The 134948-nt window shown below is 53.0% G+C and overlaps 3 protein-coding genes, 1 non-coding gene and 1 pseudogene across 5 annotated transcripts; 1 reads left to right on the top strand and 4 right to left on the bottom strand.

Annotated features, from left to right (window-relative positions):
* Positions 1 to 43121: 43121 nt before the first annotated feature.
* KRT80 (keratin 80) lies at positions 43122 to 66160 on the bottom strand. Of its 2 annotated transcripts, none has more exons than XM_010373988.2 (9): positions 65739 to 66160; positions 59526 to 59734; positions 55045 to 55105; positions 54654 to 54749; positions 47712 to 47876; positions 47157 to 47282; positions 46337 to 46557; positions 45801 to 45856; positions 43122 to 45700 (listed from the first exon to the last, which is right to left on the bottom strand). In XM_010373988.2, the coding sequence occupies exons 1-9, from the start codon at positions 66036 to 66038 to the stop codon at positions 45666 to 45668; spliced, it is 1269 nt and encodes a 422-aa protein (XP_010372290.2). In that variant the 5' UTR covers positions 66039 to 66160; the 3' UTR covers positions 43122 to 45665. The 2 variants fall into 2 exon arrangements, with proteins under 2 accessions (XP_010372290.2, XP_010372289.2); XM_010373987.2 differs by having other exon boundaries at positions 43122 to 45665.
* Positions 66161 to 78937: 12777 nt separating this feature from the next.
* LOC104670645 lies at positions 78938 to 87752 on the bottom strand. Its single transcript, XR_004059554.1, has 3 exons — positions 87685 to 87752; positions 86703 to 86881; positions 78938 to 80285 (listed from the first exon to the last, which is right to left on the bottom strand). It is a non-coding gene; the product is annotated as an uncharacterized LOC104670645 (transcript).
* Positions 87753 to 90019: 2267 nt separating this feature from the next.
* LOC104670676 lies at positions 90020 to 106659 on the bottom strand (annotated as a pseudogene).
* Positions 106660 to 106938: 279 nt separating this feature from the next.
* Positions 106939 to 122242, top strand: KRT7 (keratin 7). Its single transcript, XM_010373985.2, has 9 exons — positions 106939 to 107870; positions 109382 to 109593; positions 111728 to 111788; positions 112912 to 113007; positions 114849 to 115013; positions 116403 to 116528; positions 118706 to 118926; positions 121497 to 121531; positions 121912 to 122242. Exons 1-9 carry the CDS (start codon positions 107547 to 107549, stop codon positions 122079 to 122081), a joined length of 1410 nt encoding a protein of 469 aa, XP_010372287.2. The 5' UTR covers positions 106939 to 107546; the 3' UTR covers positions 122082 to 122242.
* A 1057-nt stretch (positions 122243 to 123299) lies between these two features.
* On the bottom strand, positions 123300 to 132152 carry LOC104670641 (keratin, type II cuticular Hb1-like). The gene is made up of 9 exons (XM_010373982.2): positions 131451 to 132152; positions 129321 to 129529; positions 128615 to 128675; positions 127547 to 127642; positions 126878 to 127042; positions 126525 to 126650; positions 125559 to 125779; positions 125325 to 125356; positions 123300 to 123930 (listed from the first exon to the last, which is right to left on the bottom strand). The coding sequence occupies exons 1-9, from the start codon at positions 131832 to 131834 to the stop codon at positions 123755 to 123757; spliced, it is 1470 nt and encodes a 489-aa protein (XP_010372284.2). The 5' UTR covers positions 131835 to 132152; the 3' UTR covers positions 123300 to 123754.
* Between the last annotated feature and the right edge of the window lie 2796 nt (positions 132153 to 134948).

Raw genomic sequence — 134948 nt, 5'->3', positions numbered from 1 at the left:
CTCCAGCTGCACTAGCCTCCATCTCCTCTGAGCATGCTGTCCTCACCACCCTCAGGGCCCTGGCAGAGGCTGGGCCTATGGCCTGGAACACTTCCCCCGAGGGTCCCCCACCCATGCTCCCTTACCCGTGCTGTGGGTGGCTGGGGGCCTGTCTCAGCTTAAACATACCCCGTATAAGCTCTCAAGCACTCTGAAAGGGTGGCCAGCGTGTTGCAGAGCCCGCTAGGTTCTTCACAGGGAAGCTGTGAGTCCAGGAAGGCCAACTACGCAGAGCCCTTCTCGCATTCTGGTTCCAGCAGGTCCTGGGGACCAGGAAGCAATAAAGGATTCTGGACAGAACAGTGGGGACCTCTGGAGCAGCACAGGCGCCTTGCGAATGTGGAAATGCTCTTTTCTCAATCTCATTAGTCTGAACTTCTAGTCCCGGGAAGATGCTCTGATGTCCGTCGCAGCTGGAGCCACCTGGGAAGGAACCGGAGGGACTGTCGCGCCCTCTAGTGGGGGGTCCTGAGAAGGAACCAAATGCCAGGATTCAGTTCACTGTGGCCCCAGGACCCCAACCACCTCTCCCTCCAAGCGCCCTCCCACGGTGCTGCTGAGGGCTGGCAGCAAGGAGTTGCCTCTTCTTCTTCTACTACCCTCCCCTTGCTGAGGCTTAGGGTGCTATTTAGGACTGCAGGACTCAGATCTGACGCTGGTGATGAAGGAAGGTGAAGGGGAAGGAGGCTGGGAGCAAGGTGGTTTCCTGATGGGCAGGGAGAGAAGGAGGGAGTTGCTGGGGGGTGGGGGGACCCCGAGAGCAGCTGGAGTGGGGATACTGTGGGTAGGGAGTCACTTCCTTGGGACGGTCTGGGATCTTTAGGTACATTTTTACGTGAAACTCAAGGGAAAGTCCAAGTCAGTTGGGACTTTAACAGTTTTCTCTCAGAAGAGGAATAATTCCCCTTGAAATTGCTCAAACATGTCAGTAAAGACATGTGCATGACTGGTAAACATGTCCTCCGGAGATTTAAGGGATGCAGTGACAATGGGAGCCCGTGGCACTCATTTCTTCCACTTTGCAGCGGAGAAGGTGTCAGCCTGTTGAGTAGCCAGGAGGTTTATGGGGCAATCTATGGCTCTAGAGGTGACGAAACAACAGCGGGATAAATAAACCAGAGGACATATGCAGTGGTGACAGAGACCAGGTCTTCTGATGGTGCCCAGAGAACAGAGAATTCTGCCAACCCTACCCTGGGAAGAAAAGGAGGGTTCCAGCTTCCCAGGGTCCTTCCCAGGAGCTCCAGGAGCACAGATGAGGTTCCTTCATGTGTGCTGGGCACAGTGTCCCAGCCCTCAGCATCCGTCCTTCCTCCTTCTACATGTCTTTCTGGACTGCTGAGATGAGAAAGCCAAATGCACTTCCCAAACTCCCTGCAGCTAGAGCACACTGGGCGCCTCTAATAGACAGTGCTCAGCAGGATTTGGCATGGTGAAGGCCATCTTCCTGCCGCTGCTTCTGTTGACCAGCAGGGTTGTAGAAAGTGGCTGTGGCCTTTGGACTCTGTGTTCCAGTGTCTGGTCATGAGCGTCCTGGGTGTCCTGGCAGTTGTGGAGGCAGCGGCAGTGCAGCAATTATTGATCCACAGATGGCAACGTGGTGGTGGGTGGGTGTGTCCTTGAGCTCAGCAGCCCCACTGGGAGCCTCCTGCCTCTCCAGCTGCCACCCACCACCCACTCCCGTGATTTTACAAGCACCTGATTTCCTGTGCCCCACTCGCCCCTACTTTTTTTTCACCTAGAATGGTTTGTTTCTGCACTGCTGATGCAGTAGGCACACAGCAAAAGCTGGCTTGGATGGATAAAACAGGAGTAGAATCTACTTCTAAACAGATCTTTGGGACCATTGGCTGTAAAAGGGAGGGTCACAGTGGATTGGCGGTAGGAAGTAGGAGGAACCCCAGAGGTGCAGGGCTGGATGGAGCCCTGTGTGATGGAAGGCAGTGCGAGGCGGGAGGGGAAAGTGTAGTTGGGTCGTGAAGCAGAAGCTCCTGGGAGGAGCAGCCTCTGGCTAAATGGTAACATTGACTGAGTTGACCTTCAGGACCTTAGACTCTCCTTCTCTCCTCACTCTTCCCAGGATCCTGTTAGGGTGGACTTTTGGTAAAAACACAATGGCCCAGGTGCTCCATCCTCCCTCAGCCACAGCTGCTCCCTGCAGAGGCCTGGTGAGCCCACTGACATGGAGGCAGAAGGGGCGTCAGGGCCCAGCACTTCTCAGCCCTTCTCAAGGGTGATGGGAGAGGGGTTAGGAGGAGCTGCTTTAGAATAAAAGTCCCCTCCAGATCGAAGCCTTTGATCTCTCTCTGGGAATTCCAAGCATCAGCTGTGGGGAAGGGAGTTATTTTTTGATGTTAGGGCACCCTGAAATCATAGACCTGAACTGGCTGAGGAGACCTCAAGAGGGCGTCGCTTATGGCGTTATGGAGCATGGCAGTTTAAAACAAGCTCCCGCATTCTTTGACACTCCTTCCACAGAAGTAGGGTCTATGTCCCCACCCTTTGAAACTGGGGAGGCTTGTGACTGCTGCCACCAATAGAGCATAGGGGATGCAAGGCCACGTGACTTCTTCTGTTTTTTTTTTTTTTTTTTTTTTAACAGAATCTCACTCTGTTGTCCAGGCTGGAGTGCAGTGGCGCAATCTCGGCTCACTGCAAGCTCCGCCTCCCAGGTTCACGCCATTCTCCTGCCTCAGCCTCCCGAGTAGCTGGGACTACAGGTGCACGCTGCCACACCCGGCTAAGTTTTTGTATTTTTAGTAGAGACGGGGTTTCACCGTGTTAGCCAGGATGATCTCGATCTCCTGACGCTGTGATCTGCCTGTGTCGGCCTCCCAAAGTGTTGGAATTACAGGCGTGAGCCACCACGCCTGGCCCTTCCATTTTTTTGAGACAGAGTCTCTCTCTGTCACCCAGGTTGGCATGCAGTGGCGCGATCTCAGCTCAGTGCAACCTCTGCCTCCCAGGTTCAAGCGATTCTCCTGCTTCAGCCTCTCAAGTAGCTGGGACTACAGGTGCCCGCCACCACGCCTGGCTAATTTTTGTATTTTTAGTAGAGATGGGGTTTTGCCATGTTGGCCAGGCTGGTCTTGAACTCCTGGCTTCAAGTGATCCACCCACCTCAGACTCCCAAAGTGCTTGGATTACAGGTGTGAGCCACCGCGCCGGAAGGCCACATGACTTCTAAGTGCAGGTCATTAAAGGCCAGGCAGCTTTGGCCTGGGTGTCTCGAAATGCTGTTCTTCGGGTGTCCCTCTCTGACACGCCCTCTGAGAACCTCACTGCTAAGCTATGAGAAGCCATGGGGAGGCGTCTTGGAGGTGCTTCAGTTGACAGTCCTGGCTGAGCCGTGGTGCTGTCCAGATATGGGAGTGAAGAAGCTGGAGCAGTGAGTCCAACCCAGCCGTCCCAGTCACCCCCAGCCATTCCAGTGCTCCCAGCTGAGGCTCCAGGCTTCATTCCGTCACACCCCACACCCAGTTCCAAACCCCTGACCTCCCCAGACTCTGAAACATAATACAGTGGTGGCTGTTGTAGGCCATGATGTTGGAGGTCGTTCAAAACACAGCAGCACCTCAGTGCAATGTGGGGTCACTGTCCCTGCAAGAGCCCTGCTGTGGGCTGGTTGCTGACTCCAACATCAGTGGGTTGTGGTGGGGCCCGGCCCCTGTTAGATTCACATTCCCAGATGCACTTTCTGAAATCTGTCAAATGTGTGGCTCACTTCCCCTCCACCGTGTGTGCCACCCTCATGTGGCAGCTGGGTCACAAGTGGACCGTATCACAAGGCTCAGTGTCTTCTCCCGGCTCTGCAGAAATCCCATGACTGCAGTGTTTTGTGATGTTTAAGAAGACCTCACTGAGAGGTGGTGAAGGCAGCCTCCTGCCATTGTTCTCACTGGTCTTCCCTTCCCCCCTTCCCCCTCCCTTCCAGCCCCCAACACCCCATCCCCACTGTTTCTCCCTTTATAATGCAAAGGAGCTTCCCTTTGATGCCTGGTCACAGCCTGTGCTGCAGACCTTAGGTTCTGGCCTGGCCTCCAGACAGGCTTATCCAGGCATTTCCCCACAAATAGGGCCTCCACTGCTAATTGGGCAAGCAGTCTCTGCTTGGTTGAGTAGGTGGACAACAGGACCCAGCTCTCTCAGGGGAGCAAACACTGTGCAACTGGCAGGCCTGGATTTGGGACTGGCTCCACCAACCATTGCTATGGAGCCCTCAGGCAGATTTGGCCATTCCTCCGATCGGTTTCCCCATCTGTAAAACAGGGATGGTGTTAAGTCCTTGTTGGGGGCTATTCTCCATCTGGGAGTGTTGGTAGTGGAGACTGTGCCAGGAAGACATGCAGTTAGACACAGTGCTCAGGTGCCGGCCAGGTGGCCCTGGAGGAAGGCAGTGGCATTTCATTGGTAGCTCCTAGGACATGAGCTTATCTATAGACTTGTCTGTTGCATTAGAGACTCAAAACAACAGTGGTTTAAACAACATGGAAGCTTGGACTTCTCTCACATAACTGTCTTGGCAGGAGACTTTCAGGGCTGGAACAGCCGCTGCACAGGGCCAGTGCCTCAGGCTCTTTCATCTGGTTGCTCTGAAGGTTGATGGACAGGTTTGATCTGAGATGGCCACCACCACCGCTGTGTTCTAGCCAGAGAGAGGGGACAAGGCAGGGAGAGGGTGTGCTCAGGTTATCACTTCTACTCCCCTCTTGTTGCTCAAGACTCAGGTGTGTGACTCTCCCAATTGCAAGGGGTGCCAGGAAGCAACATGGGAAGCCACGTGCCCAACTACAATTAGGGCTCCATGACTTCTACAGAAGCTGGGTGACAAAAGAAGAGTCTGCCACTTCTTTTGATGGAGGGACCCGCCTCAATCATCCACCCACCTACCTTTTTCAGTCATCTCAGCTGTTGAGGGTGGGGCAGGGGCTGAGTTACAGAGATAGAAAGATATGTCCCTGCTCTCAAGGGACAACCAGTCTCTGGACTCAAGGGGCGATCAGTTCCTGGGCAAACAAAAGTGGGTAGAGGGTGTTCAGAGCAGGGCTTTGAAGGGCTGAGCTGTCCAGCCGGCTGCCGGGTACTCCGAGTTCTGGTCCTGACCAGACCCTCTGCCCTGGGAGACTGTGTCCTTGGACCATGCTGGCCTCTCTTCTGGAGGACTCTGCATCCCTGAGGGTTGTTGGCGTGGTGTCCTCTGCGTTGGTCAACAGTCACATGAAGTATGCTTTCCTTTTGCTGCAAAAGTGATTTTTCAGGACATAGCCAATCCATTGCATCACTCAGCGTTCCTTACAGGAAGGCTCAAGTGAGCAAATTTTATGAGAAAGTATTGTAAGGGGAAAACTTTGTCCCTGCAGAGCAAACAGTCTGCTTCCTGCAGATAGTAATGGGTCAGAGTTCTTCTTCCGCCTTGGCTGCCTCGAGACGTCTGTAATCGTGGCATCTGTTGCCGCTCAGTTCTGCCTTTTACAATCTCTGTTTTCTGTAGCCTAGCATTTTACATCTTTGAAGGATGTTGCCTCCTACATTCTCAGTCTATCATTACTGATAAAATAGAAAACGAGGGAAGAAGCAGACCTGGTGGCCATGAGGGGTGGTACCATTGCTGTGCTTGAGTTTCGGCATTGTCTCTAGTTTCCCAGCAGCCGGGGCAGAAAGGGAGGGTTTACAAGGCTGTCTCCACAAGAAGGAAGCAGAGCAATGTTGTAAGAGAAGCCAGGCAGTAAGCCCTGAGCTTGCGGTAGAGGCCCCTGCAGCAGTTCCGGGTGCAGAGAGACCGGGAATCTGGGCACTGATTGCAGCTCCACCATCAGAAACTGTGTGACCCTGGAGGAGTCACTTAACCTCTCTGTGCATCAGCGTAGTAATAGTTACTGCTATATGGGTTGTTGGAAGGGTTGGATGTTTAAATTAATGCATGCAAAGGGTGAGAATAGAGGTTGGCACTTACTAAGTGCTCAATACACATGAGCTTGCATTATGCTTGTTATGGATGGAGGAAGGATTAGGGGGAGGGGGTGAGTATTATGGAGACCTTTAGCTCCATAAGTGTTGATAAGGATTTGGAAACCCAACAAAACCTAGAAGGCAGAGGGTGGGGGTAGTAAGCCCTGATGTAAAACTGCCAGCTGTGTTTTATCTCACTGAAGGTGGAGATTGGGATTCACCGGAATGGAGGAATTCAGGGTGGAGGCTCAGCTGCTTGGCATGGGCATGTCTGAGGTCATCCTCACTGTGGGCAGACAGGCATCCCTGGGGACCTTCTTGATCCCTTTTGAGGCAGGTCTGAATTGAGTATATGCTGACTGTCTGGTTTTGAGAGCCTGGGGAACCTTGATTGAAGGTGGGCCCAGGCCCATAAGAAGGTAGCCTGGCCCTTCTATGTGAGGACAGACTGGCAATGGGACAGTTTCTTCAGAAATGGTCCCAGAGGATTTTAGGGAGGGCCCGGCAAAGGCCGGATCTCTTCTTGACCACCTGTGACTGTTGGACTATTATTATTTGGATGTGAGATGCAAGCAGGAGCTCTGAAGATCAGAGATGCTGGGACCTCTGAGATCACAGGGGGAAGGTGGGAGAAAGAGAGTGGGGAGACGATCAAGAGAAGCTGAGAGGAAGGAACACTAGGAAACATTTGAAGTGATGAATGTTTATTTTGATTGTGGTGATGGTAACACAGTGTATGTATATGTCCAAACTCATCAAATTGCATATGTTAAACATGGGCAGGTTTTTTTTTTTTTGCTGTATCAGTTTCTCAATAAAGCTATAAAAATGAACTGTTATACATCAGTAAGACCAAGTTAGACAGCCCACTAGGAAAATCTGAGAGATTTGAACAGGCACATTACAAAGGATAATACCCAAATAACCAATAAGGATGAAAAGTTGTTCACCCTCACCAGTTACCAAGGAAATACAAAATAAAACCACAATGAGGCCAGGGGCGGTGGCTCACACCTGTAATCCCAGCACTTTGGGAGGCTGAGGAGGGTGAATCACTTGAGGGCAGGAGCTGGCCAACATGGCGAAACCCTGTCTCTACTAAAAATACAAAAATTAACTGGGCATGGTAGTGGGCACCTGTCATCTCAGCTACTCAGGAGGCTGAGGCAGAGAATTGCTTGAACCTGGGAGGCAGAGGCTGCAGTGAGCCGAGATTGTGCCACTGCACTCCAGCTTGGGTGACACAGCGACACTGTCTCAAAACAAAAACAGCAAACAAACGAACAAACAAAACCCCCACAATGGGACAGCTAGCTCTACATCTCCATCAGCATGGCTAAAACAAAAAAGACTAAATTGTTGGAGAAGCAGAATTTCTCATATATTGCTGAGGGTTACACAAATTGGTAGAGATACTTTGGAAACTATTTTGACATTAAGTATCAAATATGAAGATTCTCATATCCTATATCCCAGGCTTATGCCCAACAGCAATGCATACATATGAGCACCAAGAGATATGGTCAAGGGTGTTCATAGTAACTTTATTTGTAATATCCAGAATGGAAACAACCCAAGTGCCCATCAACAGTAAAATGTGCACATAAGGCCGGGCCCGGTATCACGCCTGCAATCCCAGCACTCTGGGAGGCCGAGGCGGGTGGATCACGAGGTCAGGAGAGCGAGACCATCCTGGCTAACACGGTGAAACCCCGTCTCTACTAAAAATACAAAAAACTAGCCGGGCGAGGTGGCGGGCGCCTGTAGTCCCAGCTACTCGGGAGGCTGAGGCAGGAGAATGGCGTGAACCCGGAAGTGGAGCTTGCAGTGAGTCAAGATCATGCCACTGCCCTCCAGCCTGGGCGACAGAGCAAGACTCCGTCTCAAAAAAAAAAAAAAAAAAAAGTATACCTAAATTATGGTGTATGTAGACAATGGAATTCTACACAGCAATGAGAATCTATGAACTACCAGAAATGCATGCAAAGCATGAGAATAGAGAATAGAGCATGGTACTTAGTAAGTGCTCAACAAATATGAGCTTGTATTATGCTTGTTATGGACGGGGAGGATGAGCAAGTATTATGAAGACCTCTAGCTCCATAAGCGTTAATACAGTGTTGATAAGGATTTGGAGACATTTAACAAGATGAATAACAGAAATCAGACACGAAAGAAAGAATACTGTATGGTTCTAGTTAGATTAAGTTCAAAATCAGGCAGAACTAAACTATAACATTAGATATTTACAGTGTGGTAGGCCAGGCATGGTGGCTCAAGCCTGTAATCCCAGCACTTTGGGAGGCTGAGGTGGGTGGATCACTTGAGGCCAGGAGTTTGAGACCAGCCTGACCAACATGGCAAAACCCCATCTCTACTAAAAATACAAAAATTAGCCAGGTGTGATGATGCACTCCTGTAATCCAGCTACTCAGGAGGCTGAGCACAAGAATCACTTGAACCCAGGGGATAGAGGTTGCAGTGAGCTGAGATCCTGCCACCGCACTCCAGCCTGGGTGACAGAGTGAGACCCTGTCTCAAAAAAAAAAAAAAAAAAAAAAAAAAAGAGAAAAGAAATTTCTAGTGTGGAGATAGAGGGGTAGGCATGAGAGAGGTTAGTGGGGCGGTACCAGTTCTCTTTCTTCACCTGGGTGGGGATTAAACAGGTATTTGCTTTATTATGATTTACTGAGCACTTTTAGTTTTTGTGAATGCATGTATATGTACATATATATTTTCTGTACATGTGTTATACTTAATAAAAAAGTTAAAAGTAAACAAATCATACACACACACACACACACACAAAAGAGAGAGGCTGAGAGGAGTTGCTCACTTCTTTCTGGGGAGGAGGGTCTCCGCCATCTGGCATCCCACTAGGGGTCCTGGGAAGGAAGGAGCTGAATCCAAGTGCTGGGCTCAGTCCACAGTCCTTGGTGTGCTCCTCACACACCTGCCGAGTTCCAACACCATGACAATCACCTCCCTGGCTCCTACTGTGAGTCTCAGGTGGCCCTGCACAGATGTCTCTCTCTTCCAGCCTCTCTGCAAACAAGCCCTGGAAGGCCACTTTCTCCCAGAGAGCTCAGGAGTCCAGGCAGCCCGAGGCCTCCTCCCTGCCAGCTTCCCTTTTGCTGTCTGCCTCCAGCTGTGACTTCTGTGCTTTGGCCAGAACAGCCATTCAGCTGTTGATTGGTTCATTGATTCTTCTTCTTCTTCTTTCTTCTTCCTCTTCCTCTTCCTCTTCCTCTTCTCTTCTTCTTTCCTTCTTTCTTCTTCTTCTTCTTCTACTTCTTCTTTTTTCATTGAGATGGAGTCTTGCTCTGTTGCCCAGGCTGGAGTGCAGTGGTGATCTTGGCTCACTGCAAGCTCCGCCTCCCGGGTTCACGCCATTCTCCTGCCTCAGCCTCCCGAGTAGCTGGGACTACAGGCACCTGCCACCACGCCCAGCTAATTTTTTGTATTTTTTGTAGAGATGTAGTTTCACCATGTTAGCCAAGATGGTCTCGATTTCCTGACCTCGTGATCTGCCCACCTTGGCCTCCCAAAGTGAGGGGATTACAGGCATGAGCCCCCTGCCCGGCCTCATTTCTTCTTCTTCTTTTTTTTTTTTTTTTTGAGACGGAGTCTCGCTCTGTTGCCCAGGCTGGAGTGCAGGGGAGCAATCTCGGCTTACTGCAAGCTCTGCCTCCTGGGTTCATGCCATTCTCCGGCCTCAGCCTTCCAAGTAGCTGGGACTACAGGCGCCCGCCACCACGCTCGGCTAATTTTTTTTGTATTTTTAGTAGAGACAGGGTTTCACCATGTTGGCAAGGATGGTCTCGATCTCCTGACCTCGTGATCCACCCGCATCGGCCTTCCAAAGTGCTGGGATTACAGGTGTGAGCCACCGCGCCCGGCCTCTCATTTCTTCTTTTTAACAAACCTTTTATGAGCACATATTATGTGCCAGATGCTTTGTGAGGCACTGAGAGTACAATGATGAAGAGTTCCTGCCCACACAGGGCCTACAGTCTGGCAAGGTCCTACAGACATTAGTCGGCCAATCCCTCAAATGATGAAAAACTGCAACAAAGGCTACAAGGGAGAGGCTGAGACTTAGTCCGCAGCACAGGAAACTGGAAATGTGTCTGTGCGGAAGTGATATGTGGCCTTCGTGGATCGGAGGCTTGAGGAGTTAACTGGAGAGTCAGTGGGGGACGGAAGAGCATTCTAGGCAGAGGGAACAGCGTGTGCTGAGAATGCATGGTGGTGATAGGTGAGGGTGGTGATAGGTGAGGGTGGTGATAGGTGAGGGTGGTGAGCACCACTGACAGGAAAAAAAAAAAAAAAAAAAAAAAAACCAGAGAGGCTGGTGCAGTGAGGCTGGCTGGGGAGGAGCTTACTGATTTGGCAGCACACTCCTGAGAGACAGGGTTTCACCCCCTGGCAAGGACTCTGGGAGATGAAGTCAACTTACTACTAGAATGGAACCTAGAAGCCCAGAAGAGACAGATTGCACGAAGTGAAGCTGCAAAGCCAGCCTTGCTGTGGCAGAGAGTAGAGGAGGAGAATAAAAGGCTCTGGGAGTGTGGCGTGCTGGAGGGGATATGGTGTGTATGGCCAGGAGATTATCCTGATACGTTCTTGGGGCAGGACCAGAGCACACATCATTTACAACCGAGGCAAAAGAAATGGGCTGGAGAGAGGGGCACAGACCCCCTAAACATGTGGGGAGGCTCTCCTCATGCCAGACTGGTGGTAGGAGGGGCTTTTAGAGACCAGCCTCAGTGACTGCACAGGGAGGGGTGGGATGGGCTGAAGGAGGATAGGACCCTGTCCATAGACACTGTCCATCATCTCTCATGATGATTGTAATGAGCACAGGGTTGCAGCCAAGGAAACCTAACCTACAGAGCTAGGAGATGGTTAATAGAATACAGTGTTCCTAGGGGCAAATTAGATGAGGAGCCAATCCAGAAACTACCCAACTCGTGCTGTCAGGAGAAACCAAGGATGGATGACCATAAGACTGGGCAGTTATGACCCCTTGTCTGGTTTCTGGACATGGAAGCAGAGGAAGAGAATGAAGAGGAGGTTGGGTCTCTGTGAGGAAGGAACCTGCATCACCACAACAGCATTAACAGGATTGATTTCCCCAGTCTTTTCCCAAAGGGACCTGTGGCCATTTGCTTGGAGAAACTGTAGATGGGGGAAATGGTAGTAGCCAAACATTCAAGGGCTTTTAGACATGGAGCCTGAGTTGAGCTCGACACCCAGGAACAAGAAGCATCACGGTTAGAGTGATGTGTGGGGGTTTCGAAGCATCTCCCTTCAAGAGACGAGCTTAGTTACCCTTCCCTTGAGGGTGGGTTGGACCTAGTGACTCACTTCTCAAGAATAGATTATGGCAGAAGGGAAGGCCTGTCACCTCCAACGCTAGATGAGGGGTTGGCACACTTTTGTTGAAAAGGGCCAGAGAGTAAATATTCTTGGCTTTGTAGGTGATATGGGTTCTGTTGCAATTGATTACTCAACTATGCCATTGTAGTGTGAAAGCAGCTGTAAACAATATGTAAAGGAATGGGTGTGACCAGGCTGGAGTTTGCTAACTCCTGGACTGGTTCATAAAAGGCATCCTGACTTCTTTTCTGTCCTCTCTTATATCAGTCTTTTTGGAGGAAGCCAGCTGCCATATCATGAGGTCAAGTGAGTAGCCCGAGGAGAGGTTCACGTGGGTAGGTGCAGGACGTGAGGCCTTTTGCTTGCAGCCACGTGCATGAGCCATCTCAGAAATGGATCCTCTGTCAAGCCTCACCATCAGCTTAACTGCAACCTCATAAAAGATCAGAGCTAGAACCAGCTGCTAAACCATGCCTAAATTTCAGATCCACAGAAATTATGAGAGGATAAATGTTTTTGGTTCTAGGCTGCTAAGTTTTGGAGTTATTCGTTACACAGCAATAGATGATATATCGGGGGACAAGTAGGGGCTGGGTAATAAGGTGTCCTAGCCAAGGTCTGAACTTAAAATGGCTTAAAGTTAATCACATACACCCAGTGGACATTTCCTTGATCCTGAGATGTATAATTGGGATCAAGAGGGAGTGCAACCCCTACCTTAGGTCCTTGGCCTGTGGGGTAGGGCTATCAGAGTGGGAAAGGCCAAGTGGAAACCTCTGAAACTGCCCCTCCCCACCACTCCTCAGCCAAGAGTGAAAGTCAAAACAATATTTCATCCTGGGGGAATGGCCATTAGTGCTATCCTTAATCATTGAAAAAATGCAGAGGTGGTGGTCCCCTTCACATCTCCATTTAATTCCCCCACGTGGTCTTAGCAGAAACCAGACAGAATCTGGAGGGTGGAAGTAGACTACCACATACTTGACCAAGTAGAAGCCCCAGTTGCAACTGCCATCTGGATGTGGTGTCTTTGCTGGAGAAGATCAACACAGCCTTAGACACTTAATATACAAGCATGGACTTGGCAGATGCGCTCTTCTCTATTCCAATCAGAGAAGAGGATCGTAAGACAGTTCACATTCATATGAACTGGGCAGTAAAATAATTTGCAGCTTTGCTCCAAGGTCATATTAAATCTCCTGCATGCTGTCATATGATTTTTTTTGTGACAGGGTCTTCTTCTGTGCTCAGGCTGGAGTGCAGTGACATGAACATGGCTCACTGTAGCTTCCACCTCCTGGGCTCAAGTGATCTTCTTGCCTCAGCCTCCCCAGTAGCTCTGACTACAGGCATGCACCATCACACCCGCTAATTTTTAAAAATTTTTATAGAGACGAGGTCTTGCCATATTGCCCTGGCTGTTCTCAAACTCCTGGGCTCAAGCAATCCATCTACCTCAGCATCCCAAAGTGCTGGGATTACAGGTGTGTGCCACCACACCTGGTCTGTCATATGAGTTGGAAGAGATCCAGATTCTCTGGACATCTGCAGATGTTCTATTTATCTGTCACATGGATGATATTGTGCTAATAGGGTCTGATGAGCAAGAAGTGGCTAGTTCTCTGGAGGCAAGATATGTGTGCTTCTGCTGGTGGGAGATAAACTCTACAAAGACTGGCCGGGTATGGTGGCTCACGCCTGTAATCTCAACATTTTGGGAGGCTGAGGGAGGCGGATCACCTGAGGTAAGGAGTTCAAGACTAGCCTGGTCAACATGTCGAAACCCCATCTCTACTAAAAACACAAAAAATAGCTGGGCGTGGTGGTGGGCACCTGTAATCCCAGCTACTTAGGAGGCTGAGGCAGGAGAATCGCTTGAACCAGGTGGGTGGAAGTTGCACTGAGATGAGATTGCGCCATTGCACTCCAGACTGGGCGACAGAGTGAGACTCGGTCTCAACACAAACAAACAAACAAAAAAACTCTGGAAAGATTCAGAGGACTATGAAATTGGTAAAACTTTCAGGGTCCAGTGATCAAGGTGAATGGCAGGACATCCCTCCCAAAGTAAATGAAAGGGAGAAACAAGAATCTTATTTGACATGTTAACTTTGAAATGTCCATGAGGAATTTCAGTGGAGATGTGAGTAGGCAGGTGGGGATATGAGTCTGGAGCTCAGGGGAGACCTTTCACCCTATACCTCTCATCTATGTTATCTATGTGTGCATGAAAATACCTATCAATTACTTATCAACATCACCCAGGTGGAAGTGATCCCCCATGTCTCCCCTACGACGCCTCCCACTTTCTATCTTGTCTGTTGCTGTCTATGGGCAGGACTCATTTCCAACACAGAGGTCATGCTCTGTTGGCAGGAGACACGTCCAACTCACTCTTGGATTCCCAGCAGCTCACACAGGGCTTAGCATGTAGTAGGTGTTTACTAATTATTTTTCAAATGAATAAACTACCCTATGCAGCTCTGTACACTGAATTCCAGCAGCTCCACGGGCAGAGTTCTAAGGCTGGAGGTGCACGCAACTTCCTGATCTGCTCTCTGGGCCGATTTGATTGGCTGGTGGGTGGTGCAGAGCCATAAGTTGAGTTTTCCCTGTGGGCTTCTCTTCCAGGGCTGTTTGTGGTTCCCTGTGGGTGCTCCGTTCAAATGCATGATACAGAGTTGGTCTGAAAAGGAAAGTTTGTCTTAAAGAATTAATACACTTTAAACAATATATTTCATATCTATAAATATGTACAAAGTTTAATAAAATGCATATCTATGTATCCACCACCCAGCTTAAGGAAGAGTGTTGCCAGCATGGCGGGTGGACACCCTCTACCTTTCGGGGGGTCTTGATAAGGTCACTGTTTCAAGTTTGCCTGACACCAGAAACAGGTGCAACTTAGCTGCTCAGGGACTGTGTGAGTCCTTCTGCTAAACCACTGGGTTTCAGAAGACTTTTTTTTTTTTTTTTTTTTTGAGACGGAGTCTCGCTCTGTCGCCCAGGCTGGAGTGCAGTGGCGCGATCTCGGCTCACTGCAAGCTCCGCCTCCAGGGTTCATGTCATTCTCCTGCCTCAGCCTCCAGAGTAGCTGGGACTACAGGCGCCCGCCACCTCGCCTGGCTAGTTTTTTTGTATTTTTTGTAGAGACGGGGTTTCACCTTGTCTGCCAGAATGGTCTCGATCTCCTGACCTCGTGATCTGCCCGTCTCGGCCTCCCAAAGTGCTGGGATTACAGGCGTGAGCCACCGCGCCCGGCCTAACTTTTTTTTTTTTTTTTTTTTTTTTTGGAGCGGAACCCAGGCCGGAGTGCAGTGGGGCCCGGAGTACAGCCGGGCGATCTTGGCTCACTGTGACCTCCGTCTCCTGGATTCAAGCGATTCTCCTGCCTCAGCCTCCCGAGTAGCTGGGATTACCGGCATGCACCAGCACGCCCGGCTAATTTTTGTATTTGTAGTAGAGACGGGGGTCTCACTGTGTTGTCTAGGCTGCTCTTGAACTCCTGACCTCAAGTGATCCACCCGCCTCAGCCTCCCAGAGTGTTGGGATTACAGGCGTGAGCCACTGCGCCCGGCCGGGTTTCAGAACTCTTAAGGTCACCTGCGTTCATACCAAAAATGAGATGGGACCCTTGAACAAACAACAGAGTTTTAGCGGCACCGCTCTGCAGGTGGCTGTCTTCTGACCGGTAACTTTTGGAAGCAGATCAAATGTGCAGCATTGAACGGCACCCCATAGTGGGGAGATGGATGGCGCTGGGGATTCTGGGTCTCTGCCTCAGGGCCCCGTGCCACAGCACTGAAACCTCTGCAGTGCACGCTTCTGTCCCTAGATGGCACTGCTGGACTGTGCCGCTTCCCACCTGGTCCAGGTGTTCTGGGGAAAAGAGGCTTTTTGTATTTTGGAGATGATGGAAGAGAGAAATGCTTTAAGTTGAAAAGTGAAACTCTGGCCCAGACTTAAAACCGGCAGAGCTATGTGCTAATTTCAGCTGCCTGCTCCTCTGAGCATGGCTCCAGAGTTCACATTCTGCATGACTGGGCTGGTTGCATATGTGAAGAGAATAACAGAACCCAACCTATCTAGGGCTTTGGGAATAATGAAATAATTTGCTTTATATAAAGTGCTTAGAACAGTGCATATTACATGGTCATTGCTCAATAAAGTTCAATATTCTTTTTTTTTTTTCTTGAGATGGAGTCTTGATCTGTAGCCTAGGCTGGAGTGCAGTGGTGTGCTCTCAGCTCACTGCAACCTCTGCCTCCTGGGTTCAAGTGATTCTCCCACCTCAGCCTCCTGACTAGCTGGGATTACAGACGTGTACCACCATGCCCGGCTAATTTTTGTATTTTTCGTAGAGACAGGGTTTCACCATGCTGACTAGGCTGGCTTCAAACTCCTGACCTCAAGTGATCCACCTGCCTCAGCCTCCCAAAGTGCTGGGATTACAGGCGTGAGCCACCGCAATTGGCCTCTTTTCTTTTTTCATTTGCATTGTAGTGATCTATCTGAGAGAGTACCCTCTCTCCCCTGAGGGCAGAGACCATAGCTGACTGTTGATACCTGTGTCCCAGGGGCCTGGAACAAAGCAGGTGCTTCAAAAGCTAGTTCTCTCTCCACCCTGCCCCATTACATGGAGGAGGAGTCGGCTGCATTCCATGTGTCTTCCATGGAGACCAGGCAGGGACTTAGAGAGAGCTCCATGGGTAGGCAGATTTGCAATCTGAGCTGTTCAAGAATGAAAGGGGCTTCCTGGTGAGGAAGTGAGTTGCTGGGCACTGGCGGTGCACAAGCAGAGTGCACTTGCCACACCAGATGCTGCAGAGGAGACCCTGGTTTCAGGCTGGACTGAGCAGTGCTGTCCTATCTGGAGGTCTCCTCTGTGAGTGAAATGCTAATTCACTATTGCAGGAGCTGTCATGCTTCCTGAGGTTGTGAGAGAGATGGAAAGGGGTGGGAAGATCTGAGGGAATCAGGAGGAGAAGGTGCCCTGATTCCAGAGAGTAGGAGAAGGTGAGAGGCAGCTCTAGGCCTTTATCCTCCTGTCAATATGTAGGAATGGTCGGGCTTCAATGTGGGGTGGGGTGTAGGTGTCTGTGGGTGGGTCTTTGACTTTGGCAGGGTCTGTGGTCAGCTTCCGGGTGAAAGTTGCCATCCGTGGGCCCCTCGTCTCCCCATCATTCACTCTGCTCACTCTGTCTTCTGATGGTCTCTGGATTCGTTTGAGTGGCTCCTCTGCCCTCCTGGTTGCCCAGACCAGACACTTGGGTATCCCCTCCAATGCCTCCACTCCTCCTCCCTGCCTCAGTCCAACAGGCCTACTGGGAGACAGAAAGGTGATTTCAAGTACATGTTAAGGTGATCTCCTGGCCTCTGCCCTTGCCCCTGCAGCAGAGGTCCTGCTGAATCCTTAATCAGGTCATGTCACTTTGCTATGTGCCCCACTATGCTATGATGTGCATCTTCTGGTCTAAGTAAAGGAAAGCCAGGTCTTAATGTGAGCCTCTCAGGCTCTCAGCCCCCACCTCCCACCATGCTCTCTTCATCCATCATCCGCTCCCACCCTCGACGACATTGCTGGCTCTCCTGTCTCCTTCAGGTCTTCAGAGACATTACCTTCTGGTGAAGCCTTCCCTGATTACACTATTTAAATGTGTGATCCCTCCTCCTGCTCCTCCATTCCTCTCTCCTGTATTATTTCTCTCCATAGCAGTTGTTGCCTAACATACTGTCTTTAGGACTGGCTGCATAATTTGTAGTCTCAATGCAAAATGAAAATGTGGGGACTTTCATTTAAAAATTATTAAGAACTCCCAGGCAGCAGAGCAGGGCCCTGGGTGGCTGCCTGGGCTGCCTGACCGCATAGTGGCCCTCACAGTGTTCTGCTGGTTTACGGACCTTCTTCCTCAGCCAAGAGGGAAGCCCTACTAGAGGAGGGATCTGGGTTTTGTCCACAGTAGTATTTTAGGATCTGCAGCATCTAGAATGAAAATTTCTTAAAGTGAGAAAGAAAAGAGTGACATTAGAGGTCAGCACAGAGAAGGAGCACCTCACGCAGCCAGGGGGCGTGGGGGAAAGGCTTCCGTGAGAACATGAGAGGCAGCCAGGTCTGGAAAGGTGGGTGCAGGGCTGGGGGAAGCCAGTTGGGGCCTAGGCAGCCTGTGGGCATGAGTGCAAGCACAGGGGTAGAGAGTGCAGACCCCTGGGCTCTGCTGTTTCTCTGTGGAGCGGTGCTGGGGATTCAGATGTTACCTACAGGGTTGGGGTTGCATGTGCCTTATGCGGGCCATAAGGAAGCTCCCTGCTTCCCTGCCATGTCCCTTGACTCACCAGAGCTTCAGACGTGAGCGTCCTCCTCCTGCTGGCCTCCACCAGGACGCTGCTCAGGTCCCTCAGACCCAGCATGTCTGAGACGAGCTCTTCAGTCGCTTTCCCAGTCCCTTGGTCTCCCCATCCAGCCAGTGCCAGAAACCTGGGAGTTGCATGAGATCCTTTCTTCATCTCCAGCCCCTGGCCCCTCCTTCACTGAGCTCGAGGCGACATCTATACTTCGGCCACACTGCCTGCCTCTGGCCACTGTGCTTTTGCTAGCGTGGTGCCAGGCCTGCCCTCCCCTTTCCTCTTCTCCTGGGTCGTGCCCTCTAATGTGGGCCTGGGTGCTCAGTTAGGTCTAGAAGCAGCGGGTGGCCAGGGGGCCTGGGGCACGGAGGACTCTTTTTTCCTGGCCTGGGGCCTGGATTGGGTCCTTGTCTCCTGTGTGTCCCACACCTGTCAGCTGAGGGCGCTCCTGCCCCACAGAAGCCCGGCATCCCGGCTCCAAGTGGGGGCGGGGAGCTCTGGAGCCTCTCCTGGCGGCTGGGCCTGCTCAGCCTGCCCAACAGGTCTGGGCGTGGGTGGTGGAGGCCAGAAGAGGGGGTGGGGAGGAGCACATCTGTGTGTGGATGCGGGCCTCGAGGTGTGGGGGTGCAGGAGCTAGGTGTGTGCGTGCAGCTTAGCTGTGTGTGTGTGGTGGGGACACAGGTCATGGTATGGGTTCTGTGGAGCCTGGGGACCTCACAGTAGGATTCCTTGGACTTAGGTGAAAGTCTGGGCCTGGCCCTGTCTGCCCTCCAGTCCCTTCCCCAGGGCACCCCACCTTGTCACCCACTTGAGGCAGATCTTCAATAGGCTGCTTTGGAGGGCAAGCTTTGAGGTGTAATCCCCACTCTTCACCTTGGTCCATCCCTAAAAGGTTGTAGCCTCGGTGTCCTTGTAAGTACAATGGGGACAAGGACACCAATGTTGCAGAACTGTTCTAAGAACAGTGGGAAGCACCTAGGGCCTGGCCTCCACACAGTGGCAGGAGGGATGGTGGTGTCACGGCTGTGCCAGGCAGCAAGAGCTATACCCAGAGAGGCTGTGCCCTCAGGAAGCTGGAGGGTTGGAGGGTGGCAGAGGCCCACCACAAAGCTGTGGGGCAGGGGCGGGGAAAGGGCCATCAGACCATGGAACACGGTGGTCTGGGCTCTGCTTGTAGGAAAGACAGGATTTCACCAGGGAGTGCACTCCAGGCTGTGGGCGGCCTACAAAACCAGGGAGGTGGAAACTGGGGCCTTTGGACAGCAGTAGTGGTCTGGTGTGGTGGGCTCTGCTGGGGTCAGGCTGCTGGGTGGGACGGCTGAGTGCTGGGGCCTTGACCGCTAGTGAAGAGCCTATAGTGGAGGGGAGGGCTCCAGCCAGGGAGAACAGCTGGGGTGGGGGTAGGGGCCCGAGTGGTCAGTGGACAAGAGGTGCCGGGGCCTGGGCCTGGATGGCAGCTGGAGGGGAGAGGTTCACTGGGAGGAGAATCTCCTTTTCCTCTTGGAATGCATTGTAGGGAATTGAGGTTAGATGACTAGAAGAACTTCCTGGCACAGATCTGGGGACGCCCTGGCCCAGGGGCCTGGCCCTTACCCATCCCTGGATCCCCTGCCTCTCCCCAGCTCCCACTGTCTTCAGACTCCCCTTGCCCTTGTCTGGGCTTCTAGGGGTGAGCCCCACGCTGGCGGAGTCCTGCTGCAGTGTGAGAGTTATGTTCCAGCTCCACTGTGTGATAAGTGACACACCGCGACCTCTCTGGGTCTTCCTTGCCCACCATGGTGGGGGCGTGGGGCCCCTGCTCCATGGGCTGGGGCTTCTGACAAGACAGTGGCAGGCCAAGGGAAGGACCTACCAAGGCCGCCTTGGCTTGAAGGCTGAGGGGGTGAGAGAGGGCTGGGCGGGCCTGGTGAGTCTGGGGCACCTGGGCCTGCCTGAGAGGGGTCCCTGGAGCCTTTTGACAGTGACTGCAGCACGAGGGCTTCAGGCTGAGGCTGAGGGAGGAGTCTCAGCAGCTTCCTGGGAAGCGGAGGAGGGTGCTGAGCTCAGCTTGTGTGTCCCTGAGTGGCAGGTCTGGGCTTTCTGGGAATGCAGCCTGGGCCTGAGGGCAGGCGAGGGAGGCCAGCCAGAGGCCCTGCACCCCCGCCTCCAACCGCAGACATTCCCAGTCTGGCTAGGAGAGTGGAGGGTCTCCAATTCAGCCTGCTGGGCCTTTAGAGCAGGGCAGGGGCTGGGGTGCTCTGGGGGTGGGGCAAGAGCGAGTGGTGTGGGGTGAGTGGGGAGCTGAGCCCCCGGGTGTATTAGAACCCATGCCTGGGGCTTGGGTTTGACTCCCTCCCCTGAGGAGCGCCTGGGGTGCGCCAGGGCCTGGGGGAGAGGAGTGGGCTTGGGAGTGTGCAGTGGAGCCCTGAGCTGGAAAGGCACAGAAGTGCCTGCTCTGAGCCGTCCCCGACCTCTGCAGGGCAGGCAGGCTGGGGCTGGCCAGCAGGCCTGAGTCTGAATGACCCCATACAAGTCCTGTCATAAAGCCACTGGTGCTGGGAGAGTGTCCGCTATTCTTAGTAGGGGACACGTCAGGTCCCCAGCCCCTGTCCCTCCGTGTCAGCTCCCAGCCTGGGTGTGCACAGCCTGGTGCAGCAGAGGCTCCTGATGGCTGGACAGTGGGCCAGGGTGGGCGCAATATGGGCTGTCTGCGCACAAGTGGGGTTTGTGGAGAGTGTGGAGGCTGCGGGGCTCAGCGGAGGGTTACTGGAGAGGATAGAGGTGTGCGGTGCTCCTGGGCTGTGGAATGGGGAGGAGGATTAGAAAGGGCCTGGGAAGGCAAGGCTTGGAGGGCTGGTTAGGTTTTGGAGCGGTGGTAGGGCTGACAATGGAATTTTGGGCACACAGATGATCTGAGAGGGGTGAGGGTCAGAGCTGGGTTTAGGATGGGATTGGTTTAGGGCTGAGTTGTGAGGATGGAGTAAGGCTTAAGCATAGAGAAGAAAGTAAAGTTTGGGGCACAGTTCAGATTTGGGGTTAGGGTTGGGATTAGTTCCATGTCAGATGAAGGGATGGGTTCAGGGCTGAGGGTAAGGGTCATTTGCAGTTAGCACCGGGCACAGCTTGGGGTTGGTGAGGCTGGGTCAGGACGAGGGCTTCTGGGGTAGGGTCAGGTGTGCGGGGCCTGCTAACGGTGTCCGAGGATCAGCTCGTTCTGCTCTGTGGTGTCCCTGATGGGCCTTTTCTCCCTTTGTGCAGGGTTGCTCTCAGCTATGGCCTTGGTTGGAGACCCAGCTGGTGGCCAGATCCTGCCACCCTCTGGGTTTGGACCGGGGCTCCAGGAGGTGGCGTCCTGCAGTGGAGCCCCAGACTCTCCAGTGCTGGAGTATCAGCCGAAGCAGGGGCCCTCATTTCACATGGAAAGGGCCTGGGGTTTGGGGTTCCTCCCTGCCGGGGAATCCAGAGTCTCCACCCCTGGCTGCTGCCTGCCCTGCTGCTTCGGCCTCACCCTGGGTCCTTGTCTGGGAACCTTAGCACCTTCTTTGAGGCGCTGGTGGTGTTGGGGCACTTAACAGAACATGCTCCGGCCCCGCTCCTCACAAACCTCACTCCTAGGTCTAGGCAGGGAGGCTGGGCTGCTCCGCATTGTCTTAAGCAGAGCTCAGTGAGAGCCCATGGCTCTCACCAAGGTCCTCTACTTCTGCCTTGGTTTCCCTCCAAGTCCAGCCCTGTGGGGAAGCTGGGCTCCTGGGCCTCAGGCCTGATGTTCCCCATCCTGGTGCCTGTCTCCTGCTACTGCGCTGAGCTGGAGTCGGCGGCCCAGTTGTGGGCTTCTGCTCCTGGTCTCAGCGAGACCTCCAGGCTTCCTCGGGCCCAGCTCCTCAGCTTGGCCGGTCGTACCTGGGCACGCCCAGTCAGTGTGAGGGGCTATCTCGGTTTCCTCACTGCGGCAGGGGTTGGGGGTCTCCTGAGCCCTAGGCTGGGGTGGGTCCGGAGGGGTGGGGGCACCTGGCTGGGTGTGCCTGTGTGTGACTCAGTCTGGATGCCCAGGCTCTGAGCTGGCAGCTTTGTTCTCCCACTGGCCGGGTAGGCTGCGTGCTGCAGCCCTGAGTCACCGGGTGTGGCCGAGCTGCTGGCAGGACATACACGGCCACATTCACAGAGAACCACACAGAAGCTCAGGACACAGCGCCCTGGGAGCGGAGGGGCCCCTGGTGTGGGTGCTGCCGCCGGTGCCTTTCCCTTGGTGGTGCTGTGAGGCATTCCCAAGAAGCTCCTTGGTGACTAAGGGACCTGTGCCCCTGGAGCAAACTCAGCTGTTTACTGAGAAAGGCTTCCTTCTCTTCGTGGTCACTCCCTGGTTCGGGCCTGGAGGGGGACCTGCAGGCACAGCAGGAGACCCTGAGGGGTACACAGAACCTTCCCCAGCTACCTGATAAAGGGCATATGCAGGTGACCATGCGCCATCTGTCCAAACTGTGCACCCATTGGATCCTTGGAACAGCTCTGAGAGGAAGGTGCATTGTTCCCACTTTACAGATGAGGACACCAGGGTGGCTAATAGTTGTCTAGAGTCACCCGACTAGCGTGTGTCCCACCGGGACGCTCCTCCTCAGGTGCTCTGTGTGGCCTGGTCCCGGCCCTCCCTCCACTTCAGTCCAGCTCATCACTAGGACCCCCTCTACACCACCCCTTGCTCAGTCAGGCAGGGGCCCACAGGGACTGGGGCCAGATTTTCCCATGGGGAATGGTGTCACTGTCCCTCCCAGGCATGGGGCCTGGCACCCAGGCCCTTCCGCTGTCTCTGAGGATGAAGACACAGGGCTCTGCTGGACTCCCTGGAGTGTACCTGACCTGCTTTCTCTGGGCTAACAGCGGGAGGTCCTGGGGCCCTGAGGAGCAGCTCCCTACTTGGGGGATCCAGGCCTCACTGCCCCCAGGGACAGCGCAGGAAGTGTGTGCATATCAGTGTGTGTGGGATGGGACAGGAGAGGCAGCTTGGCTTATACCGGCTGTAGGGGGGAAGCAGTGCAGGTTAGGGGAACCTGGGCTCTAAACTGCCTGTGGACGGGCCCCTCCCACAAGGGTGACGATGGGCACACGGGGGCCCTGCATCCTGGGCCAGGCTTGGGTTCTTGGAGGCCAGCTGGAGCTCGCCTGCTTTTCTCAGGTAGACCAGGGTCTGCTACGGACCCTGCTGCCCCCAGAAAGGCCTAACCTGGTACAGTGGGGTGAGCAGGTGGGGTGTGGCCCCACCCCCTGCACCATCCTGCTTTGTCAGAAGCTGTTTGAGAGAGAGAAGAAACCACCTTATTAGGTAAGAAATGCCTTCTACCAGGTGGGGAGAGGCCAGGCCCGCCTCTACCTCCAGGCCCGCCTGCCCCGCCCTGGCAGAACACCAGCTTCTGTGGCATCTCAGTCCTGGCCCGAGCCCAGCAACCCCACATCCCCTCACCCTGTGGAGCTCCGGCTTCCTGCTCCACACTCGGGTGGGGGCATCTGGCACGGGGAAGCCTGGCCCTCCCACCTAGGAGGCAGAAGGGGCAGCCTCATGAGCGTCAGCTTGGGGGCTGTGCGACCTTGGCCAGGTGACCCCTCCTTCCCAAGCCTGAGCTTCCTCTTCTATACAATCAGCAGTTGTGTGAGGGACTTTGAATTGTCCTGAGGCTTCTTAACCCCATAGGGTGTCCCTCCACTTACAAACATGGGGCCAGGGTGCACCTGTCTCCAAGGGTGTAGTCTCAGCCCCCTTGCTCCAAACCCAGAGCTTGCCTATGGGGCTCCCCCTCTCTGTTCCAGGGAAGCGGGGGCTCCAGGACAGGTGAGTCAGTTCTCTAGGCAGGGCAACCTGCTTGGCTTGGCTACTTACAGCAATGGGACCTTGTAGAGACAGGGCCTGAGGAAGCCGGCGCTGCCTCCTTAGATCTGTTTCTCTGTCAGAAATGCCTCCATTTCCAGCCGTCAACTAGTGCCGGCCCCAAAGCCCCCAGGCCAGGCCGTAGGTACAACATGTTTTGCATCTTCTCGTGCTGTTGGAACTTGGCTTTGGAGAAAAAAACCCTGACTCCACATTTCCAAAGTGTCTTTTAAGCATTATCTGGTTTGACTCTTGTCTACAGGACACTTTGGCAAGTGAGGTTTCACAGCATGGCCGGTGCTCTCTGCCCGGGACCCCGGGCAGCACAGTAAGGGAAGGGAGCCTGTCTCATTTCTGTCGGTCCTGGGAAGATTGGAGCTGGGGGCGTCCTTGGATAATGTCTAGTCCAGACTCCCACTGTGGAGCCCAGATTGGCCAAGAGCCCAGGATCCTTCCCCTCCTCCTGCCCCTGGTCCTGGCCAGAGGCTGCCTGCTTTCCCTATTCCCTGTGTGTCTGGCCCAGCCAGGGGAGACAGGGTTGGGACAGGTTCCAAGCCTCTGCCTCATGGAGGATCCCTGCTGTGGGCCTTCCTTCCCTCCGCCTCTGTCCCACGGAGCCTTCTGGCTTGCCCATTCCTAGCATAGCAATTGCACAGAGGTTTTCCAAGAGGGCTGACAAGGCAGCTTCTGCTGTGTGAAGAAAACAAGGCCAGACACGTGAGCATGGCTGCCATGCACAGCTACCCTCTCCCGTTCCCAGCCTCCCCTGCATGGAGTGGCTCTCAGAGGCTTTTTGCGCTCCCCTGGCCAAGTGCACAAAGGACCCTTCACTTCCAAGTCCCTGTGGCTGCACCCCCTGCTGAAAGCCCTGGGGCTCATGGAGTTCCCCAGTGTCATGCCAGTTTGGAATCCAGGCAGTCCTAGCAAGAAGTTCTCCCTGTTGCCTGGCTCCAGTCTCTCCTGCTGTGTTTCAAGCCCCCTCTCTTTTTGCCCTGTTCTCTGGAGGGAGCAGACTGCCCAGTGCTCAGGCCACAGTAAGTTGGAGGTCAGAGCTACAGGGGCCCTAGTTCTCTCCTGTTTGTCCCTATCTGTGGGGTTTGGGCAAACTGAGGCTCCATGCTGAGCCCCCATTGGGGATGACCTCTGTTCTCCTTCGCCAGCCCACTGGCCTGTCCTGGCTTTCCACATCTCACGCATGCTCCTCTCCAGGAAGCACTGCTTGCTGCCCCTTCCCCCTGCCTTGATTCTGCATCTTAGTTGGTCCTCGCATCCTCTCTGTGTCCCCTGCCAGCCTGTGTCCCCAGTGCCTCTGCCAGTGCCTGACACTAGTTGGTGCTCATTACGTATTTAAGAGCTTGAACTTCCACAATGGGGAACTCACTACCTCATCATGGCACCAACCACTGTGGGAAGCTCTAATTCTTCCCACACGGAACTGACACCTACCTCCCGTCAACCTCTATTCTGGGGAAGGACACACACGGGTCTCCACCCTCTTCCCAGGCCAGCAGCCCTCAAACACATGCTGAGAACCATGGTCAGCTGATTTTATGACTTTCCAAATGGAAATTCCAGAGCAGACCCTGTGGGTCCAACCCACTGGGACCTTTGGTTCACAATGCTTTAGCTGGGGACATCTGAACACCACATGTAAACTTAGACTACCTTTTTCTCCCGGCCTGTAGGCTGATGCTAGGCCCTGGAGGGGGTTAAAGAGAAGAGGGGACTGTAGGGTCTCTTCAGATCACCACCCCCTCTGGGTCACTGATGTGGCTTCTTTAGGCCTGGACCAGGATTCATGAGAAGGTTCTAGAAGCCAGGAGGGCCAGGGCATGGGAGGCAGAGGGTGTGGCTTCTCCCAGGGCCTGGGATCAGAGAAGGCCTGAGAGCAGAGTTACAGTCTGTGCACAACTGTTAGTGATCACTTACCGGATACAAAGCCCTATGACCCTGGGAAAGGAGAGCACATTTTAAAGTGAGTTAGCCCAGGCCCGCCCTGAACCCCAGATGTGCAGGTCTGATGTGGGTCTTAGAAATGGGCTCTTCCAACCAACTCAGGGACTGAGGGCCCAGAGAGGGACATGTGCTGCCTTGGGCCACACAGCAGTATGTGGCGGCTGGGACTTGAGACCATGTTCCTTCCCCAGCATCTACTCCCCAAGGAACTGCCTGAGCTCCTTGGGAATTCAGTAGTGGGGAAGGGGAGGCTCCGGCCCAGGGAGCAACAGAGGTTCTGAATGCCCGAGGTTCTGAAGCACAGCTGCCGGTGGCAAGGAGGCCCAGAAAGATCTGCAGAAGCCCAGTCCCAGGAACATGGAGTTACCGACAGGCACCAACGGGGGTGTGTGTGTGTGTGTGTGCATATACGTGACATGTGTGGGTGGCAGGGGCTGTGCAGGGTATGTTGTGGGCAGGTGGATGAAATGTGATAAAGCAGGAAGAACAGTGTTGCACATAGTAAGTACCATGCTGTTATTTTGAGGGGTCTTAGCCTAGGTAAGGCAAGGAGGACTGGGTAAGTTGCAGGTGGGGGACCCTGGCTGAGTTGTGGGCAGGAGGAGTGGGCGTCAGGGGTAGCAGGACAGGTGGGCTTGGAGGGGTGCTGGAGATGCTGAGTCAGAAAGAGGAGGCTCCGGCTCTGCCCACCTCTTGGGCAAGAAGAGTCCAGAAACTGGAGGCCGCTCTCCAGCCTAGCTGCTGGTTGTGCGGAGGCCGTGGCTGGTGTGTTCTGTCCGGTGGTGTGGCTCAGAGCCTCGGCAGGTCAGAAGGTCAGAGAGGGTGGAGGGCGAGGCCTCTGCAAGGCTCTGGCTGTGTCCAGCTCCAAGACCCCCCACTGCGCCTCAGGCACAGGCGGGAATTGTTTGATGAGTGACTGATGGGGGTGGCGGGACGTGAGAGGCTCCCTAGGGCTGGCAGCTGGGTGGACGCCGCGCCGCCTTCACCCGTGGCCTGCTCGGGGCCTGCAGAAGCCCGCGGTAGCCGGCAGGGGGCGGTGCCCGACCGGCTTTGGGAGACTCCCCTCCCCTGCCCCAGGCGGGGCGTCCCGAAGGCGGAGGGGCTCAGATGTGGCGGCGCCTCCAGTGTCCCGTCCCATCCCGTCCCGTTCCGTCCTGTCGCGTCCGGGCAGCCCTGAGCGGCCTTCCTGCCCGGGCATGTTGGCCTGCGGGCGGGCGGGCGGGCGGACACCAGGTGTCGGCGCTGCGGAAACAGAGGTTTCTGAGCCCCGCCCAGGGACCTGGCACCCCACCCTGCTCACCCCACGCCGGGCGCCTGAGGGTGGGCGCGGCGCGGGCGTGTGGTCGGGGAGGGAACCGCCGCGGGGGACAGGCCCCAAGTGCCTGGGTTTGGGGTTCGGGGACCCTCCACGGGAGGAATCCAGGGGAGCGTGAGACACACCTGCCCTGTAGGTGGGTGTCTGGGGGACCAGACCCCTAGTCCCAGCATCATTGGCTTACTGCCTGTCCTGGCCTGTGCTGGAGTCCTGGTTGGGCCTCGGTTTCTTCATCTGTTAAGAGAGTGACACCTGTAGTCCTAGCTACCCGGAAGGCTCAGACACCAGGATCCTTTGAGCTCAAGAGTTCCACTCCAGCTTGTGCATACTGAGACCCCGTCTCTAATACAACGCAAAATCCCAGTAAAACAAAACAGAGAGTGATGATCCTACTTCGAAGCACTGTAGTGTTGACCAGTAGGTAAGGCTTATGACATCAGGCATCTCCCTCATCAGACTGGCAGCCCACCAGGGCAAGGCTCCTCAGGAAGGGGCTTCTTGGGGCTCCAGCTCCATCCCATGGCTGCCTGTGGCTCCCAGGCTAGGTGGGTGGGTAGAAGGTGGGAGGCTGAGAAGGAAACACAAACTTTGGCCTGTTCTGGTACTGCCTGGCCTGGCCTCCCCTGCCTGGTGTCTCTGAGGGGAAGCTGGGGCCATGGGGAGCCTGGAAGGGGCTGGAGAGTGGCTCACCCCTCAGCCTCTGCTGACCCTGCCCTTGACCGGCAAGGCCAGGACAGAGAGGGGAGTGGAGAGCACATTCCTGGCATTTGGAGGGAGAGAGTGAGGCCATGAAGGTCAGGCTCTGGCAGCATAGGAGGGTGGTGTGAGGAGGGGAGTACAAACTTCATTTCTGTCTGACAGATGGGTAAACTGAGGCTCAAGTTCCTCCAACAAGTTAGCGGCAGAAGCAGGATGAGAACCAGGGCCCTTGACTCCCAGCCTAGTGCTCTTTTCCTATTTCCCTATGTCCACATTTTTTGAGTGGTTTGAAGTGGCAAAGCCATGGTAGTAGAGAGGGTATGGGGTCTCAGAATATGTTCAGGGTCTCCTTCCCAAGCCAAGGTCTGGCTGTGGCCATACCAGTGATACTCTCCTGGCCATGGTCTGGGCTTGGAAGTTCCAGAAGGGACCTTGTCTGGGCGATGTAAATCCCACCAACCCTCAGGCTCAGCCCTGGGGTAGGTCCCCCTCAGCCTGCTCCCTGACAGAGGGCATCAGCTGTTTCCACTGGTGTATCCCCTCTTTCCCTTTCTTCTCCACCAGTGGGGCAGTGCCAGGACACAGGGCAATGCTCAGAGTGCAGGGATCACCTGGAGTCCTGACCATCTCCAGAAACAGTGGGGAGGGGTCGGGAGGTCCAGCTCCTGGTTTAAAGTCCTGCTGTGTTGGTCGACAGGCTGTGTGGCTTAGAGCAAGGCCCTTCCTCTCTCTGGGCCTCAGTTTCTCCATCTGTAAAATGAGGGGGTAGGTGACATTCGTGGTTTTAGTATGTCAACCCCTGAAGGATGCCTGTGCTACCCACTATATCACCAAACCTGAGGTGTGAGGTGGCCCTGACCTATTTTGGAGGGAAATGGGAGGGGATGGGCCTACCTGGGCTCTGCCAGCTACTTTTTGGCCAGTTTAGTTTTCAGAGGACTAAAGGAAGGGGATCATTGTCTGCTAAGTATGGCAGCAATTTCTGCTATTCCTCCAAGCTCTAACGTGCTCCAACTTCCCCTCAGAGACATCAGGTAGGAGAGGCCAAGCCAGGCAGTACCAGAACAGGCACAAGTTTGTGTTTCTCTTCTGCTTGGGGTAAGGTCAGGCAAGGGGAAGGGACCCATATTCGCCTTTTGAGGCTTGATAGGTCGAGTGTTTGGTGTCTGAAAGCTACACTTTCTTTTCTTTTTTGGGACAGGGTCTCACTCTGTCACCCAGGATGGAGTGCAGTGGCACGATATCCACTCACTACAACCTCTGCCTTCCAGGCTCAAGCCATCCTCCCACCTCAGCCTCCTAAGTAGCTGGGACTACAGGCACATGTCACCATGTCCGGCTAATTTTTGTATTTTTTGTAGAGATGGCATTTCACCATGTTGCCCAGGCTGGTCTTGAACTACTGTGCTCAAAGCCATCCACCAGCCTTGGCCTCACAAAGTGCTAGGATCACACACAGGCATGAGCTGCTCCCAGCTAAAAGCTACACTGTTTTTTTTTTTTTTTTTTTTTTGAGATGGAATCTCACTTTGTTACTCAGGCTGGAGTGCAGTGGCGCGATCTCGGCTCACTGCAGCCTCCACTTCCTGGGTTCAAACTATTCTGCTTCAGCCTCCCAAGTAACTGGGATTACAGGTGTGGGCCACCACATCTGGCTAATTTTTTGTATTTTTAGTAGAGACAGAGTTTCGCCATGTTGGCCAGACTAGTCTTGAATTCCTGACCTCAGGTGATCCACCTGCCTCGGCCTCCCAAGTTGCTGGGATTACAGGCGTGAGCCACTGCACCCAGCCGGAAAGCTACACTTTCGAAGGTTGACCTTGAAACTACGTGGGGACATGTGGCTATCCTTGATCCCCTGGAAGGTCTTCAGAGTTAGCTTATCAGCTCAAGTTATTCTCCACTCTGAGTACAGGACAGGGAACTCCTCTCCCTCAATGCTCAGGCACTGGGGTGGCCATAGGGGTGGGGTGGCAGTGGCCTGTCAGGGCAGGGTTTTGCAAGGGGATTTAGCATCCTCAGGAGAGGAGGACACTGGCCATCTTCCTTTTTCCAGGAGGTCATGCGGACAGTATGCGGTGGGACGCTGTGGGCCTCCCTCCACCAGAGGGAGGCCATGGGCTTGTAGGGGGATGGAGCTGGGGAGAGGACTGTCAGTCACGCTGGAGAGCCTCCAGGGGGACCCCAGGCTCCCCCAATCTCAGGGAACACCTTAAAGCAGCCACAATCCACTGCAGCAGGGCAAAGCCTGTGGGGGGACCTGGGGGAAGTAAGTCTCCAAGGTCTCCATTTTGTACCCCTAAAGTCTGTAGCCAAGAGGAGGAGGAATGAAGGATTCCCTGCCAGGCCCTGTTCCGACAGGCTGGGGAGGACGGGTGGGGCTCCCAGGTGAGCCCATGTGCTCCTGATCTCAGTTTGTAGCTAGGCAGCTTTGTAAACAGCAGAAACACAGAGCAGTCTGTCTCTCTCTCTCTCTCTCTCTCTCTCTCTCTCTCTCTCTCTCTCTCTCTCTCTCTCTCTGTGCCTGTACTGGGGGACTCATGCCCCAGAGGGGGCCCTTCTCATTACTTTATAGTCACAGTTATATACAGGTCTGAGGCTGGGGTTCTGCCAGCGAGCACTTGCTGAGCACTTGCTGTGTCGCAGGTCTGCTTCATGTATTGTGTCCTTTAATCTTCCCAACCCTGTAGGCAGGCATCCTTATTACCCAGTTTTATAGGTGGGGAAACTGAGGCTCTGAAAGTTGCAGATGCCCAGGGTCACAGAGCAACTGAGTGATAAAGCCAGGCCAGGGTTCAAATTGAAGTCTGTCTGACTTCAGTCCAGTTATACTCCTGGCACCTGTGGACGTGTGTGCATGTGAGCACTGATCAGGGGCTGTGTGTACGCACGTGTGCGGATGTGTGCTTTGATGGTGGGCCTGAGTCGGCCTGCGCCTGTTGAGGACATCTGCATGCAGGTGTGGTTGTTTCTGCCCAGGGATGCAGGTGTGTGCATAGACGCCCACGTGCACCTACATTGGCACAATGCACATATATTGCGTACAAATGTGTGTGTATGTGTGCACATGTGAACATATGCATAAGAGCATATGCTTGTGCACAGTGTGCCTGCATTTATGAGTAGGTGTATGCATAGGCTGTGCACATGCATGTGCATGTCTGCAGATGGCCATGTCCCTGGGTATACGTGGTCATCTCCAAAGGCTGACCTCACTCCAGTTCACTCAGCCTCTGTCCCCTTCTCAGGCTCCTGACTCAGGCACATGTGTGGAATCTATTTGCATGTTGGTCCCACTGAGTCAGTGTCACAGCAGATGTGTGATGGCCTTGCTGGCGGTACAGGGACTTCTGAAGATTATTTGAAGGAAGGACACTTGGAGGGAGGTAGGATTGGCAGGGATGGGTGTTGAACAGAAAGGTGGCAGATGGGGTGGAAGCAGGCCTAGGTGTTTTTCAGCCCCCGCAATCAGGGGTAGAGGCCTCGCAGGAGCCTGATCCTGTACCCTGTACTTACCTCTTTCTTATTTTTTATTTTTATTTTTAGATAGAGATGAGGTCTCACTATATTACCCAGATTGGTCTCGAACTCCTGAGCTCAAGTGATCCTCTGACCTCAATCTCAAAAAGTGCTGGCATTACAGGCGTGAGCCACCACACTCGGCCTACCCACCTCTTTCAAGACTCAGTCCCACTACCTAGGGAAACCCAGGTAGGGAGGACATGTTTGTGCCCTGTCCCCATATCTGTGTACCAGGCAATCCTCTGAGGGAATGGAAGGGTTGGGCGTAGGGGGCAAGATGGGAATGCTAAACCTCCTCTGAGGTTCACAGGTGTTGGAGAGAAGGGCTAAGGCCAAATTCCAGCCCCAGGAACTGCTCTTTGCACTGTCCCAGACCCCGGGCCATAGGTATCTGGCTCCCCATTGGGCTTGGAGGTGCAGATGAGGCAGTGGTCAGCAGAGGGCGCTCAGAGCCTGCAGATGGTGGGGAGTCATGGACCAGGCAGGTGGGGATGGGAGTAGGGAGGGTAGGTCTGAACCACCGGCATAGACCCACCTGCGGGGAAAGGGTGGAGGAACATGAACTTTGCAACACGAGGGGCAGACTCCCAGAGGGCCAGATATGCACATCCTCCCCAGAGGGACAGGCCCTCTCCAACAGACTCACAGACCCTCAGAAGGACAGACACAGGGACAATCCCTCACCCTCTGAGAACACTCTGGGCCCAGTGAGCCAGAGGGAGGTGAGAGTGAGCATACCAGCCCACACGTCCCTCTGGAGGCAGGGGGTGCTGGCCCTTGGTGACGGTGAGGAGGGGAAGGAAGGCAAGGACTCTGGAGTCAGGCACGCTCGAGGTCCGACTCCAGAGCTGCCTCTGGGTGACCTGAGCTCTCCTGAATGGGGCAATGTCTGCCAGGTGTCCAGTTCAGGCCTTGACACACAATGTCACCCTGGAGGTTATGAGAGGTTGTTGGAGCCTCTGTCAATGGTATGTCTGCACAGTTCTCCAAGCACCTACTAAGTGCCAGGTCCATTGCAAGGCACTGGGGATACGGTGATGATCAAGTCACACCCAGTGGCTCCTGCCACTGTTAGGGAGCTAACATTCTAATGGGGGGGAGTATCTTAGGATACTTGGGATACAAAATGATCACTACACCCCCCATTTGATTATTTGAAGTGGAAATTATGGGATAAAAGGCAGAGACTGGCAGGGAAGGCCCTTTCCTCTTTCATTGCTTATCAAATGCAGGCTGGGAAAAGTCCAGATATTATGGTACTGTTCTGGTCCCCTGCCTCTTACTGCAGAGGTCAGATCCAAACCTTCCATCTCATTCAGTCAAAGCTGAGGTTCAACAGCGGCCCCTGAGGCCCAGTGTAGACTGAAACCCCCCACCTCTCCACTCATCCCTCTTTGCAAGTCCTCAAACATGATAGGCAGGTTCTGCCTCTGGGTCTTTGCCTTTGCTGTTCCCTCTGCCTGGAATGCTCTTCCCCAGGCTTCTGAATGGCTTGTTTCTTCATCTCCTGTTTTTTTTTTTTTTTTTTTTTTTTTTTTTTCAGATGGAGTCTCACTTTGTCGCCCAGGCTGGAGTGCAGTGGTTCAATCTCAGCTCACTGTAACCTCTGTCTCCTGGGTTCAAGCGATTCTCCTGCCTCATCCTCCTCAGTAGCTGGGACTACAGGCACCTGCCACCACACTCAGGTAATTTTTTGTACTTTTAGTAGAGACGGGGGTTTCACCATGTTGGCCAGGCTGGTCTTGAACTCCTGACCTCAGGTGTTCCACCTGCCTCAGCCTGCCAAGATGCTGGGATTACAGGCGTGAGCCACTGCGCCCAGCCAAAATGTTCCTTTCTTAGTGAGGCTTTTCCTGACCTCCCTATTAGCCACTCTACTCTCAACATTCCTTATGCTCTTTCTGCTTTAGTTTTATTCATAGCACTTTTTATCAACATCTAGTCAACCACATCTTTTATATGAATACATTTCTTCCTTGTGTTTTTCTTCCCATGAGAACATAAACTCCATGTGGGCAGGGATTTGGGCAGATTTGTTCACTGCCGTATCCCCGGGCCTAGAATGTGCCTGGCATATTGTAATCATCAATAAATATTTGTCAATGCATATTTGTCAAGTGAATGTTGAGTGCTGGCCCTGCAGTGGCATACCCCTCTTTCTGATGGGGGCTAATGATGGGTTGGGGGTTGGGGGCACGACTTAAAGGCTGCAGTTGAGTTGATGCTGGCATAACCTTTTGGGGGCTAGGTGCCTGGGGATGTCTTAGTCCCTTTTGTACTGCTTTAACTGAAGACTATAGACTGGGTACTTTATAAACAGTAGAAGTTTATTTGGCACATGGTTCTGGAGGCTGGGAAGTCCAAGATCATGGGGCTGCATTTTGTGATGGCCTGATGGCCTCATGCTGCATCATGACATGGCAGAAGGCATCACATGGCGATACAGTGCATGACAGAGAACAAGAGAAGGCCAAACTCACTTTTATAACAAACCTATTCGTGCAGTAACATAAATTCATTCATGAGGGTAGAGCCTCCATGACCTAATCACCTCTTAAAGGTCCTGCCTCTCAACATGCTGCACTGGGAATTAAGCTCTAATACATGAATTTGGGGGACTTAACCCATAGCATTCTACCCCTGGCCCCTAAAATTCAAGTCCTTCTCCTATGCAAAATACATTCATTCCATCCCAATGGCCCTGAAAGTCTTAACTTGTTCCAGCATCAACTCAGAAGTCCAAAGTCTAGAGTCTAAATCTAAATCATGCATAGATGAGACTGAAGGTATCATTCACCCTGAAGCACGTTCCCCTCCATCTGTGAGCCTGTGACATAAAAACAAGCGATCTACTTCTAAAATACAATGGTGGGACAGGCATAGGACAGAAGTTCACATCCCAAAGGGAGAAATAGGCAAGAAGAAAGGGGGCGGGGGGTAATAGGCCCCAAGCAATTCCAAAACCCAACATGGCAAACAACATTACATCTTTTTTTTTTGAGATAGAGTCTAGCTGTGTTCCCTAGGCTGGTACAATCTCAGCTCACTGCAACCTCCGCCTCCTGGGTTCAAGTGAGTCTCCTAGCTCAGCCTCCCAGATAGCTGGGATTAGAGGCGCGCACCACCACGCCCGGCTAATTTTTGTATTTTTGGTAGAGACAGGGTTTTGCCATGTTGGCCAGGCTGGTCTTGAACTCTTGACCTCAGGTGATCTGCCTACCTTGGCTTCCTAAAGTGCTGGGACCACAGGCATGAGCCACCATGACCAGCCAACATTAAAACTTGACTCCAGGATAATCTTTCTCGCCATGTGCTTCCTACACTGAGGGATTTGGGCCCCCAAAGTGTTGGGCAGCCCAGTTCCCATGGCTTTGCTGAACTCAGCCCATGCAGCAGCTCTCCCATGCTGGGGTGGCACATTGGTAGTCTACAGTTCTGGGGTCTCTGAGGTGGCCTCACTCCCATGGCTCCACTAGGCATCCCTGGCAGGAACTCTCTGTGGCGGCTCTGCCCCTGTGAAAATCTCTGTCTGGGCCCTCAGGCTGTCCATGACATCATTTGAAATCTAGATGGAGGCCACCAAGGTCCCACAGTTTTTGTATTCTGCCTACCAGCAGAATTAGCATCACAGGGATGCCACCAAGGTTTACAGCTTGTGCCTTCTGGAGGGTCAAACTGCACCTGGGCCTGCTTGAGCCATGGTTGGGGCAGCCAAGGGGACTGCACTGGAAATCGGGGAGCAGAGTCTTGAGGTGGATGGGACAGTGAATGCCGATTTCCCTTGGGCAGCTCTCCGGAAACCTTGCCCTCAAGCTCCTTGTTTGCCTTGAAGATCTCTGAAATGCCTTCAGGTTCATTCCCCCAATTGTCTTGATGAATAGAACCTGGCTTCCTTTTATCCATATTACTCTCTTTAGCAAAAGGTCACTTGGCTACATGCTTAGTGTTCTCCCCCAAACATCCTTTTTTAATTCTTTTTTTTTAACTGTTGTTTTTTTTTGAGATGGAGTCTTGCTCATCACCCAGGCTGGAGTGCAGTGGCGCGATCTCAGCTCACTGCAAGCTCCGCCTCCTGGGTTCACGCCATTCTCCTGTCTCAGCCTCCCAAGTACCTGGGACTACAGGCACCTGCCAACGCGCCCGGCTAATTTTTTGTATTTTTAGCAGAAATGGAGTTTCGCCATGTTAGCCAAGATGGTCTCGATCTCCTGACCTTGTGATCCGCCCGCCTCGGCCTCCCAAAGTGCTGGGATTACAGGCGTGAGCCACCGCGCCTGGCCTATTTTTTTTTTTTTTTTTTTTGAGACAGAGTCTCGCTCTTGCCCAGGCTGAAATGTATTGGCATAATCTTGGCTCACTGCAACCTCTGCCTTCCAGGTTCAAGCGATTCTCCTGCCTCAGCCTCCTGAGTAGCTGGGATTACAGGTGTGTGCCACCACGTCCAGCTAATTTTTTGTATTTTTTTTAGTAGGGACGGCGTTTCGTGGTGTTAGCCAGGATGGTCTTGATCTCCTGGCCTCGTGATCCGCCCGCCTCGGCCTCCCGAAATGTTGGGATTACAGGCATAAGCCACCATGCACGGCTGCTTTTTTATTCTTTAAGTGGCCAGGCTTAGAGTTTTCCAAATCTTTCTGTTCTGCTTTCTTTGAAATTATAAATTCCATCTTTGAGTCATTCTCTCTTCTCCCACTTTATTGTAAGTGGACAAAAGAAGCCATGTGGCACTGTTGCTCCTGCCGGATGTCCTAGGCCATTACTCTAAAGTTCTGCCTTCCATAAAGTCCTTGGGCATGAACATAATTTTGCCAGGCTCTTTACAACTGCAGAGCAAGGAAGGCCGTTACTCTGTTTTCCGATAGGATGGGCTTTACTCTATTTTCCAGTAAGAGAGTCTGCTTTTCCCCCAAGACCTCATCAGACTGGCCTTTTCTGTCCAGATTTCTACCAACATTTTGATCATGACCACATAAGCAATCCCTAAGAAGATTTAGGTTCCCTCTACAGCTGTTGTCTTCTTCTGAGCCCTCACTGGAATGCCCTTAATGCTCCTTTTATAGCAATCTGGGTTTTCCTTTGCCTGCTCCCCTGAATTCTTTCAGCCTCTACCTGTTACCTGGTTCCAAAGCCACTTCTGCATTTCCAGGTATTGATTATAACAACAGACCCACTTCTTGGTACCAGTTTCCTGTCTTAGATTGTTTTGTGGTGTTATAACAGAATACTACAGATGGGGTAACTTATCAGCAATTAGAAGTTTATTTGTCTCACAGTCCTGGAGGCTGGGGAGTCCGAGATCAATGGCCTGTGTCTGGGAATGCATCACATGGTGAGAGTGTGTGAGACAGCAAGAGAGGGCAAGAACTGCTTTTCTTTTTTTTTTTTTTTTTTGGGATGGAGTCTCACTCTGTCACCAGGTTGAAGTGCAGTGGTACAACCTCAGCTCACTGCAACCTCTGCCTCCCTGTTTCAAGTGATTCTCTTGCCTCAGCCTTCCGAGTAGCTGGGACTACAGGTGCGCACCACCACGTCCAGCTGATTTTTGTATTTTTAGTAGAGATGGGGTTTCACTTTGTTGGTCAGGATGGTCTCGATTTCTTGACCTTGCGATCCACCCACCTCAGCCTCCCAAAGTGTTGGGATTACAGGCGTGAACCACGGTGCCTGGCCCAGACCTGCTTTTCTAACAAACCCACTCCCACATCACATCAATCCATGCATGAGGGCAGAGCCCTAATGACCGAATCACCTCTTAGAGGTCCCACCTCTCAACACTGTTGCACTGGGGGTTGTTGTGGGACACATTCAAACCACAGCAGTGGGTAGGGGTATTCTGGTTCTTTTTTGCTCTTGTTAAGACAGAAGTTGAGTATTTGGGGGACATCTACCAAACTTACATATCTGAGGTGAGACATGGAGGGGTAGGTTTCTCCCCTTGAAGAAAATTAAATGCCAGTTGCGGTGGCTCATGCCTGTAATTCCAGCACTTTGGGAGGCTGAGGAGGGCGGATCACTTGAGGTCAGGAGTTCGAGACCAGCCTGGCCAACATGGTGAAACCCCATCTCTACTAAATAAACAAATTAGCTAGGCCTGGTGGCACGTGCCTGTCATTCCAGCTACTCAGGATGCTGACACAGGAGAATCGCCTGAACCCGGGAGGCAGAGGTTGTAGTGAGCCGAGATCGTGCCACTGCACTCCAGCCTGGGAGACAGAGCCAGACTCTGTCTCCAAAAAAGAAAGAAAATTCAAACTACAAGAAAGCTAGCACACAACGGAAGGGTGTTTATTGTTTGTGAATAGAGGGGTTCTGGCAGGGGACCTGTTACACATTACCCACCTGGAGCACACGTGCAGCCCACCTTCTAAAAGCCCACACTGACTTTGGCCGCCTTGTCAGGACAAGTACCCAGTTCTTTAAGTCCCAGCTGCTCCTAATAGAAGGAAAACGTACTCCCTCCAATCTCTTCCTCTAGGCCCAAGAACTAGCCCCCTGGGGCCCTTGCCTGTGCCCCTGAGTTTGGGTAAGGCCACTTATTTTACCTCTAGGGGAGGTATTGTATGCCGCTGACTTACTTCTACAACACTGCAGCTTTCCCGCTTTGCCTTTGAAGCTTTCAATAGCCACTCTGTCATTTCCTCGCATTGAATCCCCTGTGTTTGAGATAGCTAGCTTGGCTTCTCTTTTCCTGACTGGATTCCAGCTGATTCACTAGAGAACAAAGCATCAACTGAACAGAAAGTAGATTGTGCTGAGTGTGATGAAGAGCACAGCACAATAATAAGTAAAAATGAAGAGTATTGTGGAGGAAGGAGGGGGCTATCTGAGATGGGCATCAGGGAAGGTCTCTGTGAGGAGGAAACTTTTGAGCTGAGACTTGGAAGATGAGGAAGAGCCAGATCTAGGGGATGGGGTGAGGATTCCAGGTGGGATCAAGGTCCCTGAGGCCTGCGGGCTGTGGCAGCCCGCTCTGTGGAAGGCACTGAGCCCGCACCTACTGGGGAGGGGAGGCCAGGGCAGAAGAGATGGCTCAGCCCTGGGGGATTCTGAGTTTAAGTCTGAAATTTGAGCCTGAGCGTGTGGGGATCTGAGTTCTGGGTTTAGCTCCTGCCCCAGCTGTCTTCTCTCCTCCCCTCCCTAGGGGAGAGCCTGCAGGGCTCACTCAGGCTCCGAAGGAGCACGGTCTAGTCATGGCCAGCAGAGGGCAGTGGTTGCTGTGGTGCAGGCTGGCAGGGCAGGACTTGACCTTTCCCGAATGGAATGCTGCCTGAGCAGTCAGCTCCAGAAGGGAAGGGGGCATTGGGCCACTTTCCTCACCCTCTCCAGTCCTCAGCTCCCCTGAGACAGGTCTTGGAGCCCTGGCCTCTCTTGTGGGGAAGGGGGAAGGTGGGGGTGGCCGACTGTGTGGACACTTGCCTGATCACTTCAAGTCAAGCCCCCTGGGCCAGGCTGATTCCAACCCGACTGGGGATAACGGGAAAAGGGGAAAGTCTCTCAAAGTTTAGTTAGTGTGCTTATTATTTTGTTATTATTAAGCACTTACCATGTGCCAGGCGCTGTGCTAAATTCTTTTTTTTTTTTTTTTGAGACAGAGTCTGGCTCTGTCAACCAGGCTGGAGTGCAATGGTGCAGTCTCGGCTCACTGCAACCTCCGCCTCCCGGGTTCAAGCGATTCTCCCACCTCAGCCTCTCAAGTAGCTGGGACTACATGCGTACGCCACCATGCTCGGCTGATTTTTGTAGTTTTAGTAGAGACGGGGTTTCACCATATTGGCCAGGCTGGTCTTGAACTCCTGACCTCAAGTGATCCACCCGCCTTGGCCTCCTAAAGTGCTGGGATTACAGGTGTGAGCCACTGCACAGGCTGCTAAATTCTTTTATCATGTATCATCACTTTAAAGCTTCACAACAAACCTACGAAGCAGACAGAGGCTGTTTACCTCCTGGAGGCTGTCCAAGACCACACAGCTGGAACCAGGGTTTGCTCTACAGACCATGGTCTCAGTGATGATCACTGCTACCTCCTGGGCAGGGATCGCCTAAGGAATTGAGGTGGGTAGGGAGGCTGAACAGAATTTCATGGTATTGGTGTAGAAGGGATCTGCGGGGTCACTCAGTCTAACATCTTTATTTACAGATGAAGGAAACTCCAGAGAGGGACATGACTTGCCCCAGGTCCCACACAGCACAGGGCTGACCAAAACTGGAGGGACTTGGGTACTACTTGGAGCCCTGGGCCAGATCCTGGCTACCCCACATCAGTTCAGAGGCGCTTGAGGGCAAGGACCCCATTTCAGCCTTTATTCCCTCCTTCCGCCCCACTGTGCCGACCACAGGGTAGAGCGCAGAGTAGGTGCTCGAAACCTCCTCCGCCATGGACCCACCTCTCATCCCTCCGCAGCTGACCATAGGGCGGAGCACAGAGTAGGTGCTGGAAACATCCTCCGCGATGGACCCACCTCTTGTCCCTCCGCAGCTGCAGCCCCCGGCCACTTAGGCCTCTGCATGTAGCCAGCATTTAGTAAGTGCCGACTGCATGCTTGGTGCATTACCAGACATTGGGGGGCACAGCTGAGTAAGATGCAGTCCCTGCACCAGTTGACTTACACCTTGTGGGGGCTTCAGGGGTCACCCCACATTACAATGTGTGCTCCCAAGTTTTCCTCATTCTCAACTCAGGTCTCCCCTGCTCCTGTCTGGTAACTCACAGCCCCAGACTGAAGGCTGAGCAAATCCCTTCCACTTCCCTCCCTTGTGTCGTTTCCATTCCCTTCTTCTTTGCTAGCCCCATCACCCCTCCTTCCCAGCAGCCTCCTCCCCTCCTCCAGGAAGCCCTCTTTGACTAACTTCCCCAGCTGTTCTGCAGGCCCCGGTTCTGAGGTCTCCAGCTCTGCCCAGGGGGCTCTGGTTGTGTCTGTCTCTCTGCTTCTGTGTGGGTCTCCCTCATCAGCTCTGGAGGACAAGGACAACTTTCCCTGCCCCCATCCCAGCCCTCAGCTATTCTCCCTCAGGCCTGAAGAGAGGAGGAGAAGGTGCAGGAGGGGCGTGTGCAGTCAGTCTGCAGCACACAGGGCCTGCCTTGGGCTCTGGTCCCAGGTCTTTCTTGGAGGTTTCTCTAGAGCCACCAGGGCACTGACTTGCCAGTCCTGGCACAAGGCCTCTGAGCTCTGATCTAGGCTGAGCCTGGGGAGTTGGGCTGGGCACCACCTCTTGGGTGCCTGCTTGAACCCACCTACATTTTGTGTTTCAGTCTCTGTCTCACCAACTCTTAGGTTTGATCATTTCTTCTGCCCCCATGGCAGGCAGTCTGCAGGTAAGAAATCGTTCCAGGCAACCACAGTGCTGCCTTTCGCCTGACTGGTGACCAGAGTTACAGTGCTTGGCCACTCTGAGTCTCACTGATGACAGGAGAAAGAGCCAGACCTGTGCAGGGGCTTATTGTTGCAGCCAGAGGAAGGCTGGTGCTGTTGGCCAGGGGTTCACTGAACAACTGGGGAGGGCAGGAGTGGGAAGGAGGAGAGAGGAGGTAGTTTTGTATGCGAAGAGGGATCAGACTCTGTGCCTTTCGGAAACGGTTTAGGTTTTGCTAGCCTGAAAGGGGCAGGAGCGTTTCCTTGTTTGGGTAGGGAAGCCCTTGTCTTCTCCCGTCTATTCATTCATCCTGCACACTCTCACTCTGTTCCTTCAATGTCCAGGCATTGCACCAGCACCTGGGATCCAAAGGTCAAGAAGATGTGTCTTCACCTTCGTAGGACTTTTAGGCTAGAGATCTTGGCTGCAGAGGGACATTGCTCATTCATCCTTTCATTCATTTTGCATTTATTGAACACCTACTATGTGGCAGGCACTGTGTAAAGCCTTAGGAAGGCAGTAGGACATGATCTTTGCCCTCAAGGAGTTTAGAGTCTTCTGGGGATAAAAGTCACAAAAGCAGGTGACTGAAGCACTGCTTAAGTAGAGGAGTGGGGAGTCAAGGATACAGAGAGAAATGTTGGATGAATTTAATGTCCCCCTATGTGTCCAGAGCAGGGCCAGTCACAGGCTAAGTATGTGTTCAGTAAATGTTTGTGAAATGAAGGACCCATGTGTGGGTCGTAAGTTTCTTAAAACTTATGAGTCAAAGAATCAAATCGTTTTAACTATACAATAAAAATTCTACAAATGAAAAGGACTGGAAGCAGTCAAATGATACTTAGAGGAAAATATATGGTCTTCAAAGCACCTTAGATTTAAAAAGACGATAGAAAATTAAAGCATTTAACTCAAGAAGCTGAAAAGCAATAAAAATAATAAACTCAAAGAAAATAGGAAGGAAATAACAAATATGTCATCTAATTCTTTCATTTCTTTCTTTTTTAAAAATTTTTTGAGGTGGGGTCTCACTCTGTTGCCCAGGCTGGAGTGCAATGGGCACTATCATAGCTCACTGCAGCCTCCAATCCCTGGGCTCAAGTGATCCTTTTGCCTCAGCCTCCCAAGTAGCTAGGACTACAGGCGCTTGCCACCTGGGATTGCTGGGATTTTAGGCATAGCCATCACCTCCTGGCCTCATGAAATTCTTGACTATGAAATTCATATTCATATTCAGAAATTCAAACTCCAATTCAGAAATTAATAAAATAGAAAACAAAGATAAAATGAGAGAGCTGGTCTCAGCTCTAGGCCTCTCTTGGACGGTTATGTGGCTTATCAGTCTCTTCTGAGTTTTGAGAGTGGAGCCTGCCCTTCAGGGTCTTCAGGGGAATGGATAAACTCAAGCCTCTGAACTTTAGCCCAGCGGCCTGGCTGTGCTGTGCGCTGAGCCAGCACGAGGTCTATTTGCTTGCATTTGAGTCTCCTGATTAGTTGGTCACCTTTAATCCTTAATGTCTGCTGTAATAATCACACCATCACTACTAAGCCTTTACAATTGTTGAGCTATTTTAGTTCAGAGTGCCGGAAGCAAGAGATGTGGCTTTCCTGAAAGGAATAAACATAGCCACCTCATCAAATGCCCAAGCACCCTGTGAGTTAAGTAGGGAAGGAGTGTGCCCCATTTTACAGATAGGAAAGCAATGCTCTATTTGCCTGAAGTCTCCTTGTTGTGAGTGGGTGGGCCAGGACACAAATGCTTCCACGTCCCTTCCCGCTATTCCTTTCCTTTGAGACACCTGTTCTTCCTTTGGTCTGTCTCCTAACTGAGTTCCTTTGTGTTCACTTAAAGTCCCCCTTCCTCTAAGCAGCCTGTTCTGATTCCCTGATTTGCTCCACAAACCCTTCTCTTCCCTGACCTTTGATAGCACCCACTTCTGCATGTGGTGAGGAAGTCCAGGGTGGCTACCTTGGGTGGATATCTCATCTCTCAGCCTGACTGTGAACTTCTTGCGGTGGAGGGGTGGACCCCTGTCTTGGAGGAGTCTTAGCACAAGGCTGGGCTTGGAGGAGGTCCTCAATCCTTATGCGTTGACTTGGGATTTGATTTGGCAGGATTGGGCCCATACTCATCAGAATACATTCTGGGCTGTGTCAATTCCCAGTAGGGCAGAAGTGCTTGAGAAGAAAACCTGCCACCACTGGGGAATCCCTGGCATGTGTGCTGGCTAAAGCAGCCTGTGTGGTGCCTGGATATGTCAGGAGGCACTGGGAACATAGGTCAACGTTGGTGTAGTCTCGGGGCAGGGCAGTGTATTAGTCAGCCTAGGGGCCTCGCTATGCTTATAGTGTGTTCTTAAACACACTTAAACACACCATAAAGAAATCCCTGGCTGGGCGTGGTGGCTCACACCTGTAATCCCAGTACTTCAGGAGGCTGAGGCAGGCAGATTACTTGAGGTCAGGAGTTCGAGACCAGCCTGACCAACATGGTGAAACCCCATCTCCACTAAAATACAAAAAATTAGCTGGGCATGGTGGCGGGTGCCTGTAATCCCAGCTACTCAGGAGGCTGAGGCAGGAGAATTGCTTGAACCCGGGAGGCGGAGGTTGTAGTAAGCTGAGATCTGGTCACTGCACTCCAGCCTGGACGGTAGAGCAAGATTCTGTCTCACACACACAGACACACAGACACACACACACAAAAGAAAGAAAGAAATCCCTGAGACTCAGTAATTTATAAAGAAAAGACATTTGTTTTGGCTCACAGTTCTGCAGGCTGTACTGGCATGGCACCAATATTTGCTCAGCTTCTGGTGAGGGCCTCAGGAAGCTTACAGTAAAGGCGGAAGGTGAAGGGGGAGCAGCATATCACATGGCGAGAAAGAGGGGAGAGGTCTCAGACTCTTTTAAACAACCACATCTATGTGAATTGAGTGAGAACTCACTCATCACCAAGCGGATGGTGCTGAGCCATTCACGAAGGATCCTCTCTCATGATCCAAATACTTCCTACCAGGCCCCACTTCCAACACTGGGAATTACATTTCAACATGAGACTTGGAGGGGACGAGCATCCAAACCATACCAGACGGTGAGACAGGAGACCTTTGTGTGTCCAAGCTGCACTGGTCTGAAGATATAACTAGGTCCCTGGACTTTTTCTCCCTTAATTGGAGAATTCCTAATGTTCCATGGTCAGCCTGATTGACCAGTGACTGACCGATCCTGAGAGGGGAGATAAAAAACAGACATACAACTTTCTCCATAGACAAATCTCAACACTTTATTCATCCTGTGGCAGCGAGATGGCCTTGGGGCCAGCGAGACATGGCCCCAAGATAGCCAATCGGGTGAGGTGGCTGGAGCGTGTGCTATCTATCCAGATAGTACATACAGACTGATCATGCAGAAACAGGAAGGGAAGCAATAAGTTAAAAGCCACATAAGTTATGAAAAAATAATATATACTTTATATATCTTGTATCCCCACTGAGGATTTGCTCCCTTGGAAACCAATGAAGAGCCTGAGGAAAAGCACCAGTCAGCACCCTCTTTTGGGACTTCGGGGATGAGAATATCTGAGTTCCCATAGCTGGAGAGTCAGTAACCCGCCAGTGCTCTCCACAGGCCTGGAGGGCCTTGAGGCCTGGGATGGGCCCAGACCTCTGGCCAGCATGTCCTGGAAAATGAGATGAATGAATCTAATGCAGTCTAGAAGAGGAGGTGAGGCGAGGGGCAGGGAGGGGAGATGAGAGAGAAGGCGGGAAGGAAGCTGTGCAGTGGGAGGCTGGTGCCACTGGGATGCCTCTGCAAGCCTCAGCATTGACAGCCAAGAGGGGGAGACAGGAGTATGCCTGCCAGCACCCCCGTCTTCTGGTGGAATGTGGAATTTTCCTCTCTGGTAGAGCCCTTGTAAGGCTGTCATTTGGGCCCCACAGCTGGACCTCAAGGGCTTGGAAGCTCCCAGACTTGCCTGGACTGTGCCTTCTTGCTAGCCGGCCAGAGGCAGGGGGAATAGGCATGGAGGGAGGAGGGGGGCAAAGTGAGAAGAAAGGGGGAGCTCTAACTCCATCGGTGTGGGGAGTTCCTGGGCTCTTCCATGAATGCCAAGGAGGGGAGGGCAAGGCTATTTGGCCCAATGGAGAGGAGAACAGAGGCCCTGAGAAGTGAGATTCTTGGGAAGTAGACCTGGGGCTCCATGGCAGGGGTGGGACCAGGGGTCTCCAGGGCTAGGTGCACCAAAACCAGGTGTTTAGGCTGGGAACAACCTGGGCTGGGGGCAGAGAGCTCAGATCCCAGGCTGGTAGGACCCTAGTATGGCAGGGAGGTGAAAGGAAGATCTAATGCTCCTGCCTAATCTCAAGCTGCCATCTGGCTTTCACTCCCAGGGAGTTGATTATGGCAAGAATAGCTTCTGGAGAAGGTGCTAGGAGCTGGTTGGGGGCAGCCCGTCCGGTTCTGACTGTGGCCTACTGGGAGGGACCCACAGGAGGAGGGAGGGGTGCAGGTGTTTGGGCTGATCTCTGGGGCCTAGGCTTAGGTCCCCAACACCTGGGGCCCCTCCTCCCTTCACTCTGTAATACTGTCAGGTCTCTGGGGAGCCCAAGGAGCATGGGAAAGCCAAGAGGGTCTTCAGCAGCCAGCCTTCCCAAGAACTCCAGATACAGGACAGGGCCCACACCGTCCTCCTCAGCTCCCGCCCGTAGGTGGATGAACCGGTCCCAGTCTCAGTTCTGAGGCAGAGGCAAGGCAAGGCTTGAGATAGGAGTCAAGGTCAAGGATTGGGTAAGAGTCAGAAGGGCCTTGGCAGAGCCCAATGCTGGAGGAGGGGCCTCAGAGGAGCAAAGAGGTGGAGACAAAACTGACCCCTAATTCCAGCTCACCCATCAGGAAAACCTCTGGCTAGAAGGTTGGAAGGACGGGACTGTGAGATACTGATACGGAGCGGAGTGGCTCTGAGCAGCTGCTGATGCTCCTCTCCCACCCTGGCAGCCCACAAAACAGCGGTCAGTTTTGAACCCCCCCTCTCAGTTCAGTATCAGATTTTGCCTCTCCTCCCAACCTAGAGGCTCCAAGCTGCTTTCTTGAGTCTAGCTTAAGTCCCTTCTGCTGCAGCGGAGTTCCCTGGGGTTCCTGGGGTCCCGTTGCCTCACTCTGAGACCTCCGACTCCTGTGAGAAGTACTTCTCTGACATTTCGGTGATTTTGATCACGGGGCCTTTGCTGCCCTTCTTCTTTCGGGAGGGGGCCTTGGAGAGGCCTGACCTGGAGGCAGCTACAGGGAACATAAGGGGTAGGGGAGGGAAGGGGCTGGAGGTTTGGGAGCCACTTAAAATGATGCCTTTAGGATCATGATCTCCTACACCCTCACCCCCACCCCACCATGGGTTCTCAGGGCAAGAGGACTCACCGGTTTTGCACCTGGACTGCACAGCGCTGACCACAGTGGCTGAGGGCAAGTCCATCCTGGGGGTGAGGGGTGGGGGGTGGGAGAGGGATATGATGGGATGTGAAGAGAGCCTGTGGCTTAAACTGCCCTGGGGGCTGGCAAGTGGAGGGTAGTTCTTGGTCACTCCCAGCCCTGGGGTTGTTCTGTTGTGTGGCCCTGGCTAGCCAGCTTGTCCTCTCTGGACCTCTGGCCCCTCTCCATGGCATAAATGGCTAATAACACTGAGCACTGAGTTTTGACAGGCATTTGCATGCATAATCACATGAATCATCCCTGCCACAGGTGAACCATGTTTATGATCAGCCCACTTTCCAGATGGGAAAACAGGATGAAATGAACTGGGCCAAGGTCCCAGTTTGTAAGTGACTGAGCCAGGACTTAAACCCAGGGCTGCGAGGCTCACTGTATCATGTTGGAAAGGAGAACTGACTTTGTGTAGGCCTGGGCCTCCAGCCCTCCTTCCCCTCCAGCCTTTCCTCACCAGCCCTGGCTCTCACCTGCCCTCCTCGCCCTCCACCAGCTTCCTGTAGGTGGCGATCTCAATGTCCAGGGCCAGCTTGACATTCATCAGCTCCTGGTACTTGCGCAGCTGCCGTGCCATGTCCTGCTTGGCCTGCTGCAGGGCGGCCTCCAGCTGGGCCAGCTTGGTCTTGGCGTCCTGGAAGGCCAGCTCACCCTGCTCCTCAGCTGCCTTGATGTTCTCCTCCAGTTTCAGGCACTGCAGCCAGGAGGACAGAGGGAAAGGGCCTGTGAGCAGGGGAAGGAGGAGCAGGCCAGGGCCAGGAGTCATCTCTGTCCTTGGTGGGGTTGGGTGTGGGGAGATGGGCTGAGCAATGGCATTTCTGGATGTGGTAACTGGTTGCCATGCAGCAAGAGGGAGTTCAGTTCGACCCGAAAAGGCACCTTCCCAAGGCCTCAGAGAGCACCACAAGCCACTAAAGGAGCCTGTCCTGGCTGTCCTTATGAGGCAGTACCTGTCCTGAAGGTTTGTCCTGACTGGAAGCTGGGACTTAAGCCTCTACTCCCTCTTCTCTGTATAGTTGGTGGGGGGCTCCCAGGAGGGAGTGGGCTCAGGGTGTGCATGGTGCGGGGGCTTTCTAACGTTCCAGCAGCCTTGATCAGTTTATAGAGTATTTTTGTATGCAGAGCTCACACGATCCTCATAATTACTTTAGGAGGCTGTACTATTATCCCATTTGACAGATTAGGAAACTGAGGCACAGAGGCGCTAAGCGACTCACCCAGGGTCATTTAGCACACATGACTGTGTCTCTGTGCTCTCCTCCCCACCCCCAGGCACGTCCCCCAGATACTCACATGGCTCTTGACAGAGAGGATCTGGGACCGCAGCTTCTGGATGCGTACATTGAGGTCCGCGATCTCGCTGCGGCTGCTCTGGAGGCTGCTCCCATACTCGGCTGAGCGGGCGACCTGCTCCTCCAGCTGGAGGTACGTGGAGGTCGCAGTGAGGGGCAGCTCAGTGCCATTCCCAGCACCTGTTACCCGCCTCTGCTTTTTCTTGCACCCCCCAGTCCCATCTCCAACTCTGCAGCCCACCACGCCACGCCAGGCTCCCTCTGCTTCCCCTACCACCTCACTTTCTAGGTGGCCTCCTCCTGGCTGCCCTAGCTGAGCCCCATGCCCACATCTGGCCTGGCATTGCTGATAACAGCACCACCTCGAACTCCTGGAGGGCACAGACCAGCTTCTGTGGTCTCCCCCTGCCCGCCCGCCCCTGTTCTTCTCCATTCCTCTCTCATAGACTCTCAGGACAGAGAGCTGCAGGCAACCTCAGCCATCACCAGTCTAGCCCTTCCTGCTACCCTGAGAGCGGTCCAGGCTGCTTCTCCTGCCCTGCATGGTCAGCCCCACCTGGCTCCGAGAGTATGCCTCGGCCTCCTCCAGGCTGCGAGCCGCGACGGCGTCATACTGGGCCTTCACCTCCTCCACGATGCCGCTCAGGTCGATGTGGCAGCGGCTGTCCATGCCAACGGTCACCGACACGTCCTTCACCTGTGCTGCCAGATCCTTCAGCTCCTGGCCGGGCACAGGTGTGGGGGCTCAGGGCTGGTGGGGAGGGCACAAGGACCCTCAGTCCCACACAGTCCCTTTGTCCCCGGGGTGAGCAGGGAGTGGAGCTGCTCCCTTCCTGTCCCTCTGGAGAGATGATGGAACACGGAATGCCTCCCTGCTATGTCTCCCTAGCCAGGACTCTCGGAAGGCAGCTCACTGCCCACTGCTCACCCACCCACGGTCCTCCTCTCTGAGTGGAGGGCAGGCTGGGACTGTAGGTTCTAAAAGCTACCCCGCAAGCTTCCCCACTGCCTGCCCTGCTGCCCTCTCCCCAGGAGGGATAGCCTCCTCCTGGCTGATGGGAAAGGGCCCGAGAAGTCAGGCTCTGGGGCTGAGTTGGGCCCCTCTGTTCACTGTTTCATTATCCCTGTGCTGTGGGGTGCAGCTCTGCCTCTCCCACTGGGCAAGGAGCTCCCTGCGAGCCTGGCAGAGCCGTGTTCATCTCTGAGTCCCTGTGTCTGGGAAAGGAGTGCCTCAGTTCATTTGGTAAATGTTGGGAGGGAAGAAAGTGAGTGACCAGGGTTGGGGAGGGCTGGAGGCTGACAAACCTGTACTCCCCTTTCCCCCGCCACTGAAAGCCAACAGCCTGTGAGGGGCCTGGGCGCAGCTTCCGGTGCTGACTTCAGGGTCCCCCTGGAGACTCACTGCCCGCTCCCTCTCTAGCCAAGGGACATTGCCTGGATGACCACAATATTTTCACCATCTCCTCCCTATCCCTGGAGACTTCTGGAAATGGTAAAACCCACCATTCCCCGAGGAATTCCCTACAGGTTGGACTGTGTGCTGAGCGCTTTCCATACATCCTCACCAGGCTGGCATTGCTGCAGCCCCAGAGGAGGAAACTGAGGCACAAAGATGTTGTGGAGACAGTGGTGAGTGGCAGGGTGGGCCCCAGAGCCCCTGCTGCTGTTGCTGCTGTGACACTCCTTTAGCGTGTGGAGACAAGGGGCTGACACCTTTTTCATTGTCTTTCTGGCCCCAGAGCAGCTTTCTCTCCTGTCCACAGCCTTGCAGCTTTCTAGCCAGAATGCTCAGGGGTGTATAGGGAGGCAGGTGGGACCAGGGATCTCTAGAGGCTGCAAAGGGCCCTGGGTTGCTTACCCTGGAGATGCTGAAAAGGGTAGGGCCTCCCTGTGGGAAGGAGGAGCAAGGGGAGTCAACCGAGCATTGTGCCGAGTGAGTTGATGGCAGGGAGGGGGCCAGACAGGAGGTGGGTGTTGGGCACAGACACATCGTGCTCCTTCTGGCATTTACAGTCCACCCTGACCCCTATTTCAATCATCAAATTTCAGTCAGCGTTCCCATTTTGCTGACCGCCTTGTAATTTTTTAAACGTGTTTGTTTGAATCAAGATCCAAACAAGGCCTGTATACTGCAGTTGGTCCATGTGTCTCTAGGTCTCTTGTAATCTCCATTTCTCTCTTTTTTGTTCTTTGCCATTGCTCTTATTGAACACACCGGCTGTCTGCCTTGCGGAGTCCCCACAGCTGGGTTTGATTGTTGTACCCTGTGCCAATGTTCAATGTGCTCTTCCAGCCCCAATATTTCCTGAAAACTGGCTGGTGCACCCGGATGCCTGCTGGGATCCAGGCTCAGCTTTTTAGCTCCTGACTGTGTTCTGATCCTGGTTCCTAACTCTGGGCTCCCTCCTGATCCTCTGTCCCTCATTCTGCTCAGAGAGTTTGTGCTGAGGCCTTTGGTTTCTGTCTCAGGCAGAGGCTGGACTTCTGAACTGTAGACAACAGGGATGAGGGGCCAGCTAGAGCTGTGTGGGCAGCCGCAAAGGCCTGTCTGGGAACTGACTCTGCCCTCTAGTACCTCGTGGTGACAAGGATGGTGGGGAAGTGGCAGGCATTCGGAAGCACCTCTGGGGGACAGCCTATGTCTGCCCTGGAGCTGGCAGGACCCTGAGCTCAGTGGCCAGCTGCCCTTGCCTGTCTCCTGTTGGGGGTTTTGGTTGATCTTCAAATGAAAATATAAATCTCTGGGAAAAGCAGGCTGATGGCCCAACCCGTGCCAGAATAAGATCAATTGTTACCATAGCCCCACCTCTCCTGTCCCAGTCACTAGCTGACATTTCCCATGTGGCACCAGCACCCTGGCTAGGGCTTGGCTGGGCACAGTTTCAGAGGTGCAGCTTTGAGGCTGTTTTGGTTGACACATTGTGGGCATCAGTGGGGGTGGGGGGCCACAGACAGAGCCCTCCAGTGTGCTTCTCTACACGAGGGCCTAACTTGGCATTCGTTATGGCCCCAGGAAAGGCCAGAGCACTGTGAGGACGCACTATAGTAGGACTTCCCAGTTAGGGTGAAAAGACTGGCCAGACATTTTCTGGAACGAGGCAGGCTAAGCAGGAGCTTGGTAAACAAAAGCAGGAAATGGAGCATTCAGAACACCCACAGACCTGTTCGGACACGCAGGCCCCTGCCGGGCTGCAGAGAGTATGACAATGCTGGCTTGTGTGGTGTGGAGGTGCCCCATGGGATGGGCCCCCTGGAGAGCACGTGAGCCTCCAAATGGTTGAGAATTAAGCCGAAGTACAGTTTAGGGCTTCCCTTAGGAGGCTGCTGTGCGTGTGAGCACCCTCACTGTGTTCCCCACGTCAGGGTAGATCATGACTCTTATGGAGTAACAGTGTTGGAGAGTAAAATGTAGTGCTAATGGCTCTGCACACTGAATACCATCACTTCTTTTTTTTTTTTTTGAGACGGAGTTTCACTCTTGTTGCCCAGGCTGCAGTGCAATGGTGCAATCTTGGCTCACTGCAACCTCTGCCTCCTGGGTTAAAGCAGTTCTCCTGCCTCAGCCTCCCAAGTAGCTGGGATTATAGGCATGCACCACCATGCCCAGCTAATTTTGTATTTTTAGTAGAGACGGGGTTTTACCATGTTGGTCAGGCTGGTCTTGAACTCCTGACTTCAGGTGATCCACCCGCGTCGGCCTCCCAAAGTGTTGGGATTACAGGCGTGAGCCACTGCACCCGGCCAATCCCTTTTTATTAGTTGAGTAACCCTGGTCAAGTTTTTAAATGTGTCTAAGCCTTGGTTTTCTCATCTGTAAAATGGATCTAATTATAGAGCTGAAAACAGCTAATGTTTATTGAATGCATACTGTGTGTCAGTTACTGTTCTAAGTATTTTAGGACATGTTAACAAAACAAATCCTCACAACAGCCCAGTGAGGTAGATGCTATTATTGTCCCCATTTTATAGATGGGGAAATTGAGGCATATAGAGATAAAATATCCTGCTCCAGTTACCACAGTTACTGAGACAGGATTCAAATCCCAGCTGTTCAAAATCTGTGCTGTCTTAATTATTATCCCTACTTCATAGGGTTGTCGTGAGGGTTAACTGAGATTAAGACTGGAAAGTACTTAGCACAGTGTCTGGAATATATTAGGTGCTCACTAAACAGTAGTTAAGGATTCTCTATTATGGTAATTGGTAATAGTGATAAAGCTGGGACGAAGTGTCCAGAGGCAGAGCAGCCTAGTCTTGGGGCAGCCTCCATGCAAAAATTTAGGCAGCACTGGCTTCTCTCTGCAGGGATGGGCCTCCCTCGAGGTGTGCCTGGCTGCAGGGGGTTGTCAGCAGATTCCACAGCTAATCTCCCTGGAGCCAGAGTGTAGGGGTGGGGTAGGTGGCATTCCAACTGGATGCAGCCAGGCCCAAACACACTTGGGAGCTGTACTGTGTCTCAGAAACTGTGGGGTCCCTTCCAGCCTGTGCGCCCGGAGGAGAGAGGCAGAGGGTTTGCAGCAGATGAGGTCTGAGCAGATCATGGCCATGAGCTCCTGCTCAGTTGGCTGGGAAGGGCTTTTCAGAATGTATCCTGGCCGTGTGTGTGTGTGCGCACGTGTATGTGCACACACACATGTGTTTTGGAGAGAGGAGAGGGCTGTTTTCTGGGACACAGGTGTGGGCCTATATTTCTGATCTGGTGTCTACTCCAAAGCTGAAACTAGAGTATCGGGGCCTCCTGGGCCACTCGTATTCTGCCAGGTTTTTCTTCCACCTGAGGCAGACGTGGCTGGCACAGTCTTTGCTCAGAGCTGCTCTGTCCAATGAGGTAGATGTTGAAATACTTATATTTTGGATATATTGGGCTAAATAAAATATATTATTAAAATTATTTTTTTCTGTTATTTTAAAATGTGGCAGCTAGAAAACTTAAAATTACATATGCAGTTCACATTTCTATCAGACAACACTGAATTAGACACCCTCTGGTGTGGGGAATATTTTTGGCAAAGAGTCAGCATTGACCTCTTAGCCTGCAGCAGTGTATGGAGAGAAAGGCAAACCTCCAATTTCAACCCCATCTTTTTGCTCCCAAAAGTAATAATAACTGCTGTTGTGCCCTGGCCCCTACTGCCTTCACCGCAGGCCCTTCTCCATGGCAGGCTCAGGATAGCACAACCACACCTGAAACCCGCTGTGTGCCGCCCTGCCCCAGTGCCCACTGGAGGCAGCCTGTCACACTCAGAATGAGGTCCAAGTCATGAGCCAACCCTGTGAGGTGCTCTCTGACCCAAGGCTCCCACCCTGCCCCGTGTGCTGTGACCAGAGGCTTCTTTCTTTTCCTTTAATTGCCAGGCTCCCTCCTGCCTTAGGGGCTTTGCATAGCAATTCTGTGCCATCTCCAGTCTCCACTGGGTTGGATCTCTGCCACTCTTGGGGAGGGTACCACCTCTGAGAGGCCCTGCCCATGGGCTCTGAGGCTCTCCACTCCCTCTAGCTCCAGTGCAGCACCCGGTTTCTTTGCATTCCAGAATCTGTCACCCTGCAAAGCCATCTTGTCCAGATATTTGCTGACTTGCTTATGACTTCTCTCAGCTAAGTCATGCCCTCCTTGAGAGAAGGGAGCTTGCCCAGGCTGTGGTATCAGTGCCTGGCACTTGGTAGGCATGCAATAAACATTTGTTAAATGAATGAGTGGGCTGAGTCCTTCTCACAGCCCTATGAGGCTGGTCCTATTACACTTTCCATGCTGCGGATAAGGACACTAAGGTACAGAGAGGAGAAATGACTTGCCTAAAGTCACAGAAATAGTAAAAAAAAAAAAAAAAAAAAAAAAAAAAAAAGGCCAAGTTGGGATTGGGGCCCAAGGACTGCAAAATCCAAAGGGAACCTACAGGCCTGGCTACTGGGGCAGGGGCCAAGAAGTCTTGTGGGGTACGACTGGGCAATGCTCAGGAATATCACTGGTTATGCCCAGCCTTCTTCCAGTTATGTCTCTACAGCTGCAGGGCCTGCATCCTGGCTTAGAGCTTGAGCTCTGAGCTTGCCGAGACATCAGTGAGCACGTGGAGAAACGCTGGGCTCGGGTTTCAGAATCTGCACTCCACCTAGGCTCGGCAGAATCTGCACCCACCCATGGGCTCAGCCTCTCAGAGGTGGTACGAGTGGGTGGAGGCCCAAGGATGGCAGAGATCCAGCCCAGTGGAGATGCGAGATGGTCCTGCTGATGCCTGCCTGGGCTGCACAAGCCCACAGTGAGTCTGGGCAGATGGGCCCCTAGCCCAGTTCCCACCCAGCCAGTGGGCATGGTGCCCTGGTCAGCCCCACAGCACTTGGCCTGGCTGTGGGGGGATTTGCTTGGGCCAGGAAGCTTTTCAGGGCTGTGGGGAGAGCAGACTGCCTTGGAGGGCTGCCTTCCTGCTGCTCCCAAGGATTTGCTGTTCTCTCTGCTATGCTACATCTCGTGGCCACAAACAAGACTCAGTTCCACGGAGGCCCCAGCTGGAGGCTGGGACTGCTGGAAAGGAGTGTGGCCCATGACAGGGCCATGAGGCCCGGTCTTCCTTTCCACAGGATGCAGCCATGAAGCTGTGGTCAGCAGATCACAGGGCCATTTTAGCAGAATCTGTAAGTTGTGGTGGTGACTTTGATCTTGGCTTTGACCTTAGCTGCACTGCCATAGCTTGGCACCAGCAGTGTGCAGCACTTAGGTGTTCAAGCCCTGTTATCCCCAACAGTGGTGCTGCCTGCTTCTAGCTGAACTGAAGACCTCTGTGGAAGGATCTTTAGCCCAGGAGTGTCACCCCTGAACCTCCCCATCCCTGAAAGAAGCAGTGTGGAGAGGAGGACTCATATCCTGAAGGGTGCCTGGGGGTCAGCAGCTGGCATGGAGGAGCGGTGTCCCGAAGCCAGCGGCCGTGCCCATCTGATGGCTGTGCTGACACATGCTACGCTGTTCTGGGCCCTTGTACACTAGGCCCCACTGAGGACTTAGGAAACAAATGCAAATGTTTCCATTGTCTCCATTTACTAGGTCATTAGCCAAAAACTGGGAAGAGGGAAAGGCAGGCCTATCACAGTTAGCACTGTGGGTGCTGTGGTTTAGGCTGCAGGAATTAGAGAGAGAGATCAGTTCAGTCAGAATGCTCGTTCCAGGCCCCTGGGTTCCATGCTCCTGAGGCCAGCCTCCTGACCCTTGTCTGAGGCACCTGGTCGCCCACATGCCCTCAGTACTCTAGCACACAAAGATATAGTTCTTCCAGAAAGAGTGGCCTTTGGGGAACTGGCCCATGTTCCATGAGATGAATGGCCAGGGGTCATGCAGGGTTATTGACATAATCACAGGAAGGGGTTTAGGAAATTATTATGCTGGGGCTGGAAATTGTAAGTGACTGTTGGAGTCTCCATGCCCCACTGAATGGCTGTGCTTCCCCTGAGTCCTTTACCCATGGACCAGCCAGCTCTGGGCTTGGCAGGACACTGGCCCCATCTCACTCACCTGCTCGTAGATGGTTTTCATCAACTCCACGAAGCTCTGCAGGCTTTTTAACTTGGTTTCCAGTTCAGTCCGATGAAGACACTCTGCATCCAGGTCCTGGGGTTGGGAGCAGTGGTGAGTGGTGGGAGAGGGAATGGAGGGTCCCCGGGCAGGAGTGGGCTGGGGGGACTGCCTCATGGGTGAGAGTGGGGGTGATTCCAGAGGAGATCTGGCTCAGAGCCTCGAAAAAGGAGCTGGATGGTGATGGGGGTATCTCCCTGTCTGTCTGTTGGTCCTGGGACTTAAGCCTCTGAGGGCTTTGATTGGGCATAAAGGAGAATAGGATATCTGGAGGGAAAGAAGGCCCAGGGCCCATGAGGAAGGAGCCCCTGGGGCAGGCTGGGCAGGCTACCTTCTTCAGCTGGACAAAGGTGAACTCCATGTCTGTGCGCTTGGAGATCTCATCCTCATACCTGGGAGGGAGAGAGGTGTTGCTCAGCTGGATGTGGTAGGGGCGTGGGCCTGGTGAACTCCCCTTGGTTGGGGCTCAGGGCCTCTGCTATCCCACTTGGGGTCTCTTTGCCAGTTAGAGAAAAGCAGCCCATCCTTCTCCCTCTTGCGTCTTCTATGACAAGTCCTCTCTCTCTCTCTCCCCCCAACCTCCCGGCATTGGTTTCCAGTTCCTCACTCCCTCCTGATGACCCCGGCCTCTCCCAGCTGCTTCTGCCCTTTCCTAGCCCTGCTCCACACCCAACCCCCTCCAGGAGGCCTCCCTGATTGGGCAGCCCCTCACCCTGGCACTTTGTCCCCTCATCTTTACCCGACCTCCTTCCCTGACAATCTCAGGTTCAATCAAGTCCGCTGGGAGCATCCTGCTCACACCTCACCTCTCCCACCTCCATGCCTTCCCTGCAGCCCCAGCCACCTCCCCTCTGCTTTGTGAGCCGGTAGGACACTAACCCATTGTGTTCCCTCCAAAGGGAGGATGGGAAGAGTGTGAACTTTGCTGTCAGCTGGACCCCCAGTGTGTTTTTGGGCAAGTTGCATCACCCCTCCTCCCTTGGCTTCCTGCCTCTAAGGGGTATGCGTGTGCCCACGTGTACAGGGGGCTGACAAAACCTACTCCTGATGCAGTGACAGCCAGCTACAGGCCGCATAGGCCATACTCAACAAAGCACAATAACGCTCTTCTCAGTTTGGACTTCTCCTTACTCGCTCCCACTTGTGTTTGGAACAAGGACATCACTGGATGGGGAGGACGGGACCCCCAGATCCCTGGCCCGACCCTCTTCCTCCAGTCAAGACATTTGTCTTAGTCCCCGGGGTGGGTGTCTGCTGGCTCCAGACTTCTTGCTGGCCCCAGTGGTCGTGGGGATTCAGCAGCTTCTGTTTTTTCCCTCCTATTCGGGAAATGCCTGAATCACAGGCAGCTCTAATTACAGCCGCCTGCCTACCTCAGGCCCTGGCCTCCCAGCAGGGCCGCGTCACTCATCACCCATTGAGCTGGCTGTATCTGGCACCCCTCATGCCTTCTTTCCCACCAGCCCACCCGAGGAGCTGAGGGGTGTGGACCCAACGGCAGGACACATGGGTTTCTGGTCTCAGTGTGCCAGGGGCCCACACCCTCCCTGGCCACTGCCTTGGCTGCTAAGAGTCTGTTCAGGGCTCTGATGGTATAGGTCCTGGGGGCGGGGCAGAGGAGCAGGCCAGGGAGAACGTTCTGCTGTCCAGGCATTCCCAGAGAGAACTAAATGGGACTTGAGTGGGGAATGACAAGTGCTGAGTGCTTCACCTGCACTCTCTCCTGTGGCCCTCAGAGCACCCAGTTAGGGAAGTCCCATTAGTCTCATTTTATAGATGAGGAAATGGAGGCTCAAGAGAGGCCTGGGGGCTCCTGGAGTGTGCTGATGAAGCAAGGGGACTAGAGCCAGGCTACTTGGGCTGAAATCCTGGCTTCCTTGCTAACCAGCTGTGTCCTGGGGTGCGTTCCTGTGTGCCTCAGCCATGATCACGTGATGCTGTAACAATTAAGTGGGGCAATTCACAGAGTGCTTGCAGCGGGGGCAGCACCTGCTGGGGCTCAGCCCCTCTGCTTCGGCCTCAGGAAGCCTCGCAGCAGAGCACAGGCAGCTCTCTGCCACTCACCCTGCCTGGGGGAACATAAGCAGGGTGAGCTGAGGGAGACGAGTGGCCTGGCAGCTGCCCTGGGAAACCTCCCCTGGCAGAGAAGGACACCAGGAGTAAGGGGACTGGAGGGGCCATCCTCACAGTATTCTGGCTAGGCCAGGTCTGCCTTGACCCTGGACCTCTAGGTGTGCTTTGTGGGTGGGGTGGGAGCAAGCCCTGAGCCCCAGGGGAGAGGACAGTGGGGAACATTGGGCTGAGGCTGGACGATGGGTTCCAGTCTGGAGCCAGTCCCCTTAAGGCCAACACTGTTTCATCTCCAGGCTTTGTGCCAATTAGAAAAAAGCCCCCTTCCTCACGGGCTGTTTGACCTTGTACCAGCCTGCATGGTCTGCTGCTTGGCTGGATTTCAACCCCTATCCACTGCCTGAATCATGCACTCTTGTGCAGCGCACAGTTTGCACAGCTGTATGTGGCATCTCTGAGTCACTTGCTGTGTGGCCTTGGGCAAGTTGCTTCCCCTTGCTGGGCCTCTGCTTTGTCCTTAGGAAACAGGAGGGGTAGACTGCTGATCCTTGGGGTTTCTGCTACCTCAAAGCCTTCGGAAGTCTCCATCCCCATAGAGGCTTAGGTCCGCTATTCCACTCCCAATCCTCTACCAGTCTGTCAGCCACCAATTCCCAAACCCGTTCTCAGGCCTTTTTTAGCTTGTCACACCTGCACCGCCCCCCGCCAACTTGTTTATTTCTGGGAGTGAGGCTGATCTCATCGGCTCCGTAGAGACAGGGCACAGCCCTTCCCTACTGGGGCTTGGCCTGGCATCTCCTGGCTCCTGGGGGCCCTAGGCTCTGCACAGCCAGGCTGTAGCTCCCCTGGCTCTGGCCTGAAGACCGAGAAGCCCTCCAGCTAGGCTGTTTGCCCAGTCTCTCCTTCCCAACTCGGGTGGGTTCCCTACCCAGAGAGAGGAAGAGAGGCTCAGCCTAAGCAGTACAGTCAGGTAGCAGGCGGATAGAAATCAGGCGGCAGGCCAAATGAGGGGGTTGAGCCAGATTAAAACAACAGGTAGTGTGTGTATAGGACTTCCAGTTACAAAGTGCTTCCATGGACGTGATCTGGCGGAGCTCGTGGGAGCAGCCTTACCCAGTGGCTGGCTGGGGTTAGGGATGGGACTTAGCATGCAAGGCTGTGTAGCTGAGGACAAGCCCTGCCCTCTCTGGGCCTGTTTCCTTCCCTGTAAAAGGAGGATCCAGGACTTCCTCTAGCTCTGGCATGCTCTGATCCTTTGAGGGCCAAAGATCTACTAGGGATCAGGGAAGTGGGTCACAGATTCTAGTGAACTGCCCTGACTGCCGGGTCATGGTCAGGTGCTGGGAAGCTGGACCTCTCGGGACGGGTGGTCAGCTGCCCTGTGTGTTTTCCTAGGCCTGGGAGGGCAGGGCTGGGGAGAGGTGTTGGGTAAACTCAGCCTCTGGAATCTAGACAGAGCTGTCTGAGTCCAGACAGCTCAGGTATCTGGACTCCCGGATGGGACAGGTGCTCTCCACCCTCCAGCCTGCCTGGTCAGCTGCTCTGGAGGTTGTAGGTCTCACCTCAGATTGGCAGGGTTTGGGGCTGGGCCCCAAACCAGGAGGGGAGGCCAGGGGTTCAGCCTGCCCTGTCCTCGCCTTACCCTGGCTGGAGGTCTCCTTGCAAGTAGACCAGACCCAGGAGGTGGGTGCAGGGGCACAGCCGCTCTCCTCTGCCTCAGACTCCTTGTTGCTGAAGCCCTGCCCACTACCTGACCAGAGAGGGTCACCTCTCTTCTAAGCAGCCCATGTGACCAGCCTTCCCCTTTAGACTGGCCAACTCAGTTCAGCAAATCTGTGTCAAAGACCTGCTGTGTGCTGAGAACTTCAGCCTTCTAAGGATAGAAAAGCTGCCATTTATAACTGCCAGTCACCGTGCCACACTCTCAACTTCCTCCTTAGGTTAGATACCTACCTTAGGTTGGCATCAACTATAATCATTCCCACTTCACACAGGAAGTAACTGAGGTTCAGATATTAAGCCACTTACTGGAGGTCATAAAGGGGAGGGTGAAGATTAAACCTCATCCTGGTCTAATGCCCAAGCGGGGGCCCATAAATGCTCGAATATACTGCCCAGCAGCTGTCTGTCTGTCTGCCCGCCCCACTCAGTTGTAAAGGCACCTTGCATACTGGGGCTGTTTTCCTTATCTGTCTGATTCCGAGTCTACCTTGATGTCCGGCGTGCATTGCTTCTCTATTCAAATAAAACCCACCCTTTCCATGCCCTGCCTGCTTCCCTGTGGCTTTCCTCTCCTTTCCAGCCCAATCCAGATCAAACTCTAAAGCCACATCTAAAGCAGAAACCCATCTGTTCTAGTTAGTGACGTAATTTCCCATTGCCAGAGCAATGTGTGGGCAAGAGCAAGTGTGTCCACAGGTGCAAGGGGGTGGCTGCTCCAGGCAGGGGTGTGGGTTATGATGATGCCCAAGGGCCAGCAGGCGCAGGGGTTCGCTGGGAGCCAGCACAAGATTCACTTTGTTGTAAGGGTCGCTATTAGGGAGGGGGTGGCTGTAGGTTCATAGCCATATCCTCAGTATTTAGAATATTGCCTGGCACATACCAGTCCCTCAGTAAACGTCTCAGGTAAAGAAATGTTCCAGAACATCTTCCCTCTTTCTCTGGCTTAAGTGCCTCCCATCTTAGCACAACTTGTTCCCAGCCCTCAGGCCTTGCTCATGGCTCCCATGGGGCTCTATGTACCTGATTCGAAACTCCTCGACCTTCTCCAGCACCTGCAGCAGGTTGGCCTCCAGCTGCCCCCGCTCCTGGCTCACTTTGCGCAGCTCCTCTTGCAGTCGGCCCTGGTATTCCTCATAGAGATGCCCGAGGTCGAAGATGGCTGAGTCCTGGCCCTGCAGGAAGCTCCAGCGTGTCTCCAGCAGCTGGTTGCGCTGTTCCAGGGCTTGCACCTGGGAGGGCAGGAGGGTGGTGAATGGGTCAGGTGTGGACCAGTCGGGGGCTGAGGCCCCGGGCTGACCAGCAAGAGCCCGCAGGGGACTCCCTGGGAAGTGGCAGCTCATCTGTGCACACCACCCAGGGCCCTCACTCAGCAGAACGCACCTCCAATGACTGATTGTTAAAACTGAAGATGGTAAGATAAGGACAGGATCAGAGCAAGGTGGAGCCAATTAGCAAAGGTTTCCAGGCGAGGGCAGGGCAGGGCTGGCAGAGGAAGGGGGGTTGAGGGTGTGAGAGTGCCAAGCATGCGACAGGCTCTCCGTGTCTGCCTGGGGCTGGGGCGGGGGATCCCAGGGAACATGGGGTGTCAGAGGCCCATCTGCCCCCTTCCCGCCATGACAAGCGTGGTCTCATCTTGTCTTGGAAACTCAGCAGGGTAGGGCCTGGTTAGTACTGTGGTTAAGCGCTCATCCTCTCAATGACGCAGCCTCTCTGAACCTCAGTTTCCCCAGCTAGAAGTTAGGAGTGATAACACCTGTCTGAGTGGTCCTCTCCTTCCCTCCACCCTGTCCAGCCCAGCTCAGCCTGGGGCTCTCCCTGCCTGCTCCCCACCCTGCCTGTCCTCTCTACTCTCCTTCCCATCACCAGGCCTCTGCTCTCCGCATTGTTTCTTCCAGCTCCCTCCTGCAGGAAGTCCTCTGTGCCTCATGTTGAAAGACTCCCCTCTTCCCTCCAGCACCGGGGCCCTCAGTTTAGCTGCTCCTCCTTTGTCCTGACCACTACTCTCCCCATGAGACTGCGGGGACACCTGGGGATGTGCTTTGGGATGGGAACAACAGTGAGTGCTCATGTGGCTCCTGCTGTGTGCCAGGCCTTGCTCTACATGCTTGACCCATGAAATCCTGCAGCACCCCCATGGGTGGGTACTATTATAAGCTGCATTTTACAGATGAGGAAACCAGAGGTGATGGAACTAGCCCAAGGTCACAAAATTAGCAAGTGGCAGAGCCAGGCCTGGAATACTTTGGGTTTAGAACCTTTTAACCACTGTGACACATGCCTCCTGTATGTTGCTGGAGTCACTGTGGGCCTTGGGATCCTGGCTACCCTTTGTGGGCTGGCTTCTGCCTCCAGTTAAGGACAGTTTTGCCTTGCAGTGAAACCCTGGAAGGGCTCTGAGCCCTGCTGCGCCTCTCAAACTCTGCCTCCCATATGCCTCTTGCTGGCAGGGTCCTGCACGGTCGTCTCCTTCCTTCAACCCAGTCCAGCCCAGCTCAGCCTGGGGCTCCTCCTGCCTCCCTCCTCCCCAGCCATGCCTGTCCTCTCTACTCTCCTTCCCATCACCAGGCCCTCCCCTCCTCCCCATTTGTTCTTCCAGCTCCCTCCTGCAGGAAGCCCTCCATGACTCATATCTTGAAAGGCCCCCAGTTTACCTGTTTCCCATTTGTCCAGACCCACCACTTTCCCCATCACACTGGGAGCCATCTGCTCCCCCTTGGGGCCTCTACTCCCTTGGTGCCAGGGATAGGCCATGAGGGTAGGCCATGAGGTTGGAGGCCTGGCTGGGGCCTGGCTCCCGTCAGTGTGGGTTGTTTGTCATGAGGATGTTGTGATAACCAGCCCAGAGATGCTCCCTGTGGTCACAGGTGAGTAGCTGGGCCTTCTCCTGCCACTGCCGGTGCTGCTGGCCCAGGCTCCCAGAATCGTAGCCTGAAAAAGCTGCCAGCAGCCTTTTGGATCAGCTGGGCTGGGTCCTTCATTTACAGAGGAGGCAATGGAGGCCAGGGGTGTCAAGTGACTTCTCCAGGGTCACAAAGCAACTTGGTGGTCCAGCTTCCCAGACAGCCCCATCTGACAGCCACTGCCTACTCTGCACCTTCGTGGGCTCCCGAAGGGTCAGGTGGGGCCAGCCCCTCTCTCTCTGCTCTGCTTCTTCAGGGTGTCCTTGTTTTCCCCGAAGTGCTCTGACGATCCTTCGACATTCACAACAGACAATGCCAGCGGGAATACTGGATGATGGCGTTTGACGGTGTTTGTGGGCTGCCATTCCCCTGCGTATCTGTACTGGTAGATTCTGCTTGAAGCCAACCTTAATCCTGCTCTCTGCTGTACTCACAGCCAAACAGGTTCAGTAGGGATGGAGGTCAAGAGGGTTTCTGCCCTGCCTTGTGTGTGTGAGAGGGAGCGTTGGGGGGGCAGGTATCTGTTCACCCCACCTTGCCTCCGTTTTGACAAGCAGGAGCTCCATGTTTACACTGAGGGTGGAGTGAGAGGAGAGATGTGAGGCTCCTTCCTCCACCCATGAGCAGCAGATAAATCTTCACACCAGGAAGTTCTTCCTACTGTCTAACCTCAATTCCCTATGCTTCAGCACTAGCTCGCTGGAACATAGTGTGTGTTTGGCCAGCCAGTCCAGCTAGAAGGCATTTGTGGTCTCAGGGGATTAGGGACAGCCCCCTGTTTTCTGCTGCCCTTGGGGGAGTCTCTGGTTGTCTCTGTGGGCGGGGATGGAAACTCATCCCCTACCTGGGACCTTCCTTGCAGAAAGGCTCCTCCCTCTCGGAACAAAGACCTAGGGAGGGCTGATAATCCTGGTGCCCTGAGAGGTGCCAGGTTAATTGCTCCAACCCAGGAGGACTGTCGAGTCTTCACTTCTGATTCCTCCTCTCTGCTCTGCCTGGCCCTCTGCCCTTAGATCATACAGTAGCAGCTGTAGCAGGGACCTCTCCATTTTACAGATGAAGAAACTGAAGCCCAGTTGAAAAGTAGGGCCAGGTTGGGGCTGAGGTTAGGGGAGAGACATGTTTTGTAGGGGAAACCGAGCAGTCTAAGCTGGAACTCCTGGAGGGAGACAGGCCGGACATCTTAGAGGCTGCAGGTCCCCAGCTTATAGGGGAGTGCCTCTGGGCCACACAGGTAGTGTTCCTCAGCGGGGGCCGTTGAATCCCCGGGCTTCAGCCAGACGTTGGCTTTGGCCAGGGAGCCTCACAGACTCATCAGGAGTGGCTGGTTTGTGCTTTTCTGCATACAGGCAGGGGGATGCCTGACTTCAGTTCTTCCAGAGGTCACACAGGCCTCGGTGAAGACATTGTCTCCATCCCTCTGTCTCCGGGCATTTTACCACTGCTCGTGGGTTCCCTCTCTACAGCCTCCCCAGGATGACCTCAGGCAGTCCTGCCTCTTGCCTCCCTCTCCATCCGCTCTGTTGTCCATGTGTGCGTGAAGGCAAGAAACCCAGCCAGCACCCTCTGCTGGAGGTCGGCCTTGCTCCCTCCCTGCCTCCCCTGGCCTCTCCTGCTGCTGCTGCTGCTTCTCCTCATCCCCCTTCATCTCATGACTGTGACCTTACCAGTCATTCCACTGGGATGAGCTCAGGGCCACTGGCAGAGCAAAGCAGAGCAGAGCAGAGGAATCTGGGGCACAGAGAGGGTAAATGACTTGCCCAGGAAAACGCAGCCAGCAAGTTGAAGAAACCACACTGCTCCAGGGCCTCTGCCACCTCCTGAGAGTCTCTGCTCCTCCTCATTGCTCCCAGGTTCTTCTCAGTTCCTCAGAGGGCCCCCACCCCTCTCCTCTCTTTGCCCAGAGCCCCTACCCACTGATCATGGCATCTCACCCCGGGCCTTTCTCTGTGTCCATACATTGCTCAACAGCCCTGCGTTGTACCCCCTGCCCACTGAGTCCCTTCACTCCTCTATCCGGCAGGGAGCCTCTCCCCACCTCCTCTCCAGGCTCCTGCCTGGAAGGGGCTAACTGGATTCTAGCTGCTCCCTGGGCCAGGCCCATTTATTTCATTTTTTATTTAACAGTTATAATGCACTTAACATGTACCAGGTATGTTCTAACTGCTTTTCAAAAATTCTCCCATGTGATTCTGATGAGCCCGTTAACCTAATGTGTGCTGAGGCACAGAAAGATTAAATAATCTACCCGAGATAACACAACTGGTCAGTGGTGGACTGGGATTTAAAGCCCGCAATGCTACTCCAGATTTTACATCTTAACCACTGCCTGCTTCCATCTGGGCCCTCACAGCTTCCACAAGGAGGCAAGGAGGGTGGGGCTAATAGATCTTCTTCATAGAGTTGAAGGGTCAGCTGGGACCCCTTGGGGCAGAGCTCCTGCAACCAGGGCCCCCAAAGAGTCGGTACCCACAGCTCCCTGTGTCCCACCCTGAAGGGCACCCCATCTCAAGGTCAAGGTTGGGAGGCTCCAATTCTGCTAAAGAACTTCAAGGGCATTGCCCTGGTCTCTGGGCACAGGACCCCAACCCCGAGGGCCTCCTCCCTGGGCTTACATCCCCCCACCCCCATAGCAGTGGCACAGGGTGATATCAGTGCTGGTGTTTGAGGGAGAAAAATCACCCATCTGAGCCAAATTACATAGCTCAGTGAGGCATTCCTTCTAAAGGATTAAACTGGGTTTGGTGAGGAGGTGGCTCTGTAGAGACCTGCCTCCCCAGGGCAGCTGGGTTGCTCTTAGAGGGAGAACAAGCCCAGCAATGCAGGGCTCTGTGCAGCTAGGGCTGGGGGAAGGGATGTTCTGCCTCAGTGGACAGTGGTCCTTCCCCTCTGGGTACCCAGGGGTACCCCAGGTGTGGATGATGAAACTCTGGTCTAGGCACATGAATGGAAGAGGGAAAGAAAAGATTCCCACCACAGAGACCACTGACTTCGTGTCTCAACAGACTTGAGTTCAAATCCAAACTACCATTTGTTGGTTGTGTGACCTTGGGCAAGGCAGTTAGCCTTGCTGGTCCTCAGTTTCCTCATCTGCACGGTTAGGAAAATAACAACCACTGCAGGGTAGCCGTGTGGCTTGAATGTCATTGCATTTGCAAAGTTCCTCCAGAGGGTGAGGCACAAGTAGATGCTCAATACATGTTACTTTCTTCCCTCTGCCCCTCTCTGTGAGCTCCCACTTCATGGGAGAGACCAGCAACACGCAGAGGAACACAGAATCAGAGGCCAAGAGCAGACAAGGACGGAGCCAGGGGCTGAAGGCTGGACCTCTGGTTTACTGGGAGGGTCAGAAATGTACAGTTTTCCTTATCTGTGAAATGGACATAAAATTGTCTTCTCCCATAAGGTTGTTGAGAGAAATACAGATAAACATGAAAAGCATCGGCACAGTGCCTGGCACATAGTAAGCAATTAACTGATGGCAGCTGGTACTGTCATGATTATTCTTGAGGGTGCAGGAGGGTGCAGAGTCAGGAGGAGTTTCTTGGAGAAGATGAGTAAAGAACAGATTTGGGAAGTGGATAGGACTTCTTTGGGAGCTCCCTTGCCCTGGGAGCAGAGATGGACACGAGTACCCCAGACCTGTTGCAGACCATGGACAGTGGAGTCTGGGAAGTGTGGTGTGATGCCGAGGCCACACTCCCTGCAGTCAGGCGGGATGCAGGGTGCAGGAAGGCCCAGCTGGCTACCCTGTTCTGACTTGAGGCATCATCCCCTGCATTCCTATCTCCTGACACCCGAGCTGCACCCTCACTTGCGGCAGTCTGGGCAGCAGCCCCACACGCCCCGTCCATCCTGCTGGCTTTTCTGACTGGGGCAGCTGAGAGAGATGCTGCGGGACCAGAGGCTTGAGGGATAAACAGGAGCGTGGAGCCTGGGAGGCCATCTCCCCTGTCTACCTGCCTCAGAGTAGGACTGCAGAGTACATCTCCATCAGCCATTCCTGCAAGAGGGCACCCCTAGGTGCACACTAGGTGGTCCTTCCCAGTCCCTGTCTGGGTGGTGGGTGATCCCAGGTCATGTAGCATGTTATTATCAAGACATGCCTCAAAGGCCATCCTGGGGTCCCTTTCTCCCCACATGCCAGGATGGATCAGGAACTTCCCTCCCCCAGCCTCTGCTCAGAGCTACGCTGCCGGGTTAGCAGTGCCATCTCCCCATTGGCTGGGTGCAGGGGTGGGGCGCCGTGATCGATGCTCAGGGAAACACAGAGCTCGGCTTCCTGCCTGGGCCTGGCAGCCCTTCATGTTTGGGACCCCCCACTTGTGCTCACCTTGCCAATCAGGGAGGCAAATTTATCATTGAGGGCCTTCATCTCCTCCTTCTCCTGGTTCTTCTGTTGCTGAACAGCAGGGTCCAATTTGAGGTCCAGGGGCACCAGCAGGCTGGGGTTCACAGTCACCTTGGAGATGGTGCCAGCTGACAAGCAGCCTGTGAGGCTGCGGGAGCTGAAGCCCAGCCCGGGGGCCCCGCAGGTGTCCCATCCGGAGGTTCCAGGCCGGGGGCTGCCCACCGGGGTCACCTCACAGCTGCTGAGGCTGCTGAAGCCAACCACGCAGGAGCGGCAGGCCATGGCGCCCCCGGCCGGAAGCAGGAGGGCCTGGGGGCTGAGCAAGTAAGCCTGGGAGTGCAGCGGGTGGCGGGCTCTGGTTGCTCTGGTCACAGCTGGGGCAGGCTGGGGACTGAGGAGCAGACACCTGTCGCACAGTGCTCATTAGCTGCAGGAGGGCGGGACGCCTCCCAGCCTGACCAACCTGTTGGATGATGTGGTGCTCCCGCCCCTCCCCCAGCAGCATGTAGGTCTCCCTCCCCACAGGGATCTGCATTGCTTAGGGGGCTGGTCCACAGCCCCCTGCCCCCAAGAGAGCAGGCTTAGCTCTGGGGAGGGGGCCAAGGCTGGGCTGGCCGGGTGGGTTGGGGGTGGGGAGTTGGCAAAAGGAAGGCCATTCAAGGAGGAAGGAGAGAAGAGAGATCACCTCACCGCAGACCTCACTGCATACCTGAAGGCTGACGTATCTGGGCTCACATACTTCTGGAAAAGATGAGGCAAGCATAGACCTTGAGCTCCCGAGTGTAGGGCAGCTATCCTGGGCACGGTGCCAGCCTGGCACTGGAAAACAGCACTTATGATTTATTTTCTAGCTGCCAAAGAGTCTCCCTGGCTTATCTTCCCCCTTCCTTCTACCCCCTCTCCCTTCCTTCCTTCCTTCACTTTAACTGGCATTGACTGAGGACCTACTATGTACACCCCACTGTCACAGAGGCTGGGAGGACATAGATGGTCAAGGCCAAGGAGCTCTCAGCATTGGAAACGTGAGACCTGGTTCAAGACTCAGCTGGACTGCTTACCACTCATGTGATCTCAGGCACGTTACTTGACTTTTGCCTTCGTTTGTAAAGTGGGGATGAAAACACCCATCTCACGGGAGATAGCATGTACAAAGCACATGGTAGAGGACAAGGGACAAAGTTGGCCTTAATCAATGGTGCTACCTTCCAGGCGCTGAGTCTAGCAGGGGCGATGGGTATGGCCGAATGCAGCTATGCTCTGGGGCAATGAGAATCCCTGCCTTCCTCACACTCTTTCCTCCCTATTCTTCTTTCTCTTCCCTGCCTCCTTTGACCTCTTTCATACCATCTGTGAAGTAGAAACAGAAAAGACGCCATTTTGCCCCCACAGAGCCTCTGACAGGGCAGCAGAGGCCCACACAGACCGGGGCAACCCCTACCTTCCCACAGTTCCTGAGACCCCAGTCTTCCACCCCAGAGGGTTACCAGCTCTCCCAGTCCCATGTCTTCTTTCCTGGCCTGGTGGTCCTGATGTTCTGGCCCTGGTGGCTAGCTCTGCATGTCTTTCCTGGACCTGGCTCACCCCTGCTCTGGGTGGCAGGGGCCAGAGAGAGGAGTGTGTCTGGGAGAGTTGCAGATGGTCAGAGATAGAAGGGGTAGCAGCCCCCTCTGGGCCCAGAGGAAGAGAGCCCCTGAAAGGGAGAACCATTTGCCAGTCACATCACCACCCTGGGCCTCCACCTCCCAGGGCAGACATCTTTCTCACACACTGGGCACTTCTGGCTCACAAGGGCATAGGACCCTGTCCAGAGGCTACGGGTCCATCCTGAGCCTGATCCCAGGATCTGGTGCTGGGTAGGGTAGCAAGGCACTGGTAGGTGACTGACGTGCGCAGCCCTCCCCACTCAACACCCACATGCGGGGCCACCTTGGCCTCCCACCATCCTCACTCTGGTCTGGTATCCGAATGGCATGTGGTTGATCACAGCACCTTGCCCCCCACCCTGTCACCCCTGTGTGCTCTGTGGGGAAGGGAGGGGGCAGCAGTGGCATCTGGGCTCTGCCAAGGCCGGAATAACAGCTGATCCATCAGGTATGTCCCAGATGCTTTGCAGGAATTAGCTCCTCAATCCTCTTGACAACCGTCACTTGAGGTGGACGCTTTAATTCTCATCACCCTAATTGACAGAGAAGGAGGCTCAGGGGGCTTGAGTGTCTAGTCTAAGGCCGCATGATTATGATGAATGGGAACCTGGACAGTTGGGGTGAGGAGCTCTTTAATCTGAGCCTCTAAGTTTTAAGACCCCTAGGAAGGGTAGTGGGTTAGAGAAGGAAGCTGCCTTCTTACTGTCTGGGGCGCAGTTTAGGGCAGCCCTGCCACCAAATTCTCTTGGAGATGAATGCCTTTTTCTCGCAAGTGCCTGTGCACTTGAAATCTATTTCTTGCTTCCTTCCTCTGGCCTCAGTCAGCTCCTGAGAGTTGACAGGTCTTGGTTAATTGCCAAGTCCCTGGCTCCTCGGCTGGCTTTGCAGGGCTTGCCTCTGGGGCCCCACGCCAGGGGGCTTTCCTTGCGGATGTCTTAACCTTCTTGGAGAGGACTGGAAGGCATGCTAGCCTGGGGCTCTGGGCTGGGGGAGGTAGGTGGGGCTTGCCTGTTGCTTCCTTTCTGGTCTGACAGTCTTCCTTGGGTGCAGTCGGTAGAGATGTCTTTGACTGTCACTGCTCTGGCTGCCAAACAGGAACAGCCACAACAAAACCCCAAATAAACAAAACTCCATAAACAGCCCAGCCCTACCTGCTCCCTCTCCCCTCCTCACCCCTTGTCTCCTTTCCTCCCCCAGCTCACCTTCCATTCTCCAGACAACCACCACTTGAGGTGTATGCTTTAATTCTCATCACTCCAGTTGACAGAGGAGGAAGCTCAGAGGGCTTGAGTGCCTAGTCTAAGGTCACCCGATTATGATGGATGGGAACCTGGACAGTTGGAGTGAGGCGCTCTACTCCCTCTACTCTGGAACTAGCATCCCTGGGGGGTCCTGGTCCAGGCTGCTGTCTCTGAGTAGGGCTGTCTGTACCAGCCAGTGCCATCCTCCACCCTCACTGAGGGCCTGACATCACCTGGCCTTGGTACAGAGCCTGAACCACCTGGGGCCTTGGACCCCCACCCAGGGAAGCAGGAGGCCTGGCAGGGGTTGGCAGGTGGGAGATGGAAAGTAGGGGAAGGTTTCAGTCTCTCTGAGGATGTTTAGGTACCCAAGCAGTCTCCAACTCCCTCCTGGATATACAAATAAACAAACCTGCCTGGGGCTTCAGGTAAGGACGGGACAACCTCAGCTAGAAATGACACCTGGGTATCCTGTACCCTCTGGGATTCCGGAACCCTGCCCTTCTAGTCCTTACATGGTCCAGGGACAGGAATCTGCATCTCCCTTTCCTGCCTCTTGAGTCTATCCCCTTTACCCTAGTCCCCTGTCACTGGTGACAGGACAAAATCCTGATGATCCAGGAGGCAGAGAAAGAGCAGAGGAGGGGAAGGGCTGGCTAGAGGCAAGGAATGGGGAAGAGGCTTAGACTGGGCTGCCAGAGCCTCCTGGAACTGGTCTTGAAGTGAGGGGGAGTTTTCTTGTTTTTTCTCTCTCCTCCTCCCATTTCCTTCTCCACGTCAGTCCCGCCCAACCTGTGGTCTGTCTCCCTCGCATTCTTATCCGCCTCCTTTGTGTTTTCGATTGTCGTGCTCTCTCTCACTTGTCTTACTGTCTGCCTGTCCCTCTTGGAGTCACCTGCCCACTCAGAGTCCTGGCCTGGAGCTCCTCCTTTCGGCCCTGGGTGGGGGCAGAGGGAACAGGGTTTGTGCCCCTGCAGCCCAATTGGAAGTCCTTATGAGAATGGCATCCCTGTGTCATAGTTTCAGCACCTCCTCTTTGCCCTGCTCCCCATTTGGCCTGAGGCCTCCTGGACGTGGAGCAGCAGGTCTCTGGAGATGCTGGATGGCAAGATATAGTTGTTGGGTGAATGTTCCAGTGGGCACATCCTAGCCTGGGTCAGGCTCTGGGGCAGGATGTGACTCTTGCGGAGACAGACAGGGACTCTCTGGGCAGGGGAGCCAGCAAAGGGTTTGGAATCTACAGGGGAAAATCTTCGTATTACTGAAGGACACGATGGGAAAGAGGGCCACTCCTCCAAGAAGCCTTCCCAGATGAGCCTGCTCAAGTTCTTGTCAATCTTCCATCTTCTCTCCTAAATGCATGTCCCCACCTATGGTCACGATCTGGGTCAGTGCCATCTCCCTTATGAAGTTAGCAACTCTTGGCCTTTTTACTCTGGATCTTCCCTTTGAGCAGGGCTGGTCCAGGGGCCAAGTCCTGGGAGTGGGAGGACCTAGGCTGGGGACTGAGAGTCTTTGGCAGACTGTGGCTATGTGATTAGTTCTTTTTTTTTTTTTTTTGAGATAGAGTCTCGCCCTGTCACCCAGGCTAGAGTACAGTGGCATGATCTCGGCTCACTGCAACCTCTGCCTCCTGGGTTCAAGCAATTCTCCTGTCTCAGCCTTTTGAGTAGCTGGGGCTATAGGCGCATGCCGCCATGCCCAGCTAAATTTTTTTTTTTTCAGTAAAGATGGAGTTTCAAAGGCCAGATGGTCTTGATCTCTTGACCTCATGATCTGTCTGCCTTGGCCTCCCAAAGTGCTGGGATTACAGGCGTGAGCCACTGTACCTGGCCCCCCCCCTTTTTTTGTAACAGGATTTTACTCTGTCACCCAGGCTTGAGTGCAGTGGTGCAATCTCGGCTCACTGCAAGCTTCGCCTCCCGGGTTCAAGCAGTTCTCCCGCCTCAGCCTCCCGAGTAGCTGGGATTACTGGTGCGTGCCACCGTGCCTGGCTAACTTTTGCATTTTTTGGTAGAGACAGGTTTCACCATGTTGACCAGGCTGGTCTTGAACTCCTGACCTCAAGCAATCTGCCTCCTTCAGCCTCCCAAAGTGCCGGGATTACAGGCACGAGCCACTGTGCCCGGCCTGTGGTCAGAATTTCTGAGGGTCCCAGAGCTGGGGATTGGGGATGTAAGTGTAGGTGTGGGAAGGGTCAAGAAAGGAGAACTAATAGCAAAGACAGAGAAATTAAGCCTCCTCCACATGCCAGGCGGGCTATGGAGACATGGAAGAGGCACCGACCCAGATGAGGGTGTCTACGATGCCTTCCCAGATGGGCACAGTGAGCTCAGGCCTGAAGGAAGAACAAGAGCTGTCCAGGCAGGGAGGGGAAGGGTATTTCAGGCTGGGCCAGCATTATGAGCTACGGGTGTGAGAAATTGTTTGTGTGGGGTTTTGACGAATGACAACTGAATGAATAAATGACCACTCCAGCTGCTGTTGCTGGAGTGTCAGAGGTACTGTAGAGCTCAGAGGAGCAGTGACACCCTTGGGGTTCCACAGAGGCTTTGATCAAGGCATGTCCTTACTGTGCAGAGTATCCTTCAGGGGCTCTTTGTGGCTTTGGGGATGGAAGATTCCTTGAAATGTCAAACCCAATCCTTCTTCCTTGCTGGGTCTCACCTCCACTGTGCCTTTTTCTCCCACAGCCCTGCCCATTCTCCCACCCCCCGACCCCACCACACTGGCCACCTTTCCCTGCACCTGCTGAGTGGTGTCAGGTGATTGGGTTGAACAGCACAGATACAGAACAATTCCATCATCACATCCGGTCCTATTGGACAGTGCTGACCTGCAAAGCAGACATCTGAGATGGGCCAGGAGGCTGCAGATTCCTGGGGGCTGTGAAAGGGTTCAATACTGTCCAGTGGGCAGCCTGGGATGTGGCAGGAACACTGGGCCTGGACTTAGGAGACCTGGTTTCTGGTCTGGGGCTCTGCCACTCACCAGCTATGTGGTTTGGGGCCAAATGCTTGGCCTCTCTGGGCCTCAATGGCCTGTACAATTAGGTTGTACTACATATTCTTTTTTTTTTTTTTTTCCAGTTCAGTTCAACAAATGTTCCTCAAACTGCAGTGAAACCTCTTACTCTGCTGGGTACTTGGCTGCCAGTGCGATCCACGGTCCCTGGCCAAGCAGCATGCTGGGAGGTTGGGCAGGTATGGGTGTTCTGTAATGAGGCCAGGCCTCTGGGGCCAGGGAGAGGTAGGCACAGGCTAATTACACTTTCCCGTCTTCGCAGCACTCAGCCCAATTTGTAATTATTTATTGTTGGTGTTTACATGTTTGTGTCTGCCTCCCCTGCGCAGCTCTGTGAGCACAGGGACTGTGTGGTGGCTTTGTTTCTTTAGTGTCAAAATGCCTGGCATGGTGCCTGGCAGACATCATAGGTGTTTGATAACTATTCCTTTTTGGAATGAGTAAAAGGCCACCCTTCCTCCCAGCGCCCATGTTACACTGGATTTCGACACCGGGTACAGCTGCAAGAGCTTTGGGATGCTGTAGAGTGACAGAGTCCAGGCGGGATGTGGAAGGAGGTCAGGGTGTCCCCCCATCTCTGGAAGCCAGCTTTGGGGCCCCTGCCCCACCCTTGCTAGGCTGTGCTGGGCTCACTGGGATGAGTTGCAACACTGGGTCCTCTGCCTGGAGGGGTCAGGCAGACCAGTGCCATTTGACTCCTAGGCCTGGCTTCCTGCTCCTTCAGCTTCTGGCCCAGCGTCTGGTCATGGCCAAATGTCTTGGAGGGGTGAAAAGATTAGTGTCCCTCTTGCAAAGCAAAGAAGCAAAAGGAAGCCTCCCCAAGATGGCAGAGGCCCCACCAAGCCTAGAATTTTGTCAGACATGCACGTGGGGCCGAGCGGAACCAAGCCATAGGCCCCCCAGGTCCCTCTCCTTGGAGGTGGGTCACAGGGATGGAGCATGTTGGGGTGGGTAGGTTTCCTCGGGTCCAGGTGTAGGGTAGGCCCAGCCTTCCTGGGGAACCCTAGACCCTGCCCCGCTGTGTGGGTGCTTGGTTCATGCCAGTGGCATTTTGACACGGCTGCCAGGCCTGCTTCTGGGTGGAGAGGAGCAGGAAGGAGGATTGCACAAAGGGAAACTGGCAGGAGAGCCTCACTTCTTCCGGCTGCTCAACTCCTTGCAGGGAGGGCCAAGGGGGAGCACAGGCTGTCTTGGTTCCCCAGGAGACACCACGTCCTTGCATCTGTGTCATCTCCCAGGAGGCGAGGCCAGGTCCCAGAAACAGGGGTCCTGTCATGCCCACTCTCCATGCCACCCTCTGTGCTTGGCTGTGAGCCACGAGGGAGGTTCCTACAGCCCTCATTTCTTAGGCCTCAGACAAACACTCAGCTGCTCCGCTCCCTCCCTCTGTCTCTGGGCTTCACACCGGCCCTCAGCCACTTCTGCCTGCTTCCTCCCTGCAGGAAGCCCCCTCTCTTGTCCTTTGAGCAAGACAGTTTTCAAAAGCAACCTCCACCACGGCAGGGGCTGTGTTGTTCACTGTTGTATTGCTACCGGCACATGGCAAGTATGCAGTAAACAGTTGTTCAATTAAGACACAGCACGCCCTCTATTATTAGCACTTTCTCTATGGCTGTCTTGGGCAAGGGTCTCTTCCCTCCCTCCCTCATTAGACAGGGCTGAGGACCCTGTTTCTTCTCCTCCTAGTCTCCCATGCCTGGAATCCTGGTCACTGCAGAAACTGGCCAGTCTTACTTACCTCTGCTATTTGGGCATTTCTGAGTCTCTACGGGGTGCCTGTCCCCGTGCTAAGCAGTGGTGCAAATATGAAGGTAAGCGAGGCAGGGTTGTGACGGGTGTTCACCCCACAATTCCGGATTCCCCCTGCCCCTGAGACCAGCACTTTCTGAGCTCTGGAGTCTCTTTCCATCCATCCCTGCCTCTGGGCCAGCTGCCGGCTGGTTGCAGCCTCCTCACCCTTCCACTCCTGACCCTGTATACAGCTATTTAGGAGGTTTCTTCCTCCCTGGGGCTGCTTTCAGAAAAGAACAAAGAGGGACAGCAAGGCTGGGGAGTGGCAGGGCATCTGGAGATGCTTATTTGTAAACCCAACTAGCTCCCCTGAGCTTCAGCTGCTGCCTTTATCTGGCCCGATAATAGACCGAAACCACAGTCTGCTCCCTGCTGAGCGATCTGTGGGCCTGCCAGGGTGGCAGCAGCCCAGAGTGGCGCTAAGCACTGCTCCAGCTGACACAGGGCGGGGAGCCACCAGCCTGCAGGCTGCCTGCCATGCAAGGATGTTCTGTCCATCCAGGGGTCCTCAATGCCTGTCTAGGAGGCTCAGGACATATCTGGAGAAGGGCAGCTTCATCTACTGTGGTGTGTGGTATTTCCAGCACTGAGCACAGTGCCTGGCATATAGTAGGAGCTCCGTGACTGAACGTTAAGCGTTCAGCAGCTATTTATCAGAGACCAACGAAGTGCAGGAAGCTGTGTTTCCCCTCCCCGTCCTTCTGTATGCTTCCTTCAGCACCTGTTGGGGATTCCTTGACGCAGTGACAGGCAGGGAGTCTCCAAGGCAGTTGGTCTGTGAAAGGCCAGTCGGGGGCCAGCCCTGCCCACCGTGTCTCAGGGAGGAAGCATCAGTGCCTAGGATAACAGCAAGTGCTTGCTCATGTGGCCAATGCCATCTCCTCAGCACCAGCAGACAGGCATGGGGCTGTTGCACTCCCATTTTGCAGAGGAATGGGGTTTGCACCCAGATTTCCCGCCTCATCCTTCAGCACCTAGAGTGCCGCTGCCACCTTGGCAGGCTCACAGATAGCTCAGCAGGGAGCAGAATATGGTTTCGGTCTATTATCAGGCCAGATAAAGGCAGCAGCTGAAGCTCAGGGGAACTAGTTGGACTTCCAAATAAGCATCTCCAGATGCCCTGCCACTCCCTGGCCTTGCTGTCCCTCTGTTGGGTGGGATAAGAGCTGGGGTTGGGCTGGGCTGGGGACGGGCAGCCAATGGAGATGAGGTAAGGAGCAGAGGGAGGGGGTGGGCTGGGTCAGTGGGCGTAGATGGGCTCAGGATCAGCCCCCCGGCTTGGGCCACTGGATGGAGCAGGGCGGCTGGTAGGAATCCAATGACCCCAGCTCCCCTCTGAGCAGCCACTGGCTACCTCTTGAGAGGGCAAACAGTGCTGGGCGGGATCGGGGACTAATGACTGTTTTCCAGCAGGCGATTCCTCTATGCGGGGTTTATCTGCTGGGTCATCATTCTGTAGTCTGCGCTTACCAGGGTAATAGCAGGCTAGTCTGGGGCCTCTGCCTGCCCATTGGCCTTGAGGCCCTGCAAACAGATGGCAGTAGATGAGGGAGGGGAGGGCAGGAATAAACAGGAGCAGCACCCGCTGTGTTTTCTGAAGGGCGGCTCCACAACTTGGCCGGGGAAAGCCTGGTGAGGACAGGAGAGAAGATTCCATCCAGAGCCAGGGGCTGGGTTTCAGTTGCTCTCCTCCCCCTCCCCCTCCAACTCCAGCCTCCAGCTTCCTGTCCCTCTCCCACAGGGAGGCGGGCAGAGAAACATGCCTACAGCAGCCCATTTCAGGAGACTGAGTGCTGGGTCATTGCAGCTGTGTGTCCTCAGCTCAGGGTGGCTCCCCTCACCACAGGCTCATTGCCGCCCAGATCCAGGGAACCCCCATGGACACCTGCACCTCCCAGTCCTTACCCCAACTGCTGACCCCTGCCCAAGTCCACACGGACCCCCTCACTGGCCTCAGGGGTCCCTCCTAACCCCCTCCTGGTGCACACTGCTTCAAAGCCGTCCTCTGGAAGCCCAAGCTGGAGAGGGCAGTGCAGCTGATTGAGGTGGCCCGGGTGAGAGGCGCAGTGCTTTGAGGACTCACGTGGCTTTCCAAATCCCATGGCCACCCGTGTGGAGGAGTTATTTTCAGCTTACAGTTGAAGATGCTGAGACTCTGAGAGCTTAAATGACTTGTCCCAGTGTGGGCAGAATAACAGCCTCCCAAAGATGTCCACATCCTAATCCCCGGAACCCGTGAACATGTTCCCTTACATGGCAGAAGGGACTTTGCAGATGGGATTAAGGATCTCGTGGCGGAGAGACTATCCTGATTATCTGTGTGGGCCCAGTGTCATTTCGAGGGTCCTTTAAACTGGACGAGGGAGGCAGGGGACTGAGGCGGTGTGAGGGAGATGGAAGGAAGCCCAGGAACGTGGGCAGCCATGGGAAGCTGGAAAGGGCAGGAAAATGGGTTCCCCTGTGCAGTCTCCGGGGGGAATGCAGCCCCACCGCACCTTGATTTCAGCCAGTGAGACTGTTTTGAACTTCTGGCCTCCAGAGCTGCAGTAGTAAGTAAGATTTATCTATCTGTTTATTCATTTATTTAGAGACAGGGTCTCACTCTGTCGCCCAGGCTGGAGTGCAGTGGTGAGATCTCGGCTCACTGTAGCCTCCGCCTTCTGGGTTCAAGTGATTCTCATGCGTCAGCCTCCTGAGTAGCTGGGACTACAGGCACGTGCCACCACACCTGGCTAAGTTTTGTATTTTTAGTAGAGATGGAGTTTCACCATATTGCCCAGGCTGCTCTTGAACTCCTGACCTCAAGTGATCCTCCCACCTCAGCCTCCCAAAGTGCTAGGATTAGAGGCATGAGCTACCATGCCCGGCCAGTAAGATTTATTTAAATAAAGAAACACAGTTGTGTTGCGTGGAGCCCCTAAATTCATGGAAATCTGTTACAGCAGCCACAGGAAGCTAATGCTACCAGCTGGTAAGTGGTGGAGCTAGACGTTGAACCCAGAGCAGAGGGCTGGGTTCCAGGCTACTCTCTTGGCCTGGCGTGGCTGTGCCCGCCACTTTCTCTGCCTCTCTTCCCACTCCCTGCCTGTGTTTTCTGAAGGGCGGCTCCACAGCTTGGCGGGGGAAAGCCTAGTGAGGACTGGAGAGAAAATTCAACCCAGGGCCAGGGTCTGAGTTTCAGTTGCTCTTCTCCCCCTCCTCCTCCAATTCCAGCCTCCCGCTTCCTGTCCCTCTCCCACAGGGAAGCGGGCAGAGAACACGCCTACAGCAGCCCATTTCTTGGGGGTTCATGTTGGGAGCAGGTTTGTGCTGGCCGTCAGGGCTGGGAGTGTGGAGAGCCCTGCGGCGGCACAGCCGACATGGCCTCTGTCGAGGTCCATGCAGCCTGGCTGCCTCCTCACTTCACTGGGTTTTTCCTTCCTGGCTGCTGCATCATTTGAAGCAGGGAGTGGGTGGGATGAGGGGGTGTCTTTGGGTCTCTCCTCAGGGGCCCCTGAGGCTCTGTGTGTCTATCTCAGGGTAGGGGGTGTCTGGGTGCCTGGCGTGGGGAGGATCCGAGGGCCCTGCCCCTGGGGTGTGTGTGGATGGGGGTGTCCCAGACACTGTGGCCCTCTCTGGGCAATGTGTCCCTCAGCCCCTGAGTGTGAGTGTGGAAATGTGAGCATGCGAGTGTGCCTGTGTGAATTTGCTGTACTGTAAGTGTTTGAACATGTGTCTCTGTGCCCTGTGCTCACTCATTCCTCTGTGTGAACATGTGAGTGTGCAAAGGTGGCTGTCTGCTCATGCTCCTGTATGTGACTGTGTGAACACATGGGAGCGCATGCCTCCTCACACCCTGCATGTGAATGCGTGTGGACATGTGAGCATGTGAGTGTACAGACACACCCACTCATGCCCCCACGTGTGGATGTGTGTGTCTCTAGATGTCCTTGTGGGAGTGAGTGCTTCAGCATGTCTGCTTCCTCCTTGTGTGTGAACATGTGTGTATGTGTGAGTGTGTGGCTGGGAAGCGCCACCCCCAGCCAGCCAGCATTGCCTCACCCCTGTGACACAAGCCGCTAATGACTGTTTGCCATTGTCTGAGCGGTGGTGGCATCACCCGCACTAATGACAGTCTCCCCTGCCTAATGACCTGGCTCCTGCCCCATCATTGAGGTGCCTCAGGAGCACTGGCCCTGTGACCAGAGAGATGTTGACCAACTCAACACATTTCCCATTGGGGTGTTGCGGGGGGTGGGGAAGTCATAAATCCCGCCCCTCCCCAACAGCCCTGGGGTGCCGGCGTGGGCTGGAATTTCAGCTGGCTGATGGCATCCTGGGCGGGAAGCCCGAGGTCTGGCCCTGCCCTCTGTCTCCGGCAAAGCTGGGCGGCTGCTGCCCCTCCCCACAGGTTACCCTGGACCCTGGCAGCCAGATCCACATCAGGTCCCAAAGACAGGGTTTTGCCTTTCCACCATGAAACCCGCAGGCCCTCTCACCTCTGCGAATGGAGATGTCCCTTCTGAGCAGGGCTCTCTGTGCCTAGGAGGCTCTGGTCTGCAGCTGACCTTGAGAAGTGAGGGCATCTGGAGCAGCCAGGGAACCACAGGGTCCAGAGCAGGCTACCTGCATGGAGGCCACCATGGAGCCTGATTCAGCCACACCATCAATATTTCTTTTATGATTAACATTAAACTAAAATAGCCTCTGGATTCAGGAGGAGAGTTGGGCGGGGGTGCTGCTCCCTTTCTGTGAGCCCACAGCCACAGCTGCTCATTCATATTCTCTTCTAGCTTTCAGTCTGCTCCCTCCCACTGATGTTCCCCTCTTACAGGCAGGCCTCCTCCTACCCGAAGTTTATCTGGCTCTGCAGGGAAGCCTAGGACTCTGCCTGGGGCAGGAGGGACTTCTTAAAGGTGTTCCAGGTTGAGAGATGCAGGTCTGCAATTGGCCATGAGACCTTGAGCGGGGGCCTGGGGGAGCTGCGGCGTCCTCCTCTGCCAAGTGCCAATGCAGCGGTACCGGCTGCCTAGGGCTGCTCTGGGGACTAGATAAGCGCCGTGCGTTATATAAACCATTCAGAACATTGCCGGCACACAGCAAGCACATAGTACATCTTTTTAAAGCCTCTGAGCCTGCATTGCCCCCTCTCCAAAACGGAACAGATAACTGCTGGTGCTCATGGCTGTCGAGAGGATTAGTGAGAATCCAGGGGAAGCACCTGCTGCAAAGTGGGGCAGCTCCGGCATCTTTCTCATGGAGTCCTCGGCTTGGCCGCTTCTCTCCTCACCCATGAGGGGCTGAGCAGAGGGAAAAGGAAGGAGTGGTTGCACTCGCTGTTTTCATTGCTACCTCAGTGTCCCTGTCCTGGTGGGGCACTCCCTCACTTGCCAGCCAGGGACTGTGGCTTGCTTACGTTACTTATAGCGGGATTTCTCAGACTCATCTGTGACTCACTAGAGGGTCGTGAGGATAGAAAACCATCCCAGTGCAATACAGAGTATCATTTTGTAAATATATGTGTCTGTTGGTTACTGTTAAATATATTTCTTACTGTGCATTGAGATTAAGAAGCTGGAGACACCTGCTCCACTGTCTCTGGGCAGGGCAGAAGCAGGGGCCTGGGGACTCCCTGGTTTTGCCTTGCTCCTCCTCTGCTCCATCATAAGATTCACACTAAGTGCCTATGTGCACTGTCCTGGCATGGTTAGGCCCCAAAATGGGAGAACCCAGATCCAGCTGGAGACACATCCCTTCCTGCCGCCAACAACCCACAGAAGTGCCCCCTCCTGCCCTGTGCCCGGGAAGGCCCACACTTGACATCCAAGGTGCTGTGCCACCCAGGAGTGGCCTGCAGGCTGGAGGGTGCTGCAGGACAGGCAAGGGTACAAGGGAAGACCTCCCAGGCATGCCTCTCATCTGCACCTAGGCCTGGATGAGTTTCAGGGCTGAAGCAAGCTGTCCCTGAACCCTGCTTCTTTCCTCGTGATGCTGGACACTTAGTCAATCAGCCCAGGGGTAGAGTGAAGTCATCAGAAAAGGCTTCCCACAAAAGCAGACCATTTGGGGGTGGGGACCCTGCAACCCAGGCATTGTCTTTCTTTCCTTCCCCCAACACAACAGCCACACCCTCAGTGTGGGCCTAAGTGAAAGCCAGTGGTGGGCAGGGGCAAGGGGTGTAGGGGCACCCCAATAGCAATGGCTGCCATTTACTGAAGGAGGCCTCTGTGCCAGGCACAGCACAGATCAACTTCAATCTTTATGACTCTCCTGAAGTGTTCATATCTATAAAATGGTTCTCATTTTATAGTTAGCAAAGCTGAGGTCCAGAGCAGTTACGTCTGCACAATTAGTAAGTGCTAGAGCTGAGAATCAATCCCAGGTTGGTCTCTCTCTGCATCTTTCTATGGCTTCTGAGGGAGAGACTCATGTGTGTTACTGGGGACACAGCACTGGCACACAGGCAGGTTCTAGAGGCCAGGAGAGGGGAACTTGGTCTTGGAAGCGTTTGCAGTACACCAGCTGGAGAGGCTTGCTTTGAGGAGAAGCTGACCTCTTACAGGTACTCGCAGAGATTCCTTTCCCAGTATAACCTTAGCTGGGGCCTCCCTGGCAATCAAGGCAATAACTTGCTCATGGGGAGAGCTGCCCCTTGTTGAGGATTTTATCAGTGAGATTGCTTGATTATCAAGAGGAAAAAAATTGCAGCAGGGGAGATGTGACTTAGATTCCAAAGTCTTCTTTGGCACTCTTTAAGGGCAGGGACTAATCCTCCAGCAAAATAGGCTTAATGAACACTGGAGACTCTCGCAACTGTGTTGATCATGGCATGTGTAGCTCTGTGAGAACATCTGCAAAGTAACACGTAAACAAGGGCAAATGAGCACAGGGTAACTTGGGATCGAAGTGCTGTGGGTATGCGAAGTAAGTGGTGTAGTAAGTGGTAAAAGTTGGGTGGGGTTGACCAGGTAAGGCTTCCAAGAGCAGGCAATGTGTGATGGTCTGGGAGGGACAAGGCTTTCTTTGAGGCTGGGGCAGGCAGGGGGAGCAGCTGGCATCTGGCATCCCAGTGGCATCATTCCAGAACCAGCCAGTCCTTGGGAGCCCTACCCCAGAGACGGCTCAGTGACCTGGTACTCTGGGAATTTGCCCTGCCTCCTGGGTGGGGATTGTCCAGTCACATGCCTGTCCAGCTCAGTTGGTGCCACTGGAAAATGACATGGAAATGTGATATGGCCTTGAGCCAGGTCCTCCTCTCCAGGGTTTTGGCCCAGTTTTGGCCTGTGGCCCACCCAAGTGTCTTCTCTGTGAGATGCTGGGGAGAGAAAAGAGGGGAGTGCAACTTCTACCAAGATGGGGCTGAGGGAGATTCTGGAAAGTGGAGTGGGGAATGCTACCAAGGCCAGCTGCCTCCCCCTCAGGAGCCAGAGGCCAGTCAGGAGGTTGTGTGCCCTGTGGTCAGCCTGCCTCCAGACTTGGCTGCATCCGGGGCGGGAGCCCTGACCTGAGGCTGTGGAGAGAAACCTCAGATTCATAGAGCTCCTGGGCTGGAGGGGATTTCAGTCTCCCCAGTTTCCTTACAGAGAGGGAGGTGGGGGCCAGGAGTTTGGAGGGGAGGACAGAGCATGTGTATGTGTGTGTGTGTGTGTGTGTGTGTGTGTGTGTGTGTGTGTGTGTGTATGTATGGTGGATGGACCCATGTTATGAGGTTTTTGATTTTTGAGGAATTCCCTGAGGGTGGGGAAGGCTGGTGTCTCTCAGGCCAAGGTCTGAGGTGGGAGCAGCAGGGGCACCTGGACCCTAGGGCGGGGGTGGTGACTGCGGAGGGAGAGACAGGCAGAGCCCAGGTGGCTCCCTGTAGGAAGGGTAGGCCAGGAAGCAGGGCCGGAAAGCTGGAAGGGGTGGGACCGGGAAGCTGGAAGGGGTGGAACCTACTCGGGGAGATCCTTGGTGGGGACAAGGAGGCACATGTGTCTGGCTGCGCTGGAGCTGAAAGTCTGAGAGCAGACAGTGAGATTGGGAGCAGAGAGAGCACCCTGAGGGCAGAGCTCTGGGCCATGTGGAGGCCTCTTCCTGTAATCAGGAGGCAAAGGGAGCCCCTGGTGGTCCAGCAGGACCAGACGGCTCCTTCCCCTGGGACTGCCAGCCAGGCCTGCCATGCTGTGTTCCAGAAGCTGCAGTCTGTCCAGCCAGGCTCAGGGGAGGGTCTTTGGACCCCCAGTGGTGGATTTTGGGGTGAGTGGAGGGGATAATTTGGGGAGAGACATATCCAGGAATTGGCTGGGGAAGGAGAGGTTGAGGGTCAAGACACAGGAGAACTTGGGATTGGGGTTAACTCAAGGTCTGTGTGATCTCTACGGACACCCTGAAACAGAGAGAGCGAGAGAGCGAGAGAGTGAGAGAGCGAGAGAGAGAGAGAGAGAGAGAGAGAGAGAGAGAGAGAGAGAGAGGCATCTCCTTGGGGATTATAGGCCCTTTACAGCTGGCATTTACTTGCATGCCTGCGGCAGCCTCAGGAGTAACAGCATTTGGCCACCTGTCTCCTGCCCAACGAACTTCCCGTGCCTTAAAGCAAGGGTGTCCTGTTCAGGGTCAGCAGAAAGAGATGCAGGGGAGGGAATGGCCCCTGGCGAGGAGGAGAGCCTCCCCTCCCCTCACCCATTGTCTTTTGGTGTGAGGGGGCAGCACAGGGAGGCTACTGGGGAGCATGGAAGGGCCTGGAAGGAGGGACAGAGATGGTGAGTCACTAGCTAAAGGTCACACGTGGAAGCCGGAGGAAACTCGTGTCTGAGCCCCATGGGGACAGCTCTGTTGTTGGCTCTCCACAGCCTTCCCGTCTTCTTGTCTTGGGCTTCTTGCCCAGGCCCTGCTGTCAGTACCCGCTCCCTGAGCCAGTGCCTGGCACACACAGCCATGAGATCATGGGGTGGGGTAAATTGGCAGGACCCCAATCTCCCCTGGAGCGGCGGCAGGTGCATGCTGGAGCTCTGGGCCTGGCGCCTCTGTAATCTCCCTCCTGGCCCCTTGCAGGGACGTGGCTTCTCCAATCAGCCAGTTCTGCCTTTTCCACCTCAGTCCCTGGACTCCAATTAAGGTGGAAACTTCGCCCAATCCGTGGCATGAAGGCTTGAGATTAGACTTCAAAAAGGACTTCCTCCTCAACCTGTGGGATGTGGGATAAGGGCAGAGGGAGTTAAAATTAGGGACAAATATTAATAAGTGTATTATTCATCATCGAGAGCTTACTCTGTGCCCTGCTCTGTGCTAAGTGCTTTGCAGGCAGTTCTCATGTAATCTTCACCGTAACCTTGTAGAACACAGAAACTCAGCCTGAGCTTTTGCAGCCAGTCAGCAGAGGAGCTGGTGCTTGCCCTGAACTTCTAGCTGTGGGATAAATCTGGAGGGCACAGTGAGGCTGGCCACTGGAGGATCACATGGGCTCCCGAGTGCCCATCATCCATCATTTGGCATTCCGTTGTGAATAAGACGGGTCTGGAGGTCAAACAGGTAGGAAAGGTAAGAGCTGAGTTCATGTTCCAGAAGGCGAAAGTCAGGACGCAGAAGTGGGTGGGCCTGTTTCTGTTTGGCATCTCTTGAGTCAGAAAAGAAGCAAGCACATCAGAACTGCTGCAGCAAGAGGGAGCGAGGTGAGACAGCAAGACGTTCTGACTTCCAGGGCTGCATGTCATCGGCACGTGAGGGGTGTGTTTCCTGGAGAGGGAGAGCTGCTTACCGGGCTCAACTGGGAAGTGGGAGGATGGATGGCCCACGGTGGGGTCTCTGTTCAGGCTTGTGTGCAAGCACCTGTGTGTGCATGCCTGTGTGTGTGCCCAGATATGTGTCCACAGTCTCTAGTGAGGCATCTTCTGCCTCCACGGGCTCTGAGCTCTCCAGCAGCATCTGTTGTTGTGAGCACAGGCCCCTGAGACAGGACTGTTTCCTTTGCTGATGGTCTGGAAGGTATTTTATGCTTGGGTGCAGTGCTGTCTTGATTGGGGACCATTCTTTTTCCTCAAATGTCCTCCAATTTGGCAGACCATGTATTCCAATCTGAAAACCTCCACCCTTACTTTCAGGAATTTTTCTTTGCCCCTTCTCTAAGGACCTCCATTCCCTTTGCCTTTCCTTGAGTGTATGACTCTTTGGCCCCTGCTGCGTTCTAGCTTCCACAGGATTGGATCCACTGCAGCGAATCCACACATGCTTAGTAGCAGGGATGCAGGGGGAGAAGGGGCGCATGAGTGACTGCGTGTGGATGGGGATAGCCCTTGGGTGCTCTCTGTCAGGTGTCATGTTAGCTGCTGGCCCCGTCTGCCCTTGCTGTCCAAGCCTGTACCACGTGTCAGGGGTCTGGGGTCAGATTCTGTGTTTCAAGGTCCAATGGCAACACAAAAATTCCTGGGATGTCAGGGCCAGGTGGGACCCCAGAGGCCACCTAGGTGCATCTATCCTTCACTGATAGACAAGGCACCCCCCAGAGAGGGAAGGGCCTTCCTTGCCCAAGATCACACAGGAAGTTGAGGGGACACAGCTGGGTCTCCTGACTCCCAGTCACAGCTCTGTTCACCATGCCACATTCTCTCCCTAATTTTGACGACCCCCTCTCCCTTCCTCTCTCCCTCTCCTTGCTGTCATCTTTGTACTTTTCTCTTGCCCTCCCCTTTCAAGAACACACATTCAGAGTCTGCCCATATCTCAAGGCCTAGCCTGGCCCTCCTTCACTCTGGAACCTGCCTGATTCCTCTCCCCTAACTTCTTCCGCACCATTAGCGACATGTCCTGCTAATTCTCATTCTCTAATTGTCTGTAACACAAATTAATGCTTGATTAATTGATGCTCTAATGACCTGAGCTCTAACCAGGCTCAATTGCTTTCTAGCTGTGTGACCTTGGGCTAGTTACTTAACATTCTTAGTTCTCTGTTTTGTCATCTGTAAAGTGGGGCTGGATTTGAGCCTGAGTAAACAGCAGAAGCCAAGACTCAGAGGGGTAAACTTCAAAAACGGCAGTGTTAAAATCTAAGGTGTGATGGTGGTATGCTGGGAGCAATGGTGAGAAGGCAGGCAGGGGTCACCCGGGGGAGTCTCAGCTGTGGGGAGCTTATGTTATTGGTAATGGGGCTCCCATGAGGCTTTTTGTAAGGGAAGTAACAAACCCCTACCTAGAGCTTGAAGTGGGGTAGAAAGGGCACTGGCTTTGGAGCTGGCAGATCTGGATTGAAATTCCAGCTCTACCACTGACTAGCTGTGTGATGCTGCACACATTGCTAGATCTCTCTGAGCCTCCTTTTTCAAACTATAAATTAAGGATTATACTCACCCTATGGAATTATGGTAAGGATTAAACAAGAAAAGATCTATTAATTGCTTAGCTTGGAGTCTTGCACTTAGTAAGTACTTAATAAGGAGTAGTCGTGATTACTGGTGCTGTCGTCATCACCCAGCAGCACGCGTCTGCCTCCTGGCCTGCCTCTGTCCTGGGTCTCTCTGGGCCCTGGGTGTCAGGCTCATTCCTCGTTTCCCAACCTGGCCGCTTCCCAAGGGCAGGGCTCACATGCATCATCTTCTTGCTCTGGCTGTTTCAGGAAGTGATGGGAGTGGGAAAGACTGTTGAACGGGTGATGTCACACTTTGGGGCTTCTGGGTGGTTCTGCAGAGGCCCCAGGGACCTGTAGGCAGGTGGAGAGGGGATGGGGAAGGTCTCAGGTCCTATTGATCACCCATCGGTTGTGCAATGTCTGAAGTGATTAAGGAGCTTGGGGAGGTTGGTGTTGACAAGATGTTAAGCCAATTCTCCCAGGGATAGTCCCTGGGGCCTCAGGCACTGCGGTGGGCCTACCGCTGCTGGGGAACCCCATGGTGGGGGCAGGCCCATCCCCCAGAGAGAGAGCACAGAGGTGAAAGCTGAGGGGAACTTGACAGCTTCCCCCAGCCCCGACTGAGTGTCTCCTCGGTTCAAGCGGATGGAGTGGGGAACCAGACTACACTATCAATGAAATAATTAGAGCCTAATATTAGACAGTATTTCAGGTGTTCAGGGGTGTGCTGGGTGCAGAGGGTAATCATTTGGCAAGGTTGGCTGGGCCCCTGCCTGCAGAGAGGTTACAGTTTAGAGGGGGTTCAGACAAGCACACAGAGGATACGCACCAGGAAGGGAGGAAGCCTGGGGGCTACAGGAGCTCTGAGGGGTGCACTTGGCCTCTCTAGAATGGCCATGTGAAGTTTTGTGGGGGTGAGACATAGCTGGCCCTGCAGGCTGAACCAGGGACATGCAAGGGGTTGTGTGTTTGGAGAGCAGACCAGGGTGTTAAGATGGTCGGGTGGAGGTGGTGGTGGGGGGTGACGGTGGCTGGAGATGAAGCTAGAAAAGTACGCGGGGCTCTTGAATGCCGACATGAGGAGTGAGCTTTCTGTCCCAGGGGAAGCTGGGAGCTGTTGAAGAGTTTTAAGCAGAGAGGGATGTGGTCAGATGCAGGGGCTGCAATGCTATGGGAATGGGGAGGATTGCGGGGGGTCTGCCTTTGGGTTTCATGGAGCAGGGGAGTGATGGTGGGGGCATGCTCCTGCGGAGGGAGAAGGGGATGGGGTGTGTGGGTCTGCAGCAGGCAGTCTGAGGTGGGCCTGCCCAGGTGAGACTCCATCAGGTCAGGGTTCGGAGCCCAGGGCAGGGCTGAGGGAGGGGGAAGGGTGAGGTGGAGGGCTGGACTGGAAGACCAGGCAGGAGAACTGCGGCTTCAGCTCCGCCAGCACTTCCTTTAGGCCTCCCAGGGTGGTCTGCTCCACTGGCCCTCAGAAAGACTTGCAGCCTCGCAGAGCCTCAGTGTTCTCATCTGAAGAATACAGCAGGCAAGGCCTTTCTCCTACACACTTATTTATCTGATTAGTGAACAGTCACAGTGTCTGCATCTGGGCCCTGAGTTACGGGACACAGGAACTGGGAGAGGTAAGCCCATGACCCACCAGGCCCCCCGAAGAGCCATGCCACAGCCTGAGGTGGGCTCTCGGTGTTGACCAGCTCTTGGAGTACTTCAGGAGGAGGTGGAGGGACTGGGGAGTTCTAGGAGAGTGTCCATGATAAAGAGCTGCAAACAAGATCCCAGGTCTAAGGCCGCCTCCCCTCCTCTGTGACATGGGGTGCTCTCAGACCCTTGCAGCTCAGTGGGCTTTTGAGCCACCCCTGCATAGTGGGACCAGAGCCCTTAGGGCTGGGAGGACAGGGAATACAGGGTAGTAGTTTAGGCATAATGGGGTGAGGACCCCAGGACCCACCCAGCTCTGAAGGTCACCAGATCTTTGCATTTTACTGTTCATCTTCTGCCTCTGCAGAGCCTTGAATGGGAAGAAATGGGTTCCATGTGCAGCAGGCCAGGAGAGATTTAGGCAACAAGAACTTCCAGTTCTGTCTCAGGGTTCCCAGCTTTCTCCATGTCCTGAGGGAGCCGCTGAGCCTGTGGGAGATGAGGGGTGCCCATTCCCCAGTCTCAGCCTCCCCCACCTGCTCTCCTGGGATACATTTGTCTGCCACTTGCATCTGGCTGGAAGCTGTCCCCATGTGGGTGTTAGGCAGGTGGCAGGTGCTAGAGGAGAGTGCACCACCCCATTGCCTCCCCCTCTGGGGATCACTGTGAGTTGGGGTAAGAGGAGGGTGTTCCAGCCAGCCCCAGGAGAGGGGAAAGCAGCCCCCGTCTGCCCTGGTGGATCTCTGCTCCTGGAAAAGGTGCTCTAGCAGGCTCATCTATGTGAGTCACTGCCTTCCATGTGGGGTAAGTTGAGCCCTGCCTTTTGGATGTCAAAACCCAGGGATGCTAAGATCCTGGGTCTGGAGAAGGGAAGGGGCACAGTGCAGCAGAGCCTTGGCCTGTCTTTCCTGACGGGGGATGGAGCTGGCAGGACAGGGAGGCTAGGTGGCTGGTGGTGCAGGACATGCCCATCCCTCTACCTCCTACCTCACACCCCTGAACTGCTCTGTTTGCACCTGGCCCCTCTTCTCTCCTCACTTTTTCTTCTCTTCTTCTCTTCTCTCTCACTCCCCTCCTGTCCTCAACCTTTTCGTCTCCCTCCCCACAGTCCTTCCCTCTGTCTCCTTTATTTCTTCCTTAACCCCCTGCCCTTCCATTTCCCATCTCGTCCTCCACCCTCCGGTTCTATTCCATCCACTTACCCCACCACAGACCCACCTCCCTGAGTTCAAGCTGCCCATTCTTTCTTCTTGCAGCCCCTGCCCATCTGAGGAGCAGAGTTCATCCCATACCCTGCAGGGAGTCCAGTGCTACCACGATGCCCCTCTCTTCCCTCCTTGAGGCTGGCTGGGTCCAGCCTGAGCTGTGCCGCCTGTTGGCTCAGGCCAGTGGGATTGCGCCTCAGGCAGGCTCCTGCCCTTCCAAACCCAGGGCTTGGCTGCAGACCCGACAGTGGCTCCCAGAGGTGAGACTGGGGATTGCAGCATCCTGCCAGCTGCAGTTCCCTGCCTGCTGTACTCTCACTCCTGATGTCCTGAATGTCCCACTTGTATGTCTACTGGTGGGCATGAGCATGTGAACGCTGTGTGGACACCTGGGCATAGTCTGTTGTTCATGCATGCACGTGTGTGTCTGGGGGTGTGCATGATTTGAGTGTGTACCTCCTGCCTTGAGTGCGCACCACCCCTGGGAACTGCGGTGTATGTGTGAGTGCTGAGTGCACATGGGTGTGCAGGTGTGTGATGGAATTCAGGCTCCTGCAGACTTTGCATATTTGTGAGTGTGTACATTTGGGAGCATGTGCAATAGCACAAAGTCATGTGTTTTCCTGCATACTTGGAGAAGCTTAAGTGCCCTGCCAAGTGTGTGCTTGTCTGTGCCTGGGGACACCAGTGAGCATGGGAATAGCATGAAGCCACGTGGACATGTGTGAGGTGGGAGGGGGCTGTGGGCACTTGCACAAGGCTGCTTGTAGCATGCACCTGTGTGCCCCAGAAAGACTATCTGCCTGTGTGAGTTATGTGCACACGTGTATTCACTGCATGTGTGAGGGATATGAGACCACCCTCGCCCCCAAAAGGTCTGTGGTGCCCTAAAGGCACGTGTGAGCAGTGAGCAGGGCCTGAGGGAAGCTGTCTGTGTCTACATGAGGAGATGCATCCTCCCAGGCCCAGGTTGTGGCTGTGCTGAAAGGGGACATATTTAGTAATTTATGAGCTTTTAAGGAAAAGCCTCAGCCCCCATTCAGGCCCCAGACACAGTGACCTCCTGCCCCCCGCTGCCACCTCACTCAGGCCTGACATCAGCCAGGCACCTGAAACCATAGGAATGAGAGGTGATCTCATTGCCACTGCCACCTCACCTGCTTACCCACTGTAGGGCTGATGCCAGGGGATAGCAAGGATGCCTCCTGAAGCACCTGCTGGGTGCAGGAGTGTGCTGCCAGGACCATGCTGCAGTCCAGGCCACAGACCCTCTGCAGCCACCGAGGCCACACTAGCCCCACCCCCTGGCTCAGAGAGGGTTGCAGAGAGTAGGGATACCTGTTTCTGCCTTGGTGGACTTGGGGTCCGAGTGCCCCCTTTCCCAGCCAAGCCTGGCTCCTTCAGGAGAGCTAGTGGGCCTCCCGAAGTCTGCCCTCTGGGATCGACTGGCCATGAAGCAGAAGGGAGAAAGCCCTTGAAAAATGTGGGTTGGAGGAATGAATGAAGAAACAGTGAGGCTGGGTGAGGTAGCTCACATCTGTAATCTCAGAGCTTTGGGAAGCTGAGGCAGGAAGATTGCTTGAGTTCAGGAGTTGGAGACCAGCCTTGGCAACATAGTGAGACCCTGTTTCTACACTTTTGTTTTTTGAGACAGAGTCTCACTCTGTCACTGAGGCTGGAGTGCAGTGGCACGATCTCGGCCCACTGCAACCTCTGCCTCCTGGGTTCAAGTGATTCTCATGCCTCAGCTCCCAAGTAGCTGGGATTATGGGATTGTGCCACCACACCCAGCTGATTTTTTGTATTTTTTAGTAGGAATGGGGTTTCACCATGTTGGCCAGGCTAGTCTACAACTCCTGATCTCAAGTGATCCACCTGCCTCAGCCTCCCAAAGTGCTGGGATTACAGGTGTGAGCCACCGCGCCTTGCCCAATCTTTATTTTATTTTTTTTATTTAAAAAAGAAACTGCGGTTCCCAGGGGTGGTGCTGGCTGGCCCCAGAGAGTGCACTGAGGGTGAGTGGATGGCTGTGCTCAGTGCTATGAGATTGGCCTTTGAATTCACTTCTGCCTGATCCTCACTTTTCTCCTTTCTAGGAAAGATCAGAAATCCCCTACAAGTTAATTATACCAAAGAAATTCAGAGGTGCGCCTGGTGCCCGGCACATGGTAGGTGCTTAGGAAATGACAGGTGTCTCCTCCCTGAGAGCGGACAGCTGCCCCGAGCCCCTTCCAGAGCAACCCCTGGACCAGCCACGAGTCAGCTCTGGCTGGGCAGCAGAGATCCTCGAGTTCCTGTTCTGGAAGCGTGAGTCAGGCCCAGGTGGGAGAGGAGGGAGGTCACGCTGGGGTCAGATGCCGGACCCAGACAGGATCAGACAGGCGTCTGGCTGCCACCTTATCATGATACTAGTAACTGGATCTCAGAAGATAAGGCCCTGGGGCGGAATGAAGCATTCTGGCTCTGTGGGCCGAAATGTCGTTGACGTGGGCTGTACGATGCGTAGATGCTTTTCAGACAGCACAGCCTGAAAAGGGCCAGCAAGCCCCCAAAGGCATTGCCTTCACAGCTGCTTTTGCTGCTACTTCTGGGGACAGAACCTCCATCAACTGGGGACCCCCATCACCTCCATGAGAGCTCCTGAATCTAGCTTGCCAGCCCAGAGCCCATCTCTGATTTCCTGAGAGCCTCTGTTCTTTATCTAGATCTTAGCAGTCACCAGTGAGGACCCAGATGCGCTTTCCACCAGGCTTTGGAGAACATCTGAGGAGTGGAAATTCCTCTTTTAACCCTCTTTCCTACACTTCTGACTCTTGAGCAGGGGTCCATCATCCGCTGTTGCTGTAAACTGTGACCGTTCAGTACAATGGACAGTGCTCATGAGTGGGGTGGGGTAGGGACAAGCTTCTCTGCGCTGTGCAAAAGTCAATGTTTCAGCCATACTAGGCATATGCCCAGTGCCCGGCTCCTTATCTCTAGGAGCCATTGTCTCTCTTGTTTCTTATGGCAGATAACGATGGCTTATCCATCTCTCAGGAGCAAAGTACGCCACTTTAAACAGTCAAACACATTAACGACCTTATTTAGGAATTAGGTGCCTCAGAGAGAGCCTTTGCAGGCTGAAACATGGAGGGAAGTGGTGATGGGACTTATCTCTTTGCTTCCCAGATATGCAGAAAAAGGCAGTGTGGGAACACACACACACACACACACACACACACACACACACACACCCCTGGACAGAGAAACAAAGCATTCATTGAGCACCTGCTGTGGACCAACCCTTATTAGGCACTGGGAGGGAGTGGACAGAAAAGCGAGTTTGCACAGTGTTTGCCTTTAGCAGCTCACAGTTGCATGGAGAAGATATGCATCAGCAAACGCTTACTGCTTTTCCATTTTTGAAATCTGTAGGACTATCCCAGGGAAAACATCAAACCTGTTAAAATATGCAAAAAGTGAAGCAGCAGCTTTGCTGTGGGAAAAACAAACCTCAGAAACTCTTAGTGACAGGCCACTGAACACTGGTTCCTAAGGCAGTCTTCTCCTGGTTCCACTGGCAACTGCACCAGCCAGGCCCCTGCCACCCCTGCTGGGGAAACAGTGAAGGGGAAATGGCATAGAGGGCCATATATACACACATATATATACACACACACACACACACACACACATTATATATATATATAATGTGACAATACCAGAGCAAAGGCACTCCTCTCTTCCTCTCCCCTCCTCCCTTCCCCAGTCTCCTCCTTCTCTGAGCCTTCAGGGCCTGATGGGAAGGTCTTGGTCCCAGTAGAGGGTAGGAAAAGTCCAGGTTTGCTTCACTTCCTATCCCAAGCCCCAGAGGCCACAGGCGACCGACCTCCTCCTGGAGTGCTTACTGCTGAGGTTCCTCACTGGAGCCTTGGCCCACAGCCAGCATCCAGCCCTCCCTGGCCAGCCTCAGGCCTGAACCCCTGCACAGGGAGGTGTTTGTCTGCCCACGCCTGGCAGGCTGCCCCAAGACAGTCAGGATGAACAGGTTTGGGCAGCTGAACTGACTGCAACCTTTGCCTTTAGTGAGATAAAGAAAGACTCAGAGCTTTCGACCACAGCCAGAATGAAGTTTTGGGACTTTTTCTTCCCCTTTGAAATAATTTTTAACTTATGAAAAAGTTGCAAGAATAGTACAAATAACTTTTTTTTTTTTTCTGTATCATTTGAGAGTAAGTTGCTGGCCTGATGACCCCTCACTCCTGAATAGTTTAATGTGTATTTCCTCAAACAAGGACATTCTCACTCTCACATAACCACAACACAGCCATTAACACCAGGGATTTCATCTCAATACGTTACTGCCATCAAGTCCTCAGACCCCATTTGTTTTTCCCAGTTGTCCCGGTGAGGTCCTTTAGAGCAAAAGGTTCCAGTTCAGAGTCAGGCATGGTTGCGTGCGACTGTCATGTCTGGTTAGCGTTCTCGAATCTGAAATAGTTCCTGCGTCTTGATTTCCATGACCTTGGCACTTGAGTTTTGTAAAACGTCCCTCAGTTGGGGTTTGCGTGATGTTTCTTCATGAATAGATTCTGATTCTGCATTTCTGGTAGGAAAATCACAGAAGCCATGCTGTGTTCTTCCTACAGCATCCGGTCAGGCCCTGCACCATCTTAATTTGTTCCATTACCGGTGATGTTAACTTTGATCACTTGATTAAGATGGTGTCTGCCAGGCTTCTCCAAGGTAACTTACATTTTTCCTCTTTGTAATTAAAAAGCACTTTATGGAGAGATCCTTTGAGACTATGTAAGTATCTTGATCTTCATCAAACTTCCTCCCACTGGTGTTAGCATCATTGATGTTTCTTGGCCTAATTATTACTGTGATAGTTGCCAAGTCCACTATTACTTCTGCATTTATCAGTTGGCATCTTCTGTACAGAAAAAGAAAAAGCTCTTTCTCTTCTCTACATTTATTTATTCATATTTTTATTTATATTAGTAGAGACTCAGGGATTCCTATTTTACTCATGATTTATTTTGGTTTTATTTTATTAATTTTAATTTATTTTTGTTAATTTATTTTTGAGATAGGGTCTTGCTCTGTCACCCAGGCTGGGGTACAGCGGTATGATCATAACTCACTGTAACCTCGAACTCTTGGGTCCAAGCAATCCTCCTGTCTCAGCCTCCCAAGTACCTGGGACTTCAGGTGTGCACCACCATGCCAGGCTCATTTTTTTTTTTTTTTAAAGACAGGCTCTTGTTATGTTGCCCAGGTTGGCCTTGAACTCTTGGCCTCAAGTGATCTTCCTGCCTTGGTATCCCAAAGTGCTGGGATGACAGCACCTGGCTTCATTATTTATTTTGGTGCTGAAAATCTCCCTGCTTGGCCAAGGGGTCACCCCTTCAGCAGGCTTCTGTGTCCTTTTGCGATACCCCCTCCATTCTTCAGGCACTTCCTTGCTTTCTAAAACAAGGTGTTCCTGGCTCATCTTGTGCTTTCCCTGTCCCACCCGTGGTACTGGCCATTTTTCCAAGGAATAGTCGTTTCTCTTGGTGGAGAATGGGATATGGAAACTGAGATCCGGGCACTAGCTCTCCTCAGTGCTTTCGAGAGTTGGTCCGTTTGTCAGTGATTCTTGGACTGGAGTCAGGGGAAGGATGTTTCCTTTAAGCTTTAATATTTGAAACCAGCAACTCTAAGCCTTGTTTGGGTGGTGAGCAACATGGAAATAATGAGACCTTTAATGAAAAATATAATCTATTGGTTGAATAAACAATATTCTATAGGAAATAAGATCATCAGTGGAGTTAGCAAATATATGTACATATCTGTATATGTGTTTATGTAAATATGCATCTACACAATTTAAATCTGTATATATTTTATCTATCTATCTATCCATCCATCCATCCATCCATCCATCCATCCATCCATCCATCCATCTATCCATCTGCCTGTCTGTCTTGAAGGCCTTGAGCCACACTGAAATCTCCGATACCAAACCCATGATCACATGGTTCATGCAGTTCCTCCCTTACCATACTTATAAATCCTTTCTCCTTTAGTGAGAAGAGTGTCTTCCATCATACCTGTGTGTATAATCAGTCTCTCCGTGTAGGCACCACTGCCGGCACAAGTGCCCTTGTCTGTACTGGGACAAAAAACCTCCCCGCTGCTGCCCTGGCACAATGCCTGCCTTCCCGGCCCCATCTAACAGCTTTGGGACTAAATTATTCAGGCAGGCAGGCAGCTCTTTGGACTTTTTGTGGACCAATGAATCATGACTTTTCCTGATCTTTGGAATGTTTTGCTCATAACTTTTTCTTAAAAATGATACATTTTGCCATTTTTTTTTGAGACAAGGTTTCACTTCTATCACCCAGGCTGGAGTGCAGTGGCATGATCTCGGCTCACTGCAACCTCTGCCTCCCAAGCTCAAACGATTCTCCTGTCTTAGCCTCCTAGTAGCTGGGACCACAAGCTCATGCCACCATGCCCAGTTATTTATTTATTTTTTTTCTGTGGAGACTGGGTTTTGCTATGTTCCTCCAAGCCAGTCTCAAACTCCTGAGCTCAAGTGATCCACCTGCCTCAGCCTCCCAAAGAGCTGGGATTATAGGCATGAGCCACCGTGCCCGGCCTGTTTTGCCATTATTAAAGTACCAAGTTTCATGAATAACGTCTGCAAAGGAAAACCATTTCTCTATGCACAACACTTCTGACAGCAAATGTGTGCATTTTCTACACAATTCTCCAGTTCTCTGCAGACACCAACTGGGTGTCCTACAATTTAATTTAGTTTGAACACTAACTACCCAGGGTAGGGGAGAGCCTGCAGGTTAAAGTCTCAGTCCCACAAGACTGCCCCCATTTCAGATGCCAATCGCAAGTACTGAGTGCCCACACCTCTGTCTAGTTTGGCTACAAATCCAGGGTTCCCACAACCCCCTCCTTAGGTTCAATAATTTACTCTAATGGCTCACAGAACTCAGAAACACTTTCTTTAGATTTACTGGTTTATCACAGAGGAGATTATAGAAGATAGACATGAATAGCCAGATGAAGAGGAAATAGGACAAGGTCTGGACGTGTCCTGAGTGCAGGAGCTTCTGTCCCCGTGGAGCTGCGATGCACCACTGTCCTGGCAAGTGGATGCATTCTCCAACCTGAAAGCTCTCCTACCTCGTAGTTTAGGGATTTTTATGGACGCTTCATCGCATAAGCATTAACGATTATTGCTCAATCTTTAGCCTCACTCTCCTCCCCAGAGCATAGGGGAGGGGGGCGAAAGTTCCAAGCTTCTAATCAGACATTGACCTTTCTTATGACCAGCCCCTATCCTGATGCTATCCAGGAGCCCACTGGCAGTCAGTTCATTAGAACAAAAACTCCACTCCTATTGTCCAGGAAATTAGGAGCTCTGTGTCAGGAACAGGGGTTGAAGACTAAATATTAGAACAAAAGATGCTGCTAGCACCCCTGTCACTCAGGTTATTACAAGGGTTTAGGAGCTCTGTGTCAGGTGCTGGGGGCAGAGACCCAATATATATATATTGGATTATGACATAATTTGGAAAACAGAGAAAGGGAGTCAATCATAATTCCAGCCCTCAGTACAACCATTGTTTAGTATTTAAATGCATTTCCTTTTAGTTTTTTCCTCCAGTGCACCTGTTTTTCTTTTAAGCATAATTGTAAGTGTAATGTTGCTACCTCTTTCCATTCTGCATGTTTACTTAAGACAATAAAAACATTTATTACTTACAAAATACCTGGCATGCACCAAGATCTGTATAAATTGTTTTCTCTTTCTCATTAAATCCTTAACATAATCCTGGGAAGTAGGCATTTTCCTGACACTACAGATAAAGAAACCAAGGCTCCGGGAGTCTCAGTTGCACTTTGGATAAGCAATAGAGCTAGGATTGGAACCTGGATATCTTTGACTCTGAAATCTCTGCTCTACCCATTGTGGTATCCAGCCTCCCCAAGCATAAGTACTTTTTTGATAGTACAACACTATTCCCATAGCTCTGATTTTACATGCAGACATATTATGCTAATGAGAGATGATTTCACAACTTAACCACGCCTCTGTTGTAGAACACATGAGCTACTTTCTGTCACTCTATAAATAATACCATGATTAACATCTTCATGGATACGGCTCTTAACCAAACTGTTTTTCTAAAGGGTTGCCCTCATTTGAATGCCAGACTTAAACCGTAATAGCATATTATTATTTTAAAAAATAGTTGATGCTTTTTTAGGCACAGTATCTTGGTTTAATTGGCACATGGTTGAATACAGGTTTGGCTTTATTCAAGAAACATTTAAAGGGTACCTGCTGTATACCAGGAATGATGGTAGGAATGGAAGATACAGAGGTGTTTGTAGTATACGACTCACTCAGAAAGCCAAAACCAGGGCGTTTCGATTACTTTAACCCATGACTCACTCAGCTGATGGTTTCAGGGGCTGTGCTGGAGAAGCCTTGGTGATACGGGTGCAAATGCCAAAAAAAGGGTAGGTCTCATCAGCTCAGGGAAAATGTGATGCAGAGTAGGTGGCATTGCCGGCTGATGAGTGTGACAGTTACTAAGTTACTGTCTCTTTGCTCCAAACCCACACTCAGACTCTCAGCTTTGGGGTGCTGGAGCGGACTCTGTGGCTCACGTATGCCTTGTCAACTGGCTCCTGCCTGGGATGTGCAGATAGGGGGCGCCAGAGGGAGACGCAAGGCGTTGCTTTCTGCGGGCGTCCCGTTTGTTTGCTGTGCTTGTGAGCAGTGTGTCTTCACCCTGCCGTCCGGTTGGCAGTTTTCCCTACACTTGGAGAATCAGCCTCATTGTGCCCTCCTACTCAGAGATGCCAGCACCAGCCAGTCTGGTACGGATACTGTACTACCCCTGTCTCAGGGCTCTGGGTCCCAGGCCCACAGGGCCTTGCTTTTAGCACCTGCCAAGCAGGGCTTCCTCCTTAAAAGTCTGAGTTTCAGGGGCTCCTCCTCTAAGTTTCCAAGTTTTCGGAACCTCTAACTTCTTCCCTCTGTCACCTCAGCCCTAGCTATGGTAGCTACTTCTGCTAGTTCTGTGATATTTTATAGCTAGTTACTCTTTCACTTACCCAGTCAACAACTCTAAACCTAGTTACTAATTCTATTTATGTATTTATTTTTTGAGACAGGGTCTCACTCTGTCACCAAGGCTGGAGTGCAGTGGCATGATCTTAGTTCACTGCAACCTCTGGCTCAAGCCATCCTTCTGACTCTGTCTTCTGAGTAGCTGGAATTATAGATGTACGCTGCCACACCTGACAAGTTTTTACAATTTTTGTAAAGATGGAGTTTTGCAGTGTTGCCTGGGCTGGTCTCAAACTCCTGGGCTCAAGTGATCCACCTGCCTCTGCCTCCCAAAGTGCTGGGATTAGAGATGTGAGCCATCGTGCCAGCCTTAGTTAATAATTCTTTACTCTGTTCAAATAACTAGTGTGGGTATTGTCTCCTCATTGAACCTGACTGATAAAGGACAGGCCTTGAGCCCCCGAGTTGCTGAGGCCCTTGTGGTAACCACATGCGTTATTTTGTTTTATTTAACAGTGTACACAGAGACATGAGGAAATTGTAAAGTTGATTTTAAATCAACTTTAAATCAATAAAGTTGATTTTAAAAAATCTTTGAGGTTTGGTTGAAGTCTGTTTAATAAGCCATTCGAACTTGGGATCCCCTACCCCACTCAGAATAGCCAAATTCTGTCCCTCCTCACTTCAGCAGAGGTTTATTCTCTGGAGATGGCTAGATAGAGGGTCTTTGTAACAAGGTATGGTACGTCCTATTTAGGGTATAGATACCTACTAAAAAGATAAGAGTAAGTGAAGGTTTACAACTGAATGCTGAGACCCCTCTGTCCTCTTTTCTCATTTTGTTTCCAGAATGCTGGAAGCCAAGCTTGCACATTCCAGGCAGCGATTTGGAAGATTCTTTTCTGTGCATGACCAGCTGGAAAGGAAAAACCCCAAAACACTGGCATTGTGACTTCTCCATGTGAACAGTTTAACTAGTTCGTCGAGGTGGACATGCCTCATTCATGCTTTAGTGACACCCCTTGAAATGTGAATCATCCATGGGTCACTAGTCATTGGAGAAGAGCCTCTCACACAAAAATTGGAACTCAGATCACAAACAACAACAACAACAATCCAAAAAATAAAAAAATAAAACATTAGGAGCAGAGACTAAAGGAAAGATGGAAATATTAAAAGAAAAATATTATTTTAAAAATTAATATGTATTAAAATTTTATTTAAAGTAAAAATAAATAAAAATAATTGATATTAATTAATACCAATATTCTCTCTTCTGTTAATATCCTCAGAGAGAAAAAGAAGATATTTCATCCTGGAAACAAGAGTAGAATGCAATAAAAAAGGTGTAGTCAGAAAACATGATGAGCCCTAGGAAGTTAAAACAATGATAGCAGAAATGAAAAATTTAGTAAAAAGCTTTGAAGAGAATATGAAAGAAATCTAGAGAGTAGAGAAAAAGGACAAAGCGCTAGGAAACAGGAGAGCAAAGATTAGAAAATCAGAGACCCAGTTCAGGAGTTAGTTCCAGCACTGAATAAGGAGAGTTCCAGAAAGAGAAAACAGAAAGAATGTAAAGGAAGAAAACTCAAAGAAATAGCCTGAGCAAATTTCCAGAACTGAAAGATATGAGCTTGTTAATGCAATAGCCCACTAAATCTCCAAAAGATCAAGTCATTTCACTGGGACAGGGAAGATTCAACAAACATATGGTTTGGGGGAGAAGATTTCACATAAGAAATCTAGAATCAGATGGTTTCAGACTTTTCAGCAGCGATACTGGTGGCTAGAAGGCAATGGATACCCTTAAACTAGTGAGGGCAAACATTTTACAACTCAGAATTCCACAGCTGCCAAAATTATGAATTAGTCTTGAGAATAAAAAAGTTCAGACATGTACTTTCTCAACACATTTTCCTCACAAACCTCAGAAAGCTACCAAACTAGAAAGTAAACTAAGGAAGAGATAGAATGTAGGAGACAGAAAGTCCCCAGCAAGAGACAAATCCTAGCCTCATGATGGTGTTGGGAGGCACCAAGGTGAGAGCAGTGCATCAGGTCTAGAGAGCACCAGTCCAGGTGGGAACGGGGAGAGACTTTGGGAAAAACGGCTCCAGATGATGAAATTGATAGAATCATTGACATGTTCTATCAATTTATCAACGAGGGAGATTCTGGAATGATTCATTAAATCTGGGAAAAGCGAAAGTAGGGAAGCATATTGATTGAATGGTCCCAAAACTAAATGAAGTATACTATACCCCTTTGCTCTGAATATCAATTAATGAAATAATTCTATCAGGAGGAGGGGAGATGGGAAATATGGTGGCCCTGGGATGGTTGTTAAAGAGAGGTAAATTCTTACTTTTCAGAGTGAGAAGTCAATAGTTAATGCTCAAACCTGAAAAGTTGAGAAGTAGCAGTATAAATATGTTATTTAGAGATATGGATATAAAATTTAAAATAGAAGGCCAAAACTTGAATGTGGTTGCCATTGGGGAGCAGACATTGTGTGTAAGTAAGAGCTGTTATTTTTCATAATAAGTCTAATGGTTTGCTTCTTTAAATCACACAAGTATAAATTTGTTTTTGTTTTGTTTTTGAAACAAGGTCTCACTCTGTTATCCAGGCTGAAGTGCAAAGGTACAATCATGGCTCACTGGAGCCTTTGTCTCCTGGGTTCAAGCGATCCTCCCACCTCAGTCTTCTGAGTAGCTAGGACTACAGGTGCATGCCACTTTGCTTTTAAAAAATTTTTTTTTGTGTTTTTTTTTTTTTTTTTTTTTGTAGAGACAGGGTCTCACTATGTTGCTCAGGCTGGTCTTGAACTCCTGGACTCAAGTGATCTTTCTGCCTTGGACTCCTAAAGCGTTAGGATTACAGGCATGAGCCACCATGCCCGGCCAGCATGTATAGCTTTGATAAAAATGTATATATCTGTATCAACATTTATCTATCTCTGGAGCATATTGGAAAGTGGTGGCTGAAGTGGGGAAGGGTGACTTTTTTTTTCCTTCCCTCATTGTGCTGCTGGGATAATCCATCAATAGTATAAAAAGCTAATCAGTTAAATGATGGTGGATGGGGAAGTTTGGTCTTTTGCTAGAGCCCAAAGCAGCTGCATCAGAAGCTTTGAGTTCCTAGAACCCTGGCCCCAAGGGCCTTGAGGGAAGCTTGTTTGTCTAGCAGAGCCAAGATCCTCTGAATTATTGAGCTGGGTTGATCCACTCTCTCAGAGCAAGAGAAGGGTCCAGCCCTGGCCATAAAATCTACTGACACTGGCTGCCCTCTATAGAGGGGGACTCACTTTGTTTACCTGAGCTGGGATAAGAGCGTTGTCATCCGTTAATACCTGTAACAGCAAGAAAATTTGGGGGCTCTCCTCACTCTTCAGAGTGCTGCCAGCTTGAAGGAGGGAACCAACAATCAAACAGGTGCCTACTACTGAGGACAACGGAACAAAGAAAATAGAACTTTTTTTGTTTGTTTTTGTTTTCTGAGATGGAGTTTCACTGTTTTTGCCCAGGCTGGAGTGCGATGGTGCGATCTTGGCTCACTGCAACCTCTGCCTGCTGCGTTCAAGTGGTTCTTGTGCCTCAGCCTCCAGAGTAGCTGGGAGTACAGGCATGTGCCACCATGCCCAGCTCATTTTTTTTTTTTTTTTTTTTTTTTTGAGATGGAGTCTCGCTCTGTCACCCAGGCTGGAGTGCTGTGGCCGGATCTCAGCTCACTGCAAGCTCCACCTCCCGGGTTCACGCCATTCTCCTGCCTCAGCCTCCCGGGTAGCTGGGACTATAGGCACCGCCACGTCGCCCGGCTAGTTTTTTGTAGTTTTTAGTAGAGACGGGGTTTCACCGTGTTAGCCAGGATGGTCTCGATCTCCTGACCTCGTGATCCGCCCGTCTCGGCCTCCCAAAGTGCTGGGATTACAGGCTTGAGCCACCGCGCCCGGCCGCCCAGCTCATTTTTTGTATTTTTAGTAGAGACAGAGTTTCACCACGTTGGCCAGCCTGGTCTCGAACTCCTGATCTCAGGTGATCTGCCCGCCTCGGCCTCCCAAAGTGATGGGATTACAGGCGTGAGCCACTGTGCCCGGCCAAGAAAATAGAACTTTAAAACAATCTACAGCACCAAATATAACCTCCATAGGCATCCAGCAGCATATTACTAAGAAATGATATGGAAATAAGAATAAGGATTTTGGCAATTAAAAAGAAATCTTAAACTTAAAATTCAACAGCAGAAGTAAAAAGAATAAATACTGCTGGGCCATGGGGGAGGTCATCTAGAAGGTCAAATGGAGAAACTATGTTGCAACACAAAACAAAAGCACAAAGAAATGGAAATAATGAGTGAGAAGAGCAGTGATGCTAAAGCTAGGAGATCTTGTATCTGAATAATATTTGCTCCAGAAGAAGAGAAAGGAACAAATGGAGTAGAGCCAATAAAGAAAGAAACAAGACAAGAAAACTTCTCTGACCTAAAGAAGACTTGAATATTGAGCTCAAAAGCATTCTTTGAGTGCCTAGAAATAGTAACAAAAACAAGACACATACCTAATCATATGCTGGTGAAATTTCTGAACTTCAAAGGAACTTCAAAAGAAAATAATCCTTAAAAATTCCAGATGTAAAAACAACCAAGAACAAAATCAGTTACCTGAAGAGGAAAGAGAATCAGAAGGTCACTGAAGGCATCTTCTGCAATTTGGGAAGACCAAGGACCATGGAACAATACTCACAATTTCTGGGGAAAGTTCTCAGATCTAAGAATCTTGGCCAAAATATTATTTAAGTGTGAGGGGCAAAGACAGACATTTTCGGATATACAAATATATCCCCATTGACCATTTCTAAGGAAACTATCAAAGAAGGTAGTCTAGGCAATTGAAACTTAAATTTGAAAATCAAGTGAGCAAAACAATTTAAAACTCACAATAGGGGAAGACAAATAGCACAAGAAACAGTGGAGACCAATAAATCTAGTGGAATGTGTAGTAAATAAATGAATGACAATAAAGTGATTTAAACTATTATAAATTAGAAAGAGTTTTTGAAAGAGAAGACAAGGAAGAAAAACCCTTGGAATAGTTTGAAACTAAAATGATAGGTTATTTCCACCAAATCCAGGATTTGAGATAGAGGGATTGTGGGGATGAGGATGGGGAAATAAAAGGTGCTATAGGTGTGATCTAAATTGAGGCGATTACATTACTCTATGCTTTTGGTATGATGATGGTGAAATATGGGTTCAAGTATAACTTGAAAGACCTATTAGTAATAGGTCTCACTCTGTCTCCATGCTGGAGTGCAGAGACCCAATCTCGGTTCACTGCAACTTCTGCCTTCTAGGCTCAAGAGATCCCCTCTCCTCAGCCTCCCATGTAACTGTAACTGGGACTACAGGCACGCACCACCACACCCAGCTACTCTCCTCCTCCCCCTCCCCCTTCTTCTCCTTCTCCTTCTCCTTCTTGGATATATTTTGAAGATACAGGGTTTTGCCATGTTGCCCGGGCTGGTCTTGAACTCCTGAGCTCAAGCAATTGCCTGCCTTGGCCTCCCGAAGTGCTGGGATTACAGGGATGAGCCATCACACCTGGCCAGTGTTCTTTAATTTTGAATTCTTCTTAATGACGAGGCTGCGTTGATTAATTGCCCTTATAATTATAATCAATGAAGTAAGAAACATTGTAAAGTAAATGGTGTTCAAAGATACCCTGTGGTTCCATAAGCAATGTCTGGCGAAACGCCTTTCTTGCATTTCTTACATTCTTTCCCTGTATGCTTTCTCCACTACCCAGAAACAATGACTAATGACTGTTACTAGGGAAAAGGGCTAGAGAATGGCATGTAGGTGATTTTGTGAGGGCCCAGAATAAGAACTGAATAACATATGATGCCAATAAAGATGGATATCTGAGTACTTATAAGCTCTTATTTGTTAGGAAAGGGAGCTGTTCTGGCATGCACTATAGGGGATTTGTAATCCTCATTTTTAGAAAACCGGACTCTGTGATGGGATTTAGAAGACACCAGGTTGAAAGCCACCAGTGGAGCAGCATGGTGAAGTCTCTGGCCTAGAAATTAAGGTGCCTCAGTTTAGCTGTGTGTCTGCCGTTTTTGTGAACCATGTGTCTTTGCATAACTCACTTAAGCCCTCTGAGACTAATTTTCCCACTCCAGGAAAACTGTTGCTGCACGTAGTCAGCACTCTTAAAATCTCTCGAAATGTCTGTTGAATAAATAATGAATAAACAAATGAGTAAAATGACTTGTTGAAGGTTGCCCTCAGTGTGAGCTGTGCCTGAGCCCACAGGTGTCCGGATGCAGCCTGATGCTCCATCCAGCTTAGCACACCTCCCCAACCCACTCACCGTTCTCAACACCCTGCACACCTTGCAGAGACTCTGCTCCTGGTTCTCCACAGAGCACAGCACCAGGGTGCAGACCAGCATGTCCACAGAGCCATCGGCCACCTGGTGCATGTTCTCCCCAGCAGCTACCATAAAGCACTCAAACTGCAGGTGTCAGTTCTCTGCAATACTCTTGATCAAAAACTTCTCAAAGTTGGGGTTGGGGTCAATACAGGTCACCCTGCACCCAGGTGGGTAGAACCTGAAGTTGGCCCCCGTGCCACAGCCCACCTCCAGCAGGGAGAGCTTCCCGGAGGGGCCCGCAAACTCCTGCAGGTTGCCAAAGAGCTCCCGCTTCTTGCTTGCCCTCTGTTCTTTGTACATCACATCCTCGCCAAGAAGTAGGGGAACCATTTTTGCACATCCAGTTCTACAAGCCCATAAAGTTCAGCAGGTACATGGGAAATGCTAGGATGTCAATGGCCAGCAACCAGGAGGCCCAGGAGACACTGCTGACCAAAGGCAGGGAGCAGTGCCCAGTGGCAAAGTGGATGCCGCTGAGCTGGGGACTGCATTGGTGGTCACACCCAATCTCGAGGATATGACTTTCTCCACTAATGCTCTGCAGGCTAGAGCTCGAGGAGTGGATTCCAAGGTTTAGGCTGAATAGGGCTGGAGATTTATCCAGGTGGGGACTGAAGAGTCAGGGGTCAGAGCGTGAGGGTAATGGTCAGGGAGCCCAAGCTGGAAAGAAAGGCGAAAGGAGGGTGGTAGGTGGGGAGAAAACGGAACAGCCAACTTCAGGACTGGGGTACTGGGGTGCTGGTGTAGCTGAGGAATCCATCAATGACAGTGAGAGTTGTTATCAGTGGTCCTGCAGTTTAGGATCTTGAGTGTGACCTCAGATGTAGGCAAGAGAAAAAGCATGCAGTGAAAGAATTGAGGAGCTCAAGAAATTCAAAGGGTAAGATGCTGGGTGGGTCATTTGCACTGAGAATGAGGGAGCTCAGGGTGGAGAGGAAGCAGGACCTGGGTACCAGAGTCCACAGTGAGCATGAAGGGAGTCAGGTCAGGAGGTGGCTGTGGGGCTGGCAGGGATCAGCCTCAGGGGAGAGAGGCAGGAGTGGTGGAGCTGGATGGCAGGAGCCCACAGGATTTTTAGAATCACAGTGATCTGTGCAATCAATATATAAAGGTTAAAAACTCAATCAGTGGCCGGGCGTGGTGGCTCAAGCCTGTAATCCCAGCACTTTGGGAGGCCGAGACGGGCGGATCACAAGGTCAGGAGATCGAGACCATCCTGGCTAATACGGTGAAACCCCATCTCTACTAAAGAATACAAAAAACTAGCCGGGCGATGAGGCGGGCGCCTGTAGTCCCAGCTACTTGGGAGGCTGAGGCAGGAGAATGGCGTAAACCCGGGAGGCGGAGCTTGCAGTGAGCTGAGATCCGGCCACCGCACTCCAGCCTGGGCCACAGAGCCAGACTCCATCTCAAAAAAAAAAAAAAAAAAAAAAAAAAAAAAACTCAATCAGTGTATAAAGGATTTTCTTTTCAACCAACAGCATTCCAGTGAATGGTCAAGTCACTGGATTAAATGAATTAGTCAATTCATTAATCGCTTCTCTATTGACAGGCATTTAGGATGTTTCTATTTTTTCACAAATATACCACATTCCAATTTGAATTCCAAGATAATGAAAAAATTAGTTTTTTTCTTTATGAGTCAGAGGACGTGTTTTTAGGGGATAGACAATGAGTAATAGTTCCCTAAATGCAGCAAGGAGCCAAACAGAATGCCTCCTCTCTGGGAAAGGAGTAGCAGGGGCCGCAGGCACAGAGGTGTCTAGGGCAGGTTTAGCAGAGCCAGGTAATGTGGATGACCTGGGGCTGCTTTGAGTTCATAGCTCGGTTCTAGAGCGTGAGGTGGGACAGCTAGGAGGGTGGTGGGAAGACAGTGTGTGTGTGTGTGTGTGTGTGTGTGTGTGTGTGTGTGTGTGTGTGTGTGACAGAGTGCTATGGAGACAGGAGCCTGCATTTGGGGCAGGCAGATGACCAACGAGGAAAGACTGTGGGATTAATTCACCTCACGATTCTGCCCAGGATTTCCTAAGGTGGTCTTGGTGAGGCCAACAAAGGCCGGGTGGGGTGGAGACAGAAGCTGGATGGATGGTTGAGCTGTGAACTCTTGTGGGCAGGAATCTTATCTGCAGCCTCTTGGGTTGGCAGCACTTTGAGAAGCCCTTCAGGGGATGTTTGCATGCTCCACCTGGCACCGAGTGGGCTCCTAGTGCTGGCCTGTGAATGGAGAGGCAGGAGGAGACTGGCCAGGGCTGGAATGGCCTGGAATGCTTCAGGGAGGGGAGGAGAGGCCAAGGGGTGAATGTCAGGCAGGCCCTGGAATGGGGAAATGTTGCTCAAAGTGGTCACCCACCCTCAACCCCAGATGTGAACCTGAAAAGTCCAGAGACCTTTTCTCCTTCCCGTTGTCCTCCCCAGCCCTCTCTAGGTATGGAATCTGGGAATTTCATCTTGGGTGAAAAATCCATGACCCAGGGAAGGGCAGTGACATGTTCAGGGCCTCAAGGCAGCAACAGTGTCCTGACAAAGATTTCCCAGCCAGGTTTTAGGAGAGAAGCGAATGCAGGAACTCCTGGCCTGGGTGGGCACAGCCTCCAGATTGCAGATCCTGTAGGGGGCTGGAGGCAGAACTTGTTGGGGGAGGTGTGGGAAGGCAGGCATTGGTGTGAGAGGCAGTGGTGAAAACAGAGTTGAAGATGAGCCCTGAGGGGTAAGGAAGTTGGAGTGTGTGTGTGTGTGTATAAATTAAACAATTGGTCTCTTTGCCTGCTTGGGTGTTGGGGAAGGAGGGCAGTGAGATTCCTATGAATGCAAATATCACAGGGCCAGCTAATCCGTATGCTCTTCAAGCTACAACCAGGCACAATTCCAGGTGGAATCTCTCTCGCCTCACACACACATACATGCCCCACAGCCGATTGCACAGCGGGTCTCCTTGGGCACCCCTCTGCCCCTGGCCTGAGCTGACCCAACACCAAAGGCTAGGGCCGGGAGGGGAGACAGGGAGGGTGGCTGGTGAGCCTCTACTAAGATCACTGAGAAGGGGTGACATTCTTTAGCCTTGCTGGAAGTCCTTGTGCTTTAACTGAAATGGCCAACCAGGAAGGACATTCCATCCCCACCCTCGTCTCCCCCAAAGGCTTGGTCTGAGGTGACGAATCTGGCCAGCTTATTGGGAGGGGTTAGAAGTGGGCTAAGGGCAGACGGAAGCCAGGCCTGAGAACAGGGTGTGGCAAGCATGATTGGCCCTACTGGGAAGTGAGGCTAGCACTCAGGCTTTGTCGGGTATTCCCTGTTCCAGCACCAGAGGCTTACCCCTCTTGACTGGGTTTGAAACTGCTGGGAATTGTTTGGTGGTGGCTTCATGGGAGAAATATAGTGAGAGCTGAGGACTTTCAAATAGGAAAATGGTGGGGGGAGCGGGAGGAGAGTTGAGTGCTAATAGAAGCACACACACTCAGGCAGGCTTGCAAATGTGTGCCATTGTGTAACCACAGCTGCCCCCTCGCCTAGGATGCACGCACAGACCCCCATCTGTGTAAGCAGGCTCAGACATGCGCGTGCATATGCCTGGGGGTGTGAGCACAGCAGAGCCCAAAGGCCTGCAGGCGTGTACACACAGAAGTGTACACACATCCACAAAGTGTCACAAATACACACGAGTGTCCCTTCCTCTACAGAGACGCATAAAATAAATGGGCAGGAATATGAGTGGAGGGTCCGGGAGGTGAGCGTCCGGGGTAATCATTCCCAAGGCCCCTGGGTTTCCGATGCCTACTGGAGTGGGGAGGGGAGGAGCCAGAAGTGCGGTCGTGGCCCTCTCAGCCTAGTTTCTTTGGGAAATGAAGTAGGAGGGAACGCAGCCAGGGAAACTAGCTGGGCCAGGAGGGGTCAGACTCCCGAACAAGTGAGCTGATCTCTCAAGGAGGAGCTGGATCGGTTTTAGGGAGAGCGGTAAGGAATGCCTTTCTGGCTTCAGCAGCCTGGACGGGCGTCTGGGCGTTGACTCCAGGGTTGGAACTTTTCTGCCCACCTCTTCCCCCAGTCTCTTGCCACTGCTCCGGCATCAGGGATCTCTGTTCTTCACCCCGTCTCCAAGCATCCTCCTCCGGGAAGCCTTCCCTCACTGAACCCTTTTCTGATGGGCTGGAACTGTGGTCCCCCGCTGTTCTCTGCGGCCGTCTAGGGATGGCGTTCCTGCCCACTCCGGACCATTCCTGCTTGGATTGAAAGTCTGGGCTTCGGCGGAGCGGGCAGGCAGATGGCGGAGGGCAGCTCCAGGAGGGGCCTGGCAGCAGAGAAGGATGGCCCGCGGCCAGCCCCGCCCCTACCTGTGGAAGCCCAGCCGCCTGCGCCGGCGGATAAAAGGGGCAGAGAGTCCCTGAGGTCAGCGAGTGCGCGCTCCTCCTAGCCCGCCGCTAGGTCCATCCCGGCCCAGCCACCATGTCCATTCACTTCAGCTCCCCGGTATTCACCTCGCGCTCAGCCGCCTTTTCGGGCCGCGGCGCCCAGGTGCGCCTGAGCTCCGCGCACCCCGGCGGCCTTGGCAGCAGCAGCCTCTACGGCTTGGGCGCCTCGCGGCCGCGCGTGGCCGTGCGCTCCGCCTACGGGGGCCCGGTGGGCGCCGGCATCCGCGAGGTCGCCATCAACCAGAGTCTGCTGGCCCCCCTGCGGCTGGACGCCGACCCCTCCCTCCAGCGGGTGCGCCAGGAGGAGCGCGAGCAGATCAAGACCCTCAACAACAAGTTTGCCTCCTTCATCGACAAGGTGAGCGGGACTGGACCTCGCCTCGCCTCGAGCCGCGCTCCAGAGGTCACACCAGCCGCCCTAACTAGCCCTGCCTGCGCGCGGGCGAGGCGCTGGGAGCACTGCCGCCCTTCTGTCTTTCCGCTAGTGTTGGGGGCACGATCTGGGGGTCCTTCCTTCTCCGCATGAACCCCGTGGCTATTTTATCCCCTCGGTTTCCAAGCCCTCCCTTCCAGCAAGCTGCCCAGCTGCCCCTCCCTTTCCTCCGGGAGTGCGGGCCTGAGTGCCGCAGGGCTGCCCTCGCTGGCTGCCTGCGGGTCCCCTGGACAAGTTTTGCCTCTGGCTAGGAGTTCCAGAGGCCTAGGCCAGGAGTTCTCTCTCTGGCACTCTTTCCCTGAGAGGGGACCGTGTGGAGTCAGGAATGGAGTTGGGTGGCACGCCCTTCCCAGCGGGGAAGACCCAGTCTTGTTCAGATGCTGATGCGGATGCGGATGCTGGAGATTAGGGCTACAGTGAGGGAGGCTCCCGCCTCGCCCCGCCCCCACCTGCCTGGTCCTCCAGCCTCCCTTAGGTGGCAGGAGGAGAGGTTACACCTGCCCTTGAAGATGGCCCAGTTGGGGGCAGGGAGTGGCAGAGAGGGGCCTCGAAAAGGGGCCATTTTGGAGATATTTTTCCTGTCTGTTGGACTCCGTCACACAAGGGCCTCTGGAGGGGTCAAGGGACAGACTTGACTGGTGGGTTTGGGAGGAGTGCGGCCAAAGCCAGGAACTCAGGGCTGGCCCTGCTGGGCTGTTCTGGCTTCCTCAGGCTTCGACCAAGTTTACTCCCACACCACCCCCATCCCTCATGTCCTCCTTTCCTTCACCATTCACCCAGACCTGTTTTTTAGATTTTGTAGGGGCCTCCCCAAGCTGCTTCAGGCCCAGTTTCCCCCACGTGTTGAGCCGCACGTCTTACTCTCTGTGGTCCACAGGGCCTGGAGCCCTGAGCTGCTGGTTTTGTAGAAGCCTCTATTGCCTCCCACCCCTAATCATACCAGCTACTCCTTAAGAGCCTTTGTGGACTCCAGGCTAGGGTCATTTTACCAATGGATTGACTGTCCTGAGGCCTTGCTGGAGAAAGGGGAAGGAGAGAAAGGATACTGAGGAAGGAAGAGAAGAGGTCCCAGACCAAAGGGAGGGCTGGGCCTGGTCATCTTCATGATCCATTGACAGGAAGAGGTGGCCCTTCAGAGAGGGAGGTGGAGAACACCACCTGTAATGCGATGGGGAGTGAAGTAGAGGCGAGGCCCTAGAGCACATTCGTGGAGAGTCAACCACGGGGCACATCCGTGCACCAGGCAGACCTGCTTCCTGGATCACTCTGTAGGACACTTGATTTGGAGTCCAAAGGGAGAGAGCTGGTGGCTCCAGGCAGGGAATCAGCCAGGGAGAGCAAGGCTCTGCTAAGTGGCTAGAGACAATGCTCCTCAGTCCCGCTGTGGGTGGCACACTCCGGCTCCTCTTGAGTTTCCTCCTTCTCGCCCTTGCTAGGTGCGGTTTCTGGAGCAGCAGAACAAGCTGCTGGAGACCAAGTGGACGCTGCTGCAGGAGCAGAAGTCGGCCAAGAGCAGCCGCCTCCCAGACGTCTTTGAGGCCCAGATCGCTGGCCTTCGGGGGCAGCTTGAGGCGCTGCAGGTGGATGGGGGCCGCCTGGAGGCGGAGCTGCGGAGCATGCAGGATGTGGTGGAGGACTTCAAGAATAAGTAATGCCCCCAGTGCTGCGTGTGAAAACCCCTGCCCTGGACCTCATCAGCTGACCCTGTGCAAGTCCCCCTGCTTCAGGAGTCAGCAAGCAACTGCATAGTCCAATAACTCCCTGAGGGGCCAGTCTTGACCAATGCATTTCCTACTTTTCCTCACTCCTCTTTGTCCCTGGGGGCTGTTTCCAAATCATTCTGGTCTTTTCCCCTGACTCAGTCCCAGTGAAATGTCTCAGCCCAGCCCTGACCTGCACTGTCTCCTGTGGGTGCCTGACCACGGCCCCGAGAGAGAGTAGGGCAGAAAGTGTCTTCTGACAGGGGTGCTTCAGAACTGGCATGACCTTCACAGATTATTCTAGAACAACTCTCTTTTGTTCAGGTGAGGAATTAGAGACCAGAGAAATTTTGGGACTTGGTTGAACTCACACAGCAAAGGTCACTGGGAGAGCTGGGACTTGAATTTTAGGTCCCTGACTCCTAGGAGGGGACACGGAGCCAACTTGGGAAGGAAAGAAGCAGGGAGGGAAAATGGTTATCGTGAGCCATGGGAGGGCTGCAGAGGCTGAGGGTGGATCTGGTCATGGTAGGAGCCAGAAGGAGGCCCAGGAAGGCTAGGACTGGGGCTTTTGAGGACAGGCCTTTGAGGTGCTCGCTGTGCTCTTTTCTCATTGAATAGAAACAAAAACCTGAAGCTCAGGCCGGCCCCACCCTGGCACACCTGAGGGGCAGTGGGGCAGTGAGTGAGTTCTGTCCCCTGCCTGTGGCTATGTGACTAAGCAGGAGCAGATACATTGGCTGTGACTGGAGGAGAGCAAACAAGGTCTTTGTGGAGTGCCCCCCCACATCCCCACTTCCCTAGGGCAAAAGTCAACAGGATTAGTCCCATAGCAGGTGGAACCAGACAGGTGCAGAGTAGGGAAGGCCTGGGGCCACCATTCAGCCCCTCTTGTTAGGACTAACACGTGTGTGTATGCATGTGTGCACACCTGCTGCCCCCCCAATACTCCCCCCACCCCAAACCCTCAGAGCACCTTCCTGTGGAGCCAGCCTGAGATCCAGGCTGGGACTGAAACAGGAACTGGAAGGGGGTCTGGGGAAGGGGTACAGGGAGGGTCCCTGTGTGCAGCCGCTCAGGGAGTTCTGATCTGTGCACCCTCTGGACCTGGCTGTGCACCGCCGAGGCAGGGATGGACAGGAAGCCTTGCAGATATTTCTACAGCTTCTATAGGACTTGAGGAAGTGTAACTTAGAGAGTATGGGCACCTCCCACCCTGAGTCTGGGCTCCTGAAGGGGCTTGGCCTACCTGGATGTCCTGCTCTCCACCCCAGGTTGCCCCTACTGCTCCCAGCAGCTCTTGGAACTCTTGTTTCCAACACCCTTTTTTGAGTCTCAACATAAGCATTAGATTAGGCCAGTGTGGTCTCTTCCTCTGTGCCTTGTTTGCTCAGGTCCTCCTAAGGGCCAGGAGTGGCTCCTTGGGAGGAAGAGTGACAGGAGCTGTGGGAGGAAGGATGGGGACTGGATCATCTAGGCGGGACCTGGTTCTTTCACGACTTTGTGTATCCCTCATCCTGATTCTATAAGGTTCCTCCCCTTCAGACTCCTTCTTTGCCCCTGAGGGGTGGGATTAGGTAGTGATTAGGGCATGCATGGAGTGAGCTGCCAGGGTTCAAGTCTGGGCTGTGCCACTTAGCAGCTTAGTGACCTGGGCAGATTATGCTGCCTCTCTGTGTCTCTGTTCCCTTCTCTGATAACCAGAGTACCATCATTATAGGTTTGCTGTGAGGATGAAATGAGCTCGTGCACAGAAAGCACATAATATGTGCACAACCCATAGAACACAGTCCATGCATATGACTATTATTATTTGCTTTCTTTCTCCCAGGACATGCAGCTTCTGTGCTGTCACTCACATGTTTCCTATGTGCCCCACCAACAATCCCCAATGCCAAGACTCAAAGCCCTAGGAATGGCCACGTGGAAGTCAGGGAAATTTGGTTTTGTAGCTGACACCTGTTTTTTCAGGTGTGTCTTTAAAGAGTAGGGGAAGGGAGGCAGGGCAGATTTCACAGCTGCATATGGCTGGGGGAGCGTGGAGGCAAAGCTGTACCAACACCAGGCCCTCCTCTACTGCAGGTATGAAGATGAAATTAACCGCCGCGCAGCTGCTGAGAATGAGTTTGTGGTGCTGAAGAAGGTGAGTGGAGAAGACAGGCTGGAGGCGGGTTGTCTGAAAACATGTGGGACAAAGGACCACAGGGTCCTCTCACCTGAGCAGCCCATGGGGACCTCTGGCCAAGACCTGCCTGAGCTGTCCAAGAGGAAGTCTGCACAGCCTATCCTGTGGGTGCATGTGTGTGTGTGCGTGTGTGTGTGTGTGTGTGTGTGTGTGTGTGGGTGGGGGGGGGTGACTCATTTCTAGGCCTCTAGGGGTTAGAACTAAGAGCAAAGGATGGAGGTTATAGAGGGAGATTTCGATGCTGAATAAGGAAGTGCTCTATTCAAGACAGAACATTTTCATCACAAAGGTGGTGCTTGGCTCGCCTGAAATGTTTGCTGAATGAATGCAATGAGCTGCCTCCAGCCAGCATGAGCTCTCTGTTCCTGAAGATGTGCAATGTTGGAAGGCCTTAGAAGTATCTTAGGGGTCTTGTCTATATGCTCTTTAAGATTCTCTTCAAAACACTGAGCAGTTGGTGTTCCAGGCCAAACCACAGAAGTGCAACTTGCCCCTGGGAGCTGGGCCCTTGGAGATTCAGGGATGAGTAAAAGTGAGGCCTGTCCATAGGAGTTTAACCTCGGGAAAGTGCAGCTGGAAGAGGCCCAGACACCATCTTCACCTGGGGTGTTATTTGAGGCCCAACTGCATCATAGTTACCATGCTGCAAATTAAACACATAGCCTGGAGATTTTCCATCTCTGGGAGAGGGGCTGGGAATCTGAATGACTTTGTGTTCTGCTACTGACTGATGAAAAGTTGAATTCCCAGAGTTGAAGTGATTTTTTCCAGGTTACACGGTTAGTAGGTGGAGCTAGGGGGGTGTTGAAACCATCTAGGTCTTTAGGAACTGGTCAAGTGCTAGCTTGGGGCTTCAGCTGCTCTGGGATACCCGTGCTGATGCCCACCATGCAGTCTGGAGGGGCAGCAGGGCAAGCTTCCTGCTGTGACCGTGTCAGGCAGCTGGAGAAACTCTGTTTCTGGGTAGGGAGGTAGTGTTTGGCCTGTGGGTTGGGTAGGGCAGGACTACTCCCACCCCTGCTAAATGTTCCCTGTACTGAGGACATGGTCTCCCTCTGCCCCATCTTGCCCCAACCCCCAGGATGTGGATGCTGCCTACATGAGCAAGGTGGAGCTGGAGGCCAAGGTGGATGCCCTGAATGATGAGATCAACTTCCTCAGGACCCTCAATGAGATGGTGAGGACCACGGGGCTGGGTGACATGTCTTATCCTACCCATTCTAACCAGGGAGACATTTGGTCCAACCCCCTGCCTCTGGGCCAGTCCAGGTATGTGTCAGTGTGAGAAACAAACTCAACCGTCCAAACCCAAAGAATGGACTCAGAGACCTGGAGAACAGCGAAAGTGACACTTTTAATGACAGTCTTGCAAGATGGGTGTCTGATGGGCAGGAACGCCCAGCACAGCCACAACAAGCAATTTATCCCCTAGTGCACAGGTCCCTCCCTCAGTTCCTCACAGGCAGAATGCTATGGGGTTAGAATCTTCCTGGACATCACCTATTGGTTGTTGGGTTGGGGCTTTAGGTGTTTTTTTTAGGGTTGGCTTGCTTCATTTTGTTGCAGCCCACAATGCATTGCAATCCTAGTCAGCTCAAGGGCTCTTTAAGTATTTGACTTATGACCTAAGTAGCTGGGCAGGCTGATAAGAACAGACAAAGTGAGTCATTTTGCAGGCTAGTAGACCTTCATCTTAGACTAAACTTCTTTGGTTCAGGTGAGGGCAAGAGAAGCTGAGGGGCCGACAAGCAGGCATTGGCTATTCAAGCAGAGGACTAGTATATCCTATTTCTTCTGTAGTTTGCTGACCTAAGCCAATTTAAGGCACTTTGTCTTGGAAATGGACCATTATATGCATTATTTCCTTCATCAGGGATTGGGAGGATTTATCCTGCCCTTTATCCTTTCTGGACTCAGGAATTCAGGATGGGCTAGTTCGGGAGGAGGTGGGGGTGAGTCAATCAGGATTGACCTTGGAGAGACATGGGATGATTGCAGCATTTCCAAGGTAGGGGGATTGGGTGGGACTGAAAGGAACCGGGAGGAGGTCAGGGGACTCCAGGGACAGGGTTCAAAGGTGGGCTAGGTGGGGCCAGCAGGGGAGCCCAAGTCAAGAGAGACTGGAGTGCCTGAGCATTTACTCCCAGAGGGGCTGGGTGGTAGCTGCCTGCCAACTCACCACTCTAATGTCCTCCCTTCCCTTCTCATTCTCTCCCCCTCACCCTTGTCCTCCGAGGTTTCCAGCTGTTTTTTTTCAAGGGGATTTAAAAACCTCTCCACTCTCATCAGTGTGAGTCTCTGGCTTTAGGCAGAAGGTAGGGCGGCCAGTCACCTGGCAGAGGCTAGTCTGGGCATAATTAGCTTGTGAGGTTAATTACAGACCAGTTCTTCAGTTTAGTCTTTGCCGGATCGTCCAGTCTTTATCAGCCCCTCAGAGCAAATGTCCATACATTTGTTAATTTCAGGGGATGTTTCTTTGAGGCTTGCTTCAGGCACTTCTAATCTCAGGTCTTCTTGTGTCTATCACATGATTTATTTATATGTAAACACACATGTACCATGGTGAAAGTTTAGTTTATTTATGTGTAAATACACCTGTGTGTGTGTGTGTGTGTGTGTGTGTGTGTGTGTATCAGTGTACAGACTGCAGAGTATCCTGTAGCAGGGTGGAATATGATAATTTCATCCATTCCCCATGGCCTCCCTCACAATAGAGCTCATGTGCCTACAGAACCTCACAGTGAGAAGTCGGCACAGTGCACGACACTGTCCCTTTCCTTATCCCCTTTAACCCTGCCTGATTCTCGTTTGAGACACTGCTAATGGGCTCTCAGGGAGCCAAGGGTGGACAGAATGAAATAACTTAATGTGTGCTGGGTCTGGGCCCCCTTGCTGCCTGGTGACTCAGCCCACTCCAGGCTGTTCTCTCTTTTCTTTCATTTGTGAGTGGGGAATCCCAGGGTGGGCGTGGGCATAGGATCCTGCCCTAAGTCCTGATGTCCTGTCTGGTCCCTACAGGAGTTGACGGAGCTGCAGTCCCAGATCTCCGACACATCTGTGGTGCTGTCCATGGACAACAGTCGCTCTCTGGACCTGGACAGCATCATTGCTGAGGTCAAGGCGCAGTATGAGGAGATGGCCAAATGCAGCCGGGCTGAGGCTGAGGCCTGGTACCAGACCAAGGTGTGAGGCCACCGGGGGCATACTTCCTCCTGCTAGGGTCCTTGGTGGCAGCTTCCCTTACTCCTCAACTTGTCTCAAGTCTTCAGGGCCTGGGTCCCACTGTTTTGGCAGGCACCAGTGGTTTAAATCTGTGGTGCTTTGCCCTGGAGGAAATCCCAAGATGGGAGGACAGGGCAGAGGAAACAGATATGGATTAATCATTATAATAGCTAAAATATGGCAAGTACTTACACAGTACTAGGCAATTTTCAAATGTTTTGCCACTATTGACTCATGTAATCCACAGAACAGCCCTATTAGATAGGCATCAATATTACCCCCATTTTGTTTTATTTTATTTATTTTATTTTTATTTTTTGAGATGGAGTCTTGCTCTGTCATCCAGGTTGGAGTGCAGTGGTGTGATCTTGGCTCACTGCAGCCTCTGCCTCCCTGGTTCAAGTGATCCTCGTGCCTCAGCCTCCTGAGTAGCTGGGATTACAGGTGTGCGCCATCATGCCTGGGTAATTTTTTTTTGTATTTTTAGTAGAGATGAGGTTTCACCATATTGGACAGGCTGGTCTCAAACTCCTGACCTCAGGTGATCCACCTGTCTCGGCCTCCCAAAGTGCTGGGATTACAGGTGTGAGCCACCGAACCCGGCCTATTACCCCCATTTAAAGATGAGGAAATTGAGGCACAGAGAAGTTTAGTAATTTGCAACTGCATGCAGCTAGTAGATGGAAGAGCAGGGACTAGATCCTGAATGCGAGGGCTCTAGACCTGGGAAGCTTAATCATCACATCTACTCCATGGTGGCAGGACAGTTGATGGTGCAGGGGCTGAGGTAGCAGGAGTGGGTGCTGGGGTGAACCAGTGTTCCTGAAGAAGGGATCCCGAGGCAAGGATTGAGAGGTCTGCCCCTGCAGAGATAGGGAGTCATTCATGGTGCATGGGCGAGAACACATGTATGCCAACAAGGAGACCTGGGTTCAGGCCCTCATTCCACCACTGATAGGCTGTGTAATCCCTGGGTGGTGCTTTCTCTTCTCAGAGACTCACTCTTCTCACCTATGAAATGGGTGTTCTGGGTGTTGAACAGGTGAGAATCTCAAACTCTCAGTGATTCTCCAGCAGAAGGACATGATGGGAGTGGAGGAGCCCCGGGGTCCGTGGGAATGGGCCTGCGGAGCCTTGTCTATCCTCCCTGGCTGGCTGGGAGGAGAATGAATCCCTTCCTCACGCTGCTGTCTGGTCTCCTGGCATCAGGCAAAGGTTGATGGGAGTCAGATGGTCCTTCCCTGAAAATATAAGTTGGCAGGGGCCTTCCTTGGGTGGGGAGAGGGATGAGTTAGTTACCTGTACTCTCTGCCCACCTCCCTACCATAACTCTTTGTATGGCCCTTCCAGTTTGAGACCCTCCAGGCCCAAGCTGGGAAGCATGGGGACGACCTCCGGAATACCCGGAACGAGATTTCAGAGATGAACCGGGCCATCCAGAGGCTGCAGGCTGAGATCGACAACATCAAGAACCAGGTGGGACAAGCCCTCCTGGCTCCCCCTGCTGCTTGGGGCATGCAGGGGTGGCCAGCTGAGGCCAAACTCAGGATGCGGAGCAGGAGGTTTCCCCTCTCCCGGCCAAAGTTGGTGCCACTGTTTCAGACCCCCTTGTGAGATCTCTAGGACAGAATGTTCTTCCCCAGGTCCTGGCATGGGCTGATGGGAGAAGGGTCCTGGATGTGCACAGAGCATGTGGAGGGAGACTCAGGCTGACTGGCCAGAGGAAAGCCACCACTGGTTCCACATTGATACTGAGCACTCTGATTGCACCTGGTTCTGGGTGCAGGGTGCTGTCCCTGGGAGCTCATCGTTCATTGCAGGGACAGAGGCCAGCAGAAGACGTTATAATGGCTCACATGGCCCTTTCCCACCCCAACCTCACTTTCCATGACTCCCCTCACTCTGCTCTGGCCCTGCTAACCTACTTCCTGTGTCTTGCATTTGCCAAGCATGGTCATGCTTCAGGGCCTTTGCACTTGGCGTTGCCTCCCCCTGGAATGTGGTTCTCCCAGCTCTGTCCATGGCCGTTCCTTTCTCCTCCCTGGGGTTTAGGAAAAGACCCCTTTTCAGAGACAGCAGCCTCAAAAACACCCAGCCCCTCTATCGGCAGCCTGTCTGTCTGGTTCACTGCTCCTCTCTTCCAGCACCTGGCACATGGCAGGGGCACGGGTTTCAGATGAGAGACTGCCTGGGAGGATGAGCTTTGCTGGAAGCTGGGGTTGGAGGTGTTGATGGGGGAAGGGCCCCCAGCCCTGGCTGAGTAGGGTGTGGCCAGGGCAGCTCAGCCTGTGCAGGTGTCTGCAGTGGAGAGAGGGGGAAGGCTACACATGTGAAAGCTTCGGAAAGCTGATTTCCAGATGAGCTGTGGGTCGGGGGAATATGCGGGTGATTTACCCAGAAATGTCCTCCCCTTGGAGCCCTGCGGGCCTGTTTATAGGAGGGCGGAGGCTGCCTTGTGGCACAGAGGCAGGGCCACTAGTCACCCCATGAAGTGGGCCAGCTTCCAGGCCAGGAGGGGAAGCACAGAATAACAAATGGTGGTTTCCCAAACACTGCAGCCTCTACCACATCCGGTTCTCCTCTCACACAACAGGACAAATCCAGGCCTAGGGCCAGGTGTCTACCACCACTGAGGGGCATCGGGGGAGCTACAAGGGGTCTCCAGAGGCAGTGGGGATGGCCTTAACTCTGGGGGCACCAGTGTGAGAAGGCAGGGCACTGAGCCACAGCTGAGGGGCAGAGCGTCAGAAGGCCTCCTGGGGAATGTGGTCTCTGGCAGAGAGGCAGGCTGCTTCTGCTGAGGGAAGAGGGTCTGAGGACAGAGAATGGCCGGTGAGAAGGGAGAGAAGTCCTTGCCCAGGGGACAGGGATGGTGGCTCTCTGAGCTAAACAAAATGAGGCCTGGGACTATTCAGGCTCCTGGCCATGGGGGCTGAGCCCAAAGCAGAGGGCATTCTAAGGCCAGAGAGGAAGTGGCAGCTACTCCAGGCAGGCACAGGTCTAGAACCAGAGCATCCCTGACCAAACCCGGGGACTGTGAGTCATGCATCTCATGGCATCTGGGGGCATCTAGGAGGGTCTGTCTGCTCCAGGCCCTCCTGTTTTGGGCCTGCTTTCAACTGGTTCCTATTTTATAGGTGGTTTCTGGTCTTTCTTAGCTGCCTGACATCTGGGGACTCAATTAAGATCCCATGGTCTTAGAGCTCCTGCAGCTGGGGGCTGGGGCTGGGGGACTGGGGGTTTGAAAATCATAATAGCATTCATTAAAAATGATCACAATAGCATTTATTAAGAACTTGCTGTGTGCTAGACATTGTGCCAAGGGCATGTTGTATACTATCTCATTTCATCCTCAAAATCTCCTGATGAGGCAAACACTGTGATTATTGTACTTTCAGAAAAGAGGGGACTTTGGCTTAGCAGGATTGGTTCATCCATGGTCACATAGCTAGTAAGTGGCAGAGCCAGAACTGGAACATAGGCATTGGATATCCAAACCGATGTGTTCAACCCTTGGGATTCTCTGGTACTTGGGGGAGTAGGTGGTGCCAATGAAGCCACCTTAAGCAAGTTGCCCGGGTGCTCACTGCAGGATGGGTAGGCAGGAAGGCAGACTGGTGAGCCCCAGCTTATAGCTGCACTGCTGCCCACAGCGTGCCAAGTTGGAGGCCGCCATTGCCGAGGCTGAGGAGCGTGGGGAGCTGGCACTCAAGGATGCTCGTGCCAAGCAGGAGGAGCTGGAAGCCGCCCTGCAGCGGGCCAAGCAGGATATGGTGCGGCAGCTGCGTGAGTACCAGGAACTCATGAGCGTGAAGCTGGCCCTGGACATCGAGATCGCCACCTACCGCAAGCTGCTGGAGGGCGAGGAGAGCCGGTGAGGACAAGGAAGCTGGAAAGGGGATCCTTCTAGGGCTCCGTGGGGTCTGGGGCTTGACATTAATCCATTTACAAGCATTTCCTGTGTGCCCCTCCTCTGTGGGGCACTGGGTGTGGGGATGCAGGGAACACAGAGCTGAGGCTTGCCTCTTTGCCTTCAATGAGATGACCTTCTGGAAGGAAAGACCATGGAGTGTGAAGCTCAGTAGGCAGATTGAAATGATAACAGTCCCTTTGTGTGTGTGGCTTCTTAGGGTTATCGTATTTGATCCTCAGCACACATTCAGGTAGTCAGGTCAGAGATGATTGATTCCTTAGTCTCCAGAGGGGAAAGCTGTGGTTGAGTTTCATTAATTGAGGGAACAGGGCCAGTTTGCAGTCAGGGTGTGCTGATTCCTGCTCCAAGGATCTTCCAGGACGCCAAGCTGCTTCTTACTACAGAACTAAGTGCTACATCATGTGATGTTAACTGACTGTGGTGGAGGAGGATAATTTTGTTTGTCCCCAGAGATATTTGCAGACTCACTTGTAGTCAGAGAGGAGGCTGCAATGGGTGAGTCTGATAGCACATTCTTCATGAACCACATGACACCTCTGTCCATGCAGCTGGGCCTTCATGTATGTATTGTTGGGTTAGAACTCAACCTCTTCCTTCTTGGCTTGTTATAAGACACCATGGCGATAGAGAATATGTAGGACATGTTTCTGCCCTCAGGGAGGTGCAGAGGGTGGAGGACAGAAAACATCCACAAAGGAAACCCCCAGAGACAAGTAACTTGCATTTGTAAAATGCTGAATGTATACAAGAACTTTTTCTTTTCTGAGTATTATTCCTGAGGGGCCAGACAGAGACATGATGGAGGATGAATGGAGCAGCGGGGAAGGGACTGGGAAGTGAAGGGGTGCTCGGGTCGAGGGCCGGGGTGCTAGGGCCGAGGGCCTGGGTGCTGGGAGGCGGAGAGGAGACACAGGGCTGCAGGGTATGAGTAGGAGGCGGAGAGGAGGAGGAAGGGGCTTTGCCCCTGCCACTGACCCGCCTTCTCCCTGGGTTAGCACCCAGTCTTCTTTGTGGGAAGAAGAATTGAACACCAAAGGCCTCTGGGAACACAGAAGCTGATCTGGGCACAGGGAGCTCCAGCCAAGATGCCTCTCTCTGCTTCCACCTCTCTCATGGGGCACAGGGCCCCCACATTCTTTAGAACCCATACCCTGAGCCTTCTGTCGTCATAGAAGTCAGAGGTGGGGGACTCTTAGAGTGGTACCTGATCTGGCTTCCTCCTATGGGAAGAAAAGGGGACTGAAGCTCAGAAATGGGTCAGTAGTGTGCCCAAGGTCACACAGCATGCAGAGACATCCTCTTCCGAAAGCTTAATCTCAGTCTGAGCTGCTATAACCAGGCTTAGATTCAGGTACTCTGAGAGGATACGGTTCCCCCAACCCTGGGGGAATATGGAGGTAGATACCTTGCTTTTATCCCTTAACTTATCAGAGTTGTGGTCCAGAAACTCATTCAAACTGGGAGGCCTACTTTAAGAATACAAAGCTACCAAAAAAACACCCACTTATTTAGAATGAGAAAAGTCACACAGGTCACTAGAGCCTTGGACATTCAGGCCTCTTCTGTCTGAGTTCTTTAGGCATTGTACCAGAAATTCTTAGAGTTGCTGCCTGACTGCAACCTGGCTCCCTCTCCCCACCCACAAGTGCCAGCAACTCCCAGCACAAGCAGGGGCCATTTAAGCAAGCCCCCTGGAAGCTTTCAGCAAACCTGTCTCTTTCCCTCAGGCTTTGCTCTGCCTGCTTCCTGGGCTTGGGGCCACAGAGGCCAGCGAGGCTCCCTTTATTCCCTCTACTAAAGTGAGGTCCTCCCTGCCCCCACAGAGCAAACTGATCCCCAAGGCCAAGGATTTGGCGACAGTGGGGCTGTGAGTCATAAAACAAACAGCCAGCTGTCTCGAATGGATTTTTAATTTCTACTGCAAGACCTGCTTCAGCCCCAATGGCTGCTTAAAGCCACCCCCACTCCCTGCTCCTTCCTTAGTCCTGGCTGGAGCCCCATTTAGTCAGTCAATGATTCACTAATTATTTTGACATATATTAAGCAATGACTTTTCCAGGCCTCATACTGGGGATAAAAGTATCAATAGGCCACAGACACCTTTAGGATTTTATGATATGGTGAGGAAAGGCAGCCATCTACATAAATAATACACACAGCTACCAGTCACCGAATCCCAGGTGCTCAGGGCTTTAGACAGATTATGTCATTTAATCCTCACAAACAAGCCCATGAATTGGGTCCTGTAGTTGGGCCCAAGGCATAGGTGGGAAATGGAGGCCCCGAGACATTGCCTGGGATCATGTGGCCAGTGGACAGAAGGGCCAAAGTGAACACTCCCTTCCTGCATGCCTCCTCGCTCCTTTTACAAGGCTGAAGGCAGGCTGGAAGTGTGGGGCAAGAAGGAAAAATCAATGATCCTCCTTGGGGCCTGGAAGGATAGGGAGCTGAGAGCGCTTCCCTCCCACGCTAGGAAAGTGCTGTCCTCACTGTCTGTCCTCTGCCCCCAGGTTGGCCGGAGATGGAGTGGGAGCCGTGAATATCTGTAAGTCCTTGACTGCAGCCCGTGGGAAGCATCCTTTGTGCTGTTCAGACGGGGCTGGGTCTAGAGAATGGCAGACTGGCCCAGGGCCCTGCTGGAGGGGCCAGGAACCTCCTTCCTTTCTGCAGGGTCTGGCAGGTCCCCTGGAGCACATACCGCCCAGCTCAATGGCCTGGGAAGCAGTACAAGAGGGCAGGGTGGGGCCGGGAGCACTTGGGGAGCAGCCCTACCCCTGTTAGACGCCCCTTCTGGGTTGGCCCATGGGGGTGGGGCAGGGGTGAGGGAGAGGGGCAGCTGGGACAGGAGGGTGGGGTGCAGTGAAGGGATGGGGTCCCTGGTAGGGAGCCTCACACTGAAGAGAGCCCTGCTCTTTTCTTTCCCAGCTGTGGTGAATTCCACTGGTGGCAGTAGCAATGGTGGTGGCATTGGGCTGACCCTCGGGGGAACCATGGGCAGTAATGCCCTGAGCTTCTCCAGCAGTGCGGGTCCTGGGCCCCTGAAGGCTTACTCAATCCGGACCACATCCACCAGTCGCAGGAGTGCCCGCAACTGAGCTGCCTCCCACCCCTCCATTCCTCCAGCTACCGCCCACAGTCACAAGAAGATTCCCGTCCCTGCCTCCCATGCCCGGTCCCAAGACCATGAGACAGTCTGGAAAGTGATGTCAGAATAGCTTCCAATAAAGCACCCTCATTCTGAGGCCTGAGTGATCCACGTGCCTGTTATCCTGGCTTCGTGAGGCTGGGCAGGGGGAAACACGGGACTAGAGAAGGCAGGGTTTCCCTGGTGACTAGGAAGCCTTTTGTGCAGGAGACTGAGAAGGCACATGGTGGGATGGGGTGCTGCTCTAAGGAGCAGGATGCTTACCTAGTGTGAGCCTTGGCCTCCAGGGCTGGGGCTGATCCAAAGATTCTCCTGAGGAACTCAGAAGAGCCATGGGGAAATGCAGGCTCTGCCAGCATTTGGGCCTTGGAGTGCTGTCCTGCTAAGGGGGTAGAAAGGCTGTTTGCCTCCCTCCCCTCATGCCCAGAGCTGCCAGAACACATTCTTTTTGTGAGGAGGTCACAGACGTTCAGCTGCCCCAGGTCCCAGTTTCGGGTGGCCCAGCCAACTTTCATGCCAGCCGTCCTCAGCCCTTCCTGGTGCTGGGTCTGCCAGGCTCATGGTCAGCCAGGCCCTGGGGCCCTGGAGAGGTCCTTTGCATCTTGAATTCTGTGGGGGTGGTGGCTGGGGGAGGAGGTGTGTGTGTGCATGGGAGGAGGGTCCTAGAGTCTGGATCCCTGGTAACAGGTCTGTGCCTAGGACCTTAACGGAGAGATGGGTTTGTTTCTGGATCCATGGGAGTGGGGAAGGACATCTGTGTTAAATCAGGGCTTGATGGGGGCCTCTAAATATCAGTATGGCAGGTGTTCTGTGGCAGGGCCTATGCATGGGGAAATGTGTCCCTGATGGGCAGCAGCACATATGATGGCTACTGTGGAGCCGCAGGGAGGTCTGTGTGTCTGGGACCCCAGCGGGTGATGGTGGTGGTTTGGGTGGAGGAGCTATCTGGGATGTGTTGGCTTCTGAGAGGAAGTCTGTATATTTGACCCTACGGTCAGGGAACTTTCAAATGCTGAGGTGGGGGCTGGGGTGGAGAGTGAAAGAAGTGGACCAGCAGCCACAGTGATGAAGTTCCCACCCAAGGTGTCAGGAGATCCAGGGCCTCTCGCCCAACTAAGAAGACGAAGTGGGCAAGAAGAAAAAGAGACTCTCAGGGCGCATTGCATATGACTAGGAGCTTTAATGGAAATGCTGAGACAAGCACAGGGGAGAAGGAGGGAGCCAGGCAGCCAGGCGGGAGAGGGGGCCTGTCCCACACGTGTATTAGAAGACAGTGGATTAGAAAGCACAGCAAGTCCACACCAAGGGGCTCCAGGCCCATCTGTCCCTCAGAAGCCATAGGCATCCAGGCCTCCGGACCCGAGTCTTTGCCTAGGGCTGCGAGGACAGTCCTTTAGATGCGGAGGTGGGGAGAGCTGCGGGTAGGAGCCCTGTGCTCCCGGAAGCAGTGAAGGGACTAGAGGGAGGGGATGCGAGGCGGGAAAGCGCGGCGTGGGGGCCTGTGAGGAGGCTGGGCCCCGAAGCCCTCCTTCCCCACGTCTGGGGACCCTGGGAGCTCCGGCCTGTCTCAGGAGGCTGGGACTTCTGCTGGCGTGGTGGCGGCGTCGGTACAAAGCGGGGCGCTCAGGCGAAGCGCACGGAGCGGCTGCTGCCGCAGTTCTGGCCGCAGGGCGCACACAGGCCGGTGCTCACCGCCACGTTCCCGCTGCACGGGGCACTGCAGACGCTGCCGGTCACCGGCCGGGAGCCCGACACGCACAGGTCCCCGCACACGACCCCGCCGCGGGAGCTGCTGACACCTGCCGGAGGGGGAGCACAGGGCTCAATCTCCTGGCGGCCAGAGGCCCCTTCGGCTCAGAGCTTCTCCCCTCTGTTTCTATCCCCTCCCCTCAACACCCTCACATGGGCACTCCTTCCTGCAGTCTTAGCCTCTAGCGTTCTTGATACACTGTGAGCCCAGGTCCTCTCTAGAGGCAGACACAGCCATGCTTCGCTTCACAACAGAGACAGGTTCTGAGAAATACAGCATTAAATGATTTTGTCATTGTGCGAACATCATGGAGTGCACAGACACAAACCTAGATGGTGTAGCCTACTACACACCCGGGCTCTATGGCAAGGGTGGCCAATCTTTTTTATTTTATTTTATTTTATTTTATAAAATAGAGAGACTCCATTTTTCTCTATCGCCCAGACTGGAGTGCAGTGGCACGATCTCGGCTCACTGCAACCTCTGCCTCCCGGGTTTAAGCGATTTTCCTGCCTCAGCCTCCCTAGTAGCTGGGATTACAGGCACTTATCACCGCGCCAGGCTAATTTTTTACTTTTTTAGCAGAGATGGGGTTTCACCATGTTGGCTAGGCTGGTCTCAAACTCCTGACCTCAAGTGATCCACTTGCCTTGGCCTCCCAAAGTACTGGGATTACAGGCGTAAGCCACCACACCCAGGCCCCAAGGGTGTCCAGTCTTTTGGCTTCCCTGGGCCACACTGGAAGAAGAAGAATTGTCTTGGGCCACACATAAAATACACTAACACTAATGGTAGCTGATGAGCTTTAAAAAATCACACACAAAAAAATCTCATAAGTTTTAAGAAAGTTTACAAATTTGTGCTGGGCCACATTCAGAGCCATCCTGGGCCGTATGCAGCCTTCTGGTCGCAGGTTCGACAAGTTTACTCTATAGCATAGCCGATTGCTTCTAGGCTACAAATCTGTACAGCATATGACTGTACTGAAGACTGAAGGCAACGGTAACACCATGGTAGGTATTTGTGTATCTGAACATAGGAAAGTAGAGTAAAAATATGGTATTATAATCTAATGGGACTACTGTCCTATATTCCATCCATCTTTGACCTGAAAGTCCTTCTGTGGTGCATGACTGTAGCTAATTAAGTTACTATAAGCACTCACTGCCCAACTCCGTCTTTCCTTTTGGAGTCTGCAAACTATGGCCACATGCAGGCTTCCTGTGTGTCAATCAAGTTTTCTTGGAACCCAGTCATACCCCTTCCTTTAAGTATTGCCTTTGGCTGTGGCTGCTTTACATGACAACAACGGAGTGGAGCAGTTGAGGCAGAGACTGCATGGCCCACGAGCCTAGAGTTTTTACTATATGAAGCTTGAAGAAAAAGTTTGCCTGCCCAGAATCCCAGGCTCTTATTTCAGGACCCACAAAATGGATTACTTACAGACATTTACAGCACCAACGCCCTCACACAACCTTGTAGGGAAAGCAAAAAGACAGAAATTAGTTGTGGGGAGCAAAACTGGTGAAATCTGTTAACCTGCAAATTCTCTCCTCCAATTAGCGTTGAGGCACATTCCAAGTAAATAATATGCAGACATGCTCCTGGGTGTTGAAGCACTGCAGCACTGCCTGGGGGAAACTGAGGGGACACCCTTCCCACAGCTGTGGTCCTCACCTCTGCTCCTCGCCCTCCAGCAGGCGCCTGTAGGTGGCGATCTCGATGTCCAGGCCCAGCTTGGAGTTCATCACCTCCTGGTACTCCCTGATCAGGCAGGCCATGTCCTGCTTGGCCTTCTGCAGGGCGCCCTCCAACTCGGCCAGCTTGCAGCGGGCGTCATTGAGGGCCGCCTCACCCTGCTGCTCAGACTGGGCCACCGCGGCCTCCAGCTTGGAGTTCTGGGAGGCAAGTTGGGTTATTAAGGATCTCTGTTCTGGCTTCAGGGTCAGAGACCAGGTAACCACTGACCACTGACTAGCAGAGGAAGAAGAGGCCTTATCTATTTGTTAGGCCAGGGGCTGCAAATTAGTGCTCCCAGGCATGTTTGCACGGTGTCTTCAATTTTGGAAATTTAACACAATAATTGAAATTCCTGGCTTTTTTCAAAAGATCAGAGGATCTGGCCATACTGGACCCGCATTTCTGCATGGCCTGCCTCAGTTGGATTTGCCTAGCCCTGCCCTTTGTGCTTTCCAGTTTGCCATAATCCTGATCATACCCAAGTGCCTTGGGAACAGCTTGCTTGCTTTGCTCATTTACCAACCCCGCTGATGTTTGAATGTGCGATCACTGATCTAGAGCAACAGGCTAGAGAGGTTAAATGCCTTTCTCAAGTCTCATGGCAAACTAGTGGCAGAGCTGGTTTGAGAGCCCAGATTTCCTGCCCCTTAGACTGGTGCTATTTCCTCTGCCCCACTCTGCCCTTGGAAGCAGGAAAGCCCTTGTCACCTCATTCCCTCCATAGTGCCCCAATGCCTCCATTCAGCGAGAATGGAGAACATTTTCCATGGAGGAGGCTGTCCGTCCTCATGCTGGGTGTTTGCCCTTGTCCCCACACATTGGCAAGGAGTCTAACCCAAATCCCTCTGCTGAGGGCTAACCCCACTCTCTTCCTACACTGAGGAGTGGGCTGGGCTCCCACACCTGGCATTTGGCGTTCTCCACTTCGGCTGTCAGCCTCTGGATCATGCGGTTCAGCTCGTTGATCTCCTCCTTGGTGCGGCGCAGGGTCTCCCCATGTCTGATCACCGTGGCCTTCATTTCCTCGCACTGGCGAAGTAGAGATGCTCATGAGGCTTAGGGTGGGACCTCCCATCCGTTCAGGACACCACGGATGATTATGCAGTGCTCAGCCTGAGCAACCACACATGGCAGTCCTGCCCTGCCACCCCAACATCTGTAGGGACCAGAATCCCCAGAAAAGGAAGTCTATTTAATAGATACCTTGCATCCCTCCGGCTGCCATGTCTAGCAGGCAGGTGTCCTGTGCCACTCACCTTGCTGCGGTACCAGGACTCGGCCTCGGCCCGGCTGCGGGTGGCAATGTCATCATACTGAGCCTTGATCTCAGCGACGACACAGTGCATGTTCAGGTCTCGGCTGTTGTCCATCTTGACGACCACTGAGGTGTCTGAGATGTGCGACTGGAGGACGCGGATCTCCTGCAGGAGAGGGCAAGTGGCAAGAGCTTCTTAGACCAGAGCCCTACTCTTGGTAGCCCACCCTCATCATCATCCCCTGTCCCCTTTCCCAGCTTCCTCACTGTCTGAAGCTCCACTCTCCCAGTTACAGTCTTCCACCTCAACCCCGGGACCCCCTCAAGACTCCTCAAGCCCAGAGTCCTGAAGCCTGGAGGACTTGGAGGTAGAGAGTCCATGTCTGAGGCCCAGTGCCTGATTTTAATCAGCACCTTCCAGCTTGAACCTTTGGGTCTAGGACCAGAGTTTACCACCTTGTGGCAATTGTCACTTTAGTAACCAGGAACACCAGCTTGCCTGGGGCATAGCAGTGGGAAGTCAAGCCACACTTCTTCACCTGCTCACGGTGAACCTGCCTGGGGTTTCTCCCCTTGTCCCACCATGGGGTTAGAAGCTGAATTGTGACAAGTCTTTTCCAATGTCTAACTCATATCCTCCTTGCTGCCCTGCTGCTCTGTGACCCCACACCTCCTCATACAGCCGCCTCAGGAAGTCGATCTCCTGGGTCAGGGCCTCCACATTGGCCTCCAGGTCTGATTTGCGCAAGTAGGCACAGTCCACATCCTAAAGGGGAGAAGATGGCACAGGAGTTGCACTGGGAGACAATTCAGAGCCCTTGTTTTTTTCCTACCCCATCAGGCTGAGCAGCTTCCCTGGAAACCCTCTGTACATGCTCATCCCAGTGCCTGGTATCATGCTATGGCAAAGCCCCTTATGCAGTTAGTAGTGGGGTCAAGAGCAGGTTCAGGTAAGGGAGGGGGATACTGAGGTTTGCAGCCACTTCCTCTGGTACCCACTGGGATGATTCCTCTAGAATCCATGCCATGCACTGTCACAAAAATTTAGGATCTAGTGTACAATGGGTAAATTCTAATGATGCCCCACCCCTCTCCGCTCTGGAATCTCATGGAAGATAATCTAGATCTGTGGTCAGAAGAGGGCTCAGGGCTCAACTCTGTCCCTTCCGAGTCAGTGTGACTCTGAGCAGTCCCCTTAACCTCTGCACCTTATTTTCTCACAATAACCCCTGCTTTCCTCATATGGAGGTGGCTGGAAGGGCCTAATGAGAGTCCAGTCACTTGTACAGAGTCACGTCTAAGAAGCAAAGAATGATGGTCACTGTCCCTGCCTGCGGTTCTGAGTTGTTGCTGGCTTGAGGATGCAGCCATTGTCTACAATTCACAGGCTGTTTCACTCACAAATATTTATAGGGTGCCTACTCTATGCCAGGTGCAGGGCTGAAGGAGGTGAAAAGCCGGTGGCTATATGGGAGCAACCTCAGATGGGAGAGAATATTGCACTGCCTGAAGCAGGCAGTATATTCTGTTGCCAGAGGCACCCAGGGAGCACTGGAGCACTGTGGAAAGGAATAGAAAGAAGCTGGGCTGTGTGATTCTAAGGGAGTCCCTCCACCTCTCTGAACTACAGAGAGCCTGATTTTAGTCAAGGCCTCCTAGCTCAAACCTTTGGGTCTAGGACCCTTCTGTCTCTGGCCTCAGTTCTGAGTGAGGGGACAAGGATTCTGGGGTCACTCACCTTCTTCAAGGCCACAAATTCATTCTCAGCAGTGGCCCTTAGTGCCACCTCTTCTTCATACCTGGGGACAAAACACACAAGGCTCAGATCTGGGGAGGAAAAAAATGGGAATGAAGGCACAGGCAAACACATTCCAGGAACTGGATCTTTTGGAGGTGGTCACAAGAATGAAAAAAGTGTTGGACCAAAGGGAACTTGTCCATCCTTTTCTTCTGGGCATTCAAACCAACCCATGTTACTCAAAGCTCTTTCTATTTCAGAGACTCTCATTCCTCATATGGGTCAGGGTGGGGGCTCTGCACATTTTCAAAGACCTCCTCTCTGTTTCTGGGCTGTAACTCCTTGCGGGGGGTGGGGGGTGGGGGCAGGAATCCTGCCCAGTTCTGGAATCTCTCCTTTCTCCTCTTTCTTACTTCCTTACTCCTTTCCCACTCAGGGCCCAACATAGCACCTACAACATTGAGTAGATGATCAATAAAATGTTTGATGAATTAATGAAATAAATACATAATGATGAAGCAACTGGAGCAGTTCAGAATCTCCAATGTTTAAACTCCCAGCCTAGAAAAGAAATTCCCCACACCCCACAGGATTATTGTACTATTTTCTTCCTGTTGGGAAGTTCCTCTTGTGGTCTAACCCAAATCTATCATACTTTGACTCAATCCCACTTAGTTTCTCCAAACCCTCCTCCCACTGCACTCACTTCTTCTTGTAACCCTCCAGCACCTCCTGCACGTGGTTGAGCTCCGAGGCCAGCCTCCCACTGTCGGCCTCCACGCACTGGGCCTCCCGCCGCAGAGTTGTAATGTAGCCCTCAAACAGGGGCTCCAGGTTGCTCTCACAGCACTCACGGTTCTGGAAGAACTGCAGCTTTGTCTCCAGCAGTTTGTTCTGCTGCTCCAGGAAGCGCACCTGGTGTGGAAGTGGGAGGAAAGTCAGTGGGAGGAGTCAATATCCCCAGCCCTCCTTGGGGAACAGCCAGAGGCAAGACAGAACTGGCAGTGAGATGTGCAGAGGCCAGGGTAGACCACATGGCCCCTGCTGGCCTCTCCTGTCCTGAGGATGCAGCTGGAGAATCCTTGTTTCATAATTGCTTATTCAGGCCTAAGTGAGGGTCTGTCCAGGTGGGCCTGGATGGGATGAGTGAGAAACTGAGAGGCCTGTGGGCTGTGCTGGGTTACTGTCAGGCTAGGGGAGGACAGATGGGGGTAGGGGGTAGTGACAATTAGGGAAGACTTCCTGGAGAAAAGGAATGTAGAGCAGTGTTGGGAGGGATAGAGCAGGGAGAATGCCTTTCACTATAAGCTCCCTCAGGGCAGGGCCTATGGGTTATTTACTGATGTCCTTATAGCCAGCCCTTGGCTTGGTGAACGTTTGATTGAACAGGTGGTCAAGGTGGGAAGGGCTTCCTAGCTGGGGAGGTCAAAGAGGCTAGGCTCCTACCAAGCAGGATGCCTGGGGCCTGAAGAGGCATCGGGGAGTGCAGGGCGTGGTCCTAGGTGGCCTAAACTCTTATGTTGGACACTGTGTCATATGTCTCTGGGGGCCAGACAGGTAATGTGAATGGGGGGAGGTTTTGGAAAACAGGGAGGGTGGGGACCCTAGGGAAGTGAGGCTTATACGCTTTTCCTGCATTTCACTGAAACAGGAGGAACACATGGCAACAGTACATTGTGCTGGCCAGAAAGGATGTCAGCAAACAAACTAGGGACCTTGGCTTCCAGTTTTCCACTTCTCATACATTTGAGCTGGAGCTGAGATGTCTCCCTGCCTTTAAGCCCTGGGGTCCTTTTCATCCAGCTCCATGAGTGCAGCTGGGAATTCCCAGGTTGGAACTTGCAGACATGGGGAGCAGGGACTGCTGATATTACATGGGATAATTTTAGGTGGTCTTGGCTATGGGGTCTCATGGCTGCCTTGGGCCCTATGTTCCCTTTCAGAGTCATGGCCAGCTCACATGCTGCACCACACACAGCCCTGGTGAGGAAGCCACTGGGATGGAGAAGGGAAGCCTCTGCCCAGTGCCACACAGTGCGTCAGTAGAGGAACTGAGCACGGAGGCCAGGTTGCCTGCTCCTGGGCCAGTGTTCATTCCATGAGCCACTTCTTGGTCACCTCTCCAGGGTGCAGTGCCTGTTGAGGTGAACCAGCCCCTTCTAGAGGGAGTGGGGGAGCTGGGGTCCCAAGCTGTGGACCTTCTAGCCCAGGGTCTAGAGAGTTGGAGAGGGCCTGGGCTTGGAACCCTGCTTGGGCACCCACTTTCTGTGGGCCCTTGGACCAGCCCTTCAACCTCTCTCTGCCTCCTTTTTCTTCTGTGTACACTCAAGGCTGACTTCAGGATTTTGCCATCCCGTATACTATTTTACTCCTAATTTATCTATAAGTTGATTCAATTAACATTTACACGTATCAGGTTAAAAGAGTAACTTTATATTACCACTAGAGATGTAAAACCGTCATCACTAGGCATACATAAAGGGAAATTACAGAACATTTAATTCTAGCAGAAACAGTTGTCCTAGACAGTTCTGAAGCCAGGGCTTGCTCTCTTTATTAGAAGCAGGAGGGAAGCAAGTGTTAGAGAGATGCTAAAGACATTAGCATCCAATGAGATTTTTTTCCCACCTAATCTTAAGGATTGAAACAGACATTAAAGAAGATGTATTTTCTTACCAGATGTTTCAATGTTATCTAATACGATGGGCCGGTACCGCCTAAAATTATATAAAATATCAGCCGCCCTCATTCCCCATTTCTAGAGAGACCACTCCGGGAATTTCCATGTCCTCCCAGGACCGCCAGGTTCAGGAAAGGTGTGATCCAGGACACCCACCTTGTCAATGAAGGCCGCGAACCTGCTGTTGAGGCACTTGATCTGCTCCTTCTCCTCCTGCTTCACGCACTGCGTGTTGGGGTCGATCTCCAGGTTGAGGGGCGTGAGGAGGCTCTCGTTGACCGACACGGTGGTGATGCATGGGGGGCTGGGTCCACACACACCCCCAGAGCGGTAGCCGAAGCTGCGTCCGCAGGAGCCGGCGCGGAAACCGCCGCACACGCTGTGGCTGCCGAAGCCCCCGGAGAGGCCGCGGTAGCAGGAGATGCCACGGTAGGGGGCGGCGGTGATGCAGCAGCGGCTGGGCCGGGGTCCGCAGGCGGAGACGCAGCTGAAGGCGCGGACCCCGCAGGGGGTGCTGAGGCGGGAGGAGAGGTAGGACATGGTGCGGCGGCAGCAGGAGCGGGGAGCTGGACCCCAAGCCCGCGCTGCGCCTTATATGGCTGCCCGCGGGCCGGGGGAGGGAGCTCGCGGCCAAGGCGTTTACGAGCTTGGAGGGCTCGGCCCTTGCGCCTCGCGGAGCCGGGAATCAAAGCGGGCCGGGCCGTCCGGCCGCCTCCATAAAACGGCGTTCACCTCCCGCCCGAGCTTTATGGGGCCAGGAAGCGCCTGGTCAGCTCCGCTGCCCATGCGCTGCGGGCAGTTGCGAGTGGAACCCCTCTGCCTCTCCACCCCTCCACCGGGACTCGAAGCGTTTCCTTCTTGGATCCGGCCGCAGCTTCCGTCCCAGTCCCATAGCCCTGGTCCCCTGCCAGCGGGGTTATCTGGCATCTCTGCACGGTGTGCGGGGCAAGTGTATGCGTGTGTCGAGGGGGTGGGGCCTCTGAAGTCAGTCCCGCAGGTTCATGTCATGACCTTGGGCAGCTGAATAACCTTTCTAAGCTTCAGTTTCTCACGGGCAAAATAGCGATAATAATAGTAAGCACTGACAGTTGTGGCCAGGATCTAACGAGATAATGACCAGAAAGCTTTTAGGGCCCTACCTATCACTTAATAAGAACTCTGTAAATGTTAGTTTATTTATTCATTATTTGTTCTATTTATTCTATTGTTAATTTATCATTTCATCCTGTGTCCCTTTGGGCAAAACCTTTCTCTTCTCTTCTATCTCAGGACTCAGCTCATACCTCCTCTTCTTGTAAGCGTCCTTCCTTCCTGTACTCCTCTCCACTCTGCTTGGGCGAGGGGAAGGGAGTTGTATTCATGGAGTGCCCGCAATGTGCCTAGTACTGTGCTGAGGCCTTTTTATGCTATATTATTTCCTCTAGCTCCCAGGGCATCCTTCTGAGGTTGGTATTATTGTGCCCATTTACTTGATTGGGAAGGTGTGAGCTCAGGGTGGTCCAGTGACTTGTTTAAGGTCATACATAGAAGGATCCATAGAGGGGCAGAGTCAGAATCTGAAAGGCGACCCCTCCTCCAAGCCCTCCTCCAGCCTGGTCTTACCCAGGGTCTGAATCTTTGGGGGCTGAGTGAGGGTTGAGTTTTTGTTGGTGGCAGGAGCACAGACTGCTAGGCTTTGGGCCCTTGGAGAAATCTTTCTGATCCAAGGCCTTCCCCTCAACTGAGGCTTGGTCATGGCCACCAACTCTAGAAGGCCATAATCCATGATAAAGGAGGTTAATTATGTGTCCAATTATTGGCAGAGGAAACCAGGAGTGTGCACTCAGCAGCCAGCATTAAAGAGAAGCATGCAAATCACCCTCAGCTTCCTTTGCTTTTAAATGTGAGTTATTATTGTGAAAGCAGTAATTAGGTCTTAGAACTCCAGAGGTCATCACAGCCAGTCCTGGCTTTAAGCTACCTGGCATCTCATTTCCTCTTACCCCTTTTCCTGTCTTTTCTGCACTCTCATGGGCTTGGATTCCTTTGGCCCAGGCTTGGTCTGTTTTGCAGCAGTTTAAGGCCAACCTTAGTTCAGTCCTCTATAGAAGTTGGATCCCAACTCCGCAGGCTTGTGCCCTTGCCCCAGCTTCAGCTGGGAGTCAGTGTAAGAATTAAAGAAAGAGGAAAGAAACATGAAAGGTGGCTTGCCAGTCAAGACAGGTTTATTTTAGAGAAAACAAGCCTGAGAGGGGTGTCTGGCCAAGTTAGGTCAGAGGCACACTCTCTAAGACTAATAGTTTTTTTTTTTTTTTTAAAGGATTCAGGGTGGGAGAGATTATAAGAGGCTTGGACTGCTTCTGTGTCTTTGTTGTGCTTATCTGGGAGGGGGAGGTGTGTGTCTGTTCCCAAACATCTTTCTGCAGCTTCAGGCATATCCCCCGAGTCTGCTTTTAGCTTCTCTATCTTAGTGCACCTGAAGGGAAAGGAATATGCTTATTAAGGCCCACTGTTTTACTGGGGCCCATTGTATGAGGGTGAAGTTTGGCGGTTACCCATGAGACTTTCCTCCTACTTCCCTCTGTGCCTGAGCTGTCTTATCTGTGTTTTAGTGCCTGCTCCTTCTGTCTGCTTGTAGTTAGAAGAGAAGTGATTTCCTTGAAATGCATGAGGTTAGAAAGGGAGCTGGAACTTAAAGTGGCGGTGTTTGTCCAAGATGATGGTGCTCCTGCTGTGTCAGTCACCAGCTGTGTGACTAATGCTTGGCTTCAGGATTATGTATTTCGATTCCAATTTTCTTTTGAGAATAAGTAGTATTGGAGGAGTGTTCCCTTGGTGTCTCCCGGATGAGAGGATACGAGAGGATTTGGACTTACCCTGAAGCACGGAGGATTTAAATTAGACTTATGAAGGCACTTACATGATTCTTGCTTGGATCCCTTTCTGGGTTCTGGTGGGTGGATAGACTAGACTTTCTATGCTATTACAATCAACGAGGATGCTAATAACCAGCCTTTGTCCACACAGATAATTACGTGCTTTTAAAATCCAGAGAAACAGAAGAGCTGCAGGCTGCATTGTTCCCGCTAAGCAAACAATGTGAAGGGGCTGGAAGGGAGAGGTTTGACATCTAGATCACAGTGGTCTTCCACAATGTTAATGCTAATCCCTGGCCCAGCCTCAGGGAAACATGATGCCTTGTGGTCTTTTATTATTCTTGGAACTCAGGGGAGAGAAACAGGCTGAAGCCTGAGAAATTTCAGAAACAATTAAGGACATACTTCTTCATAGAGAGGGTTGGTTGTCACAAGTGCCAGGGAAGAGGAGGGCTTCTTCGTTGTCAGCCAGATCTTCTAGAAAACAGCCCCCCCCAGCCCCTTTTATCACCAGTATACCAGTCTATCAGTGAAAAGCTAGTGTTCTGTTTGGGTTATCATGCTTTTTCTTTAACCTCCCCGTGGGTCCCAGGGGCCAGTTCAAGGCAGGAAGAAAACATCTACTGAATACCCATCAGGAACCAGGCTCAGAGCGTGAAGGAGAGACTGGAGTCCTCAGACAGCACAGCATGCATACAGAGGACCCTAGTGCAAAGCCGCAGGGGGTCTGGCTATAGTGGAGCAACACCATGCCATGGGAGCTTGGGACCAGGGGTCAGAGCAAGGTCCTTGGAGATGA

The sequence above is a fragment of the Rhinopithecus roxellana genome, chromosome 10 (genome assembly GCF_007565055.1).
Source record: "Rhinopithecus roxellana isolate Shanxi Qingling chromosome 10, ASM756505v1, whole genome shotgun sequence".
In the NCBI taxonomy this organism is placed as follows: Eukaryota; Metazoa; Chordata; class Mammalia; order Primates; family Cercopithecidae; genus Rhinopithecus; species Rhinopithecus roxellana.
The sequence above is the reverse complement of the archived record's forward strand: the minus strand, read 5'-3'. Positions and strand labels throughout refer to the sequence as shown.

Bases quoted from the DNA above. Each gene is read 5' to 3' on its own strand.
- KRT80 (XM_010373987.2), bottom strand. From the start codon at position 66,038: ATGGCCTGCCGCTCCTGCGTGGTTGGCTTCAGCAGCCTCAGCAGCTGT. The intron at 47,283-47,711 runs GTGGGGCTGACC...ACGTACCTCCAG, and splicing joins AGGCATACTCTCGGAGCCAG to CTGGAGGAGCAGGTCGCCCG. The intron at 45,857-46,336 runs GTGAGAGCCAGG...CCTCACCCCCAG, and splicing joins GTGGAGGGCGAGGAGGGCAG to GATGGACTTGCCCTCAGCCA.
- KRT7 (XM_010373985.2), top strand. From the start codon at position 107,547: ATGTCCATTCACTTCAGCTCCCCGGTATTCACCTCGCGCTCAGCCGCC. The intron at 116,529-118,705 runs GTGGGACAAGCC...TGCTGCCCACAG, and splicing joins TCGACAACATCAAGAACCAG to CGTGCCAAGTTGGAGGCCGC. The intron at 118,927-121,496 runs GTGAGGACAAGG...CTCTGCCCCCAG, and splicing joins CTGGAGGGCGAGGAGAGCCG to GTTGGCCGGAGATGGAGTGG.
- LOC104670641 (XM_010373982.2), bottom strand. From the start codon at position 131,834: ATGTCCTACCTCTCCTCCCGCCTCAGCACCCCCTGCGGGGTCCGCGCC. The intron at 129,530-131,450 runs GTGGGTGTCCTG...CTTCCACACCAG, and splicing joins TCGCGGCCTTCATTGACAAG to GTGCGCTTCCTGGAGCAGCA. The intron at 128,676-129,320 runs GTGAGTGCAGTG...TTTTGTCCCCAG, and splicing joins CTGGAGGGTTACAAGAAGAA to GTATGAAGAAGAGGTGGCAC.